A 108,680-nucleotide genomic window follows, 5' to 3' on the forward strand; every position below is an offset into this window, starting at 1 on the left:
AATTCTATCAAATGAAAATAATGTAATATACATAATAGAAATACGCAATGGCCACTAGCCTTTGTCAGTTGATTTCAGGAAATTGGTACGTACTTTAGAGAGTGAATGTTGTGTGAAATGTTCGGGTGTCGGAGGAACCCCGGGGAATCCTCTCTAGTTTAGGCTCTTGCGCCCGGGCATTATGTGTGAGAACCGTGGAGTGGTTGTTTGCGAGAATGCGTTTTGTAATTTTTTAAATATAGCGTTAGGTAGGTAGGTAACTTAACTTTCTGGTATGTGTGTTAGTTATAAGTAGGTAGGGTCAGGACAGAGCTGTTACAGATTTTATTTCTCTGGCAGACCTATTCCTGTAGTTCGATTTTAAGAGTCGAAACGTTAGCCGGTCCAAACGGATTATACCGTTTATTTTGGTTTTAGTTTCGATTCTTGAAAATCACACGCTCGTCGCGGTCGCGTTCTCTGTCGTGGTAGGCTCCCCGAATCGCTCGTCCCGCTCGAGTTTCTGCACACCTGTTCCGATAACGATTCCTAGAATTGTTATACGACTGTGTATTGCACGAAACCTTGAGCGTAGTATTAAGTTTCAGGCTTGGGCAGGACCGTCCGAAGAAAGAAAAGGCCTTGTGCCGAAGAGGCCCTGACAAATTGTCGCAAGAGTGGGCTACAACAAATGGCTGTTCATCTTCATCTTCGGATGAGGATGGAGAGTCATTCACTGTTACTACTTTTGTCACTGAATTCACCTGTAATTGTAGTAGTAGTATTTGTAGTTTTTTAGATGGTACTTGTACCACAACGTCCAATATTTTGAGGCAAATCGCGGTTTGTATTAGTGTTGCAAATACAAATGGTCGCGTTTGTTTTCAAGGTAGCGTTGCGAATAATTTGAATTTATCGCGATTATTGTTAACGTTTTCAGAGTAGTGTTGCGTATAAGAACCGACCTCGGATTGCATTAGTGTTACGAAATATGAATATTATCGCGTTGCAAATACAACCGGTTTTGATTACTTTTAGCGTTGCGATCGGTTATATTCCTCGCGTTTGCTTTTGAAGTAGGGTTGCGAATAATCAGTGATCGCGTTTATTTGTAGAGTTGCGAAATATAAAATGCCCAAAATATTACTTGGATATCTGCACCAACATCACAAGGCAGCCTGGGACAGCTGAGCTCAGTAAAATTAGCGTTGCGTATTAATACGCGATCTTATTAGTGTTGCGAAGTATGCATATTAATCGCGTTTGCTTCTAGGATAGTGTTGCGACTAATATAAATATATCATAATTACTGTTAGAGTTGCGAACAATAAATATTTTCGTGTTTTCTTTCAGAGTAGTGTCGCGAATAAGAATTAATATCGGTTTGCTATTAGAGTTTTTTTGCCTAGGTACAATTACAAATAATTATCATTAATTGTATAGATTCATTTAGGGTTGCGAATGATTTTTCGTGTTTGCTTTCCAGGGTAGCGTTCCGTGTAAATATTAATTTCGGTTTGTTGTAGTGTTGCGAAATATGAATACTGATCGCGTAGCAAGTTGCAAATAATATGAATTTGATCGCGATTGTTTTTAGTGTTGCGATTATTTTTTCGCGTTTGCTTTTCAAAGTAGGCCCCAGGAACCACGAAGCAGCTGAATGAGGTATATTAGCTTCAATCGATTGATTTCTTTAATATAATTAATCGATTGATGCTCAATTTTGGACCGTACAGCTTTCATTTCGTTAGAAAACAAAAGATTTCCTGTAATTGCATTTCCTACCATAATGAGCGCTATGATTCCTTTCTATAGCCTGTTGGTAATGTTGCGAGTGACACTGAAATGGTTTTCGAGCGACCTCCTCGCTTAAAGAACGGTAATCTTAGGAACTATTGCCAATTGAACTACTGAAATCGGTAAAGTTTATAAAAGCATGTTTTTTTCCTTGCGTGATGCACAGGGTTGCTATTATTAACAATTTTATTCGATATTTTAAAAAATCCATTTTAAATTCGCAGTCATTGCCTCGGTATATGTTCTAATCGCATAAAAGCTAATCCGACGAAGCGGAAAAGTGCATCAGAGCCCTTCGCTTCGCAATTCTTATCCTTGCTTTGAACATTAAGGCGACTTGACAACCTTCTGAAATACTGTCTGGTCTGTGCTCTAAATGGGTATCATCGCGTAAAGCTCCGCAGAAGAGATTACCCAAATTGCCGCTTCGATCGACGTAATCCGAGTAATTTTCCTTTCAGTGGCCACGGCAACTTAGCTTTTTACCTTCGACGTCGCTTTCCGTAAACGTTCCTCCGACACGGCCATCTTCCGTTTCGACCCAGTACCTCCTTCTGTCCACTTTGTGCCATTAGGTGTAATTCTGTTGAGAGACGGTCCATACTTCGAGGTACAGAAATTTCTTTCACTGCGTTGCAAATTCTCTCTTTAACTATTTCACGGTTATCTCCATCAGTTCCTGGAATTGCTAGCTTGAGCTTCAGAATTATCTCCGACACACGACCGACGATCCATCGGGTTACTAATGTGTTACCCGAGCAGAAAAGTATACAGGGTGTTCGGCCACCCCAGGGAAAAATTTTAATAGAGGATTCGAGAAAAAAATTCGAGTAAGTGTTGAAAGTTTTGGGTGAAAAAAAAGACTTTCGAATCGTCTTGGAAAAATTATTTTTAGTTGCAGGGGGCAATTGCAAGCATTTTTGGTCAACAGACATACCCCCGAAATCCTACTCAGTTTCGAGAAAAAAATTCAGTACGGTCGGAACTTCAAACGTTAATAACTTCTTAACGAAGCCACCATCAACAAATTGATATTCTTGATTTTCGTCTTATTTTGGCCTCTAGAATCTCCCATTAAAATTTTTCCCAGGGGTGGCCGAACACCCTGTATACGATCCTATCTTAAACCCATAGATTATAAAACCAAACCTCGAATCCACCAAGGATGATTTGTCTCGAGTCAGTGACACGGTAAAAGAAATTATTGTAGATTCAGTCGAGAACGTCTGACGACGTCGAGCCACGTAAACGGAAGATGTTCCGTTTCCTTCTTTTCTTCTTCGTCTTCCAACTCGCCGCGCGCGTGTACTTTTCATTGCACGTCATCTAAGTTATTATTCCGGTATGGCGGCGTTCTCCCTCTCTCTTCCGGCCCTGCACCTTGTGTTTTTATATCAGCGAGAGTCTGTCCCTTTCCGCGGCTGCTTCGTTAGTTCCGCCCGGCGTTTGATTACGCGGCGTAGCCGGAAGGCCCAATGTTTAATTTCTTTCTTTCTCTTTGCCCGGCCGCGGGTCTCGGCGCGGATGAATGGCAGTATAAGAAATAGGCAAGGTAGGTTTGCACAGGCGAGCGTAGCGCGAGAAAGCACGCGACCGACCGTCGACACAAGTACGAACGCACACCGGGACCTGGGGAACGGTGTTGGTCTTTTGTGATTCCTTTCCGTGGCTTTTTAGTTTTACGGCCGAGCTCTCCTTCTGTGTCCTTTTTCCGCCTACGGTTAAATAATGCGCGCACGACACCGCAAAGAACGAAGGCCCGCGATACCCCTCGCCATTTCAGTCCCACGTAACGCGTCAACGATCGGTCATTTTCGAAATATCGATGATCATCGATCCGTTATCATTGCAGTCGTTTGAAAAGATTCTCCTCCTCGAATAGTTTATGAATTTAATTTGAATTGAGAGTTATTCCTTGGATGACATTCAATGGAATTTCGATTGCAGGTCAAATGCTGTTCATTTTTATTTGTATGGTTCGGTGGTAGTATTCAAAACAACTGTACATTTAGTAGTAATTCGAGAAAATGCAAAGCAAATGTACATACTTAATATCGCGGAACAAGATACAATTGCGAAGCAATGTATTTATTTTATTTGCGTAGTAATGTATATATATAAATGTATGGAAGCGAATGCATTTCATAATGTCAATATTTTCATGTAATTAATGTTTACGAGAATTCGCTGAAAGGAAACTCCAGGAAGATACTTTAGCCTGTACTTTAGCAATGAGAAGCAACATTTATAAAGGGAGAGTTCCTCGAACGACGAAAGTAATATTGAAACGTATACTTTATTCGACAAATTTGCCTGGACATTGATACTGGGTGTACTGTGAAATTTAAACGTAACTTTTATAATCAGTTTGCTTCATTAATATCATAAAACCTATTCTTTTATTCTGTAAGAAATCATTCTTCACCACGGTGAATCAGTTAATTATCAATTCAGCTATTATCGACTCGGTTATTTTACCACAGACGACGTATACGAGTAGACCTTACATCTCATGAACTTTCGTGGTTCAATCTAACTTCCATACCGACCGGAAAATTTTTCAGCGAAAGAAAAAGTTTTCAAATCATTCTGAAAAAATTATTTTTGGTTGTGGGGTCAATTATAATCATTTTTGGTGAATAGACATATCCATGAAATTCTACGTAGTTTCAAGAAAAAATTTCTTTACCAAAAATATGTTTCCCCGAGATTTCATGCGTATGTTTAAAAAATCATAACTTTTGTACGATCTGATGGATTTTAATACTATTCGTGTACCTCGTCTGTGATTTTGCGGTCGGAAACCCGTATCGTCTGAACAGGCTGTTGTCGATTCTTTCGTACCGGCGGAGCTTACGTAAACGAATCGATGTCTCGAACGTCACTGCTAAATAGCAGAAATCAAGTAAAATTGTCGGGTGGAAAGCGGAACGGACGCGTTCGCGGGAATGTAACGTTCCTCGGTAAATAAGTAATGTCGCAAGTAGAGTGCACCGATGGAGTTTTATCTCAGTCGCGGAAAGGAAGAAAAAGCAAGTCGAACAGCGCCCGTTGAAACCGTAGCGATAGTCGGGCGCAGTTCGGTAAAGAATACAAATAGTTCTATTATTTCGCGAACAAAGACCGGCTCGGTATGAGATACGTATCTGGAACGAGCCTTATCAAAAATAAAAGCCGCCTGCTGGCTTCAAAGGGACGCGGGATAGTAAGGAACTAGGAAAAGAATGATACTCTATAGAGTTCCTAGTAGCCACTTCGGGATATTAATGGGCTCCGTATTCTGTTCGTGGAATGGAATTTTTACTTCCGGAAACCAATTATCAGGAGAATATTATAGAGCCACGGTAGTATACAGAGACACGGGAACAATTTGTTGCCAAATTGTACGGACTGTTCTTGTTAGTAGGGAACAAGAGAGGTTTTATTGAATCGCTGACTACCATTGTCACTTGGTGAATGCGTGAATTTTTGAATCAGAGTCGTTAGGAATATTATAGAATAATAAATACACCATCGAAAGGCAGAACTCTAAGTTCGGAATAGCGTACGAGGTATACAAAGAAGTTGTTGCCATTAATACGATCAGTACTTAATAATAGAGTATAAAAGATGTAAATAAAGCATGAATCTGAAAATTATACATTCCTAACGAGGGGATCTCATGTCTTAGCGTAGTTAACTATAAGTCTCTGTAGGTTGAGAGTAGCATGTGAGTAAGTAGTTTCCATTTTTAGGGACAGTATTTACTAGCAGAAAACGAAAAAGATTTATTAAATATCGAGTTGAAAATTACTCGTTTCGTACACCGTGAAATTAGGACTGAAAGGACTACTGAATAATAAACACATTTTAGTGTATTGACTTTTAATGACTAGTGGTCGAATACAAATATTAAATAATTTTTGCTAAACTAATAAAATTGGCACAATAAGTAATTAAACGTCGTTTACGTAAAAAATAAATAATATTGATTGTTCTCTAAAACAAACAATTTTACAGCATTTCTATTTAATTTCAATTATTGTATTTAAAAATTCCAATCCACGTTACAGATTCTAGGTCAGTTTTGAGCATTAAATATAGGCATCAGAATGCGTTAGGTTGATCTAGAAATAAATGTAATTAAATGGTACTTTATCATACAGATTTATTTGCTCATATGGTCATAAGTATATAATAATTGTAATCTAAAATTCTGCGTATAAATATTATCGGCTCGCGGGCCGCCGCCAGGCTGATAGAATTAGCGCCGTTACACGGTGCCGGTTTTGTGAATTCATACATGTTGCCGAAATTATCGTGATTACGGACAGTAGCAATTGCAGCGACAATTCACGAACGATTCGTCGGGATAGTTTTGTATCGAATATCTACATGCTGGCGCCGAGTCCGCATTCTCTGGTCGCGTTTTGTATGTGAAGATCCAACGGAAGGTTTACATCGACGTCCTTGTGCTTGTAATCGTTGAGAAAATACGAGGATCCTTCTATGTTAGCTGAAAATTCCTTTGGTAATTCTTTGCTTCGTGGTTCCAGGTCGAATCCTGATTCCGGGTATTTCAATAGGCTGAAACGAACGAACGTCAATGTGGGCACATAACATAAACGTGTCAACGAATATCGAGGCGGCCAGGTCACTATTTGTTTTAGCGTCAGTTATTAAAACAATACGTTCGTTTGCTTACACGTATGTCGTCGGGCTAACGTGGATACGAAGTGGTTCGCTCAAGGATTCGAATTTGTTCGCTAAAGTAACATTGTGCCCGAAAAGACAGTACCTCGGCATTTTCTTTCCGACAACCCCTGCCAGCACCATTCCAGTATGAATGCCGATGCGCATCTAATAAAATAATATACGATAAATGAAAGATGCAATCGACGCTCTTAATCTCCAGGATAAGATTTATTTGTCAGTCGTTCGAAGTAATTTGAATTCAATATAGATGCTTCCCTACCCTTATTGGTTTACCCTTGTGAGTCAAATGATTCGAGCATGCTTGTATCATTTTCAGGGCCATCCATGCAATCTGTTGTGCATGCGTGTAGGTATCGCGATGGAGGCCACATGCAACACAATAGGCATCTCCGATTGTTTCCACCTGTAATTTTTATTTTGATTAACAAATAGTGTTGCAACCCGTTAACGAGCGCAGAGCATATTTTCGTTTATAGTACCTTGTAAACGTCCAACTGACCGCAGAACGAGTCGAATTGTTCGTAAAGATTCTGAAGCATGTTGATGACCATCATCGGTGTCGCGGTGGAGCAAATCTCCGTGAAGCCGACGATGTCGCTGAAAAGCATTGTCACTTCAGGGTAGGTTTTCGCCTCGATACTTTCTCCTGAAAGAATAGATACGTATTACTTTACAAAATCTAATAATTTAAATTTAACATAGAGAATTGGATCCTGGAATCGAATTTTAAATGCTTACCCAGCCACAAGCGTTTTGCTATATCTGGAGGGAATATAAGATGAAGCAAGCTGACATTCTTTTCTCGTTCTGCGGACACGGCGAGGTTTGCTTCCTCTATGGAGCTTTTTAGTTTGTCCATTCGCCTCCTTAGACCATCCTGTATCAAGAAATATTTTAATTAGTACATGTAAAAGGGATTTAAAACCAAATAACTCGTAGAAATGATCGTAGATATCGAGAACATTCGAATTAGCCCGCTATTTTCAGTGACAGTGCCATCTGAAATGCTGGTTCCGTCAGCTGGCGCCCTCTGCGCTGTAAAAATAATACTCGGAAACAAATATCTTCTTTAAAACGTACGATTGAAAATATCGATGAATATTGCAATACGCTTATTAAAATTTTTCGCTATCGAATTTTGCTGGGAAAATTAATCCGCGCAATTAGAATCTTGGTCGTATCGATCGTATACGTCGAATACATCATCGAACGGACTGCACTGATATGCAACTCATATGAATTTGATAAACATAAATGTAACGATATTCTAATGGGATGGAAATTTTATTATACCTGGGCTCTGGCTTGTTCTCCCACTAATATCACGTCTCGCGTAGCGTCGTGTAATGGAATATCGGATATAAAAAGTCCTCTGCCAGTCAGCCCTTCCAAACCGTTCAGGAATGGCGAGCTCACGAATAGGATGGAATCCGATTCGGGACAATGGATCATTTGACCTTTCATCTCTAAGCCCTGGAATGATTGAAATCCTATCAGTATAAAAATTCAGAAAACGTCGTCCAATAAGGATAATGTATATGCTATTCGAGCGGGGATCTCAAACAAGGGTTTCGAAAGTACATCCAATGAAATGTGATTTTCATGCCGGCGCAGAAAAATTTTGCTTTTACGATTCTACATTTATTATGATATTTTTTTTTCGTTCTCTCGGCCTGTTTGCGTTGTCTACAATTTTCGTACACTACCTTAATTAAAATTACTCGTTTGCAAATACTACTTTACTTCAGTTTGTGATTATTTTTAGAAATAAAATTAGCTACCGCGCAGAAATATCTGTTTGTCGCTCGCGTAATGGAACGATATTTCCAATCTCCATACGAATAATGCATTCATGTACCTCGGCGGGGTATTTATCGACGCCCTGCGGTCTCTGTAGGGTCAGCACAAAAGGCGTGTTCGCGCGCTTCAGTATCTCGTGGAAGGTCAGAGTAACCCCGCGTGGCCGTGTGAAAACGAAGTACGTCGATATTTCTCTCCCCAATCGGTTCAGGTGATGGCCGAAGATCCTCATGTATCCGACCCCTAGCTGCACGAGCTCGAATTGCCGATCGACGACAAAGTGCCATGGAAACGCTTTGCAGAAACTTCCGACACCCATGCGAAGGTCCGAGGCCTCTGTTGAGAGTGGACGGAAAGGAGTCGCGATCGTGTCGAGGTTGTCGATCTCCGAATCGACTAACAAATGGCCGCTGTAACGTTCTGGGATGATACAGTACCTGTGAAACAAAAATCTCTTTTTAGTTCTGAATGCTTCAGAGCGTGGATGCTCGTCACAGTCACTGCGTTCGTTTGCTCGTTGGAAATTACTTAAAACGGCTTGGAAAATATCGTCGTCAGACCTCCTCGCGAATCTGCAGCATCAGGAAAGAAAGTGCAACGTAATAGAAAGTAATGTGTTATTGAAATAGTAAAACATTCAGCTAATGGAGATTCAATTTTCGACGAGTTCGACACTATTTTGTAGTCCATAACGTGGCCATCGACCGTTCTCTGTTTTTCTCAGTCGCGATGGGGAAATTGCAAACAGGTTGTTCGAGTTCCTACCGCTCGATTCGAAAGATTCTTTTTTGGAAAACTTTTAATTGAATCGTACCGTGCAGTAATTACGAAACTTGCCTCGAAATACTTTGCACAACGATATTCTGCAGACATAAATAGAGGAAAATCTGCACTCGAATGTATTCCTTTCCGCGCCAACATATAATGAGACGCTCGGAATCAGAAGCGTTGCAATGTGTGTTCGATGCACTTGCCTGTGAACATCGCCGTCCAATATTTGTTCACTTTATAGTCCCACGATTCCCGGAACATTTTCCGTGCTCGTGTAAATTGAATTCCTCTTGTGTAACACAATGTCGGCGTATGCGGTATCGATCGCGAGCGCAAACACTAAATATTGTTCTTTTCGGAGCAACATCAAAGTACACCGACGCGTATGTATAATATTTCCAGCGAATCGATGATCAATCGTCGAACGGTCTGTTTGTAAAATAACGTTAAACAGTCCTTTGGATCAAATATCATTGTTTTTTCGTTCCTGTACGCGAATTTTGTTCGAATAAGAGGATCGCGTTTGTAGCGAAATAGTAAAATTGCATTCAAGCTGTAAAAAGGGACATAAAAATAAAAATAACGTCGGCAGAGATGATATGAATTTCGAAACATGGAAAATCCATCAAAAAATAATGCAAGAAGGAAACGAAATAAAACTCGTATGGATCTCTGAACATGTAGACGTCCCGGGAAATGGAAAGGCCGATCGGGTTACAAAGGCGGTCGCATACACCCGACAAACCACCAGAACAACTCCGTGGAGAATCTAATTAAGGACTCAAGAAACAGATTAACGCTTCGATGGGAAACTGTCTCAACTATCGAGTATAAAAGAGGACGACAAAAAACTAATTTCAAACAAAATAGAAGCACCAGACTGAATTTATCGAGCTCGATAAATTTAACGCGAGCAAAGCATGTTCAGCTTACCTAAAAAATTTCGTATTATAAGGGTCAGGTTGAATGTACACGTTCGCATTGTCGTTATAAAACTGCCTGGCGATGCCCTTCAAACTGCCAACCAGCAAATGGGCGACTGACGGGTGGTCGGTTGTAAAGTGCAGTTCTATCGCTTCCGGCGTAGCGATGCACACGAACTCTGCCTCCGCTTCTGATCCGGACTGGTGTTGTACAACGTCGTTTACGCCGTCGAGTGTGGTCAGGAAGGCTGTCAGATCGTTCCCGAGGCAACGGAACGCTCGCTCGAGAAGACCCACGCAAGCGGTGTAGATCAGCTCCTGGCCAAGGCGATCGAAAAACGTGCTCACGTCTATGTCTGAAAAAGTTACGCTGAATTAGATTCCATCGCGTGGATACCATCGAATCGCGAGTATAAAAGAAATTGATCTTTTTTCGGGAGAGGGATCTGGCAGGAGCCGACAAATTGCGGCGGAGATGTTGCTCTTCCATTTCACATCACTTCATTCTGACAGGGTTAGTTAGAGAACCTATGTTAATTGAGTAGCTTCGTAAAGTACGAAATGATCGGTTTCAGATAGTCTTGTAATATTTATATCCATGGACAAACGGTTTGTCTACACTGTTTCTGTTTACGTAGAATTAAGGATCATCTTGTATTTCACCGTTGACACAGAAAGTGTCCTATATTTCTTCATGGTCAATATGCTTACCCACCCGTTTCACGTTTAACGCTGCAGAACCTGAACGAGGTTAGGTCTATAGACTCATCAGCACTCCCATCCTTGCGGAATCTTCTACAGATGAGTATGTGTTTGGTAAGAGAGCTCGAGCATAGGTCAGACTAGATGAGATTTTGTCATGATCGCAACACACCTGTGATTTGTCATTTCCCGATCATCGCTTTTGCCACTTGGATCATTTTCCAAATTATATAATGCAAAAATATATTTCAGAATTTGTTTTAGACCTACGTGCTTCCCTTTTCTGGATTATTAAAGGCCTCGTTTCGTTATCGTGTCAAGTATTATACGTTATTTCTCTGTTGTTCAATTAGAACCAAAGGTGGGCAGAATTATAGAAACTCGGATTGCGAATACATAGACAATATTCACTCTTTATTGCGGATCTACATAAAAGGATGTACCATTACCGAATTTGACCAACGACGCGGTTTACAGCGTTCAAAATTGGAGAAGACGCATAATTTAATACCTGTCATGTTACCATTAATGTACAACTTTTCACTCTCCTATAGAATAGTTTGACTCTAGCTGCTACAGCTAATTTAACTTCAAAAATATGTTCGCTACGAAGTTACATTAGTTAGTCAAAACTGATCAAACTGATGAAATTGTTAGTTTAAAAGTTTAAACCGATCAGCTAGTTCAATTTACATCAATTTAGTTACGTCAGTTACCCCGACGATTCTGTTCTCACAATATTTCGTCTAATACGACTGTATATGTTACAGTAACAAGTTTGCGTACGTTCGAAGAGACGTTAAATATTTCAGAAATTGGAAAATATTAGAAACTTCCGAGCATCGGTAAAAGAGAAATAAATTTAAGAAAGTCGTACGATATACATCTTGAATTCTATGTCATAAAAATGAACAATTTCGAAAGCTAGTCTCGTAAATTGCAAACATTTCTTCGTTCATAAAACTGTTTCGTTTTCTAAATAAGAAAAATCAAGGCGCCTTTATAGGCTTTAGTTTGTTGATTACTGCTGCAGAGTCTCAATGTAGCTTTCAGCATTCATTTACGACCGAGCAAACGAATCCCTGGGACACGTAAGGAAACGTATCACGGCTTTTTATAGACGTCTAGAATGATATTTTTCTTCGGCGTGTGAAATTGCTTTACGAGAGATTACGTCCGATACGAGTTGGTCGAAGTTTCTTCGCCAACAATTGCCTCCAGTCAGGATTTTCTAGTTTACAGTTCGCCCGTTCGTGTTCCACGTTCACCATTTTATTTCGAACATTCAAAAACTCTCGGGTTCCGATACCTTAGTTACGAACGTTGTTACGTTCCAGTTGAACCAATTAGAACAATTTATTTATGGTATAATGAAGTCTAGAGAATACTGTTTCAGCATTTTCATTACTATTTGCGAGTCTCTACTATTGACCAGAGCAACGTAATAAAGCTGTCAATGTTAAATGCCTGTTGGGGAAAATATAGTCGAACTGACAGAAAACAGAATCGATACTATAATAGATCTTGCTAAGTCGGTGGGAGGAACAGGTTTTGATGATATTACTATCGAAGACGTTGAAAAATTGCCGATAGAGAAAGAGCCAGATGAAACGGATTTAGTGGAAATGGCATCCGGAGTAATCCAAATAAATCCAGGACGAAAATTTTACGCTAAATGCTTTTAGGAAAAGCGTAAACTCTTTTTAATATAAACCAGCAGTCCCTGTATGACTGAAAGTTTTATATTAATTTTTCATTAAATTTCTATTGATACTCCGGAATTCATTTCCCTTCCGTTTAATTTTTTTTTCAATATAGTTTTTGTTATAATACTACGTCATGGTAAACTTCCTATTCAAACCTATCATTCGTGTTGAGGTAGTTCTAACAGGGTATGATTGGTAACTTCCGAACCGGACGCGAGGGGAATTTGGAACCCCAAAAACGCACAATACACGACCTTTCGAACGATACCTAACTGGTTCATTCTAGAACACGTGCTCAGGATTTTTATTCTCATAATTGACACACAGAGGTTTATGGAATTATAAAATTGTTTAATTCACTGACTAGGTACAGCAATCCAATAAGAAACAAAAGAAACGTAGGAACGCCCTAGTCTTTCTAAAGAAAGAAGCCCTAGAAATCGTATTCTACGAAGGTTGCATACATTCTTAAAATTTGACGGGCTCTAATGCTTTTTTCTAAAATAGAATCCGAAAGATTATTCAATTTTCAGGATCGGTAACTTGCCCCTCGAGCGGAAGAAAATTTAATATCTTCGAATCAGGAAGCCCGTCTAATACTTCCCGATAGGGAAAAACAAGAAAAGAACGACGAACATAATACCGTTTCAGTTTCTCGATCGATGGACCCGTTCGTTTCAGTGCGCTGAATGGGATCCGTAATTCCGCTGACGAGGCAACCAGCGACGAATTACTCGAGTCCCTTTGGTCTCAGGAACGAAACAAAAAACCGAATGCAAATTCCGATCATTACGCGTACGAGTATTTCTAATTTCGCAAGGTTCGAAAGTCTTTTCTTTCTAGACAGAGTCTATATTTTCATTTAGCGACTCGTCCAGGATCGAGATCCGGAAGACGTTCGATAATCGACCAAAACGCGATTTCCATCTGCGTGGTTCCTCGTTCTTGTTCCGCGTAACCGCCCAGAGATTCCAACATCGAAAATCACCAACGTGCACGCTAAACGTCCTCCGACCCGGCGACGAAAGTTTACGCGGACGAGCTCGTCCGTGGTCGATAAACCGATGGATTCCAATCGTGATAAAGCAGTGGTTAGCTCCCTTGCAAATCCGGAAATCGACGCAGTCTGGCTTGGGTCGTTCTAATGTCCGCGCGTATTATTTCCTACCGAATGTCACTGCCAGGACGCGATAATCGATAACCGTTGACATTTGGCTGTATAGCTGTATCCTAACGCGTGGAATCTACCTAACCCTCGTGCAATATTCGGGTCAATTTGACCCGAAATCGAGCTTCGATATTAACGCGTTGGCTTTGATTCATGGCGGACGAAAACCGAGTAATCCGGTTATCGTATCGAGACCAAACACAACTATAGACGCTCGGGAAGTATTTTTCACAGATCATCGTTATCTGAACATAAGTAAGCAGCAATAAGGATCGGTGATTCCAGCCAATATTCCGTAAAGAGAAGAAAAACTGAACGAACGTATTACTCGATCTAACACGACAGGGGTAAACGCGCGTAAACACAGAAGATAAGGCGGCGAGAACAAAACGCCCATGAGTACATAGTCGTTCGATCGTCTCCCGCGGAGAAAGGTTGCACGATTCTGCGTTGCGATTACTCGCATGATTTCGATGAAGCCGCTTGGTACAACCGATTCGAGAGAACATTGATATTCATGCCTGATTAGATTGGGACAATGCGTCGGGATGGAACACTTTGGGAATCGATGCACCGTGCTTCTACCTACGGTTACATACATCGATGCACATTCGTAGCGAGGATCCTGGCCGTGATAACTCGAACGAAATAAATCCAGAGTAGAAAGGATGCGCGTCTGAATAACTGAATGAATAGGAAAAGTGCGTTGACAAATCCTGCTTATAACTTAATAGATTGACGATTCGACGTAGTATTTCCCGAGACAGCCAAAAAGGATTCATCGGAAGATTTATATCCCGCGTTGAACAGTGACAATAATCTTGGACGGATTTCTTTTTCTCGCACGGTACAATATATTGGACGTACAATCGGGATTGTGTGCGGTGTCCCTGCGAGTCAATAGTAGAAATGGTATGACACGTGCGCCTTTTCGAAGCGAAGTAACTCAGAGCACTCTCAGAGGCTCCATCACCGTCCCACGAGAAGTCCTTTTTGCGCTTGGTCGAATCCGAAGCACGATCTCGTGCTACTCTCGTGATACGATTCTTTTTTCTTCTGATCGTTGGCCGTAATGGCGGGTGATCACGCTACAGAAGGCAAGACATATCGCGAAGGTACTCTTTTTCGAATCTTCCGCATCTATCCATCGGCGAAAATGGTTGCTTCGACCCCCTTGATCTCAATTTGTTTTAAACTATGTTCGCGGAAGCTGGAAGAAATATTTCTGACGTACTCGAGTCCTTTTGTCGAAGCGTCGTATCGAGTAATGGTTCGTTAAGCCATCCAACGCAGATGATTCCACTTATAATTAAATATAGAGGAGTCGGATGCTGCGGGCAATATTGCTGTTAAATTTATTCCGGATTCTAACGCCTCGCGTACATAAAATAATTCGCTCAAAATGTATGATCAAAGTTTGAAACAAATGTCCACGGGGATTCCTCAGACATAGGAGCACGTGCAAACTAGTTTAAATGCAGTTATGATATATCCTTCGCTTGAATTTTAAAGGATTCGGATGCACATTATTCGCTGTACGCTTCTATCCACGGTCGAGCAATAATTAATCGAAAACGTGGTAATTGTTTCTACTAACGACCACGTCTCAGTAATTAGCAAGTTTGATAAGTAAATTTTGTCGGGAATAACGGTGAATACGGAAAATTAAAAATATGTTCTCCCGTTTGTGTATTCATTATTTAATTCATTAATAAGTTAAGCGTGTATGAAATTACGAGATTATTTAATAACGCAAGAATAAACTGATTTTAACGAGATAGTCTGAAAGATATATTATAACATATTTTTCGCGACGTTCTGTTTAATATCACTAATTCATTATGCTGTAAAATAATTGAATACAATTATTATTACGAAAGATTCGAATAATAACATTCGTATTTTTTAAAATAAGCTTCGAGAGGTTTTAATTCGATGGCCAGGATTTTATATAGGAGTAGAATCTTAAAATTCTTCGAAGTAAAGAACATTTTATGGTTAACACCAAGTTGTATATAATAATATTAGCCTTGAACGTGAAACGTGATTAGAGCAGGTCGGAGAGGCATCTTTAACGGTGGTTGAAGGAGGTGTTCCATCTAATTGAGAGAGAGCAAGCTGCGTCATCGCGTTGTAGCGTGCTTACAAAGGGTCGAGCAGCTTTATTGCATTAATGTATGGTTTGTCGCTGTAATGAGCAATAAATTCTTATCGTCGAATATCCGAAGTGTGCGCAACCACTTTGCGGATGAAGAAACAGCGTGGAATGTGCACGCTTACATCAAGAATTCGCGGATAAATTGCGTCTGTCGTCGCGTCTGCGTTGGACTATGCCGACGGAAATCGTTGATAAGTTCTGACGTGGAAGTCGAATCTGAATACGTTATCGTGCATATTGATTGTCCATGATGATTAATGGGACGTTCCCTGAGCATGCTCCACTGTAACTACACTACTCGACAACCAAATGCAAATTAGGTTAACATGCCCTCGAAGATGAAGGATCGTGCGGAACCACCTGACAACGTATATTGCATCTCGTCGAATATGGTAGTCAGGAATCTCGGCGTATCATTAAGATCCGTTGTTGGAGCGTTGGCGGGATCTATTATAGCATAATTGTTTGGGTTTCTGATCGTCGTCGCGGCGACTTTATTAACAGGAAATAGTCATTTTGTCGAGGAAAAACGTTGAAAAATACTTTCCCATTTTTGAGAAATCGTTTTCGTGTTCGTGGTTTTTGTTGGATCGCTGGACAAAGTAGAAAAACTCATGCCATAGGAAGGAATTCGCTAGTGTGTACCTTTGTTACCTTGATGTTCCAGTTCATTTGGCCCGGTTATTCAGAAATTTTATTATTCATAATTTAATTAATGAATTTGTCTATTATTACTAACCGAAGTTTTCGTTTTGAACCGTAAAATAATGAGGAATGCAAAAAGCAAGAATTAGGTCGCTCCATTATAGCGTCGAATTCCACCATCGACCTGTAGGTACCATTGTAGTAAGTTTACGAATGAACTGTAAATTAGATCGTACTCTGGTTCATGCTCCACGTTCACAGAATTATGGTTTTAAAAGTTTTGTTTGCTCAACTTACGATCACCGTTCAGAAGCAATAAATGTCTATCACAGTCAAATGGAAACGATAATTGCAGTAACTAGTTTCGAGGTATCCTTAAACAATATTGGCTTATGTTACAAGTCGTTTCAGCATTTTAATTAATATTGCTATAGATCATCGGGAATGCGTTACGGCTACTCGATGTTTGCGGAAACATAAAATTGGAAAGTAGGCGGTCGTAAAAACGTTTAAACGAATTTTAAATGGTGCAATTGATCGAACTCGTTTTTTCACGGAATTGTGTAATCGTAATTAAAATCGTGCAACTTCGATACGACCTGTTTTAATTGAAATACTTAACGAGTCTCTCAATCAATATCAGTTCTTTTCTTTTTGCAGAAATTGCTCCAATTAGATAGAATCCTTGGACACAATCAATGTTTGCATTGTAAATGATTAGTATGACTGTCATTATTTAGAACAATTCATTATTTATTCTTTGGTTGACACGCAAGTAAATTATCATTTGAAGCAAAAAAGGCATTGTGAAGGTAAAATAAAGTTACACTGATCCTCTTATTAGCTTTGATAAACTTTTTCCTGAACGACGACTTAAGTTTTCGCTAATAGAGGAAAGTTTCTAACTTGGAAATTTAATTACGAAACTTTGGTAATACATGCGAAGTATCATAATAAATAATACGTACTTTCCTTTGCTGTTCGACTTCACTTCAAAGGGGTAAAATCAACTCTGACAGATTCGGTTGTTTTTTGTTTTTACTAGAGCGAGAGAAAATTTTCCGTAAAACGATAGAAGGCACAAACAAATTTCCAGAGGAAAATTACTTCTTTTAAGCAAATTTACCGCTTTATTAAAGTTTTATTAATGTTAAATGCAGAATTTAATTTTAGATCGGTTCAATCGAGTCAGACATGCCTAAAATTTTTAAAATTCAATCTTCGATAAAATGTCCAAACTTCTCGATCCAGAATTTTTGCATTTAAAAGCACATTCTTCGCGCGTCTCGAGTTATTTGACGTTCAATGTAATTGAATGAAGAAATTACTATATACGTGGTTCGATCAAGTAGTATCTAACGTTAGATCCGGAAGAAAATAGCTTCCCTTTTTGGGCTCCAAGTCTAATCTTCTTCAAAGTAGGTCGCTTGTGACTTTACACACTTAACCTAGCGCTTCTTCCATTGCTGGAAACATTTCTAAAAGTCTTGGTTGGGTATTGCTACCAGCTGTGGCATTGCATGCTGCATAATATCCTCTCGACTCTCAAATCGTGACCCTTTCAGCGACGTCTTTAGCTTCGAGGACAACTAACAGTCACAAGAAGCCCTGTCTGAAGGCTAGAGAACTTGACGAACCTAGGAAATTCCGTGCTTAGTCAAAAACCTTTGGATCAAGTACGAAGAATGATCTTGAAACTAATTAAACGAGGAGTAAGTTGTTTAGAATAGAACAGAGACTATTCGATCAATTTAATAAACAAATGTTTTGTATCGTTGCTTCTTGCACTATCTATAAAATTTGAGAAACGGAATTGTAAACGCGAGTAGACGAGATTCACTCTGTTAGTCCTCCTATCTGTCGCGTCTTTCGATGTTTCGTCGATGAAATATTCAGTTTCGTCGGACGCGCATTCGTCCTACTTTTCGTTGAAGGAGGCAGAGGTCTTGGTCGAATTCGTAGTCGCACTTCATGCACTTTCTTCGCAGAGATGACAGTAAGGTCGATGGGAGGAGGTATCCTCGAATCGAAACGGTGAAATGTGTCGAGAACTGAAACGTTCGAGGTTGTTGGACAATGCGAGGCCTCTCTAGCTGCAACTTCATGAAATATTTGACAGTTGGAACACTTCTATTATTTTTAGATAGTGTATGTTTCAACAATATAAGATAAAACATTACAACGGTTCATTTATTAAACAGTGAGTTAGCTAGATTAACTTTATTAGAGAATTTACAAGCATCCCTAGACGAAACGCTAACTTTTTTATATGACGCATATTAGTTAACTTCCCAGCGGACGCGTACGCGTAAATTTTACGACAAAGTCGTTTAATCACCATTTTTCTTCTGAAAAAGGCAGTCGACGTTCTACTTCATTTCTGGAACAAGATTTCCTCCGTAAAACAAGCCGGATTAGTCGGTTAAATAGCTCCATCAACAGTCGTTACTGCAAGCTTATTACGGCACAGTTGGACCGTATGCAAATTCCAACGCTCAAATGAATACAGTAAGACCAGTTTCCCTAAATGAAAATTTAAGTTAAAGCTGGACTACTAATTATCGTACATCTGTTTTTATTGAATGTTTACTACTGTGGAAAATAATCGTAGAAAGAAAACGCGAGAGGAGTCGTACCAGAATTCCTACCCTTAAATCGATCGTGTGAAATGTGACTGACGTTACCTCGTCGGCAGACGATCCGATAACACCAAACGCGATTTTCTCACGCAAGTTCGTTAATCTTGGACGTTAGAAATTATGTCTAGCCCCTAGTTACCGCATAGCGGCAACTTTCTTACACGATCGTGTGTTGCACACCTCGCTACGGGCGATCTCGTTAGAAGTGCATCATCGAGATACCGTCGCGCGTGTCTGGCATAGTTGCCCGGTGTTTTCGCGCTATCGCGAATTTGCATTTCTGCGTGTAATTACGAGCCAGGTGGTTACACTTCGAATATCGCGGCACGTAAATCGCACCGGTCGTTTCGGGGAATTCCCATGCGCGCGCATCGTTCGGGGATGCTATCGCCACTTCCGGAGAAACACCACGAATCGTTAGACACCAATTTCGACTAAATTTTGCGCGAACGTTTATTGGACCCACCTGGGAACTATGCTGTATTTTGTTGCTGCTGCTTTCTGATTTTAACTGGGGGTTGCAAACGATCGAAACGTTGAAAATTAAATTTTGTGTAAAAGGAGACGTGTAAAAGAATTGTAAATGTCTCGTAGGAACTTTGAAGGGAAAGGTAATATTAGAGTTTATGATTTTGAAAAGAAACGTAATATCTGCAATTTCTCTACGTTGTTCAAGTGTCTGAGGAGCGAGTTGAAGAACGCGAATAATCGTGATTATGCCTTGAAATGTCGGTGTCTGACAGTTCGCGACGTTTCCTTGTTAGCGACGTCATAGTCGAAGAACACCTTGAATCAACTGCGATTAAACTTCATTTCTCAGTATACGCGTGTAATTTGCATGCAGTTGCCGGTGACTGTGCGAAGTAAGAGACGATTAAGCTTAGAGTACTCTAGTGGAGTCTGGTACACGCCATTCGACAAATATTGCTTTAGAATTAGCGAATGCATGACTGGCGGTGCTCGAGCTTGTACTTTCCAAGAAATTCACTATTTTGTAAAATTTATATACGTGTATAGCATCGAAAGAATTTCTAACGAATGTTAAGGCGAGAGAACCTTATCGCGAGGATGAATAAAGTAGAACTACGTTGACACGTATGCAAAATAGCTATCTGCGAGGCGCACGTCATAAAAGTATGTAAATATATGCGCGAAGGTAGGTGTTCAAAGCAACGACGGTAAAGAGAACTGTTGGGATGGGGTCAAAAATATATAATTTTCATGTTTTTTACGTTTTAATTTTAATTTCCGAAAATTTCGAGTTAAAAGATATGTTACGAGAGACCAAAGTGTTTGGAAACAGACATGTCGTGACAAAGTAATGTATTCTTATTGTACAAATGCTCTGGAAAATAAGAAAACCGTATTTTCGCGAAGGACATCCCTCATAAAGGTTCCTGTCTTCTTTTGACAGATGCGCGACTCTTTCTTCAGCCGTTCGGGTAATTATCCGTAGAATCATCATTTTTAATATTCCTTCTCGCGCGTTGCACACCGTTTCAGTAAGATTAAAAAGCCAACCCGAGAGAAGCTGCTATGTATATTCTTACACAGGGTGGTCCAATAACTTTGTTCACCCGAATACCCCTTTGCCGCTTGAAATGGTAGGAGGAATGGATTCTCGCGAAAGTTGTATGCCTTTGAGGCAAAAATTTCAAGGAAAAGTTAGATTGTTTCGCGGTTTCGTTCAGGTTACATTCGGACTTGCGACGCGCGATTCAGCGGTATTGTTCCCGCTAGAACCGGATGTTGACACAGGGATCGAGAGCTTTCAAGTTAGGGGCTCGATAAAATCGCTGACAGGCAACCACACTCGACCCTCTACTTTGAGAGAATCCCTTCTTAATATAAACTGTGGATAAGGGTGGTCCATTTTGCATTTTTGGTTGGTCAGTTCAGCTCGACTTTCTCATGTAAGATTATTAAGACACTACTCCAACGCAAAGTACACCTTCACGGTATCGTAGTTTGTCAGTGCTCTATTGTGATAATTGCGAATCACCGCGTAGATGCTATTTTCATCAGGAAAATTATGCGCTGCGTGTCGTCGATAACACACGTGTGAAGGATCATCGTCCGATAAAGTCTAAAACCGTGGCGCACAATAACCTTATCTGCGACGTCCTTAGCATGTCAGAACTTCATCCTATAATAGCATCGTAAACTTCGTTATTGTACACCGCCGTTAAGCAAAGTTTAATTTAAAATATACCGTGAAGGAAAATTTGCGAGGGGTCTTGACTTTGATGAAACGTCCGTAGGTTTATAGGGTGGCCGAAAATAAGGACTACGTGTTTCTTTATGTCTGTGGCAATTTAAGTTTTAAAGGATGAAATTAACCTTCAAAGTTTCAGTCTCCTCCAATGTTATCTTAAAAATTGTTTCGTGTACAAGGTTGTGTTTTAATAAGTCCATTCATACTATTATTGCAAAAGTGTGATGTTAGTATATACTCGACTGGTATACTCGATTGTGCGGTGTTAACAGGTCGCTTGCACTGAATAAATATAAATAGTGTCATCTACTATTTATGCTTATTCAGCGCGAGCAAGTTACCGATTCGAATAATGCAGCAATTCTTGGCTTTCGAGTGACAACTTCTCGCTCGAAGTCATCTCGCGATTATACATTAATTCTCGTTTCAACGCGACAACTACTTTGAGTACTTTGACAGCCAAAAACTCAAAAGATAACACGGGAACTCCTTCCTTAAATCGCGTGTAAAAATTGTCGTAAAAAGGATAACAAATCCTGTTTGCGCGACAGCTAATTATCCGGAAATCGAGCAAATTTTTTCTAGTCTTGGATACGTTTCATCGTTGACTGACGAAAATGAGAGGATACGATAAAAGGGGATTACACATTGTGCCCCTGTTACCGAGATGGAGCGCCTCTGAATATTTTATATCCGCGAGGCTACGTATCGATTGGTTTTCGCGCTATTCTGCGGTCATTCAATTAAAAACTCGGTCAAGCCCGTATTAACGAATCCCGCGTTATCAACGCCCGTGTGAAAGAATAAAGCGTTCGAAGACGCTTAAAGGAGAATCGCGGAGGCTACAGAGACTCGACGAAATTAACTCGAGATTCTTAGAACGAATAGTCGATGCTCTATTCATCGGTTTCCAATGTTTGCCCTCCCGTCGCCGGAGGCGTTTGGAAGATAACTCCTCGAAAAAAAAGAAATTGTATTCCATTTAGTTTTGGTCGAGTCAAGGAACGATCCAATTGCTGCTTTGTTGCTACGTCTGCCGGGGCGATGAAAATGTCTTGGTGGATATGATCGCTGTTATAAAGAACGTCGATTTTGTTTTACGACGCGCTTCTCGCGTCGTAACTCGGTGTCGTAAACAGTTTGCCTCGGAGAAATAAGCGAGAGATTGTTTTCTGTATCAATCTTGTTCGCGGTGTCGAACGATAGCAGGCACAATTGGGGGAGAATAATGACGAATGCGATAAATTGTCATTTTTATTTTTCGAGTCGATTCTATATTTGCAAATAAACCTCAGAATTGGCCCACGAGACGTAAACGATTGAGGAGCACTGGCGTAAAGCAATAGCGAACGCAATCTATAAGTATTGCTATTTCGTCTTATTGCCTCCAAGCACGGAACACGAAGCCCGCGAAGTATCGCATAACTGTTCAACTCTAGACAAGAGAAGATTTGGCGCGTACGGCTTCGGAAAACGATGAAACGCCAATAATCATCGCGCGTTCTTGATTTGCCGCTGCAACGCTCCAAACAACGGTAAATAAAAGAACGATAAGGGAGTCTAGTTTGTTTGCCAATGTATCGTTCGATGTAGATGGTCCTTTTCGAGTGAAACAATAGAAGAATAACTAATGCATTTTTACTAGTTGGCTAAGTTGTAATACAATCGACGTTTACTTCGACGCAAGTAGAAATGACCAGTAATAGACAGACGCGTGTTCGATGAAAGGCAAAAGTTCTTTGGGAAACAGAGCCTCGAATAAAAATTTATTTTACCATATGGAATTACCCTTTTCCTAATTGTACCATCAATGATAAGTATTTGACAAGTCTGGTAAATTTATGGCTTGTGTTTCACGTAATAGATGCGTTCCCGCTGAAGAACCCGAAGAACTTTCGCCAACATGTAACGTATACAGATACTTTGTTAAGCAATAACAAATCTTCCTACCGCAGTGATAATTTAACGTCTCGTAAATGTCCTCCAGTAAGTTATAGTTCTCCTCGGCATCGACGTTGTACAGGAGTTTCTCGCTGAAACATCGAGCAAAACAGTTCACGGTTAGCGACGGAAGTTTCATCGTGGTTTCCACTGGTCATTTATAAGGGATTACACCAATATAGAGTTCAAAGAAGAAAGCAATATCGGTGACTTTTTGTAGAAGCACACGTAATTATTAGTTAACGCATTAATAATAGACTAGGTAAAAATACAATGCCTAGTCCCTGGAAATTCAATCGATTTAATATATTTAAATTACAATAGAACCCATTTTACATATTGCAGTTCTTCTTTAGTGTAATTTGCGAAACTTTAAACGTCTTCTCTGTTCGTACTAATGGAATTCCACTTACAAGTGCTTTTAAGGCGTCTTTCATGTTTTCTATCAAATAATCCTTTCTATATATGTACTCCGATTTTGATGTTACATATTTCAAGAGAATCTTAGATGATTTGTAGCCTTTCAATCCATTAAAATAGAATGAAATGTAAAATATTGAAATTTGGTAAATGAAATATCTTCTGGATCATTTAATTTTTCATGCTGGTTACCCTCGAAGTGTTCTTTCAAGCGGATTAATACACTGGTTCCAGCATTTCCTCCACTGTTGGAAACAGTTCTAAAACTCTTCAACGGGAATACTGTTTACGACTTCCGGCGATTTTTCTTTCACTTCGTCTACAGTAACGAATCGCTTCCTTCTTAAAGTTTTCTACATCTGTGGAAATAAGAAAAAGTCGTAGAAGATTGGGCGAGTGTGGAAGATGTTTTTCGCCAAAAACCGTGGTGTAGACGATGCCATCTGGAGAAGCGAAGATTGGTAGCCGCAATACAAGTTTTCGGCGAGAAAGAGCACGATGCATATTTTCCATTTTCCATGCTCGCTCGATCTCGTATCGTACGACATTTTTTTATATTCCTACGGGCGAAGAAGACTATAAAATGGAAGCGATTCGTCGTTGCTCGCGGTGGATGGTTACATTTACAAGACAGAAATACTTACAGAGACCTCGCGAATAAAAGCTGCTCCTCGCCTTTGACCAAAAGGGCCCCCAGAGCCACGGCAACCACCTCGTTCTGTAATAAAAACGAAAGCAGGGGATGTATACGTCTACGAAGAAGAAGATACCTTTCGTAGATTAATTCTGACAGTGCGCGTACTGAATACACACGCACGTCATGGGAGAGTGGTATTGGGGAATTACGGTGACTCCAAGTTATAAAGAACGAGACGGGTGCACTAGTTTTTGTGGAATGGAAGACAGTGGTATTTCGAACCGTACTCCCGTTTTCAAATAACAACTTTGTTAAACTAGATTAAAAGAAATTATTCCTGAAGAGGTTGAACATTGCTAATAAGAAAATACCAAAGTAATTAAGGATCCTCGGAAGACTCTTCCAGATATCAAGATTTAAGCTTCTCCGATATTTTCAATTACATAAGTTAATGCCTCGACAATCGTATTGTTTATCGCAGTCTTCGCTTATTAAATTCCGTTTCCAGCAACTGATATTCACCGAGAATAAATTGCTGCAACGGACAACGGCGTAAAGCTTGCAAATGCACTACGGGAAGCAGATTTTTCGAAATATATGCATAAACTGCGTCCGTCGCCGTAGAGCGCGAAGCGTGAAGCGTAAAGAATGTGCCTCCAAACTCTTCCACAGAACTTGTGCATAAACCGAACCTGTTTCCTGAAACTACAGTACAGGGAAAAGTTCTTTCTTCTTCTTTTCCATGAAAATGTTAGCCGTTGTTAGATAAGTCACGAACAAATCGAATGAGCTCAACTCGACAACGGGCGTATATATCAGCTCTGACGTAACAGTATTTCACAAACAAGTGTAAGAATACTTTAGATTGGACCGTCGTGCGAACTTTCGGTTAGGTTTGTTCCATTTTATAAATCCGGGGAAAGCAGTACTTTTTTCTTGGAATCGAAGAGGAGAGGATTTGTTGATCGTCTTGTGGCCTCATTGATTCTCGCAAGGTTTTACATAGCAGAGGTGCTGAGGTGACAATTACCCTCGGTCCAAGGTGCAAGTTTAGCAACTCTGAGGATTCTGCAGAGTCTATTCTCTAGTCAATTTGGTTAGCCATTATTCCTTTGCCTTTTAAACCAATCGCAACTTTTTGCACGAAGAATCGTTCCCTTTCGAGTTGTACTATGATTACTGGGAGGCCTTGTACGTTTGAAAGATTGTTACTGCTATGGTACTGTCGGAACCATCCGTTTGTCGGTCCTTGTCATAAACTTGACAAACTCTCCGAGGGTTTAACAATCGGTTCGTACTCAATCCAGCTTTTAATCGTAAATTATAACCGCGCGTTTCGTAGTGGAGAATTTATCGTTCCACTTGGTACGCAGCTACGGGCAACTATTCTCGAGGGAATTCCTATCCGAAGCGGTTATGTGGGACATTACTTTGCCTACGCAACCTTCGGTGCTCGCCGGGGTTAAATGTGGAATCATTTTCTGACCAGTTCCTCGCGTCGAACCAGATTGAATTACGATCTGCATTATCCGTCTTCGAGGAGGAATTTTGCTCTTAATTTCATTCTCTCACCGCCTTCGTTAGCTATCGAGTCGTAAACTATGTTCTCGTTAGAATAAACCGGAATGTGTTTTAATCAACTACATCATTCCCTCTATTATTTACGATCTCTTCGTCGTGTCGTCTTTTCGCGAAAAAGAATGTCAGGTATCTGTCCCGAAACATTTCCTTTCTCGGTTGGAAACACCTTTTGTCTCTATGGCACCTGTCATATGACCTTTTAATATTTAAGTTCAATAAAAGAACCTCTCAAAGTTCAGTAGTTATTTTTGGAACACGCTCTGGACACGAAAAACTCACCGGTTAAAGGGGTAGTCTGGTATTTTGGCTCGAAAGTTGAAGTTGTCGAATCTACGTTAAAGATGTACGAACCAATATGAATTATTCCAGATTAAGAACGCGTATATTTCGGAACGAATTGTCCTATTGTCGCATTGAGATTGTTGTTAATTCAAGAGAATCTTCCAAGATAAGTATAATGTCCCGAATCGTTTGAGTAAGCCTCCCGTAAATGGATCTAATTACATTCTCCATTCTCGCGTTTAAAGTAGAATTACTTTCGAAATTTCGAAGAGCTTAAGCCCTGCAATATTCACGAACTTTCGTTCTGCTCGTTTAAATATTTTCCAGAATTCTAGTTTCCCGAAATTTCCAATAGAATTTATACGATACATTCCCGGGACGACGGGCTTTAGGAAAATGCGAAAAATATCGATCTTTCGAACGAAGTTTCCAGACTGCCCCTTAAGTGTCAACGACGAAGCAGAGAAATAAGTTTCGTAGAGGGTGCACTTTGGAACTGGTCGTAGGCGAACAAGCAAGGAAACAGTCCTCGAATTTCGCAGAATCGTAAACGCGAGGGATTGCATTCGCAAGCTACTCGAAGAAGGGAAGAATGAATCGCGACGAAGAAAAGGCGGTAAAGTGAAAATACGCGATTGTGCAGACGCCCTGACATTCTGCGAGGGTGGATCGATCGCCCTCCCTTTGTGCCTCGTTCGCAGCAATTGAATAGAAAAGTACTAGCACCTCCTGCACGGTACGAAAGTCGAGGCTACGGAAGAAATATTCACGATAGTATCGATAATATAATCTTCATTGTCACTGGGAACCCGTAACTTTTGTTTGACTTTTGAGCAGCCGCCTCTATTCCCGACTCGGGTGGAACGCTAACGGGGTGTATTTACTTTAGCATCGGACTGATTAAATTTCTTTATAAACGAGGAGCTTTGAAAAGCAGGGCAAACGTCCGAAGAATATGACAAGTGGGTGAAAATTTTATTTCTATTTACTTTGGTTTTGGTTCGTCCGGCAATCGAATTTTAAGAGGAAATTTTCGCTCGAGAACGGGGGCCTCTTCGCGAAACAAAATTTGTTGCCGCGCAAATTGAGCGCGCCAAAGTACTCGAAGACTCCTCAGACTACATTTTAGTACCTATCGTAAACCGGAATGCTTGTAAAATAAGATGCCACGCGTGTTTAGATTAGACCGCATCGCTTCAGGAGTCTATTTAGTTTCGGAGATAAAAAGGATTCGATTTTCTTCGTTTTACGGTTTCTTAAAGTATCGAGTCTGCGAGATGTTATGGTGAAACTCGAAATATCAGCAGCGTTAGAGGGATTTGAACAGACCTGTCATGTGCCCTACTTTCGGCAGGATTTGTTCTACGATTACACGTTTGGGGCTTGTGTCCTACTTTTTTTAACAATATGTCCTTATATCTCCGAAACGAAGCCTTAGACTGTTAAATTGTAGGAATTATTTCTCGTTTAGTTAAGAAGTTACGATAGGGGAAATATAGTTTGTTATTAGACATAAAAAATATCGTTTATTTTCCTTCGTCATTTTTTGCATGAACGTAATAGAATGATAGCTTAGTAACCACCTAATTTATCGCGTAGGTAGCGGTCTATTGTGACATGGATTGTCTAGCATCGGATCGAGATTGGGTTTTGTAATAGAATTCGTATCATCAAAGACTCGGATAAGCGAAAATGGTAAACGATCGCGCGTCGACAAAGGATAACTCGCCATTGTGGGAAGAAACACCTTTTTCCGCGTTGTGAATTTTATACACCTGAAGCGACGACCTGTTCGCTTGTCCATCAGCCGCGATATATAGAACGGTTATCAAATTTATTATATTCTATGCCCGCCGTCATCTTTTACAATATCACGGGAACGTGACAGTTTTTCTATGCTGTCCATGACGGCAATGGTTTCGTATGATTGATGGGGGCCATTTGTATCGCCGCGCCTTGTACGTTTCTGCGTCCAGGGTTTCGCGAACCGATCGAAGAGTTTTCACGGATTTCAACTGTAACGAGCTGCGTTATTAATTGCTCGATATCAAACGTCGTATAATTAATCGAACGGTTACTTGGTCCTGTGACTCAATCGATATGGATTTAGAGACCAAGAGTTTAATTGGAGACTACGAGCCGAGTGGCATTAAGTCTCTTAATAACGTGGAGGTATTACGATAACTTCCAACACAAATATTAATTCAATTTTAATGTTCTATAATATGTAGATCTGTTCGTAAATTTTTGTTAGTCGCTCACCTCTTTGAGTTCCTCTAGATCTGTAATTTTCATTTGTTTTCGATAAAATAAAAGGCGCGACTAGTTTCAATTAACTTACTTTGCATTGGGCGAAGGCATTATCTGCGAGTTAGGAATACCAATGCGAGTGGGACTACTCAAAAATTACTTTCGGTCCATGGAAACGTAGGATTAGTTGGGTATGCCACGTTAAATCGAATTTGGCAGCCGCAAGGATTGTTCGAGAGCACAGTGTCTGGATAGTCGTGTTCCAATTGTAGCCAAAATCGATAGAGGTTCCTTTAGGATGATAGCGGAAGGTCGGTCAAACTATTTGCGAAAAGTATCCCACTTCGTGAAACTATGTTCGTACCATTTGCTCCTCATATTAAGTCGAAGTTTGATAACATATCGGGGAAATTTTTTGTAAAGAGAGGATCATTGCAATTTTATACACAAGTATCAGTAATTGCGAGAGTCAAGGATATTACAAAGTCAACTTCTTCGTTTCTTTAAAGAAGGTGATAAGATTTGATCTCGGAAGAGCTTACATCTTACAACTTGTCGATAAGTCGAAGGTCGGAACTTCGACTATCTATGCGAAGAATAACGGTACTAGATATGCTTTCAGAATCTCATCTTTGCAGGGTCGTTCATGATCGTGAACGACCGTGCCTCATAGACCATTGATCTCGTCTTAAAAGTACTTATCACAGTACGTTCTGCTTGCAACACTTTTTAAAGATGCAAGACGTTTACGTTATCTTTTGAGAATTTATCTTTAATTTCTTATCAGGATGTCGTGAAGTCGGATATTTTATGCAAAACATTTTAATTACTTACTTCTCGTTGGTGCATGTACCTTGAAGTCGGAATGAAATAGCTAACGTCGAAATTGCTACCAACTACCCGAGTTACATTTCATCAAAATGTTCCGGCTGTCGAGTTGTTGAGTTCAGTCTATTCTAGTTTGAAGGCTACAGTGTACAAATCTCTGTACTCGGCCATGCAATTACTGCATAAGTAGCTTCATTGTTTGCTCGGCCTCTTGTTCCTCACTCCGGTCACCGCTGCTTCTTGTATGAAACAAGTGCCTGGTCGTGTAGCTGAATCGAACGGTCAGTTGCTCTCCTCTGGTGGTCCGATTCAAGGGAAAGATGCTTAGGCCACAGAAGGGCGCGTGGCAACGCTCACCTGTTCGTGGAACTTACAAATTAAGCATTCCATTTTATTCTCGGACGTCCTAAGTCTTCTTTAACTTCATCGTGGTCAATAAAGAGAATTTAGAAGAACGACAAACGAAATAATTAGTGTTCTATATCTCTTTAGAATAATAATTTCAGTTGTAACAATAATACGTATAAAACAAAGGGCGATCGATGGAACTTTGATTTCATCTGTTCTCCCTTCGGGTCTCCGTTCGCATCAAGCTACTCTTGGTGAGGCCTGATAATCGATATTACTCGTAACGGAGCTATACCGGAATAATACCGAGGTAAAAGACTGTGAAATTAGCATGGTTTCTCAAGATACAGGAATAAATGTAATATTGCAATACAGGAAATTTTTTGTAATTAAACGGTTCTAAAATGGTAAATTATTTTCATAAATTGATTCCTTGTCATCTAATAAACACGACAACACACGTAAATAACTTTCCCTTTGACTTTTTAATGATTTGGGAATGACGGGGTTAATTATGTGCAAATAGAATGCAGTAAATGGGTCAACCGAATATTCTGAATTATATGTCGCACGTAATGGAGCTTCGTTTTACCGGTCACGTTTAATTTGTTTATAGGAACATGAAATAGAAAATGATAGCTGCCACGCATATGTGACGTTGGCCTCTCTCGAGAATCGACATGTGACACATATGTGACGCGCGGTAGCGAACCTGTTAATAGCATTTTCTTTCGAGGAGCTGTCATCTCTGCTATAAATGCAATGCATGTGCATTTTTTGACTGTAAAGTTTTAAAAACAAAAATTGAGTCCGATCCAAGATAGTCGTGAAGTTTCTTATGTCCTTGGGTGTTACTATGTTACGATTTTAGATGGATTTCGAAATAGAGTTATCCTCTCAGAGATGATAAAAGCAACCGTTTAGCCATTATTAAATATCTCGTAATAGATCGTTCATCGTTTACCATAAAAGCAGACATTTTTGTCATGAGAGAACTTCCGAAAAATGTTTGATAACCGTTGATGTAATTCATCGCGGAGACCTGCCTTTTGAAATTCGTTGATCGTGTCCAGCGCGCGTAAAACGTCCAGACGAACAATCGAATTGGATTTATCGACGTCGCCGTGCGCATTGAAAAATACGTGGATCGCGTCATCTCGAATTGCGGAAACACGTCGAACGGTGACGCGAAACTAATTGTCGAACGATGCGAAGACAGTGGTACACTTTACGCGCCGTGGGGCGACGTGTGAATTAACCGTGGCTTCGTTCCGTTCTATCAGTCGAATTGGATGGACGGGGGACGAAACTTCGTTACTTAGTCAAATTGGCAGAAATCAAGTTTTCCGCGCGCGTACACTTACAAAATCGTTCTACGAAATGCAGTTGCGCGCCAAAAACCGCGTCGGGTAAATTTTAATCGAAGCAACGATCAACCGTTATGATTTAAACGGTCTGTAGAAAAAGGGAGAAAACGTCGAGCTTCAGGATTTCACATTTATTTAAATTCGCGATCGCGTCGCGTAAATTTAGGAAAAAGGATTTTCACATTCGGTTCATCGTTAAACGAGATTACGCGGAATCGAGGATACGAGCACGCCGAAGCGGCGGAATTCCATTTCTTGTCAATATCGACTGCGCCACGTAATTCAATGTGGATGGATGTATCAGATTTATTTACAAAGCATATGCATCCTGCTTGAATAGTAAAATATGGAATGCATGTAGTTTATGCTAGTAGAGTCACGCGGGTTAAAGTCATTTCCTTCCGGAAAAGCTACCCGATATTTCATCTGTACTGCAGATAACTTTGTTGCAAGCGTTTCATGATAGCCACGCGAAGTGCAATGATCCGTACTGTAGTGAAACTTTGTAAAACAAACTCTGACAATATGACAAAACATTCGTTAGAAACATATTTTTGTTAAAATGATAATGTCGAGGAAGATTTCGTAAAATATACGGTGAACTTTGATGAAAGTTCGCAGATTTGTACAGTAGCCAAAAAACAAGGGACGCGTAATATTTTCAGCTATGGTAGCCCAAGTTTAAGGGGTGTAACTACCCTTCAAACTTTCATCCCTCCAATGCTATCTTAAGAATGATTAGGAATACAAATTTTTTTTATGGTACCCGGGGGAAGAGTAAGGTAGGATATATCGGGCAAAAAAAATGAATAAGAAAGTCAGAGTATTACTTTCACTGCTTCTATTTTAAACATTCTTACGAAGGTGAGACGACGAACTATTTTAAAATTTAGTTCTACACTTATTTAGTACAAATAGTGTAAACATTAGAAACGCCACTTATTACTGTTTTACGCTATTTAGTATGGAGAGGACGTTAGTTTCTACTGAATAAGCGAGACAGAAATCCGTGCCAATGAAAACTTTGGAATAGAAAGCAAGAACTGTGATGAATAATGCTTCAGGAAAGTAGCCGTTGTGCAGAAGTTATTAGTCGGTCTCTTTAGTACTTCAGGACTAACCGAAGGCTCGTCGTTGAATAATAGAAACAGAAACACTTCCGCCATTCTATTTTAAAAACAAATCAGGTTTGCTTGGACGTCAAACAATAGTCGTTACTGAGAAGTGACAACTGTACGTAGTGACAGCAGCTTGCAAAGAGCTTTGGTTTCCAGAGAAAGGAGCAGTGCATCCTAATTTAAAATATAAGTGGACGTTTATTAGAATTTCACAAAGAAAAGTCGGCAACTGGAGGTGTAAAGAATATTTGCATACATGAATATATGCATCGCTGCGTCGGAAATACATCAAAGTGCTTTCTAGAACGTTTCGAGTGTGCATTTTTGAGGATGTAACGGAATCCGTGCATGTAGATCCCGGATTAATACGATTACTCGATGTGTGACGCGCAGAATCGAGCAACTGAAAACGAATCCTTGATAACTGCTATATTTATTACTAGTAATTACAGAGTATTAATTTAAAATTTATTTTTTTTATTGGAATTTGAATCCTTTGAGGATCGTTGAGCATTTGCCAACGAATGAGAAAATTGTTAGAGGAGATTAAAGTTTAAATTATTAATGGTACTGTCGTAGAATTCTCTCCGTAAATCGAAAATTATTTAGGTTAAATTAATATTCTAACAAGGACGGCTGATAGCTGTTTTCGCGTACTTCTCTCGGCACAAGCGTCGTATGCTACTGCAAAAGAGCAAATATTGCTACGATCGCACTCAGACAAGTTTTGCTACGCGCAACAAGAAACGAATGAACATCGGAATGAAAAAGAGCAAACATCAGCCGGGCAAAAAATGTAATTTAAAAGCTAGGTTAATTCTGTAGAACTGCAAAAGAGAGTTGCAGTTATGAAAGGACAATGTATCGCAGTAACAATTGTCTACGGGGAAATCATTGTGCATCGTGGAATTTGTTGTCCTCCAGTGCTTAACTGCAGTGAAGATTCATTTTTGAAATTAAAGAGGGAGATAAATCTAAAAGAGGCGTTTTTCTTGGCGCACAAATGGCGGATTTTATCGTACCATCTGTGATTCACGAAAGCTACTGGAATGTACGGTAGATTTTCCCGGCTGTTCCATTCTTCCCGATGCGGGAACGGTGCCGTTCCACGAAAATATCGCCGCGCATTATGGTACTCCAGGCTGAAGAAACCTTTGTGATGGCCAGGTTTCGAAAGTGAATCGCTGGAAAAGCAGTGAAACGCAATCGAAATCAGGTCGAGACGATGGAATTACGATGAAAAGGGATCTCATTCGTACGTCGAATAATACATATTTATTCGACCGTTGATTCCTTTCTCCTTTTTCCCTTTCGGTCGAGCACCAAATGGGAAAAGGGACATCTTAAAGCTTGCACCGTTCCTAAGTACGCATTATGTAGGTACGATAACAAATTCTCTTTGAATATTTTAACAGGGTGTCGGGTCAAGTTTTAAATCGTACAAAGGTATTTTAGTTTGTCTTAGTTTAGGGAGTGTCAGTAATTAACAGGGCGGAGTAGGACGATCGTCTACTCGGTATTTAACAGAATCGATCCCTAACTGGTACACAGTTAGTCATCCAGTGATGTGTTAGGCTGTTTTGAAGAATCAGGAGAGGGGATGAACCCAATTACTCGTAGGTATGTCGGTCGATTGAACTCTACTGGTGTATGATGTGTGCGTAATCGTAATCTATAGCGTTTCACCATATTTCGGATCATTTATTAGCCATGACCGCATCAATTTTCGTATACTGTGATGTGCAAGAATTTCCGGACAATTATATTTCACTTATTATACAAAGGGACAGGTGTACCGTAAAAAAAGAAGTAAATGCATTTGATACATACTTTTACCTTCTACCTCGTTATACTTTGATACTGTTATTCAAAATTCAACTTTGTTTCCTCGTGTCAAAGCAAACCTAGGAAAGCAACTGTCTGAAAACTTTTGCACGCCACTTAGAGTTCTAACAGAATTAAAAAGGAAAGTTAACTGTTTCTTTTGATCCCTGGCTTAAACCATTTACTCGTTTAAATATCATGGCCCTGTAATATATTTTTCACAAACGTTTACCAAGAAAATGTTTATTATCACGACTGATGAAAAGGAATATTCCTCGTGTTCGGTTTATCTCCCATTGCTTCGTACCTAAATTTGATCTGACTGAAGGAGCATGCAGAATACCCTGTCACTGGCAGCGACTCTATCTGTTTACAGAAATCATGTCTCGTAAGCAACGTCTCGGGATAATCCCCCTGAGACCGTATGCGTTCCCGAAATCCGAACGACTTTGTCACCCCCATGTAATACACGATGTAACGCCTTTGGAAATGCGATAGGATACGAGCTATACCGACGCAACGATTAATTAACAAATATCCATGCAACGGATATGGCGAGTTGCCTCGATTTCAATGTATTTCCATGTCAGTTTATAACGGGGGAATCGGATTCGATACGAACGACGTTATTTAGCGCGCTCTGCAATTGAAATAGTCGTCGATAATAACGCGTCACGGGAACGCGATACACGAAAGAAACGTAACAAATGACGCGTGCTTTAATCACTCGATCCCCATTGCATCGCACAATGGTATCCGTATTCATCCCTTTTGCCGGCCTATTAAAATCCTATTTTCAGTTGTCGCGGCGTCCAATATTCTCGTCGCCGACGCGCAGTTGCACGGCGCCGTAGAAATTAGTCACGGAAAAACGCGAAAAGTAAAAAGTTTATCGGGTAGGTAAAGAGCATCCACGAGACGAGGTACGCCGCGATAAACGTAATTGAAACGACGCTGCGCGAAAAATAACGAGTCTTGTCGCGGCCAGACGGCTCGATCTTGCGTTTTATCGTTTTAAATTTTTCTAGCCATTTCGATAGTATACCAAAGACTTTGTCGATGTAGAAGAGCCATCATCGGAGGATTTACTCCATGTAACAAAGTTTGCACTGGATGAGGGCGAAATTTGTGTACCCGAAGAAGAGTGGACTCGTAGATATCGGATATAAAAGAAAAGTAACATAGTGGAGGGTATATGTAAAATAACAGAGAATTTATTTTCTTTATAAATAACGAGGAGAGAACAAACTTTAAGGAGTATCCTTTTCAGAATGAATTATGGGGATTCTATCGTGCAAAATATCGATGCTCGTGTAAGTAAGTAGAAAAGATCAATAATGGTCAGACGCGTCGGAACAGTCATATTTATTTAAAGAACAGAGACTCGAACGAAGAAACTTTATTTCACATTTTCGATTCTTAGTTAGATTCTTTCTCATTTTGTTTATTTATCAAAATATAGAAAATAAATCCATTTATCCGAACGTGAACTCCATTCGTTGTTCGAATGAAACTGTTAAAAGTAGGATAATCAGTGCATTTCTAGTATATGAACCTATCCGATTCTATTCATATAAATGGAGCCTCACTGTACATATTCACCAATTCAACTACCGAAGATAAACACTCACTGTCAAGTGCACATATTCACTGATCCTTCGCTTTTACGATAACGCATACGCCGCCAGAGTCGACGCTGCACTATTGTCCGAATATTTTTGTTAGTCGTTGAAACTCCGTGCAATAGGTACGCGTTCGATCGGTTCGTCGAGCGTCGGGGGATGCGCGTTTCGTTCCGTGACTCGATAAAGCTCTGTATCTCTTTTCGATTCAATCCGCTGTTTACGATTCCCGTCAGGAACGGACGGCGACGGAATTATGAACGCCTTGACGCGGAAATTCGCCCCGGCCGAGAGATTGCGTTCTTATTTCGCGTCCACCGTGGCGAAATTAGATTCTCGTCCCTTCGTCGATGAAACGTGGCCCCCCTAAATCGTGGGTGGGTAGCTTTTTGTCGACGGGGAGGAAAAAGGTACAGAACTCATCCGAATTTGAATATTATCGTACGCGAACGTTTCCAATATCGTTTGCAAACCACGTTCTACGATTCCAGAACACGCATGAAATAAATTTCGTAACGGAATCATATTTTTTGTAGGAATTCTTTGTATTATTTTGCGTATAAATGGTACAGGTTAACGCATTCGATAAATAAGTAATTAACGAGGCGTTCCAGATAGGTATAATGAAAAGGTTCGGCCAATTGTTACAGTATAATGATCGTTGAGTGTTTATACACATAGAGGATAAAATATTCGAGCATTGTTCGAAATACATGGAATACGTAATCGATCAATTTGAATTATCTCGCAAAATATTTTACATTTTTCAAATATAACATAATAATGTTCATGTAGATTTGCAATATACATTGTTTTCGAGTTATAGAGAGTCTTGTGCAATCCTGCAGGTGTCATATCATTGATTTCCTTACCCTTTCGTCACGTCCAGATGTTAATCAGATTTGCTGGAAATCTTGTTCAATTCTCTGACCGAGTATTTCAATATTGTCATGGGACGTTCTGTAGACAATGGATTTCAGATGACCCCGCAAGTAAGCATTCATCGTTCTTGTACCTGTAGATAGCGTTTGCCGAATAGCCAACATATTGAGCATAACTCGTAAACAATCGAATGAAATCAATAATACCAGCTCAGTTAATACAAGACTTGCTACAACTCTTAAACAAAACGAGAAAGTTGAGAAATTCATCAAATTATTTAATTTAATTAACTGCTTCCTTGATTAATATTAGCCGACAAAATATCGCGAGAATGAGCGTCAGTTTCAGTTTTACATAAATTCTGAGAAAATTAGCACGGTTGAATCGTGTTTCGGGCGTATAAAATCTCGACCGAAGCGTTCAACGCACGAACCAGGTATCCCCACATTTTTATAAAATCAGGTTAAATACACGGAGATACGTTATTCACCTTGCGATAAAACGAAATTTGTTAGAATACTAAACAGAATAGCACGCTTCGTTGCACTTAAGGCAGCTATATACAATTTTGGTCTGTATCGATCATACAATAGAAACGGGATCTTTTTTCTGTCGTCCAATAGCATTGGAAAAGCTAGAGATACTCTGCTATTGCACTGATTGTATCAATTGTATGCGTTACATATACATACAAGTCGTTCAGAGTTTGAAACAAATATTCGTCCTGGTTTTTCGGATAAATCTATGCATCGGGGCCGATGGAAATTCTGTTGAAATTTTTATAGAACCTGTTGTTCTCTCTTTTTATACGTACCTTCACAAATCCAAATGCATAGGCTCGGATGAAAATTGTCTTGCATGGTTGAAATACGATTTAAACAGACTAACTTTGACATCAGAACGAACGAAGCCACAGTCAAAAGCTAGTTGATAATACGTAGAATTGAGAGAACTTTGATCCACGAATTGTTCCACGCCCTTTTTGATGAAACTTTTCAGACTCGCAGAGCAGTGGAAAATAAGAGATACCTACGTATTCTTTTCAGCTGCGATAACTCAAGTTTACGGGGTGGAACAACCATTCTAAATTTTACTCTTCTTTGCTATCTTGGATATGAAACTTTGGAGGATAACAATCTTCGCTGTTGTGATACCGTCTTGAAAACTGTTGGAAATACGCGTAAAGGGAAGATTTGTGGTCTTTCTCGGGAAATAATGTGCCGTTGTTGGTAAAACGAAAATTAATGAAAAAGTCGGAATGTTACCTTTGGCCACTGTCGCAAATGTTAAGTATTTGAGACATGCTAATTTTTACTCCTTATCTTGCTTTTCGTTACAAAACTTTTCGGTAAAAAGTTTGTTCAACAAACTTTCTTGCATCTGTAATAGTTTCCAAGATAACGCGAAAGGAGTAAAACTTTGTAGGGTAGTTTCACCCCGTAAACTTGAGTTATTACAGCCGAGAAAAAACGTCTTCCCCATTTTTGGCCGCTTTACGAACCTGTAAAGTTACCTTGAAATCTGCTATGGACTCTGTGGATGTACCTTGTCGGTGTAAGGTTGTGTAAACCAACAGAGATTCGCTGGAAGATTAATTCAAAGGCTTCTAACTGACCAGGGTTTAACTTTTTCCTCGGGTATAAACCATAATTTTTTAAAAAGTTTCTCTACCTTTTCCAGCACTCGATAATCACACTCTCCTTCGAGGATAGATATAATGCATTAATAAATTTCACATTTGCTTCCTCCGGGTCTATCACCGTGGTAATACGCGCGCGTGTAGATAGGGGCAACCCCATACCCTAATCTAGAAATACACTGGGTCATTTGTGGTCGGACCAGTCCTTCTATGGTTAACGCATTTGCCAGGAATGTTATGCCTTTGTAGCAGCCGTAACCCGCAATGCCGAATCGATCACGAGGTTTCCACAGGTTCGCGGTGGGGCCACAATAGTCGCTCCGGCATCCTGTTCGAAACGCATCACGACCCCCGCGATTATTCCGAGACGCGGAAGCACCGTAAAAGCCGCGTATCGATCGCTAGTATCGTGTGTTTTCCATTTACACTTACTGAGACACTGGCTGCAGTGGTGAAACCACTGGCACATATTTTCTGACGACTTCGACGCTTGTTCTCCTATCTCGTTCCAGTAATCGAGACACCTACGCCCGTAGCTTTGGCTCCTTTCGTGCGCGGGGAGTGTTAAAAACCAATAAAAAAAGAAGCGAAAGTGGTGAAACGCGCCGGTAGTTAAGAAAATAAAGTCTCGATGTCCACGGTGATATAGCATTTAATTAACATCAAAGAAAGAAATGACGTTTACCATATGCAAATGAACACGGTTACGGAACTATTTCCTCCATCTTATTATCCAGTCCTCCGTGCATACCGTTAAGTGTTTGATCATCGCGCAGTGTCGACACCATTCATAAATATGCATATATTCTCGTTTGATACATTTCCCGGCTCAAATACCACGCTAATTTTATACGGTTCCGGTTCTCAGGTTATTTTAATTTTTTTAATCGATACATTCCCCGACACACCGATTGACAATTCAACCTTTCTGTAAGGTCTACTTTCGTATTGAAAAAAACAATACAGGAATATGGAGGGGGGAATGAAAAGTGTTCGATCACGCAAGATATAATCTGCGAAGCCAGGATAAAACAAATGACTGCAGACAGTCATCAGCAATAAATTTCATATACACAATAGAAGTTTAAACAATCAATTGCTCGCGAAGTAACGCTGACTTTTCGATGAATTTTGCACAGTAATGGAGCTTGAAAAACCAAAGCTAATGGTTTGCAAAATATTTAATGTTTAAGTAACGGTTCTCCACTTCTCTGCAATATGGTTCCATCGAACGTGGAACGCACTATGATTTTTTATGAGGATATCTTCATTTTAATACTTAATGCTCGGGCGACAAGTAGTATTGGCCTTATTCAAACATTAAATATACAAGTAGCAAGTTACCTTAGTGGCGGTTTCCACGACAGGAGGGTTTACGAGAGGGTCCACGACGAATTAATGTCGTTTCCGAAGCGAAATTTCCATAAACTACCATAACTATTTTACGCGAAGCTGCCGAACCTATATTCCAGCGACGCTTCCTTGGCCAAATTATCATAAATTGAAGTTAATGCACCAGCAACGGGCTACCGAAGAGCCAGTTGGTGTTTATAGATTTAGATTATACGCGGTTACCCGTACACGTGCGGCTTAATCTAACCATCGTTTTCACGTTTTAACTCGACTCGATAAGTCTAGATTTGCACCTCTCCATTCAAAATCTATAAAGCGTAAATTTCTTTCAATTCCAAGCAACAAGTGGTTAAGAACGGAATATTACGATGCAATTCTTATCGTTTTCATTCTCGTTCGAAAATTGGACGCCCGCGGGAATTTATAGATTTTTATAAATTGCACGCGACTCCGCGGATTTTAGGTCGCGCGCCAGAATCGTCTGCTGCCAGTGTGTTTAGCGTCGTTATCGAAATAAGATCGCCGTTTTCGACGATCGGGAATTCCACGAAGCTTCGATAGGAACGATAACGTCGAAATTCGCATTCGTCGCGGATCTGCGCGAAATAGCAACGAAGCCGTTTCCTCCGCGAAGAAATCAGGACAATCGTCGGCGATAAAGAAGAGCGTCGCCATTCAATTCGCTCGTGATTAGCAGCCGGTTGAATCCTCCGTTAGTCGACAGCATTGTTCTTTTATGCGTACCAAATGGATTGTAAAATTCAATTTATCTCGGTTCGAATAATGGTAAGTTCTCATCCACGCGATATCCACCTCCGATATCCACCTTGGGCGGTTATCTCGTTAATGGTCGGATCTCATGCTGCCGTTCTATTTATCCGTTCGCCGTTTATTAATTGAACGGGGAGACCGTTTCTCTTTTAATCCGGCAGGTAACTTGCGCGCATCGTTTGATATCGTCGACGACAGACCGAAAAATAAATGAAAACGATGTAAACGATGTATTTCGACGCAACTCGATACTCGCCCTTTTACCGTCGAATAAACTGTATTTATTTCGGATTTTATCAGCGACGAAGGCTGGAAATTTATTAGATACTACCGTACCATTGGACTGTTTTGTTAAACCCTTGCTTTACAATATTGAGTAGTACTCGTGGTCCGTGCTACAGGTCAAACATAGCAAACACGTGTCGTACGCGCGATGCAAATTATTACGTCAACGTGACAAAAACAAGTGACACTCGTAGTTAAATTAATTGCATTCTATATCGTTGCATAATGATTAACCTTTTTTCGAGGAAAATTCCACCCAAAGAGTAATTAATATGGGTGTTTAAAGGATAACGGTACGAAATACAAAGCATGAATTGTGCAGCAATACATGCTTCATCATTGTCCGAAAATATATACCCGTCTCCGCTGTCTCCAGACGTAAATCCTATCGAGAATTTATGGAATAATTTGAATCGTAGAATACGGATGACACCAATACATTCGAAAGGGAACTTATTATAAAAAGAGACTGGAAGACGAATGGGAACGAATAATTTCAGAATATCCGAACAAATTATTTCCGTATGCTTGAACAACTACAATATGAAACACCACAAAATAGAAAGCAATTATAGACTTCTTATGGTGTTTGAATATTTCTGAAACATCGTAACATCGCTTGTAGGAATTTGCTAATTATTTCTAATGGTTTAATGCACCATGTTAGTTTGCAGTTAGCTATATAATATAGAAGGCAAACTGATTTCAGTTTGGTACGCGAATTACAAGCGGTGTAACCGCTTCGGGATGAAGTGCCGGAAATGTGGAGACTGTTTCTCGAGAACAATCTAAGAGTGCTGTAAATTGAATGTTGCTCGGCAAACCTCTTGGGGTTCCTTCCCCGTTTGCTTTGGTCTCTAGTTTATATTCAAAGGGCAAACACGCGGGAATAACGAGTGTTAACAATGAACATTTCGAACTGACTTTGAGCGAAGAAAACGGGGGAAGTAAAGAGAACAAACTTGTGGAATAAATTAGCTTACTTTCGTTCATCTCGGTATTATCAAGGAGGACCGCATAAACTTTCGGACCACTTAATAATGTATGTCTAGGAGGATTAATGAAGTGATAGCTCTGCTTATAGAGACAAAAGAATAGACTTATCCAGTCACCTGTCTTCTTTCAATTGTCAGAAGACTCTTGTAATTGATTAAATTAGTCTGGTCGTCGTCAGACATTTTTCTCTCTCGAGTACAATATTCTCTGGTACAAACGAAACTAGAAATTTCAGGCAAGAAACGAAGTAAATACAGAGGGCACTTCCAGTTCTGAAAGACGTAGGAAGAAAAAGATCAATCCATCAGGCTACTGATTCGGGATTGGAACTTGGATCTTTCCTTTGCGGGGCAGTCTTAATTAATTACGCTATCTAGGTCGTCCTCCGGAGTATTTCTAAACCTGAAAGTCGAAATGGTTGCTGTCTGTACAGGGCGTGCCATATCGAAACACATTTATAGTGGAAAAACTTCCTTAGATTCGATCAGTAAAAACTTATTCGGTGGAGGGGGGGGGGGGGAGAATAAAAGTTTATCCATTATTCTTACTCGTTATTCATTTTCTGAATGAGTTGCACCAAACGTTCATACTACTTTCGTTCCCAGAATCAGGAGCGTCCGAATCGCTTGAAGTATCGGAACTCCCGAACTTGGAAACATTTGAACTCTTGCCAGAGAAATTCCTAAACTTTCCAACTGTACTACAGGACCACTTGAATTCTCGCGAATTCCCAAGCTTTCGAACGCTCGAGGTGTATCAAAATTCCGATTTCTCGAAATTAACAAACGTTTAATTACATCCACACCTCGGCCTTCAGAGAAGCGGTCCGGTCAGGTGTCGACAAATTCGAAGCAGCGTGTGAAATATCGCTTCGAATTGTAACGAAAAATTGGGCACGAATTTATGGGATGACCCGTGATAATTGGTGTTCCAAACTTTTATGTCGGTCAATGCGGAGATTTTTCCTGGGGAAACTTTGAATGTTCGTAGAACTGGCACTGAATTAATGCAGTCCCTCGAACAATCTCCGCGAGATAAATTGTAATTGTAAAAAAAAACATCGAGAATTCGAATGCTGTCTGGGAGTAGGGCGCGATTCGAGGGTGCTCGAAATCTTTTTACACGTTCGGCTCGGTATGAAAATTCGATGGGACATTAACAGAGGCCGAGGTTCGAACGTCACTTCCAATTGCATTTGCATCGAACGGTCATTAGCGATTGCGCGACGAAACTGTGCTCGCGAACGGTCTCGCAGCCAAGGAATCTAAGTAGGCGATGTAAAAGCTACTCGGTTTAATTTGCCGCGCTTTCGGGATTAGGCGGCGTAATCCGTTTAATTCCCGTTTACGAGGGCACTTTTTTCAGCCGCCACAAAGGAAGTGCTCCCGTTGAAAAATTCAACGCGACGTCCCTTCCCGACCCCTCCTTTGGAAAGTAATATCCAACCGTGGTATTGGCAAGTCAATTTCTCAGCCGCATTTTGCCGACCGACAGTTAACTTTTTGCTACGGTCCGTGCGTCCCTGCGGAATCCCGGCTCGTTTTCCGTTAATTTTTGACGCGTTTCATTCTCCAGGGAGAGACTCGAAACGAATGCTGCGGAAAGTCCAGTCGCGTGTCGCTTATCCATGTTTCCGACTTGTACTGCTTGCAGCCTGAATAATGAAACACGAGCCTCGTCAACGAGACCAAACCGATGACATTCTCGTTAAGGTGAATGTTCCAATTATCGACACATTTTACTTGCAATCGAAATTTTGCCATCGAGCCGTCGTCCTGGATTACATCGTAACCCCTGCATTCCCAGTCAAATCGACGCGTCGTTTAATAAACTTTAAGACGTTTAAGACCAAGAGGGACCGTAAAACATTTGTACCGAACGAACATAATGAGAGGTACGGTTACTCTTCAACCTAAATGTTGAGATACAATTCCGCTTCTATTAATAATTCCAGGTCGTTTTACCGTCGGTGCTTCGTTTTCTCTATTGGCAATTGTTTTTCGAAACAATGCTTTCGTTTTCTATTGAAATCTTACAATACACCAAGCCTCTTTTACTCCATTTTACGCGTTAAAAATACATTTTCATCTACGATGTACAACGCGTTTCCTTTATCGCGCCTTCGTTAATATTTCTGACATTTCTACAACGTTCTCAAAACTGAACTCACTTTACGACTAATGTCGTATACGATAAACCTAGAAAATCCCCGACTCGATTCGGAGTTTGCTCGTTTGGTAGGGCTGGAGCGAACGTCGCGCGAAAGAAAGGCAAAGTTTTTCGCCCGAGCTGATATTTCATCGTTCGGGATCGATGTTGATGCGAAGTCCGTGCCACTTTGGGCAAAACCAGCGACGAAAATACCGTTCAATAAGGGGTCACGGTCCTGCGAGCGACCAGACTGCCGTAACCTTTTTAAGGTAAGGGCTGATTGAATTAACGCGCCCGTAAATCCGGCAAATTAAACGGTTAAGGCGGCGAAGAATACGACGTTTTCTGGCACGATGAAATTAAAAGCGGAACCTGACGGGCACAAAAATAATATCTCACCACCCGCGCCACTTCCTAGGTTAATTGCACTCGACCCTTTTCGGCCGAGGCAAGCTACTTCACGCTCCTCTTTAAAACCGTTCGATAAGACCACTCGACTTCAAGGATTTCGACAAAGGAATTAAATGTATTATGAATTCCTTCCCCTACAGGGAGGTGATCTAAGGGAATTCGGTCCTTTGTTGTTTATCTTGCTTTCTACGACGGTGAGATAATAACACCAGTAGTTGACCATTCGAGAGAACTTCGTGACAAAAAGGGTCTGTTGAAACTTCGATCAGCAACTCGGCTATTAGATGGCGGATCTTCTTTAGGAGTGAGTTTATGCAGTCTTCTCTCGTGATAAATTATACCGAATAATTTGCGTTTCGCGTACTTTGGAACGGAGAAAACTCGGGAGACAATTTCATAGCCCTGTAGCTAAAGGCCACCCTAATGTAAATACGAGAACATCCTTACGACTGGTCAGTGCTTTATGGAAACAGTGGTATGGCACTATAACGCGAATAGCAAGTAGACCGAGCATCCAGGGTGTGTTTAGAGGAAGCATTTAGAGAGCAATTAGTCCAAGAATGCAGCAGGGGTATGTTAATTGTGAGGAGAACGAACATTCTGTTTGTAATTATTCCAGCCAATCTACCGTTACTAGACGTTCAATTAAAGTAAATAGAGTATTTTACCGGGCATAGTAAATTTATTTATTTACGTTGAAAAATTTGTATTCAAATGAAAATATTGAACGTCAAATAAAGAATAAACCACTGTTTATTCATCGCTATTACAACAATAGCGGAATAAAAGTAAATATATATGGAATACCAATACCATAAATTTGTTTTCTCTCCGTATAACTTCTAATTACGTATATTGATATGTTTCGTCGAATGTATCCAAACGATTGGTTTAATTCCTGAAATATTAAAATTGCACTGTTTTTTTTTGGCACCTCAAATTGTTTGCTCCGCGCGATCAAAAACGGGAATGCTATTTGGTATAACGCACGTAAAACTGCAACGTGTTCTTCAGAGTGCACGGTTCCCCGGTGTTTGTATCCAACCAATTTCGAGTATGCATGCAATCCTGAAATGCATCCACCGCGCGAATACAAGCCCCCGACACGAACCGTCGACAAAACTCGAAAAGTTAATAAACTACCGCAGAAAGCGCCGTTAATGAAAACCCGACGCGGCGAATTACCTTTTCCATGGGTTTCAAACTTCAGGAACGCATAGGATAAAGGACATATCGAATGGGCATCGCGCATCTGAACTTTGACCTTCGAATTCGATATCGAATTTCTTATAATAGCGCCGTCGAAACTTTCATTGAATTTATAAATACGTAACTCGAATAACTTTTTATTTAGATACGAAATAAGTATCGTTAACCGTGATGCCAAGGGTGACAGTATCCTTTTGACTTTCGTCGAAAAATTACGACGAAGCACAAAGCTACGCCACCAGCGTGTGCCATTTTTTAGCTTGAAAAGATGTCATAGCGCTCATCCAACCACGATAATAGCCAGATTTCACTCATCGCGACTATCATTTACTTCCTGCCTTACAAAAAAGGCAATTCGACGCGATAATAAACCTTCAAAAGGCTGAGGATTGCTTCTTTCAAGAGCTTTCACAAACGTGTTTTGTTCAGAAAGGACGTATTTTCAATAGTTGATAATAAGTATTTTGGTCGATCCAAGTTCCAATGAATAACCAAGTGCTTTGCAAACGTGGCAACAGACACTCTATCGCAGTATTAACGGTCTTGGAATTGTTTACTGCACACAAACCGAAATTACAGTGGCTATTCAGATTAGGTAAACTAAGCAGATTGCGGTCAATTAAGTGTACACGAACTTAACCAACATTGAAGCTCGGTTTCGACGCAGCTTCGTATGAACAAATTTTTTGACTGCACAACAATTCTGGAGACTTCGCTTATTGAAAATAGTAGAATCAATAGAGTATGGAAGACAGTACGCATGGGTCACATTTTATACAGTTCTTTTTCAATGGGTTCCATTTATTTTTACACGGTTTTTTAAAATCGTTTTACGTGCTAAAACGTACACGTTGTTTTTATGCCCTTCCTTTATTTTACATAGACCTTTTTCGTTTGTTTTTTAAGTTACACGATATGCATCCGTGTAAAAAGAGAACCAGGTGTATTGTTACGATATGACGGGACATCTGTGGTTGGTAGGTCATGAAAATACGGTATTTCAGTGTTCACGATGATAAATGTAACATTATTAATATCATACGCTTACCATTTCTGATAACATTTGTCCAGATATAACGAAGTCATTTCATTAATTTAAGGGTAACTTTGTGCTAGCGTTTAACTGGGTTTCTCCTCTTTGAGCAGCTTGTTAAATAAAATATATAAAAATAAATTAATTACAAATTTTTCTGCGGAGCGCCCACTCCTTCCGGCACACCTGTTGGGAAACGTCATAACTTTTGTGCTCGTAAAACCAGCAAATTTCACTTTTCTTTGTTGGGTTAAATCTTGGTAAAGTTTGCCGGCGAAGTTTTACAGGCTTTACGCGTCGTTTCTTGCGAAGACATTTAGTAGTTCCGCAAGTTTGCCCACTTATTGTTTACTTTGAGGATTCGTTAATTAACGAACGTACGACTGGCTAGGATATAATTTCGTCCAACGATCTATGAAATTTTTAATTAAATTCGTGCGATAAACGTTTAAAATTCTGTTAATTTACGGGAATTGGAGCGATTAATTCCAGAAAAGGCCGCGCGATATATTATTCCGCGTCGTTTAAGTGACACCGACGCGACGTTAAAGGTGTCGACGATCAGAATCTACGATCGCAAATTAAAATTCCATTCGAACCGCGGAGTTTTATCGCGCGCGACGCCGATTCGATATTTCATTCGTTCTCCAGGAACCATTTTCTCCGTGGCGGGCTCTTTGACGCGGAAGCGTAAACGAACCAATTGACTAATGGACGACCGTGTACAACAGCCTCGACCAGTACGCGTCATTTTCTGCGGCCCTCGAGAGAAATAAATTGCACTACAATCGTACGACTAAAATGAAAATATTTTCCGAAAGAATTTTTCTGCTCTTCTTTTTCTCCGAGAGAAAACTCACCGTTCTATTCAACGTTTTCTATTAAACTCTGCCACGATAATTGTTAGAGTATTTATTTGTATTGGACAATCCTGGAATAAGAGATCACCCAGCAATCACGATACATGGATTCGCAGTTACTTGTACCTGCGGTTATTCAGATTGAAGTGGCGTGGTAACCACACAACCCTTTGAAAACGCAGCGTTAGATCAAAGCTGCATTATCCGTTCGATTAAACAACGCGTTGTCGAACCACTTACTCCCAAGAGGAAACGAAGGGCTACCTGTACCGAGAGCCAAGAATTCATAGAATTTTCCTCAACATCGCTACGATTCCATCTATGTTTATGCCTATGGAATATCGCCTGTTCAACAGGTTACACTCGTGAACGACTGTTAACCATCGAACGACGATGGATTTTGTTTCCTGGGAGTGGAAGTGACTTCTTTGAAGTGGTTCTTTGGAGAAAATGCTCGACGGGGAAAGTAGATTACACTTCCGAGTGGAATATGCGGGATAACGGTGCCGTTATTGGTTTCTCCTCGAAACTGAGTTCGTGGCTGAGTGGATTCACGGATAAGGTTATTGTTTTAATTGTAGTGTTTTAACTTTGTTAATTAACGGGATTAATTTGTTCGATCGATTGAGAGCGGAATCAGCCACTAGCAGCCATTATTCTGTAATGAAGAACGCGTAAAGCTGTCGAGGGTCTTTCTAGCGATAAAGGGCGACTTTAAACTCACTTTTTAAAATTAATTAATAGTCTTGGTGCTAAAGAAAGATCTCCCATTCGATCGATTAGGGTTTGCAATTTATGATATATAATGATTCTCGGCTCTGCGTCTAACGTATAGGTTTTTTGATAGTCGGAGCAAAAAATGGCGTCGTTTCGTCTCGAATCCGTTAGCAGGACTCATCAGTACGGCTTAGCAGACCTTGCTTCCGACACGCCTAGTCGTTGAAAGCAGTCTCTCTACGAGTAGTTTTTAGATCAAACCTAGCAGCAAGAAAGATATTAATAATTATCCAGTAGCTGGAAGGGACAATTTTGTGATTTATTGCACAAAATAATTTTTTTATTTATCCATTTCAAATTTAGAAAGAGCGTATCTACCAATAAACACCTTTCGCTTACGTATCGGTGAGATAATTTAAATGCATAAGATTACACGGTCAAAGAATATCAAAATTCGAAGTTGGAAAATGCAAGTATGAATATGAATTCTGCTCGTTTGGGAACATTTCGTCGCGACAAGTGGCGACGCTCGAAATATAAATAGCGGGGTTGTAAGTTCCGGGTATCAAATTCGAATTAAGCGGGTGTAGCTGAAACGTATCGGGCAATATGCACAGTTTTAGCAAACGGGTCGCTACTAATTTGAAATTCATATTACGTGTTAGCCCGTACTGTTCCCTGCCCGAATAGACGAAGAGCCGAAACACCGGGGATCGCCAAGCGAATGTTAAATGTTCCAACATTATTCGAGATTTCCGCGCGCATGGAATCGATAACGCTCCGGACACGACGGATTGATGCAAAACTAATGGGAGTTTCACGACGAGGCGAGAAAAGGAAACGAAACGCAGTTCGAACGACAATACCTTTTTCGCTCTTGCCAGCGATTTTATTCGAGTTTGAACGACGTCCTCGTTAAAAGCTCCGCCGGTTTTAGGGCGAATCTTTCAACGTGACGCCCATTAATTTTCGATCAATCCTGTACGACCATTAGCGAGGATTACTCTCTATATAAATTCGTATACAAACTTTGAATCGAAAGTTTGACGACGTCTCCTTTGCTTCGTACTTATTCCCAAACGTATAGAAGATGATGAACGGACTCCGTATTTTTTTAGACGCGAAACGGAGTCAAAAACTTCTGGTTCTGGTTATTTGTGGAATTGAGGTATTGAATTAAAATTTCTTCCATCGAATTTATTAATATTCTTACTGAAAGATTTAGATTTTGCCATTCTATTGTAGTTTAGGCAGCTTTGAATAAGAGGATTGGCTAATTGGTTCCAAATTAGGTTTGCACGCCAATCGGACTGCGTTTTCGCCTCGTGCAGCCCCGTTTTGCAAATTTTTCAAATTTCAAAGAATCCGTTCGCTGGCATATTTTACACGCCTAAAGTAGGCAAAAGATTAAAAAAAGTTCGTAGTTTATGACCCTCTTAACCCGTTTCGGCCAACTTCGGGAGTATAAACTTCATGAATATATATAGGCGCAGTACTTACGACTTTCATATTGGTTAATTAAATGGTTATAAAGTACTTCGAAAAATAAAATACTCTAATAAAAGCGTCTCGAGTAACTGTAACACTTTTCATTATGTTCGCAAACATTTGTTTTCATGAAACGAGAACATGGATGGTTCTACCTTTGTTCTATCAGAATGTACGAGGATTATTTTCACTTATTTTTGTAATAACGATGAATCATGCTTTTGCTCAAGTTTCTTGGCAATGATTCAAGAGTAGACAGTGCACGAAGGGCAGAAACGCGAAAGTAAATGATAACTTTCTCGGAAATATATGTGACTTCGTTTCACGGAGTAACTCGCTTTACTCTAACAAACAACTGAATGTGGCACAGGCTGAAAAAGGAATTTATGAGCATGAAAAGTGCTGATAGATCGTAACATACCATCAGAAGTTTAATATGAAGTTAAAACATTAGGGCGAGAAAAAGAATTTTTCAAAAAAATTGTTTTCGGAGTCTTTTTATCCGATTAAAAACAATATGGTTAACGATCGAAGCAAATCATAGCAGATCAGATTCCATTTTCCATAGTTTGTGCAAAATCTGAAATTCAAATATTGCCGTCATTATAATTACAAAGTGGATCGCAGGAAACAATGGATCCTGGGGTTATATTGCGATCAGGGTTTGAAACGTAGCCGAAAAGTCAACGAGACAGAAAATTTCTGTTAAAATATAGTTCTACGAATCATTTTATAAATAAACCATCGCGTATACCAAGATTCGTCGAACGTGGCACATTTTAGATTAAGCGTTCAATTCTAACGCTCCTGATAGTCAACAAATAAACCAAGCTTCGTACGAGTTTAAAACAGAGGCTAGAAATCGTATCGAATACTTGTTTGTCTGCAGTTAGCAGCGCTATTGTTGCCAGATGATATCAGACCAAGCAAATATTTATATTACACATAGCCGCCATACGTTTTCATTTGGGTTATCATTTGCTTTTCTTCTTTCCATATTTACTTTTCCCTTGTGTACTTTCTATTCCGCAGTCTCTGGATTCGTTTTAAATTACACAAGCAAAACCTCGTACGGGAAAGCTCATACAGTTTTCAATGAAAAAAGGAAAATGAAAACAACAAAAGCCTTCGTGCCTTTCGAAAAAATACAGAAAAATATCGAAACGTATCTAACGATATTCAGCAGGCTCGAAGGAAAAGTTTGATATCGTTTTTTAAAAATGTTCACAAAGGGAAACCTGACTTCTCTGTATTTTCTATCGGTCTCGTTGTAAGCACCCAGGCTGCGAAACACGCAAAATCGTAAAACACGTCGAGCGCGAAGCCATTGATCATCCGTGAGCTCGCGAACGCATAAAAGAGTCAAGAACTTTTCGCCACGTGGCGGGAAAAGATTTCTTTTCGCATTAAGATGTAACGTATGAAATGTACGTACGAAAGTTTTGCATTTCTCGTGTACATTGTACCAGGAAACATATCGTTTGCAAATACGAGACACGTAACATCGAAAATCGTGACACGCTCAACACTTAAGTTGAATCGTGCATTCACAAAACATAGGAACAATGCAGATATTTAATATATTATATCCTAATATTATTAGGACCACTGACACTTTATATTGCTCTTTTCTTTATTCTAGTTCAGCGCCCATTTCCTTTGATACGATCCGCGAGTATTTCAATCTTCTCAACTTTTCTCAACGCAACGTGGTCTCTAACTTTTTAAGTCGTATATTTGATTTGGTTCTACCTGCAGTTCTATAAATATCATTCCTGCTCTTGACATGTTATTACCTTGCGATTCCTATTATTCCGCCCTCGCCTTTCTTATATAGCATGCATTTAAAGCCTCCACAGTTTTAAAGCACGTCAAGAAAAGGAACTTTAAATTCGTCGACTATTTTAATTAATTATTCGAACCCTATCGATCGAGATCAACTTTTTTCGACCTACCAATTAATAGTAATGTTAATATTCTGTATTCTAATTAGAATTATATTATAAATGCACAGGGTCCCTGTCACATATGTACTGTATATCATACCGCCTGTTTGGTTCTCACCGAATTAATTTCCCTAATTAGATGCACGAGAGCTGCACTACGTCGCTTCGCGTGCACGAACTTTTATTATAAAAATCTGTGAAGGCTGATGCGTTTCCAGTATCTTGGAAAATATATTAAGCCTACCCTATACTTAAAGGTGGCGATAAATCTCTCGCCTTATCCTGTGGACTAATCATAATTTCTCACAAATTATCATTTTTATGTAAAAGTTTAGTAATCAGTGAGCAAAATGGCATCATATCTAAGCGGTTCGTTCTGACAAACTTGCCAGTTTACCAGCGCTTCGTACGTAACAGTATTGAGAGTGGTTTCCAAGTAGAGAGATTTCGACCCCTTGAATCATCCCTTTCCTTTATCGAACCTTCAAGCACTTGGATGCATAGCTTCCTCTTCTCCTGGTTATCTAGTTTTATAGCTGACAGAACTCATATCGTAAGATTTAATGATTGCTATTTCAAAAGGATTACGGCGCTCTCAGGTGTTTCAACCCACTTGCGTTTCCTAATCTATAACTTGTTTATTCATAATATTCTTGATGATATTGTAAACAGAGAATTTTTAGAATGCCATATTATTCTTTCAATCATTAAAAATGCCACAATATTATCTATGGTATTATTCTATTATTCGACCCTCGTGATTCTTCGACTAGTTTCCCGGCTGAATAGATCTACGTCCGATTATTACCATAATGATGGTCCTATACAGTAGCAACTAGGGTTATTGACTCTCGAGCAACGTCGTATCAAGGCTGACCTGCTCTTTGTATATAAACTAATCCATCAGCAGGTTATCTGCCCCGATATTCTGCAGCAAATGCATTTTCGTATTCCCTCTAGAATTTAGCTCTTTGAAATCATACACTGTGGTTTCGATGCCTTGTTTTACTGGTTCTCCCCTATTAATTAAACATTTGGTTTTCACTTGCATGCGTGATTTGTAACTTTTTCTATTCGCGTTCTCTCCTCTCGTATGTTTGCACTGTTCTTCTTCCTTTCCACGATCTCTCGACCGCATTTCTTTTTTTATTAAAGCGCTCGTCCCGTATAAACACATCGAATGAATAAAATAAACGAATCAAATTAAGTGAACCAACATCGGTGGCACGCCGTTAATTGATACCTGCGGTGCGTTGCGTTCAATGAAATTTTTGAACGGTATTTTCGCGAGCATGAGCAAAATGAAAACAACCCTCGACGCGTTTCCGGCCTGACTCTCGTCGGGGAAAAATTCTAATTTGTATTAGTCACGGAATGTTGTTCGTGTTTCTGATGGGAACTGGGCCGACGATCTTATCGCGTTTAATAACAGCGCGGCCACAACGACCGCGAAGCATCGTGGTTATTTTGTCGTATTGCACGTCGAGATGATCCTATGAATACGAAACTTTCCACGAGTCAATTCTATTTCATTTTTGCCCTCAATAAGAACAGAACGTCAACGATAATCACATTTTTAGTACGAGTACTTTTCAATATTCACGCACTGTTCGTTATTATCTCCAATGTTTTGCTATTTCAACAAAACAATTAGTAGACAAGGATGTTAAAATTACCAAATTAGGTTCAAAACGTTCGAATATTAATTGTTCAAATTATGATTATGTTGGTCATTATCATTTCCCTATTAATATTCAGCATGACAAACAACATTTGTATGAATAATATTAATATTTATGTTGGTAGATTATCTTTCACCAATATCTGCTAATATTGGTGGAATATAATAATTCATAAAGTTATATACGTATTATAATTAACAAACATTTGTTAAAATCTATCCGTGTTTTATTTTTACTTCAAACGTGAAATAAGGTGATTCCTTAATCAGTGAGTGGGATTTCAAGTAGATATGCTTGACAATCCGAGAGGGTCACTAATGAATATTTTTAATATAGAATTCAGTGGGCTACATAAGCATGTTTTTCGTACAATTTTAAATAATAATACAGATAATGCTGCATATTTCAGTACTTTAATTTATTAGATAGCAACTACAATAGAACGTGATTTCATACATGACGATTCATGGCTCTCTGCCATGGTTTTCAAAGCAATTCCATTCCTCTTGCAATGCCATGTAGGCCCTTTGGATGCAAAATGTACATTCACGTTTGATATTGTCACCATCGTTGAGTCACAGGACGTTCTAAAAATGTGTCATTGATCGAAAAAGGCTATTTCAACTCTGAACTATATAGGGTGTTCGGCCACCTCTGGGAAAAATTTTAATGGGACATTCTAGAGGCTAAAATAAGACGAAAATCAAGGATACTAATTTGTTGATTGAGGCTTCGTTAAAAGGTTATAGAATCATTTCCGGTCACACAGTATATTTTCGGTAAAGAATTGTTTTCTCCAAAGTATGTAGGATTTCGGGGGTATATGTATTGACAAAAATTGATTGTAATTGACCTCCGCAACCGAAAATAATTTTTCCAGAACGATTGAAAATTTTTTTTTTTCGCCGAAAAATTTCAGCACCTACCCCCTATCGATTTTTCTTGAAAATGCGTTTTTATTTTTAATACATTTGTTTGACACTGTATGGAAAAGTGTTTAGTACTTTTTTGTAGGTATCCATGAGCTCTACTTCCAGACTAAATTCCAATGAGATTCATTGGCCATTGTAGGAGTTATGGACGTTTGAAAATTGAACCATTTTTATGGGGGTTTCCTCACTTTACGGGGTCAAGGAACAAGTTTTCGAATATTCTTGGAATTTCTACATATTCTCCACTAAAATACGCGTTGTTTGCCTTTAGAAACATTAAAATCCTCCAATCCGTTCAGGAGTTATGATGTTTTAAACATACGCATGAAATTTCAGTGAAACATATCAATGCATGGTCAGACATTACATTTTTGGTAAGGAATTTTTTACTCTAATGTGCGTAGGATTTCGGGGGTATGTCTATTGACCAAAAATGATTGTAATTGACCCGTGCAATCGAAAATAATTTTCCGTGAATGATTTGAAATTTTTTAATTTAATTTTTTAATAACTTTTTAACGAAGCCCCAATCAACAAATTAGTATCCTTGATTTTCATCTTATTTCAGCCTCTACAATCTCCCATTAAAATTTTTCCCAGGGATGGCGAAGCACCCTGTATACTAGGCCAATTATAGATTTGTTTTCGCGAGTTATCTTTTTCGTCCAAGAGTGTCTTGTCTATCAGTTCAGAAAACGGAGGTTCTACCCTATTTTCGAATCCAGTGACACTCCGGTACACGATAAATAGAGGGTATTTTGTTTAATCAGACGTTGATCAATAACCGAGGAAGGGGACTCCGAGTACGGGTTCTATCCGAAGGGACGACACGCGATATCTCTTGATTCTTATTCTCGAGGAGCTCTAAGAGGATCCCTGAGGCTGGACGAATCGGAGACGAACGGCGACCTCATCATTTATATAGCTTTTACTCTTTACAACCGTATCCTCCAGGCAACAATCGCGCCGAGTCGACGAAGAAAGCTGGGGAAAATTGAATCGCAGAGTCACTTGAAAAATTTCAAGAAATATGACGAACTTGGGACAGGGAAGTCGCATAAATTTTCGTCCTTGTTCCCTAACTCGAAACTTCGCCTCTGTTCCAGCGTATTTCGAGTTTCCAGAGTCGTGTTCTTGTTCTCGCGCCGATAGAACCAATCGCGAGCTTCACCCGACTTCTGGCGCGCAAGGTGTCCCTATTCTAGTTTCGTGTGCGAGTCGACGGTTCTGGTGACAGCGACGACGGTGTCTCTGTTCATTCTGATTTATGCTAATTTCATTATTATAGCTCGGAAGTAGGATTGGGATATTCTTGACGAGAGTTTCTGTACTCTAAACGCTGTATCGAACGCTCAAATGGATCAAGTATTCTTAAAGGGCTTGACGGTTGAAAAAGAGCTTGTTTAAATTTCGTTAAGTTTCATTAAGCGTCCATAAAGGTTGGGACCAAACTTACTTTAAAAATATTTTTGAAAGCTTATCGTTTCGATAAAGTATTTTTCATCTATTTGATCTCGGTAATACGTCCCAACTTTTTTGGGCATCCTGTATAAGGAGAGAGCGCGGTAAATAAAGAAACGTCCATCATACCGATGGATTGGTCAGCACAAGAACGGCAGCTCTGAGATGCTTCAAGTTGAGCGTCTGCGTGTCCTCGGGGTCCTCGATCTCCTCTCGCATCATCAACGACGTGACGTCGAAGGATGATTGCCTGGACTTGCCGCCGTCGTCCCGTCCGAACCTGGCGATCCTCCGACTGTTGCCCTGGGTGCCGCTTCCCTCGTCGCATTGGGCTTTGAAGCGTTCCCGTGAAAAAGGACATGCCATTTTGCTATCAGCGTTTCTCAGAGGTTAGAGGCTGGCGGGAACCGGCGATCCAAAGCACTGACGAGGAACGGCGCGGCGCCTCGCGTTCACGGCAGTCTCATGTTTATCAGCGATCAGCTGTACGGTTGACGCAGAGAGTTCCTCTGTCCCTCTCCGTTTTTCCCAGCCCGTTTGCTACTGGGGGATCTAGCGATGTGTGCGCGTTCGTTGGCTCCTCTCTGTCCTGTTCTTGCCCGGTGTCGGGCGATCCTCTTGCATCGTTGCCTCACAGCACGCGCCGGACCGGACACCTGCCGCGGCTACCATCAGCCCTCGTGCTCCGGGCCACGGCTAACGACGCTATCATTTCACTTATTACTGGCGCGCGCTTATCGCTGTTCGTGCCACCGCAATGCAATCAGCGCTTACCACCCGGCGTCCTCGTCGATCCTCCTCGGGATGCACGCGGTTAAACGCTTGGCCTCTGACTCGCGCTCGTCCCGTCCCCGTCGGTTGGCCACTCTCTCTGTCTGGCGAAGCTGCACTTGGAAAACAACCACCCCCGCGGGGTTTTCCTCTCGCTTTCGTTCGTGTACTTTTTAGCCGCGCGAAACGTCAACTTTCGTCGCTGTCGTTCGCCGATCAATCGGTACGCCAGGTACGGGCGAACGGCAATCGTTCACGCGCGTTTCCGATATTGTCGTGCAGGAGCGGTCAAAGTGCACGATCCGCAGTCGAACGACGAGCAACGCTACGTACGATGCCGTGTCGGAGCGCGTAGCGCCATACTAGTCGCGGATTGACCGAGGCGCAGCGAGCAGCGCCGAGTCGCCGTTTCGTCGACGAAGGGTGCACGGGGTTAGGGGTGAGAATCGCTGATAGGCGCTCGGGCCGCGGGGTGTAACGGGGAACCGTCGAGGCGCCACGATGGACGATGCTGGAAACGCCTGCGCGAATTTTCAGCCCCTCTCGACCTACCCTCCAACCCTCGAGAGAGAGAGACCGGCTTTTTCTCTTAACTCGAAGCTCTTTCAACCGCAAACGAAAACCCGCTCTGCCCTACTTGCCCGTCAGATCCGGTCGCGCTGCGCGCCGCGTATTTCGCGATCATCCTCGGCCCTCTTCCTTTCCTAACATTTAGGGTGAATGAGTCGGGCGTCTTAGGTGATAATTGGCATCGGTTAATGTGTCACGTTTGGTCTCGAAAGGGTACATCGTCAACCGCCAAACACCGAGTTTGATGGAGCGTTGTATACTTGTTTGTAGATCTAAGAACTATAACATATTTGTTCTTTGGTACACCTGGGCTACAAGGGAGAAACCAACCTTTGTGTTAAAGTCCGTTTAGTCGTGCCTACATAACTTTGACATCGTATCTCCATTATTAATTAGTTTGTTTCTTTCCTCTTTTGCACAATCGTAATGGAAGAGTGTTCCTTTCGAGTAAAAGGAAACTCATTTCATATTGATGTGCGGTTTTCGTTTGATCTACCTCTCAAGTTGTTCTTAGATTACGTCATTCGACTCATATGTAATCCCTTAAGTCGTAGCTCCTTCAACCGCAAACGAAAACCCTGTCTGCTTTACTTGCCCGCTAGATTCCACCCTGTTCATCCGGCAATATTCACGACACAAACGCGTTGCTGTAGATTATTAAGACTTCTGAAGCAATATTTGCAGTTGGTTATGGAGTTTCACCATCTCAAAGAATTTTTTGATTCGTCAACTTTTGATTTGAAGAAGCTAAAAGCTATATAAATATAGAAATTTACCAAATTAAAATATCGTTTCAACCCGATGCATACAATTATTGCAAAAACTTTGTAAGGCTACTCGTTTTGGTCCTATTAGGGTGGTGCATCCTCTTAATACATCTAGTTGGGTTCTCGAGTAGTTAGAAGACTTCCCCCATTGTTGGACGCTTAAGATTCTTGCCAAATTAATTGGGCACTTACATAACCAGAATGTCTTCGTTGAAAACTTCATTTGAAAATAAAGAACGCGTAGGGATTGAAACAAAAAGTAACGCTGGGTATCGAAGAAAAGTTCGGACCTTAGCGCTGGAGAATGTCATAAAATCGTAGATCTATCGTAAATATATCAATCAGAATGTTCGAGAGCATCAGCATAATCCAACCGCAAACAAAAACCCGTTCTGCCCTACTTGCCAGCCAGATCGTAGCTCGTATTTCGCGAGCATCCCCGACCTCCGGGTTGTTTCGCGCCAGATTCTGCGGAACACCCCCAAACCCTTTACGTCGGAACACACTTTTCCTGGCCCCGTTCCGAATACGTACGATCAACGAAGCGATTGACAGCCTCCAGCCCGCCTGTCGATGAAGTTTGCCATCGAGTCGTTCCTTCCTCAGCGAGAACTCCGGTTGGTTATCCCTTCCCGACAAAGCTTTGACGTTGGCACAAAGTAGACCGCAGGCCGTAGCTACTTTGACAGCTTTGGAACAGTTGTAGTGGCGCCAGACTTATTGACTTGTGATCCAAGTCGTGGACTTTGGAAAGGGGTTCGAAATGTCTTTTGGAGAAAAGCATGATTTAGTTATACGTTGACTCGAAGTTCGGCGGTTCTCAATCGTGGGCTACGACACACTGGCGGACCACAGCACGTTTCTCTTGTCTTCTTTTTCGACAGAGATTAAGGGAAAGATCGATATCTCGACAGTTCAACGTGTCAGGACTGATATACGACCATAGACTGTATACGTCTGTTATGTATTACTTTAGCTTGCCTTCGAGCATGCTTGCTATGGAACACGTGTAGTGTAATTTACAGCGGGTGAAATATGAACTTGTAAATCACAAAGTTGAATCATTCTGACGCTACTTTTGTTCATTATTTACTTCAATGGACTCTAATCGATCGTTAAAGTTTACAGAGATAACACGCGCAAAAGTAAATGTAGAATAAATCGTTTTTACATAATGGTTCGCTTTAGAGATAATGCAATTTGCAGATTTGTCGAGTACGCGTGCTATCGAATACGATTTGGCTGGCGCATCTGTTCAATACCCACTATTTCTACTTGCGCCGATGTCCAAGTCGTACTCTACTGCATACGTACCCGATAAATTCTCGAAAACGGGCCATTATACTAACAAATTTTGTTCTGTATTTTCGACTTATATTTGCATACAGAATCAATTTTCGCTAGTTGTACCACCCGCGATGCACTAAAATTTGTACACACGCACCCTTTAAAGGCTGCATAATTGAAATATTAATAAATTCTTGGTTTTAAACCAGGGTTTAATTTGAAGAAATACAAAGCATCTCCATCTACAGAGAAATCCTGTCAAGCCACGTGTCTAGATAGATCCATCTACAGAAAGATTTCCATACGATGGCGAATTCTTGAAGCGTGCAATATTACTCCGAGAAATTCTTCTACGTATTTGTCAAACGGGTTGCATTTTGTCAAGAAATACTTCCCCAATTTCGAGAATAATACCGGAGAATATCATCGATCATCAAAGTTCGTCGAATTCTTGGGAACTTTCGACCGCGAACAGTTGGAGGGTAATAACACTTTCATCCTTCGACCTTTGTTCCGCGGAATCTTGGAATTTCGCTGGATTTCCTCGGTGCTTCGGAAAACATATATACTTTCTTTGGATTGTACATATTTAACAGCGAGTCTGTGAACTGGAAACCTATTCTCTTCGAAAGTATCGTCTCGAAAGGACCGTCTCTTTGTGACTCTAATAACTACAAGTAGTAAAAGAGAAACTGGAGTTTTCCTTTTAATTCCTCCTTCGTTTTACAAAGGTAAACGACACAATAATAAGGATTTCTTTTACGTTTCGGTCGTTTGTACTCGACCCTTTTCAGAAATTAACAACTTAAGAAGAATTTAACGCGACCGCGGCTATGAAACATACTTGGACATTATTAATTATATAGCGTAAACAAACGTAGCTTGTTTATTTTTATTATTAATATTAATGGGGTTACTATGAACCGTAAATATCTTTTTTAATGTACGTATTTTCAAGAGGACCGAATGCAAACGATCGAGACGCAAAAGTATTTCGAAATAGACGTACGCTTTTCCATTTTGCTCTAATAACTCTGTTCCGTCGCCGCCTTCGGCATCGTGAAATCTTTATCTTCGGTGAGTCGAAGGGATTGCAAGGGAGGAGGGTAACTTCGCTGTTACCAGCCCTGCACTTACTTTCCACTATTTTTCCCGGCGTTCTCAGAGTAAAGCTCCCGCGTTATCAAAACCCGTCGCTGCTTTTTCTGCGAGACCTCCCGCAGAGGTTCGCAATTTGAGCTAATTTTATGAGAGTGGCTCGAAGTCTGCAATCGACGCGGACATTTCTAAATATCGCCGGAGGAATTCCCCTGCGAGCGAGAAAATGAAATATCTCGCGAAGTGGGTGTACCTAATGCTTCAGACCTGCTAATGGAATCTTCTGATGGTCAGACCATTCTTAGTATGCGGTACGAAACGCTTCGCTTGCACGCGACTCGTCTCTACCAATTAATTCATTATTATCTAATAACGATGCTCGAGTACTGTTTACAAAGATTGCAGAAATTTGCAAATAACTCTGTCATTTATTCGCCATCGTGATTTAATCGTGTTATTCCAATAAAAATAAAATTATTTCTCGTACTTTATTAATCTTTGGTTTCGCCTTTTATGTCTTCTGATTTTTGTTAAATTAATTCTTTCGCCTCCATACGGTTGCGCTTGAATATTCTGTAATATTAAATGTTGCATCCTGTCGACAGCAAATACGAAATATATGTCAACGAATGGATTAAACCGTAATTAAACTGTGCAATAATCCAACAGTGACAGGACATTTTCATCCTGCAAGAATCACGGGGGCGTGTTAATAAAATGGATATAACATTGTTTCGCGAGATGCTGTTACTTTTTACAAAATGTGAGGAACAGAAAAGAACAATACGTATGCATACAGTTGTGTAACTATAGCATCATCCTCATTTTCGAATAGTTCACATTTTGAAACGAGAGTACAAAACAAAAATAATTGCTTGGAATAACAGAGTACGATTGACAATGGATTCATGAGAAAAATGCATTGAAGTGAAAAATGGTGAGTTGAATTTTAACAGATCTGATTTCCTCGTTTGTGATTTTCGAACATTTTCCTACCAATTGTAACGTGTACCTAGTGCTTCGAAGCTCGTTAATTTATCTGTTTATCTTTCTCAACTAATAATTAGTTTCTTAATTTTGAACTCCCCATAAACACACTAATTTTCATCGGTAATTTCCGCGTCGAGCTGCACGTTACGCCACGCTGAAATCGATGGAACCACGGATGAACGTTATTGTTCGATTCAGTGAACTCATTAAAAGTGGCTTGTAAACGTTGAACAGCTTTCGATATCCCTAAGTCTCCAGTTAAAAGTTTACTTTTCCTTGAGAAAGAAGGTAGCTATCCGAAAACTTATGAAGCTTCCATGACGACAAACTTTGTAACTGTGAAAATACGCTTGCGTTTATCAAGGGTTAGAAGCAATTTGAAGATAGTTGAGTGTAAATAATTGAAAACAACAGAAGTATTGTAGCTCCACGTCCATTTTCTACTTTGATACCATGTCAGGAATTTGCATATTTTCTAGCATGTCTCCTGCAAATTAGAATGCATCGTGCATAACCCAGAAAATAATTATAACATCCTCGATCGGGTTAATACGTAACCATCGAAAGTTGGCTGCCTTCCTTAATAAAGTTGGTAATGGCCGAATAAATTGTCCTACAATCCCCGTGCTAATAAAATTTAATGCTTGCTCTAGCCTCCTCCGTGCTGCTTCCTCGTTTACTACCTGGTAGAACTACGCAGATTCTGCAACGACAATTTCAGAAGAAACGCAGAAATTTTGATAACCTTATCAGTCCTCTCTCACGCTTTTGTCTCACGTATGCCGGCCACTAATTTTCCCTTTTGTTTTCTTTCCCAACAATCTACGCAATTAGTAGACGGTCGTGCTTTGTGCCTCGCGCTCGAACAAAGTGCCAAAAGAAGCTTATCGAAGACACAGAAAAGCCAAAGGGGACAACGGGAGAACAGTTTTTATGGCTTGTTATGCTTAGCTGACACGACACTGAATAGCCACGCAGACGATAGTTTCGCACGATCGATAACGTTGATGCGAGCAATGAAAATAAATTGTTGCAGCCAATTTTAAAGAGCAAAATTGACACGTCATGGAAAATTGTTAAAAAAAAAATAAAATTCCCGGTGAAGAAGCTGCCTTTGCCGCAGAAGATATATCGTGTGGCAGTCGAAACGGATGAGTTATGAGAAGCTGATAAATTTGAACATTATTCATACAAAGATCGATATCGAAACTTTGCAAATATTTTTCTGAAAAGGGATATGCATCTAAGAAAAGAAAAGAAATATGTTTTCATCGGATGGGTCTCGATTTACCCAAGCTATCTGTCCACCGATTAAGTACCGTGCGTAGTTGTAAAATGAAATGCAATTCGATGCGGCTGCACAAAGCTGCGGCGAACCGTTTAATTTTTCTTCGGCATAACAGGAACTCGCGTTGCATAGAGAACAGTGGCTGGTATTAGTTTAATTAAGAATCCAATATTTCACGAGTAACCGGAGCGGAAAGGGCACGGAGAGACTGTAGGGCACTCGTTCGTAGTAAACAGCAGCCAGTACAATAATCTCTCACCAGAATGGAGCAACGAAAGCGTACGCAACGTGCTGGTGGGATCGTAGAAGTTTGCGGCCAACTAAATAGCGACTCGCGAGCGGGAGAGGCTTTAATTGCGCGAGGCGTCCCGCTTGTAATAGCAGTCCATTGTCCGTACGATCTATAAACAAGTCGCTGTTCGTTGAAATACCTGATGTTTCTCGTCGATGCTGCACTGGGTAGGGCATTTAACACGGCTCACCCGCATAATCCATTTAATTTTCAAAGTGAAACAGAACACTGCAGGCCAAACTTGTTTAATTTTACGGGGAACATAGAACAATGTTATCTTTTTGCTTTCTGGTAGTCATTTGTTTCTGTACGGAACGATATAATTTCTTACGATACATGGTTTAAAAGAGCTTCGCGTGGATTTAAGAAAATGATTAATGATCTCGAAATGCCTTTAAGAAAATCGTCGCTAGAACGTGTTCGTCGTGAAATTTTGTTTCGAAAGGATTTCTTATCATCTCGGAAGTACCCTTCCTCCTTTGACATCGATAATACATTGATATTGTGAAGTTCCAGTAGGAGTTCCTGGAAGTTGTAGGAAACAGCAGGTGGGCACGCGAGCGAGCACTGCCCCGAAGAATTATTAGCCATCGGGCAAATCCTCGAACTCGACCATCGGTGGGACGTGGAGAAATGGGAATCGCGAAAGCAAATGTTCTGTGAAAGTTCGTACGGCGCAACAGTAGAGAGTTCGATCGAAATGGTAGCATTGAAACGGTGAAAATGGTTTTATGTTTCGGGAGAATGAAAAATTCCGAGGGACTTGAGATACGAGTTGTAGAATTTAGGGCTGCATAGTGGCCAGACAAATGGGCAAATTTATCCAGTTGTTTTTATTTGTCAAGTGTTCTAACGAGATCTGTTGCCGCAGAGCAAGACTAGAATGCGGCCCTTGGAAGTTTGAAATTGATTTTATTAAAATTTTATCTTTGATAAAACATACCTACATGGGCAACTATTTTCTCTTTCAAAGACTGATAAAAATTCGCGCAGAGATTAACAAGCAAGAGTAAAGAAATGGATTTTATATGAAATTGCAAACCAAGAGGTTATCATATCATTTTATGGCGTGTGTGGTGGTATCACATTATGGTGGTGAACGTTGACAAGAATATGACACATAGGAGAGAATGAAAAAGTTAATAGCTAAGAAAGTCAGTTTAGTCTTAACTATACTATGCGTTGGAAGAGTCCAGTATTAAATCTTAGGAAGTGGAGCAGTTCTCAAGAGTGCATAACATGAAAACAGTCCTGTGTTTTATCACAAGCTCTTGGGACCCATCGTTTCGAAGAGTAATAAAACGGAGGGAGAGTTTGGCACCCAATGTGGCGTAAAACAGAATTTCGACTTGGTGGTCCACGTACAGAGCAGACCATATAACTTGTCTACCATGATGGATTTCTTGTTAGCGAGCAACTTTAAATTTTATCTTGGATATAAATTAAATAATTTTAGGTAAAATTATTATCTACTAGATTTAATATAACACCAGTTCACGTACATATTTTATGAACAATACAGATACCCAATATCTAAAATTCCATGTATTCCTAAATCTTACACTATTTACAGAAAACGATCCATTAAAACCACGACCAAGTCGAAGATTAAAGCCTTCTTACAAGGATCCTCTTAAAATTTAATGCACGATCTTTTTAACATTTTGTTCCATTTTGAAGGATCTGGTCTGTATCTCGTGTTAAAAAATACGCATGATTCGGAAGTTGAACATGCGTTTTAATCAAAACTTGGAAATAAGAGAATAATTTGATGCGTAAGACGCTGCGCAGCTAGAAACAAAATGTTTTTCAGCTAATCTCACAGCTTTTCTCTCTACTCGTATCTGTCCTCCTACGCGCGAGTGCCACGGTCGGGAACTTTGACAACGCCAAGGGCAAAACTTCCGGTCGTGGTTCGTTTCACTTGCAACGCTTCAGAACTTCGAAGTTCTGATTGGCTACGAGATGCGTTGCAAGTTTGTCTCTGTATAAGACTCGACGAAATATGGTAGAGTGCGACAATGACGAAAAAGATGATAGTGCATTGAAAATATCTTCTGAGAATATACCGTATGTGAAAATGTAACATTGCTATTGTGATACGCGATGTGTGATAAAGCGATATTGTCCAGTAGTATGAGTCCATACCTATTAATCGATGCAAGTTGATCGTGGATCAGTTTCTGACACCTACCTTTAATTTGTTGACAATATGATACTGTTATTGTTTAGCTCAAGTTTAACAAAAGATAGTGAATTATACCTTCCACAAACCGCCAGCAGGATTAGTTTTGGTCGCGATGATGGTTTTGTCGTATGGTTGGGAGCTTAGCCAACATCCAATCATTCTCCCGATAGTTTTCGATCGTTGTACAGTAACCATTTTCCATCTCAGGCAACGATCCCTTTCAAAAATAGGTCTCTGCTGTTTCGAATCTCAAGCGACGAACACACCCCCAATTGCCTCACTTGTTGATCACACGTAAATTTTCACAGTACACGCTTGCTCTATTGTTCACTTATTCTAAGACTATTTCCAAACAACAGTGTTAGAGGAATACAGAGATTTGGCAAAAGCCCATATTTTGCCCAAGAAACTAGAGTCGACAGCAATCAGATGATAATAATTTTTTACTTAATACAATACGGTCTCCACTACCTTTTAGGTTCGATCTTCCGCTCTCCCTGGGATGTAACCGTAGGGATTTGTTCGGCGCGAGTTCGACGACAGTCGCATCCGGCGATGAATCGAAGCTCACTTAAGGGATGATCGATGCCTCGTGTTGATTCGACGATGGTAGGCAGTCAGGCGAGCAGCTTAAATAATAGACAATTTCTGGCGAGTTTCCAGAAATACGGAGCATTGAATTTTCGGTTACTTGGAACGTCGATGAATTCTTCCTCGGAAAGCGGGTAAAGAACGCTGTTGTTGTGTATCATGTATTGATAGTCGCTCACTTGGAGCAAGGATAGGTTGATGCGTTATGCAACAGCCCGGAGTCGATTTCTAAAGCATAAATTCCGAACGGAAACGTAGATTAAATTGGATTTTTCCTTTAAGACGTCGGTAGCCTAAAATGCTCGTTTGATTGATCCGTATGAAACTCGGTTGAAATAAGATTATGTTTCTGTTACGGAAAATATCCCAGTCGATACTGTTATTTGACACTATAATGGCCATCGGCGTCGCTGTGGCGGCATCTTAGCAACTTCAGAATTAAATAGAGTTAATGCATTCTTCGTATCGTAGTCCCTAATGTGCGAAAATGGTTACGTCGCTTGTTTGACGCTAGATTTGCAGACGTAGATCATATTTAATTTTAGAAAATATTTGGAGTATCGGTTCTAATACGAAAGTAATTGAATTGGACGTAGAACAGACCTGAGTTACACAGTGGAAAGGTATGTTAGTGCGGGGAATCGACTTTAAGGAATTTCTTGTATCCACAAAATCAATTAGGGAATATAGTCGAGTGTTTAGTTAATAAGTAGTCTCGTAACTTGACGAGACCATTGGCTTAAAACGCATGTTTATGCAGAAGGGCCGACAGCGGGACACAACTTATCTAAATGTCCTGAACGAACTTAGTCCTTCATTGACTTTGCTGGACACGCCTCGAGCCATTCCGATCCACCCCTATTCATCCGTAACGGTGCAGGCAAGTTTCCATCGTCTCGACCTGTGTCTATACTTCCGGAACTTGCGCTGATTAGCTTCGACCTCGTCGAACCGATCTCTGATAAACCCGAACCAAACTCAATCCGCACAGTCTGGACCTAGCTCGACTTGCTTCTACACGCTCTAACACTCTCCGACCGACTCGAATTAGATTCCATCTATTCTCGTAACTTTGGAACGAGATTCCATACGGAAAGGACCACTTTTGTGCGTCTGGATACGTTTCAGACATTGAAAAGATCGGAGTTACATACATACTTCGATTTATAAATTTTCCATTTATTTCTAGTAATATTGATTTCGCTATAAATCTTTGTTCGATAGTTCTGTGACCATTTTATGGATGTTCAGAACGCTTCGAGTCACCTTCGTCCTTACGCCACTGATTCAATTAATTACTACGCGAACCAAACTTGTGTATCCTCCGGAAATTCAGCCACACTTGCTGAGGATTTTTCTAGTTTGCTCTAATTCGCTTAAACGTTGCTTGATGTGCTTTCACGCGACAAAGTTCTGCAACTTTCCCAAACTTTTCCCAATATCTTTTAATTCGTCTTCGCTCCGATCTCAGACCTTCTCTGTTTGGTTATAATTTCAGGCTTTCTGCAGATTATCTTCGTTAACTCAAAGCTTCGAAATTAATCTGCTTTGCTCGATTCTGAAGCTTAAATTTCTTCGTAGCTTCTTTGACTTCGCTTACTTCGTTCTGGGAATTAAAAATATTCTTTTACTTAGCTTTATTTCTATTTTCATCATTTATATTTCTAAACCTCGCGCGACGACAACGCTTTACCCGACGCAGCCTAAACTCATTAATAATAATTTGTAATATAAACAGAAAATATAAATGGGTTGTAGGTCGGGCTAAATTAATATCTGACCGCCATGAGGCGAGCGGGAACGCTAGCGTGAAATAAAGTTAGGTATTAAATAACGAGATAATTACAATTCACACGTAAACGATGCTAGAACTGTGTGGTGTGTACTATGAAAGACTTCAGATCAATAATATTCATGTTGTGAACAGTACAATGCAATATACAGCGCGTTTCGAAGCGATGGAACAAGTGGAAACCTACAAACGAGTGCGCCTCTATAAAATCTAATTACGTTTTGGGACGTTGAGAAATACAGGGGGGACTTTTCTTAGCATTATTTCATACTGAAAAATCGTGGCGGCATTCGTAAGAGGTTATATTGAAAAATGTTTCCCGGAGGAGATATGATTTGCAGAAGAGCACACGAGATTTCCCATTGGATATCAGAGGTTTACTAAAGGTTGTCGCTGCACTTATTTTCTGTTACCGTAAAGGAGCTTTTTAAAATAACGATTTATCACACACACATACATCGTAAACGTTAGCTCGAAATTAATTTTTGAACAATCCTATTTCATCAATTTCGCGAAAAGTATAATAATCTGGTAATTAATCGTTCGATTGGTTTTTCGCTTCACGAGCATAAACTTTAATTCAATTCTATTTTCGCTAACGATAATATACGGATCGCTCGAATTTCACTGTTTGCAATATCCACCGTTGCCGTCGATCTATAGTATTTTGTCAAATGTGTTCGTATTTCGCAATTTCGCGTTGTTTGTATCGAATCGAAAGGGCATAATGAAATTCCAACGAACGTTTTATTGAAAATATCGAAGCAACTGCTACGAAATATTACAATTGAAATTAATTTTCCGGAAATTAATAAGTGCCGGGTGACGATACAGCTTGTTTCCGCACGTTCAAACTGATACGGATTTAAAAATTTCAAGCTTTTGCGACGGGGCCAGAGATATCGAGCGAACTTGCGAGCGTTCACAGCTACTAACGAAAGCATTCAAGCGCCTTGATTTATGATTTTTAGACTCTCTAGACTCAGAATAAGAGAGTAGGTATGAAACGAAATTCTTTTTTATTCTTAGCGAACGACAGAATTCTTTCTAACGACCATGTGCATGACTTCGCATCATAGTTTCAGAAGCAACAATTACAAAAAGTCTTTATAGCATTTCGCGCGACTCAACCTGTACGGGTTCTATTTGCAAACTCCTGCCATGAACTCACAGTGCACGGTGCACGCGTTATTCTGTTCTTTGTAGGACAGTAAATATTACGACGTAAAAATACTCGCATAATATCTAGCTGAGCAGCTGCCTATATTTTTCCTCGCATTAGACTTTCATATTTCGCGGAACAATTTCCTCCCGTGCAAATAACACGAAGTTTTGCATTCTTATCGTGTCACTACTGCTTGCTGGCGGGTATCGATCAAAATCGCGTGTTACGCGTGCCGAATGACAATGCATCATGAAAATGTGATTCGTCTCCCCTTTACGACCGGATTAGTCGATCTTGTCAGAGTTTCCATTATTCCTTCGCCGTCGTCGCGTCCCCTTTGCGCTCGTTCTGGATCAGAACTACTAGAAATGCGATTCATTTTATCAGAAATACTTCGAAAACAGTTGTCGTAATCTTTGCAATAAAACAGAAAGTAAAACGACGCGTGAAACTGCTCCTTGCCCACGAATTTTTTGTATCAGTGGGTTCAAAAATTCTTTATAGTATATCCTCTGAGAAAATAATACGTATGCACGTGACAATTTAAATTTTAATTTACTTTATACAAAGAAAAATATAGCTACCGCATCGTGTCGTGAATGTATAAAGTACTAAAATGTATGTGTTGCTTTATGAGTTTTAAACCTACTATGTGGTTTTAATATTAAATTATACGCTTGAAAATTAGATTTTACTGCGTAACAACGCAACTGTTGCACTTCCGAACAGGAAAGTCGACCACATACCGTAATATCATAACATCGAAAGCATATGCGATAAACGACATTAATGTACTAACTTCAACTATTTATCGACGCGGTCCAATTTCGTTGGCAGGCCAAATTAAGGAACTTTTCACTACTCTGGTAATCAATAAGTAAAATTTTTATTCGAAGAATTTATTTCTTGAATATATTATGATAAGCAGCTACCTCTAACAACCCTTAATTTATGCCTGCTTATATTTCCTTTGCAACTGCTCGAGTGCAGTCACAGATTATTTCGTTGCCGTACCACACGATGTTTGTGTGTTTTACGGCCACACAGAAACGAAACAAAGTAGTTTTCACCTCGACACACTTCTCTCGGACTTATATAGCGTGTACCAGAGGCACGTACCCGGTGCTTCTCTCGACCGAGGCTCGATACGTTCTTTCTGTTCCATTTCATTAATGGAATATATTAAAATATCCTGCGCTTATTCCTTTGCAATTCCAATCGAGGACACTGGGCGCAACGGAGTGTAAATGAAGACGCGCAACACGCTCACCAATCGGCACAGCGCGGTAATTAACGTTACGACTACTTATTAATTAACTTTGAATTTGAACTTCTCGATTGCCCGGGTTCTCGTATTGGGATCGAAGCGAATTTACACGGAGTAAATGTAAACATGCGAGCACGATTTCAGTGGTGAATTCAAGACGTAAAAATAAAGAAACGCGTTCGTATAAACATTTACTTTATTTAACTGCGTTTTCAGGTTACAGGAATATTTGTATTTTAGTTACTTTGGTTGCTAGACATGAATCCATTCGATTTAAATGTAATTTTGGATCACATTTAATAACAATATATCGTTGAATGTTAGCCTTTGTGCTACAGATAATATTGTCGTTTCATTTTCTCTTTATTGTATTGTTTCTCTTATTCGTCGTATTTCCTTTTGTGACTGGCGCGAATCTTTGTGCAATAAAGACGTATTATTGTTAAATCCATGCATCCAATTGGCCAGGCGATAGACTCCTCGCACGTAATTCATTTACAGTAATTTCCGGCTTTGATGTTACAATTTTCATCCCGGAGTCGCGTAACCGAATCATCCTCATCACTGTCCATGTTTCTTCGGAGCAAGCAATTCATCCGCTTGGCAAACGTCTGTTAGGAAACCGTTCCATGTACCAAATTCTGCCAAAACAGGGTTCCCAGTCAGCAAAACTGTAGCTTCCCCGTCTGACTCGTCATAAATTTCACAATGACCTACACACGTCGTGAAGTTTGATATATTAAAATCAACGCATCGTAACATTCTCGAATTACTCGCAAAAGAAATTTTTTCAAAACTAATTGGACATCTAGGAAGCGTCCCTTCTAGTACACAATGGTCGAAAGACAAGTAACAATGGACAATGAGAGACAATCCGAGTTGGTTCGACTGCATTGTACTTGATCTCTTCTGCTCTACGATCGCTAACTGACACGCAAACGTAACAATTCGATAGTCGACATTCGGATAATCAGGATTCCGATAATCAACGTTCGTCCGTATTTGCCAAGTAAATACATACGATCGAACTAGAGTGTTATCGAAGCACTTAAGCGAAAAGAATCGCTAATTCCGTTGACCTTACCTCGAGCTCCCGTAATTCTAAAGCTTATAAGAGAAAATTCTTCCATGATCAAATCCTTTATACGCTGCTTTCTATATTTACTTTATCCAGCAACGCTTCGCCTTTAAACTCGTTGAATTATCTGGCTACGTGAATTCTGTAAAAAAAAGTTTCACGATTTTTGCAGAAACTTGGTCGGTTTGGTCCCGTGTGCGCCGATGCGGACGAACCGTCGCTCTGACTGAGTTCTCGGACTTGTATTTCCGTACGTTCGATTTCCATTGGCGAACGGAAATAAAAGACTTTGCGCGGCAGTCACGTCCGCGGAACAGGTGCGCCCGGTCGTCGTTCTGGAAATGTTAAAGCCGTGTCGATCGATCCACTTACATTGAACTTCAATCGAGTCGCGCATCTAATCGTCCTGACTCCCCGGGCAGACGGAGAACGATAATGGGAATGCTCGGCTCGTCGCCCAGGCGACGTGAAGCGGGCGTAAAAACCGCGAAAGTCGACATTAATCTTCGCCCTCCGACGAGATCATAGAGGAGGGAAATTGATGGCCGTCCTGGGATACCTTAACATGACCACGTTCGAACGATGGAGTGCCGTTTCATTATAAAAATTGACAAGGGACAGGCCCTGCGCTCCACCCCGTCGATGGAGAATCGATGATAGCTCGATGGGACCGAAGGCCTGATTTCTGATCTGACATTACTGGGGCGTTCGATGAAAAATATCAAATGTAAAAATATCTGGTAGAGGACGAAATAGATCAAAAGACGGAGGTTGTTCTACTTTAAGATCTCTAAGAAAATACACTTACAACTATAGTATACAAATGTCAAGATGTTTTTAAATTAATTAAACATTCCTCGAATGAGATCCAAGAGTTTGCAGGAGCTGAAGCAATCTCTTTAATAGATCAGAGACAGAAGACGTAATACCATGGAGACAGTGATAATAAATTTCTTGAAGCTTCCAGCGATGGAATCGAATAGATTCGCATTTAGAGATAAAGAGTTGAACTAAAGTTGCATTTAGAGATAAGAGGCAGATTGTTCACGAATCGCGAGTCGCAACAGGTCCTGCCGAAGCAGTAAGTTATGGTTGGAATACTTAATGCATCGAGGAACTATCGAATCATCGGCATATAGTAAAAAGCAGCTATGCTGAAGTGTTTTTAATCATTCGTGTATAGTTCCTTAGAAAAATGGGTTTAATTGACTGTTTCTGAAAAAGATAAATCGAGTCGAACACGAAACTCTGACACTACGAATTTAATTAACCGTGTACTGATAAGTTTAACACAGTCCTTAGCGAGAGACTCTGACGGGCGTTTATTTTGTTTAGAGTAATTAATGGTTTGGTCCACGGTGATGTTTCTTCGTTATAAAACGCTTATTACGACGCGACGCAACGCTTCAACCGTTTCTCGTGTTCCTCTTGAGACTAAAGATAATTTTAATGAAAAAGAATACAGTATATTGTACACGATAGGAAATGTCAGGAACAATTCGGTGGCTGATTTCGACGTGCAACAAAGCATCCAGAGACTCGAGGAAGGTGGTTGGAAGTATTACAATGAGCATGCTCGCGTAAAATTCTCCTAACGTTCTGCGTGGATCGATCTCGTCCATGGTGCAAGGATATCTTCAGGCATCCGTTGACGTCAGTCATTTCTATGTTATGACCAGCAGCATCGCGGCAGTTTGCTCGGTATACGCATTTCTATAGAACCGACAAAGGTGGTTGAAGGTGGTGGCTGGAGAGAATCATCGATATTCGATGCGTGACGGTATTTTTAATTAACTCCGGAACGCTATTCATCATCGTTCCGGTTCACCCCTGACGATCCAAATTACGAGGACGTCCTTGACTAATTAATTTCGAGAGAGGCAAGGAGGCAGATAATTTTGTTTCGTACTTGAAATGAATCGATTAATGAAAGCGCCGTCGACGTCGCAGCGCGCCGTGCCGCGGCTTTCCAATTTTAAGTTTATATCAGATTGAAAATGCAAAGTAGTTGCCCCGTGCTTTCACGTCAGCCTCGTAATTTGTTACCATCAGCGGCTCTCGACCCCTCGCACTTTTCGCGTAATGTCCACTTAACGAGCGTCCTGTTTTCGTCGATTATTTTGTTATTTTGGTAATCGAAACGCTCGAGATGAAGTACAGTCGGTCGCAAGAAAAATTTACAAAGAAGAAGCGAACGAAAAACGGACGACGTTCGGGTAGTTTTTCTAAAGCAACTAATCTATAAATATCAAACGCACTATACGTACTGGTACTTACAAGAACGCACTCAGTAAGAGGCTGGTAAATATGCATATCCCCCGGAAAGAGCACTTGATTCTGAAACATCAACCAACGTTTTTACCGCGCAAGAAAGTTCCTTTGCAAACAAATCACCCCCTCGCGATAGCAACGAGTCGGGAGAGCAGCGTTGCGAACGAGCTTCACGCTTCTTTCAATATTTGCACATCGATGCTTTATGAAGGGAATAACGCTTCGAACTGCTTATCCGTTCCTTTTGTTTGACTTGTATTCGCGGTTTCCTGGCTACAGTTTGAATCTTCTCTAAAAATAAACCGTATCGAAGACGGTACAAACCAAACCAAAGGGCTGCTTTAAGAAATTCGAGAAAAACTATTCGTTTCTTTTCGTCTGCAAATTAATAAAGTATTCATCGTTTGAGAACTTCTTGAAACGCTCTTTGAACGTCTCTAACGATGTCTTCATAATTTGTGCGAGGAATTTTCAAAACGATCGAGTATGGACGAGAACACGAATGCGCTCGAAAAGCTTCTCATTATCGATAACGAATTCCCTCCACTTATTGTCACTCGGATCAACATTTCAGGACATCACGACCCATTACGCGTTCACAAAAGGACTTTTTACGCCGATGAAACGGTAATTCCAGCTCGTTTGACGATATGAAGACGCATTATAACTCCACCTGAGAACTTTTTGTCGCATCATCTCCAACCCCTCGCTATTAACTCGCATCACGACGTATTAGTGATCCACGCCAAGGCCCTTCATCATTCTATCAGACATTTATTCTTCATTGTGCGCCACAACGGCTGTGGAAAACTTCATTATTGTTGTCGTCCCTGATTATCGACTCCCAGAGCCACGACTTCCTTCGAATCACTGAGAGCTATTTAAGGGGATTTTCTTGCGTCTTTGGTTGGAAATGGACAGCACATGGGACCTTTCTTTTAAAAAAGTTCAAAAAATATTGAATTCAATTTTTTTGTACCAATTAATATACCTAAACAGAGTGACAGTTAATAGGTTGAAATCATTTTTTGTCGAGCAAGGTATTAACCGATGATGTTCCATTTCCACATCGCATCTTAACCATTTTGTTCTTACAACTATTCGACTGATTAACGATCAACGTTCTAATAGAATAATTGCATAGTTGGGAAACTACTATTACTCTATAAATCATCAGTCCTGATTAAGATGAATGTACTACCAGGCTTGGATCTTACAGTCTATTACGTAAACAAGGAGAAAACATATACAGGGTGTTCGGCCACACCAGGGAAAAATTTTAATGGGGGATTCTAGGGGCCAAAATAAGACGAAAATCAAGAATACCAATTTGTTGATGGAGGCTTCGTTAAAAAGTTATTAACGTTTTAAGTTCCGTCCGTACTGAATTTTTTTCTCGAAAATGCGCAAGATTTCGGGGGTATGTCTGTTGATCAAAAATGATTGTAATTGACCCCTGCAACCGAAAATAATTTTTCCAGAACGATTTGAAATTTTTGAATTTAATTGTTAATAACTTTTTAACGAAGCCTCCATCCACAAATTGGTATTCTTGATTTTCGTCTTATTTTGGCCTCTAGAATCCTCTATTAAAATTTTTTCCAGGGATGGCCGAACACCCTGTATATCTACTTTATTTTTCGGGTCGTCAGAGTGTCGTCGATCCTCGGTCTTGTCGATCGACGGCTACGAGTCTCATTTGACAGCAGATACGATTGCTTTTGCCTTCGAACTGGGGCGACTCGTAAAGCTGGCAGTCGTAAATGTACCGGCAATTATATAAGAACCATTATTTTCTGGCTTTTACAGGCAAACACTAGTCTCGGCGAAACTGTATCTAAGCTCATAACGTGTAGGTCTCGTAAATCTCTGTACAGCATCGATTCCGCAGCCTTTGCTCGCGGATAACGCTGACTTGATGGCAAAAATCACGACAGACACGACATTATGGCCCATGGAAGAACGCGTTTAATGGTCCGATGTGCACACGAGGAAAGGTCGTGGAAAAAGCACAATTCTAGTTGTCGCGCGGCAAACGGACAACGAGACCACGATCGTGGAAAAAAATTGGCACGATGGTCGTTCCACGCCTGATCGATTATTTTCACACACGTTGCCAGGGACTTTTATGAAATCGAAGTATTCTTCTTTTTATATCGATTGCATAGTAACTGTTTTAACATAACTTTTTATATAGAAGTTCTAAAATATGAATTATTAACCCTCGAGCAGAATTCAACGTCATCTACGGTCCAAACAAATTCAAAACCAGTAAAAAGATGACTTAAACGCCGTCTGGTTTCGCGCGGAGCACATCATATTTCAATTTCACGAAAATGCCCCGGCGCCCGTTGCAAAAAGTGACCGATTTAGCGTGAAACGAGTCAGGATCGTTTTCACAGGGACATCGGCATAGAGGACGCTTCCCAAGGATCGTCTTACACATTTTCACGCGTAACCACGTACAGCGTACGTCCGAGGAAAGCAGCGCCGTGCCCTTTTGGCCTTTCATAATGGGGCCGAGGTCTGTGCAATTCCCCTCGGTGTCCTATATACCGATATTGCGGCTCCGATATAGGAGATCCGTCTTTGAACTCGCGCACGACAGCTGCGAGGGTAAATATCTGCGGCAGCCTCCATTGCGAAAAGTGTGTCGACGTCTCGTGCATGTCGCGCGGTAATAGAAGTAACGACCGACGCCGGGCTCTGGGACGAAGCTATTCCGCGGGACCGTGGAGGATCAACAAGGAAATTTCGGGATTAAAGGAACTGGCGCGTAAAACGATCGCGCGCGGACCAATGTGTTCTACTGTCGCGGAACGAGCACCGAAAGTGGACGCTGGCTCGCGATGATATTAAAAAGAGAATAGCTACCGAACCGTCGAGCGTCGATTTTCATGAAATTTTACCAGAAATTCTCGGTCCTACAACCTGAAAACTATTTTTCGATCTCCGTGTCACACGTTTTATTAACGTTTGCGTGACTTTCGCTAATCTAAGAGAGTATCGTGGAAAAATAACAATAAATTAGTGGATCGAGTCGAAAGAGGAATATTTGCTTAAGAGTATCGGGGTTTCTAACGTAGAACCTGGTTCTCGCTCGCTCTGGTCAAGTTTCAACGTCCTAATTTATTTACTCGTACGTTTCGACTTCAAAGCTGGCGCTCATCAGCGCAGAGTAAAGGAATTGCCTCTGTAAACATACATTTAGTCCGTGAAAATTTTCCCAAGTTGTACCGAGTAGATATTCAGTAGAGTTTACGATTATTATGCGGTGCACCCTGACCCAGAACCGTATAAGTTCTTTTATTATAGAAATTTTTAGAACAACTGCCACGTTTGATCCCCCCTGGTTTAAATTGTATCGATACTAGCTAGAAGTTAACAAGGATAGCTCGCGATACTTGGGAATCGGTACGTCGGGCGCTAATGAGTATGTCAATGAATTGATCCCATCACTGGTTCTGGGTCTTTCTGCGCGGCAGCGAGTTCCGAGAATCGCGTGCAAGGAAAGAGGTCAGCCTTAAACAGTCGACGCCCGAGCGCCATCAACGTTGCGCAAGTTCGGCTGGATCTCGCGATCTCAAATATTTACGTCCCACGGGCGTTCTCCGCGGACGGTCGCTGAAATTTTCAAAATTCCGCCGACTCGGGAAGGGAATTCTAGAAAGGATCTCGTTCCATAACCTCGCGTTAAACTTTTATCCGCCCTAATGATGGCCGTTTCTCGTTTCCCGTCTTTGAATCGAATCTTTCCCCGGTTATGAGTATTCCTTATGTAAGTCTTTCAGGACCAATGTTTAATCCTTCTTTGAAAAATTGAGTTGCAAAAATAATTCGTCGATTTTCAATCTATACAGATTATTGGCGTATGCCACGTAATTTCCTCGAAGATAAAAATTTAATGGCGCCGGATATAAGTGATTTTTGGAGTCGATCTATCTATCTTTAATGAAAATGAATGTTCGAACCACTGTCACACTATTCTATTAGAGGATCTCGTCTCTGGGGGAGTTTTATTAGACTCTGGCTGTAAGGATGACCGAAGGAAAAACTTCGTAACGCCGACTAGAGTCTGGGATCTCCCGTCCTCGTTCCTTTATGACTCGGATAACGATGAGAGGGCTAGTTATTCCGAGTCCAATAACCTCTGGCAGTGGTGTCTCAGAGGGTAGATCTCGTTCATGATCTTCGGATCAAGACGCTTATAGTCTCGATAGCCAAAGTATTCTGAGTGCTATGGCACAGTACGGACTTACTCTAAAAATATGGTTCAATTAACCAAGTAAATGAAATTACAGTCTTCTGATATATTTAATAAACACGACCAAAAGTTCAGGTCCAAAGGGGTTGATCTTTGAACTTAAGACCCTGACTGTGTTTTCATGCAGCGCAGGGATTCAGCATTTAAACATCCTGTTGACCTCTCTTTCATAGCGCGTCTATAAAAGCTTCTGGAAGGAGTGGTCTAAAGAGTCACCCAGCCGGGGAGAAGAATACAAATCCTCCACTTTTGCTCCACCTAGATAGGTCAGATAGTTGACAATACGACGTACATTATTTTCAAGACTTTGGAATTTCTTTTACGGAAAAAGTATTTCAATTCTTGGAGTCCTGTGCTCTATTAACACGGGGACGAGTATGAGTTAATTAAAAACAATTGGTAGCAGGACCAGGATTTCTGGATAACGTAGGAGCGCGTCTCCCGTTCGTTCGGTTCGTAATTAGTTTGTTGGTGGCGGTGTCGAGTTACGAGATGCTTGTAATTTATGACTACGGAAATTTCACTGTCGTAACCGTGCCAGCTTTCCGACATGATTGAGATAGATGCTAATGAATATGTTGTTTGATGCTCGAATTAAGTATTGTACAGTATAGTTTAGTGCCGCATGCCAGTCATTTTTGGTAGGTCGCGTGCACTGGCGTTCACACAGTTTGGGGTCGTTACTGTAAGCGGGCTAGATTTAGAGCACGATGCTTTTACCGGCTCTTTTATGGGAATAATTTGTAGGGGATTTCGCGGGAATCCTTTGGATATCCAGGAACATGCATTAGTACTTGGAGATGCGATATGCGACTCTTATTCTTCGAAATTTTTATAGAAACGGTGTAACGCGAGAGACAGAATTTTTGGAACACTTCGAACGATGAATTTGGGTATTGCCCAGCTATTAAATGCGGGGTATAGTTGTAACGTTATTGCTGAAAGGCAGTTTAAACTGTATTCTATGTTGTACAAAGAGGTGTATGTACACATGACTTCGAGGTTAGTTTAAAAGCAGCCTCCGGCTATACCCCGCGTTTGCACAATTATGCAATTATATCCGCACGATATGCACATATTCTTCCAATTTACGAAATCAAGGATAATGAACTGTTCGCTCTGGAGATTTGTTCTATCGTCTGCACGAAATTTGTTCGATTAAATTTCAGACAGTGTATCTGGTTAATGTTTTTACCAACGCAAACGGAGAGTCTCAGAGTGGGGCATCGAGGGCGCAAAGAAAATGTCGAATGTGGCCTAATTTGGGCAGCCTTATGTTGCTCGAAACGGATCGTTCGTTCGGAATATTTACATAATTCCCGTCTCGAAAACGCGATTCGTAACTACCGACCGTAATTCGCCTAATGAAGCCGTACCGCCGTCGCGCCCCGCCAGGGGCTGGTAATTTCCGCTTTCTTCGTTTCAACTTCAGACGACAATGCGCGCCGTGAAAGTAGGCTCACTCAGTGCCGCGAGAAGCTTTAATAGAGAAGCTCGCCTCTGGAAGAGCAGCCGAAGCGCTACGAATTCTTGCCTTCGTTTCTAATTACAATTTAAGCCGAGCTTGGCTTTCTCGCGCGCGTCACCAAGTCGAGATTTCGAGGCTCGAATCGTTCCGCTGAAATATCATCGCGCTCCAGTTTCCCGCGCCTCTGCCGTTAATACAAATTTAATACGTCTGTCGCCGTTGCTACGACCCTCGAATACGAGTTGTCTTCGCGAATGGAAAATCTGCTGTCAGTCACATGAGACATTGCAGGGAGAAAGGGTGGGCAATGGCCATAACGGGCGTTATTTTAGTGCGTGGATTCGCTACTCGAAGTACGGTCATGTATTTTCAAGACACTTTGCGTACATAAATTCAAGTGCTTCCTATTGTAGAGTAAATTTAATTCTAATGGAACTTTGCGAACTGATATAGACGCGAGCGAAGCCGCTGGCAGAAACTAGCATTAGAATAAACATGGAAGACGATGAACCGAGTGACTCCTCTTCTGAATAAAATAAATATGTAGAAACAATAAGTCGAAAACGTAGCGTAAGTAGAAACAGTAGGTAATGACCAGACGTACCAAATACTCGACTGTAGAAAAATTACTCCTTTGTTCTCCCCTCTGTGTTATGTCAAAGAAGAACGTAGAATAATTTTTGCTCGGTTGTAAACCTGACCTAAGTTTACAAATTTTAGACGGAACATTGAACAATGTTGATCAATTTTTGCTCGATCGCCTTAAGAGAACTATTCGAAACATTTGACCTAATACAACTTCCTCTTTCTCGTCACCTCCATTCCCGACGCTCCAGATAAACCCCCTGGATACACGACAGCATCCCATCTCCCCTCCCTCGCAATTTCCACATCCGGAAGTGCGCCGAAACGACGCTTCCGCCAGGGTAATAAATTCCTCGTCGAAGTTCGCGTGATCTATGTAGGCGGTCCGATCGGCGTGAAACTCTCGCGCTGACAGGGGGTCGCCATGGGGAACGCGAAAGCGTCGTCGCGACGACACGCGTCTCGACCGGTCGTACATTAGTCTTAACGGTCTTCTAAGTATTCATCCGGTGAGTAATATCTTTGGTTCCGCGCGTCGGACGACAGCAAAGCGGATTGGCAGCGGAAGGGTGTAGGAGGCGCGTGGAGGGCGTCCCGACGCCGGGCAGACAGGGTTGGCGTGTAGATGGCGCAGCTGGTAGCCCCGTAAAATCGATACTTATCGTCTCTGGCGGAAGGCAGGCCGACTTTCCAGTACGCGGCTCGTGTGCACGAGGTAAACACGGCTCCTATGGCAATTAGAATGGAATGATACGAGGGGTGGCCTTTCAGTCAGCTTCTCGACGATCATCATGGTACGTTGATCAACCCGGAGGACTGTCGCGGCGACGATCGCGGGATCATTGGGCGCGTGTGACGCGAGGGGATCGGTTGACAGGCGGACATTAATGACGATCAGTGAGCAAACGCCGCGACAGTTCTCGGTTTCGATCTCGATCACGCGTGGATCGCAGACGCATAGCATCTCTGTTTCTGTTTTCTGTGCAGTACGGTTTTGTGAATTACGCCCTCGAGCTGCTGGTTGTGAAGACCTTTGACAGCGAGACGTGGGAGGCGATAAAGTAGGTAAAACGTGGGCGCGCGGGTTTCGCGCCGACTCGCTCGACCCTTTGTGCCCACTGGCTTTTGTTGTTCCCGCGTATGCAGTTTTCTTCTCTTGCATGACACTTTCCACCCTCGTTGTTCACGATCCTGGAGTAGATTTGTGCGAGAAGACGGCGCTGGGGCAGAGCTATAGTTGACCGCCAGAAGACGCTACGCCACGTGGTGCGTACCCATGCTCGTGCAGCTTTATTTCGCCCCAGTGCAGCGTGGCGGCGCGTACAGCAAACCTCGATGCATCCGTGACCCGAATCCCCCGGATTCTTTAATTGAAATTTCACCGAACCACCTCTGCGACTCGCCTACGTCCCTCTACGCTCCACGGAATTTATATTGAATTTTACGGCCAATCGGAGTCACAGAAGCGATTGAATTTCTGATTCGACGGTCTTGGTGCAAGGCTGAATGCGCGCGTATTTTTTTGTACAATTCGTTTCGATCGGGGGCCAGGAAATTTTTGGAAAATTGACGGAACGAACGTACGTCGACGTCTTTTATTATCGATACTTATTTATAGAACGGAAGATGAATAATGATGCAGTTACAAACTTCAAAATCTTTAAAATACCATACACCTAGATAAACGAATAAAAGTTGGTTGACGTGACTGTAATTCTGAAACAAATTACGTATTCGTGGACTTAACTATTATATTTCTATTCTTTATATCGAATATTAAACTTTACTATCGTCCTAATCCGAAGGAAAGTTCACTGGAATCAGTGCCGTTTCATAAATACCATTCGTTGTAGGACAATTGCTCGTTCCACACTTACGATTCGTATACCCTTTAATGCCCTATTCTTTTCTTAAAGACTCGTCGTAAAATGTCTCTTGATGATTCCTTAATGCCCCCTTGAGTCTCAATAACCTTCTTACTACGCATCGACCCTCCATAAAGGCGCCCACAGCTTCACAAGCACAATCACGCAGGGTGATGCTCGTAAACCTTCCAACACAATCATTTCTAAAGGTTGAGAACATACTGAACGATTTTTATTTTATAGGCGAAAGCTCTAAGGACATTTTAAGGTTTTTTAAGATGTCTCGAATGGGTCCTAGATTTTCTTCAACGCGTATCTTTAGGACTACTTTATTTTCGTGATAAAAGCGTAAAGAACCTTTCAGAGTCACTCGTGTCTTATTTACTAGACTGTTTATTTAATAATGAACTTACTGTCAACTTTTGGTTCGCTCTAGTAATTCATGATCAATTGCAGGTTTTACGAAGTCAGAGTAAAACGTCAGGCACAATACTGCTCGCAATTCCTTCCACGGCTGATCTTTATTTCTTCCTAGAATACTCTCTGTAAATTGTAAACAACGTAAATTTAAACGCGGTTTGCCTCCAAACTTTCCAACAAAATTACACAACTTCAAGAGTGTTTCATCCATATTAATGTATACCCTTCTCAATAATTCTCAACGTTCGTTGAGAAATATGTATATAAACTTATTTCATCTTTATCTGCTTTTTAAAAAGAGGAAATGTAGTCACGGAATCAGAAAGGTTTGTAGCCACGGTAAACTTTATTTCCGTCCCTTCGTCGGATCAACAAGTTCGCGTAATAAACTTTTGTTTACACGATACTCCGAGCGTATTGATTCAACGACACGTCGTCGAAATATTGGCACGCGTTCCGGATGTTTGTTCACGGAGCGAATCCTTAAATCCTGGATCGTACAATCTGCATAAATGGTTTACCGTTTACAAGGAATCTTGTTACGAGCCCTATTTCTTCTCGACCGTTTTGCAATATCGTTTCGAAACTTAATTTGTTTAATAGGCAAGCATTGCTATATAAATAACTATGTAGTGACGTTTTAGTTTTAAATAGTAGACATTAAAAATGGAAACATCCGTTTTACTAATTCCCACGAACGAATCTAAAATTTGTATTCATTATTCAGAAATAAAATTTGCACGTAGCGTATCGGGATTATCGCGGAACGTATTCGAATGTGGAAACCCGATGGATTCGACGGAATTACAGGCTCGCGGTACACGCGACGGAAATCGTAAAAAGCGTAATTCGCGACGAACGAACGTTTTTATAACGTCGCGTCGGAACTTCTGTCGTGGGTTGTTTTTATTCGAAGAACTCGGTCGCAATTTCTCGTCCGGCAGTCAATGGGAGCTTTCGAGTTTTCTACCGAGATTGCGAGACCACTTCGCGAAACTCGTGATCCACGAAATCTATAAGAAAAGAACGAAAAGGAACAGGCTCAGCCAACTGGCTCGTAAGGCGGTTTTATGCGCTGTAAACGTTCTTCTTGGCAGTAAAGTGCACGGAGTTATCGGAAGGGGCACGTGTTCTGCAAAGACAATTCTTTCTGCTCGAAACATTCTCAAACACGAGCACGAGTTCTACGTGATTTCAGGCCGAACCCAAGCATATTTGGGTTAAATGATAAATTCCCAGAGAAAGCGGTCGCGGAACGTTTTCGATTCTGCGTTTTGAAATACTCTCTGCGCGAAGTTCTCCGTCGAATAAGCGTCACGTATAAATTGCTGCGTGGTTGGTCTTATTGGTTGTCCGTTATTCGAGTAAACTTTTGCCCATCTCTGACCCGAGATTTCAAGTTCGAGTCCCTATTGTCCCTCGCTTTTCACGACTCTCGTATTAGGCAAATTGTCCGGAATAGAAGCTCCTGCGACCGCACAGAGCAGCGACGACGATCGACGATCGACGGTGGTCATTAACGAGGGTTAGCGATTGCGTGAGAGGGAGTATAATTCGGCTAACCGAAAGTGATGTCTGAGGACGTTGAAACTCGATGCGATAGATCGTGGGTGAAACTTTAAATGGACATGGGATGGGGGTAACTGGAGTTTCCACGAGTCAGAATGCTTATTTCAGTTTATGGACCGTTTTCAAATCATAGCTACGTATTATATGCTTGCAAGAAGGTCCTTTGATCAATAAATATAATAAAAGAAAATTAGTGCGCGTCTTTACATATTCACGCTCACGCCATCTGGCAAGACGCGTTTCTAAATCATAGATCTCAACAACTTTCTTCCAGTAGATCACTCTATGATGCGTACAATGATCGTTAAAGATTATTCGAGGCTGTCGAAGCAAAACTACGATGAACAATAATTCGTGCAATCGATCAAACCGCTTTCGTATCTTGTCTCGTTTCTGGTGTATCGATCTCGTATTCGCAGCACGGATCATAGAGTGTAAACAAACATCCAATCACGTTGTACGTTTCCTCTTTATTTGAATTTATGAATACTATTATTTCACCGCGGTGTGCTATCGAGCGAAACGTGGCTTCGTAATATTCAAACTTTCAAAACACGGTTCGTGAAAGCAGACAAAGTTCGTATGGTTTTCATTTGCGGGGATGGTCGCGAAATTACGAGAGAATTCTTATGCATGTCGTATAACGCGTTTCGGATGTTGGAATATTACAAAACCGCGCTTTGGTCGACAGAGTAGCGGAAACTGACAATGATATTTATGTAAATAGAGCAAAGAAGAAGTGTTTTATTTAACGCGAGTATTAATTCTACGATAAATTAAATGTTAAGGAAGAAAAAGCTTTCTACGAGCACTCGTATGAATCACGGTAAATAATCAAGAGTCGCATTGTATTGTACTTGCGGTACAATAAGCAGGGAGAAGAATTACGGTCTTATGGAACATTCATCGTAGACAGAAATATGCTTTCAGTGTCCTTTTATGAACTTCGCAAGAATAAATATATCTTGGAGCCTCATTCTCGTTTCGTTTCATTAGTTGGATTTGCGAGCACGATTCTTAAAGCTTTTAAATCAAACCAAGAAGAATATTTGAATCTACGAGCAAGCCTCGTGAAATACGATACTTCTTTTCTTTATCGTATCTAATAATTACTTCGTAGGTGGTAATAGTTGCTAGTAAAATAGAAGGAGGATCGACATACTACCAAGTTTGATAACAAGTACAAGTCGATGTTCTAAGTGCAGGTACAAGCTTCTTGGGAACCCTCCCAATTCGATTTTCCATCGTAGCGCAGTAATTGCACTCCGCGACATTGTTCCAGCGTGATGCTCTTTCCCCTGCTGGGGGTAATACGAACATACGCACGTCCATGTATCCGCGTTATTCGACAGACACTAAAGAAAGTTGTTTACACCGGGAACTTTTGCTTTAACAAACTACTTTTCTAATTAGTCGACATAATGCACGTATTTTCTCGATGTTATTGCATGCATCATTATCACCCCTTCAAAGATTAGAAAAAAAATACGGTTTTAATACTTTCCATGATGTACAAGTTTCCTTCGTTTGAAATAAAAAACAATTTCGCTGTCGGGATATTCCCTTGTCTGCGAAAATCTAAAGTCCTTTCCTTATCTTCGGGCAATCCTTGCATGTAAAACAGATATTAACCCTTTAACGGTTTAATGCATCTAGAAAACGCTCACTGCGATATCAGCCATCCCCATTATATTTAATACGCGGGTTTCTACTTTTTAAATCGAAGATATTTATTTTTATTAGAAGAAATTTCTAAAGTGGACGAAGCTCGATTAGAAATTGAAATTAATTATTTTACGCGCGAAAATTTTGATAATAAAATCGTAGGTACTCTTTGTCCAAGTAAAATAATTAATCTGTGGCGTGACAAACTCTGATATGGGCACTGTTGTTTGCGAGAAATGCACACCAGAGACACGAAAATGTGGGTTACCTCTGTCGAGTACGATATGACGATGACTCTTGAAAGCTCGCCCAAGAGGGGTCACTTTAGCTGTTCTAAATGACGTTTCACGGCAGCTCGTCGCCGACGTGCTTACAAATTCCGTGATTTAATTCCAGAGATCCCATTCGTCCGTTTCGGGAAATACAAACACTTTTGCATGGCGTTTAAGATGCAGGGTATTTTCAAAACTTCAAATTATTCTGGGGGTTCAAAAATTAGAACAAAATACACCGACAATCTGAAGCTTTGGAACTAAAAATAAACTCTTACGTCGATTGTAATATTTTCTAGCGATTGTTATAAGTAAATAAACATTCGTACGAATCGTTTAAGAATTGTTTTCGTGGCATGCTCAAGTCGAATTCCTGTTTTCATTTGGATACAGGTCTCGAAAAATTGCAGAGAAAAAGCCGAGGCACGCGCGGCGTGACAGCTCATATCCATGTCAAACGCTGAAGTGGCTTTCAGCCTTACTTGGTAAACTCAATAGAAACCGCGAAGAGGGTTTAGCAACCTGTTAAAATACTCGACTTTTGCCAGACAGGAAGTATTTATTTTGTCCAACGCGTCAAACCGAGTAATTAATTTCCCTGCGACACTCTCCTTTTGAACGAAACGCCACGACGCGGTAAACAATCCTTTCGCTAATTGCATAATCATACTTTCATCTATTAGAACGTTTACATAGTCGATAGAAAGTGCCAAGTGTTGTTATCCGATTAGCATAATAATGCGAAACGACTTTAGAAACTTCGATAAATTCGATACTTCTTTCTTTAAGTTCGAGGTCGCTTTACACATTGTGTTATCGCGAGATCCTTACCAATTACATCGATATAGTTCCATAATTCCTTCCCCGAGCAATAACTTATAGTCCCAGATCTACGGAACGATCTAATCCTTTCGATGAAAAGCTGCACGTGTGTTCTACGTTTCTACGTAACTTTCTAATGTGTCTTTTCCTTACGCTTCTGTAACTGCGCTAGAAGTCACGAATTGGAAACGAAATTATGGGATTTAAGCAAAATTAAATGTTTATTTATTTGTTAACGCAGGAAAGATGCGGCGGTTAACATGGACGGCCAGTTTCTGGTTCGCCAGATCTACGACGACGAAATTACGTACAATATTATATCAGCTGCTGTCAATCGGCTCAGTACGTACATTTTTAGCGTCAATAGGAATTTGTTACTCCAATATCGCAGTTTGAGAAAGTTGATTAAAGTTGAGCAACCCGCTGAACCGTTTCAGGTATATTAATTTTAAGTTATTTTACATACTGTAATTCCATATCATTCTCGTCACGAATAAATACACACGGAAAATCGACGTGGCATAAAAACAGTAAGTGTGTTTCACGCGACACACAATCCGGGAAGTGAATTTTAGAGGCCAATCGTGTCTGTCTCCGCTATAGCAGGCTCGAGACGAAACGTGATTCACTTTCTCATCGTTCTTTTCTTCGCTGCTTTCATCTCGCCTTAGGCCCATTCTAGCCGCTAAAGTGGCGATCTCAGCGAAGGAGGACCACCTATGTATTTCATACACACTTTGCCCTAATACCGAATGCTCCCGCGTCTATAACACAGATCCAGTTTTATCGTCGAATTCAGTATCGACTTTAGAACGAAACTTAACTCCCTTTCTTCTCCCATTCTTCGTTCACTTTCTCCAGTTATTATTAAACTACCGAACTGTTCAGATATTCGACGAGTCCCATCCCTAACACATCAATAAATTTACTATAATAGTACTTTGAAGGCGTGGCTATACTCTTGGAATTCTTGACCAGAGTTTCGAATACTTAATCGTGTTCCCAATATAAATTCTCTCATAGTAGCTTCCTTGATTTGGATGTGTCATTAAGGTCAAGCAATAATGGTCTCCGATGATACATTGTCCATTTAAATAATGAATCAGCGACCTATATATTAACTCCCAATTTTTCCCTACTGGTTCTGACTCCCCCAGAATCCGGTCAAATATTCACGGAATTTCGAAAACGTTCGACCTACATACACCACTGGCCAAAAATTATGAATCACTGTGCGAGTAAGAAAAAACAGGATCTTTGCATGGAAATTTGACAATTTTGTTCTATTCTTTTTCAGAGAGATGATCTGTTTAACACTGCCTTTTCGTTGCAAACGACACCCTTAGTTTTAACGATGGCCAGACACATTCCACCCTGGCAATGAAATTTTCAACCACCTCTTATTTTATATTGTTCCATGCTTCTCGTAGTAGTCGTCAAACGCGTCGATGTCGGATGGTGAAATCGGATATTACAATGGAGCTTTTCTCATAAAAGCTCCATTGGGTTCGAGTTCGGTATTGTCATATTCTTCGGATCTCCATCGGTCTCTTTTTATCATAAGTATCCTTTACGTAACCTAAGCATGCGCTTGAGGTCGTTACTTTGCTGGATAATAAAATTCCTGCTTATTAACCGTCAGCCTTTTCGACTGCTGATATTTCGGTAGTAATATTCAAATGCCGTTATTTTAATTTTATTCATAGAGTTTGTATATTACAAAAATCTAGAAATTTTCCAACACAATATCCTTCACGCTAGTTTCAACGAAAAAACATTCACTTCCTTGAATTTGCGCGTCGCGTGCAAAGTCATTTTGAAATTACGTAGGCGCGCGAAGCGCGTGAAATTGAATATTCTACGGCGAACGGTGTGCTCAACTTTAATTGAATCGACGATTTCGAAATGCACCAAAGACCCGAACGAGGTGATCGCGTGTTTCTCAGATATTCCAGCCAACGAGATACTGGAGCTATTTGGGCGGATGTTTTTCGAGTTCTGTCAGGATTCCGGATACGACAAGATCCTCCAGGTGCTGGGAGCTACGCCCAGGGACTTCCTGCAGGTAAATCGCGCGTTGACGTGTCGTTGGAGCGTTCACTTTCGCGTCGAGCGAAATAAGATTACCTCGGGCGTCGCGCGTGCGGCCACCGACTCCGAGATTCTTGCGATTCCGTTTCCACGCGGTCTGCCAGTGAAAGTCTTCAGGAAAGATGACACGTAGCCAGATAGACCATAATTCTTCGCGAACGTACGGTTCGTTGTCTTTTATTTATTTCTACGTCCTTTCCTCGAAACCACGAGCACCGAGACAGTACGAAATATATCCTCTTCTGCCTAAATTGTGCCGTCAGTCGAAAACTGTGTCGTGAATTTAAACGATTAAGAACCATCGAATACCTACGTTGCGTACTTCAGATATATTTCGCATACGAAATCATTCGAACGTGTCCATCTCTGCACACGCACCTGCAGGTTGGAACCTGTGGAATTTTCATTCGAGCATTCCTCGTGCAACGCTTTCGATGCATTTCTAAACGCTGGATACGAAACCCAAGGAAACTCGACGGACGGGTCGCCGATTGCCGCAACGTGCGGCTGAGTAATTGGACAAAAAGCGCGTAAACTCGTTCTCGCGGACGGAGTACGAGCGCGACGTTATTGCCGGCTCACGCCGAATTTTTTCGTCCGTACGAAATGGCTGAATTCTCGTGGCTTTTGTTTTAAAACGACATTCAGGTTCTTTATCAGTCAATGTCGACGGAATTTAAAACGTGGAACACGGTAAAAACTTGTTATTGCATAGAATTGAAATATCGCGTGGCACGGGTAAAAGTTTTACTCCTCGTTCCGTTTTTTTATTTTCCTAGTTGACTAAAATGGAAAATACTTTCGTTACTTGTTACGTTTCCTCGATCGCGAGTGAAATCGAATTTCATCCAGTAATGAAAACTAAACTGTTTATATTTGTCATTATATCTTGGTACGAATATTATAATATTATTGGATCAACGAGATTCTCCCGATGAAATTGAATGCAAATACGATCTCGTACGAACTAGTTTCAATCATACGTGTTTGACGAGTGGTCCTCGCTATATTGCCGCGAACGTATAGCGAGTAATATGAAAATACAAAACGCTGTGATCCCGATTTTTTCTCATTCGTTCGGAAGATAAAACTGAACATCGTTTTCAAACAAAGCTGTATATATTTTCGAGAGACTATCAATTCGATCGAAAGATCGGAATCGGAAACAAGAAAGATGCTTTCTTTTTTCTCGAACGAGTGAAACGTCGGAACACGTTTGTGGAAAGCGTACCGCGTTGAAGTAAAAAGAGCGAAATATGCATTTGAGCGGAGTGTAACATTGAATAAAATCACGCGCGCGTAACAAGAAACTTCTGTCGTGATGAACGCGCGCAATGCGATTAGCAAATGGAACGCCGTCGCGGAACGAGATTACCATCGTGGCGTTTTTCTTCCGCGAGGTTTCATTTCCGGTTCTCCCCGAGTCAAGTGTCACGTGCAGACAGTTTGTTCTTGTCTCGTATCGAACTTAGATAATTTACGTTTCTACCGTTGGTGTTCCACACACCGTGTGTCGTTATCGAAATTAATAGCACGCTCGATAACTAGTTAACAGATACCCTGATACTCGATCACGAGCTTCGAATCGCCTGGTCGAAATATAAAATGTAATCGTTGGGGCCGAGGTACGGGCGAGACACCTTTCGCGTCTGATGAAATAACGTGCTTCGTTAGTTTCAATATAGCGTCCGCTTAACGAGAGTCTGGTGACGTTTAATTACAGAATTTGGACGCCCTTCACGATCATTTAGGCACTTTGTACCCTGGAATGAGGGCACCCTCTTTCCGATGCACAGAGAGACCGGAGGATGGTGCGCTCATATTGCATTATTACTCCGATCGACCTGGTTTGGAACATATCGTCATTGGCATCGTTAAGGTATTTTAGGAAAATTGTTGCGCTGGACAAGACTGTAGACCAACAGTCCTCAAACGTACTTCCGTTAGTTAATGTTGGTAGATAATATTATTTATGGGTTGTTCGAGGCTTTCGCGGTCCGAGAATTTAGTGTTAATACCGGTAAAATGGAACGGTGATTATCGCCTTCTACTTGCCATTTTGTAATAATATAGTTGCAAGATACATTATACAATTTTCACCAAAAATATTGGGATAAGATTAACTACGTATATTGACTTTCATGTAAACAACAGGCACCCTGAAATAATGACATTTATGTCAATATTACGGGTCGCGATACACGTTTTTGTTGGCTCCGGTTAAACGCGAGTCGAATGGACAGGCGCTCGCTATTTAATTTTCGTCGTAACAAATTCGTTCAGGCGGAAACGAACCGCGATTAAACGAGTTATAACTTTCATCGCCATAGACCGTGGCGAAAAAGCTTCACGGTACGGACATAGAGATGCGGATATTGAAGACGAAGAACGAGTGCGATCACGTGCAATTTCTGATAACCAACACGTCCGGTCCGGGGGTCGTTTCTAATCCCATGATCGCTGAATTGGAGACTTTGTCCGTGGGTGAGCGAACATAACATTCGATACGTCTGTTAAAATGAACATTTGAAAACAGAATCTTCGTAAAAAGTTTTAATCGAATAGTTTCTAAATCTTTCGCTGCATGGCCACGAAAAGTGAACAAAAAAAGAACGGAAATTCTGTTTTTGTAACGACAAAAGATAGTTTTGGTGACACTTTTGTTTCGTAATCTGCTACAGAACCAAAAGTGAGCCCAATGACGTTCTGCCGAGTATTTCCGTTTCATCTGATGTTCGACCAGGACCTCACCATAGTTCAAACCGGGTGCACCATAACTCGTGTCATACCTCAAGTGTGCTCTGGTAATTGCAAACTGAACGACATTCTTCTGACCGTAAGTTTCGACAATTTATAAATCCGACTCACGAACCGTTAAGAATAAAAATTAACTCTCTAATGTTAATAAATCGACGTGGACTAGGTTTGTACCAATGAGTTTCTAATATTTCATCTTTTATTTTTGTTCTCACGGTGACTCGTGCCTCTCGTAGGGTGTTTACACGGTGATTAATCTCCTCTGGTAGTTCAACGTGAACATCTAGATCAAAAGCCGAGGAAAGAGCGTTGTATGAACACAGAACTTCTTAGCTTTATCTTTCCAGTTACAACAAGTTGAAGGAAACTGTTTGACTTTATCTGATAACTACTATGGTAGGATTAAACTTTACTTAGCTATCTGAGGCCACGTTTCCGAGTGTAAATCATTTCATGAACGATTCCTATGCTGGAAAGCTGGAGAAAATGCTCATGTTATTTTAGTGTCCAATTTCATTTACACCACCAACGAACCAAAGTAAAAAATATACATTTGTCCCCTGTCGTACACGTTATTTTATTGCTGTAATAACGATGATACAACAATTCAAAATATTCCCGGCGTTTTTCCGGTGCTGAGTCTACGCCATAATTATAATCTTCCATGTAAAATTTCTCTCTGCCAATGTCACAACGTAGGTCCACCACAAAAATCACTTTAATTTCAATTACGTGGGTGGACCGTTCGTATAACGAGCAACGAGGAATCGATAATCGTGTTTTATTTCGCGGAATGCCGCATTAGTTAGCGTGGGCCACGAAATTACGTTATTGTCCGACACGTCGTGGCCACTGGCTGATATAATTCATGCGGATTCCTACGCGCGCGATCATATATCTTTCAAATGCGGTCTGTTTCAAACGATATGACACGCACCGTCGGAATAGAACCATTTGACTTCATTTGCATAGCTGCTTGTGCATGCGTTCGCGAGCATAATCAATTATCCGCCCATTATTATTCCCCTGTCGTCGTCTCTGAAATTCACCGTCGAGATCTTAAGAAATCCCCGAGCATTAAGGGGTTCAAAAAATTGCAACACGGAAGCTCCGAGGGTTCCAACATCAAATTTTTGTTATATTTTATTTCTATGAAATTGAACGGTTGAATAATTTATTCATTTAAAGTCTTCGTTGTGCAACTGCGTAAAAAATTATAGCTGTTTTCAAGCCTAACTTCGATATAATCCTCATTCTCTATTAATCTTTAACAACGTTCCACGAGCTTTCGATCCGTCTAAAGAAATTTCATTCCTCGATGTTGAAATATTCGTGAATATCGTTTCAAACATTTCCAACGTTTGAAAGTTCTTTTCAAATTTCCGGTATATAGTAAAATGGTACTGAATCTATATATTCACCAAACAAAGAACTTTTTCTGATGAAAAACTTTCTTCGAGATAGGTACAAATGTTTTCCTCAGTTCTTACCGTGACTTTTTCGAGTACCATCATTATAAATCATCTGTTTACCGTCACAAGTACCTATTGATTTGGAAAATGGCGCCCGTTGCCTATCGATTTCTCAACGAAACACATTTTTACCCCCCGACTCAATTTGTTTCTGTCATTCGGTGAGTGGGGAAAGCAGACATCGCGTTTCGCAACTATGCGAAGTCGATGGAGCGATCAACGGCGGATGTTTGAGACACATTAAACTTAATTACAAACTCTCTAGCAGCAATGCGACTAATTATAGCAATTACCGCTTGTAAATCATCTTCGTCTATTACCTTTGATCGTTCGGGACGTGATGCTCCATTTAAACCAAAATTTCCTGATTGTAGTTTTCGAAACCGCACTTCACACATTTCAATTTTAATTACACCATCTCCATACATTTTACACGACTGTGTACTTCTTATATCACTAGCGTTTCTTTGATATTTATTTATCCGTGGACATTAGACGAAACAATAATCAATCATTTGTTATCCGTTCGCCTCGCATTTAAATAAATCTGCAGCTTTGTTCTCGTAGGTCAGGCCGCATTTAGAGTTAACGTTCGAGAACATATTGTCCCACATAAACACGGTGTACGTGCTGCGAACGAAGAAGGGTGTGATGCGTGTTAACGCTACCGAAGAGTACTCGTGTCTGCGCTTGAAAGTTAGTACTGGTGTTCTGATGCAGATGTACGCTGCAGGGTGTAATTTCTAGCTGCATTTATGCATAAACACGTACCGTTGTCACGACCAAGTTTGTTGCTATTTCAGGGACAAATGTTGTACATTCCCGAGTCGGATCTAGTCGTCTTTCTATGCTATCCCAGCGTGATGAATTTGGACGACCTGACCAGGTGAGATTTTCAAGCGGAATTATTACATTTCGTCCACTGTACGCTCCACGTTATTTAAACTTATTTTTATTTGGATTTAAAATTTTCTGTTGCTTCGAGCACAAAGAGCCGAACAAACGTTGAATTACTGTCGCCATAGAATTGCGAGCGGAGGAAACATAATCGCGTATTTATGCGCTCACCGAAATCCTACCAAATGAGCAGTAATTTGAAAATTCCCTCGGAGGTGTGTTGCAATAACGAACATTACATGGATTAATTTCACTATTTGTTGGGGCGTGTTCAACCGCGCTACGCCTCAATCGTCGAATAGTTATTAAATCGAATTTCAATCAGCGAGAACAACACGTTCCTGTTGCAACGATCGGTCAACGCGCGAACGCGTCGATCAGCGCGTTTCCCGCTCAACGTTCTGAAACCTGTAAAACCGTCGACGAGGCGACGTAAATCGACGTAAACATATGGCCATCGCGAAGAATGTGACGCGACGTGTTTCCTAGCTTGCCCCTACACGATCATTCGTCTAAATTATAAATGATCGAGAGCATTGTTACCGTTCTTAACTCTCATACACGATAAGGTAATGGCGTACCGAAGTTGTTGCTGGTAAATTCTTGTTTCTTGTCAGTCGGATTAAAATAAATTTTAATTTCTGTAACGAGGCGGCGTATCGTAATTTATGAAACGTTTGCGGAAAGGTATTCAAATTTACAGAGCATTTAATATCGATTAATTTGAGTAAAATGGCTCCTAACGTTATACAAGGTATTTCCCGATCAAGTAAAAGACGCAACGAAGGGCTCGTATCCGCGAACGTAACGCGAGAAACAAAGGCAGGGGTTGAGGAATAACGCGTGATTGGGTAAACGAAATAGCTATCAGTATTCAGCTCGGTTCCAGGGCTTAATTGCCAATCCGATTCGAAAGAAACAAATCGTTCCACGATTCTCGGACTGGGAACTTTCCCCTGCGGATCAGAAGTATCTGGCTTTGAACGCTAAGAAATACGGGAGAGAACGAAACGTGACGCCATGACAGCAGACTTATGCGCGGCACTCTATCCAGGTCGTTATCGTAAATCGACGTAACGTGTTTTTGCGGTAAGTAGGCTCTGCCTATTAATTCATCGTAATATATCCCCTGTCTATGCGCAGAAAATATTTGTCGTCGATAGAACGATGATAGCGGGCCATTCAATGGTAACAGTCGCTAGAATGGTAGCTTGTTTAATTCCTATCATTCTTCCCCAGTCGTACAGGGTGTTCCAGTAATCGTGGTACAGAGAAAAATGTTCTTCTATGATCGAATATTATTTTTCGGTTAGTAAAGCTTACAATTGCCTCTGTTCGAGGATAATCTTCGCCCCGGTGCCGTTCTTGTTGTAATTTTAATTAGTTCATCGCCACCCCCGCAACCCTTATTCTTCGTTTCGTCTGGTTTGCGCCTCCAGTGTCTCGTTTCATACGTTCCGACGCGTATTCCCTCGATCTCTCGTTCACCGAGGTTTTCGTCGCGCGAATACGCGTACACCGACGTTGAAAATTCGATCATGTAATTGCTTCATCGCTTGCTACAGCTTTTTGCGCGTTCGCTCGAGCGTTCGCCGCTCTTCTATCGCCGACGATTAACGCCCAGATAATTCCCACTGTAGTTAGAGTTGGCGGGGATTTATTCGAGCAGAAGCGCGTCGAGGTAGTTAGCGGATAAATTTAAAGCTCTTAATTGAGTTAGCTCCTATTACGCTACCTGTTTACTGCGATAACTTTCTTTTGTGCCGCGAACAGGACCCCGTGACGTCCTGCGAGCGTTAAATTAGACGCGACGACGACTGTTACGCCTATGCATGGATTTACATCGGCGACACTTCCTGTCAAATTTCCCTGCACTCGAATACTCGAAAATCTACGCGATAATCATGTATTTTTACGTTAGATTTTAACGAATAAATGAAGTTAAAAAGCAGATAAAACTTACTGCATCGGCTGACAGATCAGAATACGATAGAATTCAATGAAAGCAAATCGGTGAGTTGATATAGTAATACGACGCCTGGCCAAGTCGATTATTCCACTTGCTGAACCGAATAGTCCCAGGCCTAATTTACATAGCGGCAGCACGTAGTAAAAATACGATCGTTTTAAATTTTCGCTCGTGTAACCGATATTTTCCGTATTCCCACGTTGGTCACGATCCGTCGACTCTCGTTCAACGCGCTTCATTTCCCATTTTTGCGTGTCCCAAGTGTATGCAAGTGAAATTATTGTACCGCGTTATTGCGTAGCTTCGTTCCCTCCCTGTTATCGATGGCAAAATGTGAATTAGTTATTCCAGAATGATCGAATACCGGATTTGATATGCGAATGATTAACAGGTCGTGTTACTGTCAGGGAATACCTTGCTGCATTTTTAACGACGACGTTTGATGGGAAGTTATAAATATCGTATCGTGCTTCAAACGATTTAACCAAAAGCAGGGAATAATCAAATTTTATTTATTACCCCGATATGCAAATGTGCGATCAAAATAGGAGGCTGAAGCTCTCGAGCTCTAATTCGAACTGAAATATTAAATTCATACATGTTCCCGAATTACGAATCCTATAAGAATTTTTAAATAGAAATTGCAACGATAATATCGACATCTTTGTTGCTCTATAAAAATAGTAGTATGTGGAATGAATAATGTAGCAGACGGGGTCCTTCGTTTAGGTTCTCCGCTATTCTAGTCTATAAATCTGTCTGTAAATCTTGATAGACTGCGTCACGTTTTCCGTGTATTTATAATCTTTTAAGAACTACTAGAAAACTTTCGAACTGCGAAATTAATCAAATTTCTTGTCTTTAACGAGAAGTTAAATCCCTCTTTTCGAAAATAATCCACCAAACAACACCGAAATCGATCAATTTTCCATAACCGATTGCATTGAATATTTCCAATTTGTTTGGTCAACGCGTCGGCAAACTCAATTGACCCATTTATTAAGATCAATAAAAAACAATTAAAATTTAATTGTAACAAATATTTTGGCTGCGTTCCAGAACCTGAAAAGGGCTGGAACGCAGACAAAACGCCGATAGGAAATATTTTTTGTAATTAAATTTTGGTAAGTTATATCGATTGTTATAACTGGAGCGATTCGTTGTATCGTTACATTTAATTTAAGCGATAACGTCACTTACTCCGAATAATATTAACGTGTACATTTTCCAAAAATTTCTACCAGCCGGAATATATATTTTCCGAATAGATGCTGCTTAAAAAATTGATTTGTTTATTTTTCATGCCTCTGGTCGTCAGACGGGGTTTGTATTTGAGCGACGTTCCCCTTCACGACGCTACCAGAGATCTCGTTCTGATGTCAGAGCAATTCGAGGCTGATTACAAATTAACGAGGAACTTGGAATTGCTTACCGATAAATTGCAGCAGACGTATCGCGAACTTGACGGCGAGAAGCAGAAGACCGACAGGTAAGGATTTCCGTCGGCGTAATTTCCTGATTAAGGAAATCCCCATTGGCCTCGTTTGCCATTTATCCTGGCGTGATTCTGCGCGGCCGGGAGGGGTAGTCGACTTTTCCTTCGCCTCGGAATTTCTTTCTTGACAAGATACTCTTTCCCGCCGGAAATTGGATCCCGCTTTTTTCATCGGGCACCACCTTTGAACTCCGTTCGTTTCGACGACCGCGACAGTCTGGGAAACGGCTAGTGGGTAGTAAATACAGGGTGTCCTATTTTACACAACGAATGGGTACGTCTCGAAACGTGTAATTGGATTTACAAATATCGAACACATGGAAACTGATGGTCCTCGAGGGTCTCGTTACGAAATTCCGGGAATAAAAATATCAAAGACGCGTCAGAGTCGAATACAATTGTGGATATAGTAAATATTCTTTTCGTCGAGTTTGAACGGTGAATAAATCTCTGAAGCGGTCTCGATAAACGAGTACTGTATTAAACGAAAGAAGGGAGAAACGGGTAGATCTGTTTCGCTGGCTCGTTAGAGTAATTCCATCGGGCCGATCTCATGATTTAAGGGGCGAACGAAATTAGCGAGTCGCTAGGCTCGTTCCGTGATTAAACGAAGTTCCATTAAAAGTTTTGCGTGTTCCCCACAAGGTTACTGTACTCGGTGCTGCCCATTTCCGTGGCGAACGAACTCAGGCATTCCAGGCCGGTTCCAGCGAAGAAGTACGATTGCGTGACTCTGCTGTTTTCCGGAATTGTCGGTTTTGGGGCCTACTGCGCCGCTCACACGGACTCGAGCGGCGCCATGAAGATCGTCAACATGCTCAATCAACTCTACACCGCGTTCGACGTGCTCACAGATCCAAAAAAGAATCCCAACGTCTATAAGGTAAACACTTATCGAAGTCTACTCGTGTACAAATAAAATACATTTCCGTGACCTAATATAAAACTATTATAACTAGAATAGAGTCGCGAGCGATTACAGCCTCCAAACAGAATGTTAAACACTTGAAACCTAGAGAAAGGAACTCGAATTGAAAGATCGATAGAGCCGTGGACAGACTACAAATTACCGTTGAACAAGATCTAATTGTAATTGTAAGCGAATTTGCTGAGGCACTTAATTCGGCTCATTCCACCGTACGCAGTCGCCAGAAAAAGAATGGAAAGAACTGCAAATACGGCCAGCTTTGGTTACGCGCTGGGGAGTTCCGTTCCATCAGGAGAATGCGAGGTTGCGCGTCGCGAAAAAAGTTACACAAACTGCAAAATTTTAATTGGGAGATCGTGGTCCACTGTACTCGTCGGACACTGTTTCGCCAGAATTCCGCCTTTTTCGACGTAAGCAAAATTATCTGGACAGGGCAACACGAGACAAAGGGGCAAAAAGAAATTTTATTTAATATATTAATATATATTCATGTTCATATAGAATAAATTGCGTCGTAGAAATATTTTCGGGAGATGCTTTCGCCCGGGATGAAAGTTTCCCGTTCTTAAAGCGAGGCGTTTAAAGTGCATTAATGCACCGCTGGAAGCAAGCCGGAGGAAACACAAATGGTTGTCGTTCTTCGCGACAATGGCTATTTAAATAGCAATGAAAGAAAAAGAAACTTTTTATGCCTGTTGAAAGTTCTTTTCATTCCACGTGGCACTGGAACTGGGCAAAAGTTTTCGTTTCAATTCGCGAGGGGATTAAGAATGCAGGGGCGATAAAAGGATTTTGCAGGCTCATATTCGTTTTTAGTCAGCTCCGAGACTAAATCGGTACAAACATTAGTTTCCATCTGAAAATAGTAGGAATTGAAATTTACAGATTTCAAGTTCTATATTCTTTATATTATAATTGAAAAATTTAAACTGGTATTTAGACTTCGACGCAGCTATCTCAATCGAATAGTGTGTTGTAGGATAATGGGTACGACTGTTGTGCCATTACAGAAAGATATCACTAATATTGATTATAGCGGTCTCGGAGCGGTATTAAAAGGCTAAACTAAGATTCACGGTATCCATTATACGCCCGACAACGGATATATTTGAATTTACGAGAAGGCTTGTTAGTACTGATCCACTTTGGTCGGACTAGGTCGAAACTGTTGGTGACAAATACATGGCCGTAAGCGGATTACCGGAACCATGTCGTTGCCATGCACGATGCATCGCTCGCTTGGCACTGGATATGATGGATCTGGCTGCAGACGAAGTGCAGATCGATGGCGAGCCTGTGGTAAGTCTTCGTATTTTTTTACGCGATCGTTCCCGAACTTCTATCCGAAACTTTCGCGGAGAACCTTCCCGGACTACATCGTTATCCTTTTTATTCGGTTTCTCACTTTGCAATTTTTATCGCCAAAGGACGTAAGGTGGCTTAAACAATTTTATTTCGTTCCTTGCGCGTGTATTGAACCCGACTTTGCAGTCTCTTGAAACGCAGCGATCGGCCGCATTCGATTATCCGTAAAAAGAGTCTTGTTCTTCTTCCTGAACGCGCTCTTCCTGTTCCTGCGCGAAAGCTTCCGCCAGACAACGTTAATGCGATCGACGTGACGAGACTGCGGTACCGTCGTTCATAAAACGATCGCCGATATCGTGTTACGAACTCTTTTGCAGAAAATCACCATCGGGATCCACAGTGGCGAGGTCGTAACTGGAGTAATTGGCCACCGTATGCCTCGTTATTGCCTGTTTGGAAACACGGTGAACCTCACCAGCCGCACAGAAACCACCGGCGAGCCTGGAAAAATAAACGTCTCGGAGGACGCGTACAGGTACAAATTATATTTCGTACGAGATTACTCTCGTTGTTACTCTCTCGCAATGTTGTCTCTCTTTCTGCAATTAAATCGAGACCGTCGGATTTCGCGTGGAAAGGATCGATCGGGGACTTTGTTCTCGGAACTAGTTGAACTCAAACGAGCGGCTCAAATTGTTTTTTAATTACACGGACGTCGGTGGCTCGACTCGACGGTTACCCACGGTTCGAAAACGTTATGCTGTTAGAGGAAGTGTTCGAAACGAAGATTAGGGGTCTATGTACTTTTGTCATTGCGAGAAAAAATGACGCAAGAATTTATTTAAGAAAAAATCCTCGATGTATTGATTTCATTCTTTTTCTAGGTGTAAAATCTACAGGACATACTTTTAGAGAAATGAAAAAGTAATCTTGATTATTTTAAGCAATGGAAATTGCCCATTAAGCGAACCGTGAAACACGCGCGCAGCGTGTCTGATCTTAATCTGTTAAGCGGATCGTTTAATGGTACAAGAGAATCTGTAAAATGGTTTATTTCGTACAAACATGTTTTGTATATAACCTTGCACGATCGTTTGTTTCGTAAACGCGAGCATAGAAGATGTATCATTTTTTGTCCACCTTTGAATTCGTCGGATAAAAACAATAAAACGAGTCGGTACGAACGTATGGCGCGTTCGACCTTGTTTTCGAATCACCGCCATTTTCGCGCTCCGATATTCCTTTTGGCAAACCTCTGAACTGTTTGCAACTAACGCCTGAGAGATTTCGAACGCATAAAAAGATCAATAATCAGACGTTCTTGCGGCGACATGAGAGATGGTCAGTTTGTGGACTTAATGTACAGATAAGCAGATACAAGTAGGTCAAACGGAAATATTGCTGTGACCTGAGAACAACAACACATATATACGAACGCATTTTTTCTGTTTTATCGCTTCGAAACGTTGAATTATTTCCCAAGGTTGATCCCATCGATAAAGAAACATGCCGGTACACTGCATACCACTTTAATTGTTTGCGATCCGATATACAGTACACCATCGATTATCGAAACGTCGATTAACTGAAACGTTGAATTCGTGAAAGCCTATTATCGGGAAGACGTATTATCGGAAGAAACGAGGTTAGTCCTACTGCCCTACTCTTAAAACGTTCGAATTTCAGAACAAATCATTTATTTTCTCAATGTATGCGATAATCGGGAAAGTTGGGAATTTTTAAAAATTCAAGCGGCTTCAAAATCGTAACTTTCAAAAGAAAGTTATTTTTATTACATTATTCTTACATATACAGATACAACCAAATTATTTCAACTCCTCTCGTCGAGTCTCTTAACCAGTAATACCTTATCTAGTTTACATTTCATTTCCTCCATGTATCTCGTTCATTATCTTAATTGAGCTACAAAAACGAGATTCATAATCTGCGCTGTACAACCGGGTAAAATGTATTTCATACTCGATACGCTGCTGGAGTTAATAACGGACGCCTGCTAATCGTGTCCCAGGGCATTGTTACGACAATAAATTGTTTAGTACATTCAGTTACACGAGCAACCAGAGAAAAATCCCCACGGAACTGCGAACGGACATCCATCCAGGATATTTATTAGACGCACAGGGATGGGTGTAGGATTTCATGCAAAACAGCAGTCGTATCGATGCAATGTCTGACAGTCGATCTCCAGAGCATTTTACTGTTTCTGTCGTTTGTCGTGAGAATCGACTCCTCCTGATTGACAGATCGTACGTCGAATTCATTAAACGTTTGCAGAGACTCCTATAAAATATTGAAAATCAAATTTATTACCTGTGCGTCAGGTGTCTCGAAAGATTTATACGCTTGGCTCTAGCAATCCATTCCAGTCGGCCCGTTTCGATTAACTATGTCGTAATATTTCATAATTATTGCACGCTCCAGCGGCGAAACGTCGAAAAATAAAAGATTCACCAAAAAAATATCCACGTACGCATGTAACGAGTCGATAGAAGCAAATTTTATTTAAATTTCTATTTCTATAGGCAATGACCCAATCATGTATACAGAAATTAAAGTTCATTGATTGAAATTTCAATTTCAGCTCTGGCATTTAATATGTGAACACTAACTAACGCGTACGAATGTTGTTAAATAGTGAAATTCCTCGAAGACACCGCATTAAAACAACAGCCATTTGTCTCTTTGCTCATTAAACGACTGAGGTGTATATTCGTGAAAGTTCTGCATAACAATGTTTTCGCGACACACGCATTATGCAGAAACTCGAAGCGTCCGTGATACAAAAAAGAGTTTCTCTGATTCCCAGGATTCATTAGCCTCAGGATATTACAGCGTATAATTATCGCGGACCTATTGAACCTGACTTTCCCTTAACTTGGTGCGAATTGTCCTCAACCTACTGAATCCAAGCGGAAACGTCATTTTGTTACGATCAATGTCAAGCCAGTCAGGATTCCGAAATGCTTAGTATTTATTTGTCTCGTGTTTCAATGCTTATCGCGCGAATTTTCCAAATTTTTGTGTTCTTTTCCTGCTTCAACTCGATTAGCCGATTTCTATAATACGCGAAACGCCCCGTAGAATGAAATTCCAGTGAAAAGTTATTGGACGACTTCAAGGTACTTCGGTCGGTGCGTTCAGTCGGTGCACACATATCGCGCGACGAACTTCGAAACTTGATTCCGCTGAATCGTATGGAACGACACGTCGAGTTTCAATTACAGTTTCAATGAACTTCGAGGGCATTCTAGAAACTGCCTGCAGCTTCGAAATATTTTATTCGGAGAGATTCATCTTACGTAGAAAAATCGAAACACGTCATGTCAATTGTCTAAGCTTCCAATAGTTTGGGAACACGTTTCTAATATCTAAATCGAAATAGAAGACGTCCTAAATCAGTCTCAAGAGGGATCCATCGCGTCCCATCACGTACACCTGGAGCTCAAATCTGAAAACTATCAGTCGCAAAGGAGGTCGAGGTAGTCCCTCAGCGACACTGGGATCTCCAAGGTCTTTATCCCATGAGGCAAGGCCCAGTTCTCGAACAGCGTCTCTCTGATGCGACAACGACACAGATGTCTGAGTTCTGGTGGACTGAGACCACTTCGCTCTGGTGGTACCAGGTTCTGTTCCACCAGATTCGGGTACTGTTCGTACAGGGAGACGCTGGAGACCCCACACTGGTCAGCTATGTGATTGGGCGTCTTCACGAAGGCGGTGGTCACGGTTCTCAGCACCATTCTCAGACAGAGGAGCAAGGGTGCGGGATAGACTACTTCCTGTTTGCCTGGCAGAGGGTCGTACTCGCTGAGCCTCGTCAGGAGCATCTCCAAGGGCGTTGGAGCCAGATTGTCAGGTTCTACCGAGGCTCCGTAACGTAGCATCACCAGAAGAATGTCAGGTGAACCGTGTTGAATGGCCACCCTCAAAGGCAACGCCTGGCCATAGGACTCCATGGGTATGTCGATCAGACGCCGCTTCACGGGACACGACTCGCATCTGTACTCGAGGCGTCCAACCGTAGCGTGGTGCAGGAAATACATCAACGCTCGAATGTTCTCCTCGCGGTCCTCGAAGTCGCTCTTCCAGCCAGACAGGAAGTGCGTCACCCGTGTGCCAAAGATCGCGCCTACCAGTATCCGCTCGAATGTCTTCTCGCAGTAGAAAATGTCGTTTAGTAGTCTAGAGACGATCTCGTTGTTGTCGAGGTTCCAGTCGAAGCAGAGCTTCGCTGCCACGTACAAAACGTTGTGGAACTTGCCCAACATGCAGACATAGCCGTTCTCCATCATGGTAATGTTGTGGTAGCGCAGGGCCGACATCACTATTCTCTCGCAGACGTCCTGCTTGTCCAGATTCTCTGCTGTTAATTGGGAAATTTTTTCAGTAAACTTCGCTGCTAGGTTTCGAATCTGCAGTCAATCTTATCTTCGCAGAAACACCAATTTCTCAAATATCGTTTCTAGTTTTATAAACGAGTGAAATAAATTGAAACGAATGTTTTTTTTCCACGTTAGGAAGCTTCCCGAGAGACTGTAATCAATATCTCAAAAATTGTGCGAGATAGAAGATCGATATTTTCCAGAGGTTGGTTTCTCAGCATCGTCGTCCCATGTTACACGTTTCGAAAAAGAAATAGAAAAGTACGGGGTTGTAAGAATCGAACCAGGACACCGTGAAAAATACCAGCACCGAAGAAACCGAGAGAGAATCTGATGGAAATCTAAGGATAGTCGCGCTGCATGTTCTTCGAATGGAGACTACGAATATTCGTGTGCAATCGTGTAGACTGGTTGACGACAACTTTTTCTTTCACGAGCCGATACTTTCGATCGCGCTGCGTCGAACCACCGTTTTACATAATTTTTTAAAGAAAGCAAAATCATACGGGACGACGATGCACAAGTTTCTCCCGCGTATAACATTACGCGGGATCACTTTCCTTCCGCTATTCCCGATCGAGTCACTTTCATGCTCGCACAATAGAATTTCTAGCGGGTCGCTGGACGAATCTGGCAGTCACTGAATCGGAAAAATCTATATAGGCGCGTCGAAACGTTCCCGGAACTTCCAAAACACCGTTAGGCGTACGGTAAAATCCTGAGATTCTCCTATTAATGTCTTCGACTTTAATAATTGCGTATCAGAAACACGGGAAGAACCTAAAGTAGAACTATGAATGTAATTATTCGCGGCACCAAGAACTAAATGGCTTATTAGAACCGCATATAATGTCGCCAATATCGTAATCGGATATTGTTACCTTCCGCGCAGCTATTTATCACATCGGAGAAGTAGCTGACCAACTCGCGACGTTTGTATCGCGAGGCCAGGCAACTGCGCTCCATTTCAGAGAACAGCTTGTCGAAGTAGCCGTCTATCAACACTTCCATCTCTTCGGGATCGAATGGAAACGTTCGTCGAACGACATGCACTAATTTCGCGGTCGGGAACCGATCGTGCAAGTCAGCGAACTGCTGTTGTTCGCCAACGAATGGACGGCCGGACACCGAGAACAACCAGGGAAACGACGGAGCTCTAATTCGATTAGATGTTAAATAAGTATTTCTATGGCTTCCTCAGTGTTCGTCCCCCCTGAGCAAAAGTAGCGATGACGCCGCGGTAAATATTTCACCCCCGTCGAACGGTGTATAAACATACCTAATTAAGTGGGAACGTCGGCTCGCGGCAATTACCGATTTCCAGCGTCCAGCGAATTTATAACATCCTGACGGCAGTAAATTACGCGATATTTCTCGCCGTAGCGGCCTACGACTGTGCAGGCACACTTTCCGCGCGAGTGTACTCTTAATGGGAATGTATTAATGTGATTCCGAGAGCCCATGGGTTTGGGGTCACCCGTCACTCGACAGTTCTGACTGAAGTTATTGGTAGAAATGCAGCTCGATGCTAAATTGTCGATAATTTTAGAAAATTACACAGAGAACATAATGTTAGCCGCCAGTTAGCACGGAAAGCTAACAGTTTTCGGACGCGTTTTTCTTTACGGAATGAATTTTTATTACAAATCCTTTCTTTTGTTTTAGACGAGGTTCTGCAGTCTTCCAACTAACAGCACTTGCTGCATATGTGGAATAAATGATAAATCTTCTTTGGATTATGATTTAATATCAACAAATTGGTATTCTTGATTTTCGTCTTATTTTGGCCTCGACAATCTTCCATTAAAATTTTTCTCAGGGTTGGCCGAATACCCTGTATAACTTGGTTGGAAGATAAATGAAGCAAACCTTCTTCGGACAAATAGATACCAATTCAAATAAATATAATACACAGTGTCATAATAAAAGTGACACTTTGCTCGTGTGTTGCAGATATTTATGCATGCCCGAGAACCAGGATCCACAGTTTCTGCTGGAATACAGGGGACCTGTGACCATGAAGGGCAAGTCGGAACCCATGAACGTCTGGTTCCTGTCCAGAGAAACGGAACTGGCCTCCTAAACTCACGAATTGCTGCAAAGCAATCGTTACTAACAAGTTACCTTTGTAGCAATATTTTTGAGACTCCACACTTGCTCTTCGTATGTTCGGCATATAGCGTAGGAGATAAGATTTTTACGGTTCTAACACCCCCATAAACGATTACACGATCTATGGAAGATATCTTTCTAACTATCGCAATTTAACTCTAAGACGATCCATTGTTACGAATACAACGCGTGGAGCAATTTTAAACTTCTACAAACTTAGATGCCATCGCTTTGACTTCCGGTGCCGCTTGAAGCGCCCACGAAGCTAGGTTCCGTCGAATTTGAATTCAGTAATTTTATTAGACAATTGCAAATTCCTTTGTATCGCTAGGAACATTTATTTTCACAAATAATTAACGACTGCCTGCGTTGAATCGAGAGTCCAAACGTTCTCCTAGGCTGAAGCCGTGTCCAGACGACTCTAAATCGAACGTCTACGTCCACTATTCAAATTAATCGCAATACCGACAGAGATGAGCACAATTTTATTTTATTTACAGATAATTGAAAGCATAACGTGGTCTGTGACCATTTTCCAAATGGTTTATTTAACGAGAAACCGATAAACGGATGTTTACTTTGAAACTCGCATATGCGTACAAATTTTGCCTATCTCTGATCTTCGATTTCGCGACGTGTTTACCAATTGTAAATGTAAGAAGCAATCAAATATAAGTGTTGCTCGAAGGTATGCGGAATTTCATTTCCCGTTTTCGTCGAGCTCGATGCCATTGTCGATGGGCCATCGACGACCAGCGGCCGCACGGAGGTCGCGAGTGTGAAATAACCTCACCCTTAAATATAAAAAATAAAAAGAGAGAAAGAGGAACGAGTATGGCCAGGCAGAGCTCGATGGAATGTTGGACGCTGAAAGGTGTAACGGAACCTGTTCTACTCCCAACACGTCCCACGCACGTCGCAAGGTCAATACATCGAACCTCGCGTACAACACGATCCCCGATACGGCACAGATTCCAACAGTCACTTTTCCTTCTTTTCTGCCAAAGAATATCTCAATGTACGACTTACCTTACGAAAGTAATATCTCATTCTTGTTAGGGGCTAGTTGCCTGTCCCAGTTCTACTGAACGCGCAGGTAGTACGTCGAACTTGGTAAATAATGTATTACAAATAAGTTGCATTGTCCAACTGTGGTCCTGAGATAGAAAATATTGCGCGAATGCAAAAATTGTTTCGTATGTTTTTATCCTCTGCACCATAAACTTTGAATGGGACTAACCCATAAATATATTTCAGCTTTCATCGCAATTTCTTTACTCGTGATGCTATAATAGATAACAGAACATTTCGTTTACAGGTAGGCGAAACAGGTATGCGTATCAGACTTTAAAAATTGAATACCGTAATTTTGAAATAAATTTCTTACAGTATCTAGCAGTGTAGACGCGTAAGAATTGTTTCTCATTCTTTAGAACTTTTATTTCCTCGGCGGGCTGAAAAATGGAGGATATTTGTGTAAGTGCCCGTGTACGTGTGTCGTATCGAACGACTATTCGTGCGATATTGCGCGCGCGAAACAAAAAGAAAAAGAAACTAAAATTCCCAAGGAGTTTATTACGGTTTCCTAGACACGCTTGTTGCATGTTATTTTAACTGTTTATAAAGTTGCTTATTCAATCGCATGCCGCGGTAAGTGGTATGCTGAATACAGGTTTCGCGTTGTGGAAAGAAAGGCGAACACCACCCAACTGGTTTACCGGGTGAGGTATGTGGAAAATAAGGCCAAATAATAAAGAGTAAAAGAAACATCCGAGAGTGTGGGATCAACCGATCGATGCCAATAGCGGTGGTTTGCATCGAAAACTACAGGATCTACGGGAACCTAGAATTTTCCAGAAAACGTGCCGAACCTTTAGATTTTCTTTTATTAATCCATTGTTCGTCTTGCCCTCAAACGGTGACAACGATGATAACACGAAATATATCATTCGACGGTCACTGAGACTGTCGTTTAAATAACAATATAAAAATGTCATGGCGCCAAGCATTTGAGGCAAATTGGCGTTGGAAACATGGGTGTAACGAGGGTCGAATATCGACAGTCGATATTTACCGGCAATATCGAAGTATTTGAAGATACTTCCTCGTTGAAAAGCGACAGTTCCGCGGTCGATTTCTACTTATTTGAATGCGGATGTCTGCCACGTCCATTTGCGGATAAGCGAAACAAATTAGCGTGACAATCTTTTGCTCTTAAGCGACTATTTCTTATCGGGGAAAATAGTTGGATGGACGAAGTTGCCCAGAGGCAGTGTCCGTCAAGAACGTACAGCAATGAAAGCATACCGTAGGAGAAATCAGTTTTGTGAGAATGGACATAATAAATTAATAATAGTCCAATTGGAAAAATCACCAAATTAAGAACTCTAGAGGGTTCTTTTCACATTGGAGACCAAAACTAAAGCTTCGCTAGTCTCGTGGAAGGTTAGCCCTTGCCTATGACAATTTAGATCCATTTTGAAGGTGGCATATTTGAAACGTATGCCGCGAGATTCGCTTACCATGGACACTGGTGGTAGACCTTTCACCTTATGGACTTTCGTGGCCCAATCTGACTGCCATACCGACCTGAAAATTCGGAGGTGATTTTAGCGTCCTCTTCTCATGGATGGCGGTCAGTTGAGAAACTATTCACTGAATTAGTATTGATAGGCAAACAGCTGTAGTGTTTGCGTAAATACATGTGAGTTGACTATGGAAGGGATTAAAATTCATTTCTGAATCTGTTGGTAACGTTGCGAAAGTGGTAATGGAGTTTCGAGACCCCATAAAAATGGCCGAAAAAATACATTGGGTGAAAGGTCTACTCGTATACCTCGTCTGTGCTGCAACTAATCCGAGTACAAAATAGAACTCCCATGATAAATGTATTGATAGAGAAAGATGTGTAAGTGATCCACATTTTTCCACATTAGTAGCATCCCTCCTGGATCGTAAAGCAGCCCTTAGATGTCGCACCCACCCCCAAGTACTGATCTAATCGAAGATCCAACTCAAAACATTACTCTCACAATATTCATTCTGTGAATTAGAACCCAAATACAAAACATGACTGAGTCGGGGTCAACTGGAAATACCTTAACGACGTGTCCACCGTTAGATCAGAGACGGATCGCCTTTCAAAGGAGGATTCATATTAGAAAGGCGATTATTTAAGTGCTTATTGGAACTTACTATTTATCTCGATTAATTTAAACCGAAAGTACTCTTAAACGAACCGCGCGAACGACCCAATACAATTATCATCTTTCTCCCATTAAGTAGTTACACGCGTTCTGCTTTTCCGCCGCAGTAATTACACGGTCATTCGCAACGTTCGCGTCCGATCCACTGAAACGGTAGGAAACAAAAGCGAATCGTTGCGCAAGATGCACGCACGTACTTCCGACCGTTTTAAGAACGCTTTACACGCGGGATGAAAATTCGTATCGTCGCCGATTGCTCTCCATTCACGCGGCCATTCACGTGCTTCAACGCGCGCGAACAAGTCCCTGGAACATCCGATCCGGGGACCTTGATCGCCGTGTCGGTGAAATTTCGGCAGGTGTACGGCTCCGTAACAGGCAGACAAGATCGGTCGCGCGCTCGCGCGCGAGAAAGCCTGGTGAACGGTAAAGAACAGGTATTTAAATGAGAAACCGGATAGTCGATTC

At 41.0% G+C, this 108,680-nt stretch overlaps 3 protein-coding genes across 4 annotated transcripts; 1 reads left to right on the forward strand and 2 right to left on the reverse strand.

Annotated features, from left to right (window-relative positions):
* Positions 1-5,906: 5,906 nt before the first annotated feature.
* On the reverse strand, positions 5,907-56,381 carry Gycalpha99b (guanylate cyclase 1 soluble subunit alpha 2). Of its 2 annotated transcripts, XM_076765080.1 has the most exons (11): positions 55,362-56,381; positions 24,204-24,277; positions 23,149-23,231; positions 9,976-10,321; positions 8,330-8,708; positions 7,765-7,944; positions 7,210-7,348; positions 6,951-7,117; positions 6,731-6,874; positions 6,461-6,615; positions 5,907-6,342 (listed from the first exon to the last, which is right to left on the reverse strand). In XM_076765080.1, exons 1-11 carry the CDS (start codon positions 55,596-55,598, stop codon positions 6,147-6,149), a joined length of 2,100 nt encoding a protein of 699 aa, XP_076621195.1. In that variant the 5' UTR covers positions 55,599-56,381; the 3' UTR covers positions 5,907-6,146. The 2 variants fall into 2 exon arrangements, with proteins under 2 accessions (XP_076621195.1, XP_076621205.1); XM_076765090.1 differs by lacking the exons at positions 23,149-23,231; positions 24,204-24,277.
* Positions 56,382-79,640: 23,259 nt separating this feature from the next.
* On the forward strand, positions 79,641-106,192 carry Gycbeta100b (guanylate cyclase soluble subunit beta-1-like). Its single transcript, XM_076780180.1, has 14 exons — positions 79,641-79,758; positions 79,952-80,025; positions 85,819-85,919; positions 87,524-87,642; positions 89,392-89,547; positions 89,999-90,152; positions 90,350-90,504; positions 92,465-92,593; positions 92,701-92,783; positions 96,082-96,252; positions 96,904-97,141; positions 98,345-98,485; positions 98,869-99,026; positions 104,848-106,192. The coding sequence occupies exons 1-14, from the start codon at positions 79,756-79,758 to the stop codon at positions 104,975-104,977; spliced, it is 1,812 nt and encodes a 603-aa protein (XP_076636295.1). The 5' UTR covers positions 79,641-79,755; the 3' UTR covers positions 104,978-106,192.
* Positions 100,248-103,988, reverse strand: Stops (SOCS domain-containing protein stops). The gene is made up of 2 exons (XM_076780312.1): positions 103,776-103,988; positions 100,248-102,875 (listed from the first exon to the last, which is right to left on the reverse strand). Exons 1-2 carry the CDS (start codon positions 103,903-103,905, stop codon positions 101,971-101,973), a joined length of 1,035 nt encoding a protein of 344 aa, XP_076636427.1. The 5' UTR covers positions 103,906-103,988; the 3' UTR covers positions 100,248-101,970.
* Positions 106,193-108,680: the final 2,488 nt, after the last annotated feature.

The sequence above is a fragment of the Colletes latitarsis genome, chromosome 1 (genome assembly GCF_051014445.1).
Source record: "Colletes latitarsis isolate SP2378_abdomen chromosome 1, iyColLati1, whole genome shotgun sequence".
NCBI lineage: Eukaryota > Metazoa > Arthropoda > Insecta > Hymenoptera > Colletidae > Colletes > Colletes latitarsis.

Coding starts and splice junctions, on each gene's coding strand:
- Gycalpha99b (XM_076765080.1), bottom strand. CDS start 55,598: ATGGCATGTCCTTTTTCACGGGAACGCTTCAAAGCCCAATGCGACGAG. Junction 24,278..55,361: donor TTGTGCTGACCAATCCATCG/GTATGATGGACG, acceptor TTTTTATTACAG/AACGAGGTGGTTGCCGTGGC. Junction 6,343..6,460: donor GTTAGCCCGACGACATACGT/GTAAGCAAACGA, acceptor CGTTCGTTTCAG/CCTATTGAAATACCCGGAAT.
- Gycbeta100b (XM_076780180.1), top strand. Junction 87,643..89,391: donor CGCCCAGGGACTTCCTGCAG/GTAAATCGCGCG, acceptor GTTTAATTACAG/AATTTGGACGCCCTTCACGA. Junction 90,153..90,349: donor ATTGGAGACTTTGTCCGTGG/GTGAGCGAACAT, acceptor AATCTGCTACAG/AACCAAAAGTGAGCCCAATG.
- Stops (XM_076780312.1), bottom strand. CDS start 103,905: ATGGAAGTGTTGATAGACGGCTACTTCGACAAGCTGTTCTCTGAAATG. Junction 102,876..103,775: donor GATAAATAGCTGCGCGGAAG/GTAACAATATCC, acceptor CCCAATTAACAG/CAGAGAATCTGGACAAGCAG.